The sequence below is a fragment of the Phoca vitulina genome, unplaced genomic scaffold, assembly GCF_004348235.1.
Source record: "Phoca vitulina isolate PV1807 unplaced genomic scaffold, GSC_HSeal_1.0 scaffold43, whole genome shotgun sequence".
NCBI lineage: Eukaryota > Metazoa > Chordata > Mammalia > Carnivora > Phocidae > Phoca > Phoca vitulina.
Window position 1 is genome coordinate 6827414 of NW_022589746.1, and position 130878 is coordinate 6958291.

The 130878-nt window shown below is 39.7% G+C and overlaps 3 protein-coding genes and 1 pseudogene across 6 annotated transcripts; 1 reads left to right on the plus strand and 3 right to left on the minus strand.

The window, feature by feature from the left end:
- Positions 1-19199: 19199 nt before the first annotated feature.
- On the minus strand, positions 19200-20061 carry LOC116648325. The gene has a single exon (XM_032430243.1). The coding sequence runs from the start codon at positions 20049-20051 to the stop codon at positions 19434-19436; it is 618 nt and encodes a 205-aa protein (XP_032286134.1). The 5' UTR covers positions 20052-20061; the 3' UTR covers positions 19200-19433.
- Positions 20019-57666, plus strand: LGALS8 (galectin 8). Of its 3 annotated transcripts, XM_032430242.1 has the most exons (11): positions 20019-20125; positions 37854-38001; positions 46822-46910; positions 47842-48052; positions 49531-49650; positions 50317-50373; positions 51120-51146; positions 51273-51395; positions 51856-51944; positions 52694-52859; positions 55688-55928. In XM_032430242.1, the coding sequence occupies exons 2-11, from the start codon at positions 37960-37962 to the stop codon at positions 55835-55837; spliced, it is 1074 nt and encodes a 357-aa protein (XP_032286133.1). In that variant the 5' UTR covers positions 20019-20125; positions 37854-37959; the 3' UTR covers positions 55838-55928. The 3 variants fall into 3 exon arrangements, with proteins under 3 accessions (XP_032286133.1, XP_032286132.1, XP_032286131.1); XM_032430240.1 differs by lacking the exon at positions 51273-51395 and having other exon boundaries at positions 20020-20125; positions 55688-57666; XM_032430241.1 differs by lacking the exons at positions 50317-50373; positions 51273-51395.
- A 768-nt stretch (positions 57667-58434) lies between these two features.
- On the minus strand, positions 58435-105145 carry HEATR1 (HEAT repeat containing 1). 2 transcript variants are annotated; one of them, XM_032430239.1, is made up of 45 exons: positions 105057-105145; positions 104584-104757; positions 103808-104024; positions 101499-101640; positions 100547-100648; positions 99975-100115; positions 98994-99205; positions 98713-98846; positions 97406-97508; positions 96360-96470; positions 95847-95964; positions 94665-94772; positions 92167-92262; positions 91638-91726; positions 90568-90779; positions 89771-89892; positions 89002-89193; positions 86958-87141; positions 86675-86811; positions 85771-85963; positions 81410-81579; positions 80843-81001; positions 79311-79553; positions 78907-79038; positions 78004-78107; positions 77709-77852; positions 76949-77067; positions 76728-76849; positions 75035-75163; positions 73231-73461; positions 72339-72465; positions 70727-70884; positions 67777-67823; positions 67549-67672; positions 66799-66939; positions 66006-66295; positions 65168-65318; positions 64063-64221; positions 63764-63898; positions 63508-63612; positions 63251-63419; positions 62590-62744; positions 61903-62061; positions 59888-59996; positions 58435-58684 (listed from the first exon to the last, which is right to left on the minus strand). In XM_032430239.1, exons 2-45 carry the CDS (start codon positions 104723-104725, stop codon positions 58596-58598), a joined length of 6426 nt encoding a protein of 2141 aa, XP_032286130.1. In that variant the 5' UTR covers positions 104726-104757; positions 105057-105145; the 3' UTR covers positions 58435-58595. The 2 variants fall into 2 exon arrangements, with proteins under 2 accessions (XP_032286130.1, XP_032286129.1); XM_032430238.1 differs by having other exon boundaries at positions 70727-70887.
- Positions 105146-112510: 7365 nt separating this feature from the next.
- On the minus strand, positions 112511-113481 carry LOC116648434 (annotated as a pseudogene).
- Between the last annotated feature and the right edge of the window lie 17397 nt (positions 113482-130878).

Sequence of the window (130878 nt, forward strand, 5' to 3'; positions counted from 1 at the left end):
ATGTGGTATATATATATACAATGGAATATTATGCAGCCATCAAAAGGAATGAGATCTTGCCATTTGCAATGACGTGGATGGAACTGGAGGGTATTATGCTGAGCGAAATAAGTCAAACAGAGAAAGACATGTATCATATGACCTCACTGATATGAGGAATTCTTAATCTCAGGAAACAAACTGAGGGTTGCTGGAGTGGGGGGTGGGGTGGGAGGGATGGGGTGACTGGGTGATGGACACTGGGGAGGGTATGTGCTCTGGTAAGCGCTGTGAACTGTGCAAGACTGTTGAATCTCAGATCTGTACCTCTGAAACAAATAATGCAATATATGTTAAGAAAGAAAAAAAGAAGAAGAATGTAGCAGGAGGGGAAGAATGAAGGGGGGGAAATCGGAGGGGGAGAAGAACCATGAGAGACGATGGACTCTGAAAAACAAACTGAGGGTTCTAGAGGGGAGGGGGGTGGGAGGATGGGTTAGCCTGGTGATGGGTATTGAGGAGGGCACGTTCTGCATGGAGCACTGGGTGTTATGCACAAACAATGAATCATGGAACACTATATCTAAAACTAATGATGTAATGTATGGGGATTAACATAACAATAAAAAAATTTAAAAAAAATGAGTGAGAGATTGAAAAACTACAAAACCTTGGTGAGAGAAATTAAAGAAGGACCTAAATAAATGGAAAGATATCATAAAAAAAAAAAAAAAGAAAAGAAAACGTTGCATTTCAAGGCTGGCAGAGATGAATGAAGGTGGGAGAGAAATCGGGTGCCTTTTCGGGGATGCCTTGGAGCTTCACGTACGCTAGCGTGTAGGATGGAGCTGGTCATTCTGCTAGGCTTGCTGTATTGCTTGTATTGTTTGGCAGGGTGCTCTGCTGGCAAAGCCCAGAATTTGAAACCAAACAGTCAGAATTCATCTTAACTATTTGGACATGATATTCCCCTAACAGATTGGTTTGAATATATATCTGCTGGGATAGAGAATTAATTGAATTCCTTGATGAATTTTATGAGCCATGCAGCTTTGTAATTCTAGCAGAGAGATGGCTTATTAATTTGAATTTAAAAAAATAAATAAAAAGCAAGGAAATAAAACCATTTATCCAACATGAAAAAAACAAAAGAATCTTAAAAAGTCTGAAATTACAATTTTCCCCTAAACACCTTCAGATACGGATCATTTCCAAAGAGCTAAGATCTCAAACAAATGTGTCTTAACTTTAAAGATACACATGCCCAAAGGAAGTTGAGATGGCACATAGATTTGAAGTATTAGTTGGGTTTAATCTGTCTTTTACAGCAACATAGGACTTCACCATGGAGTGGCATTCTAGAAGCAAGCCTGCCAGTGTATGGGGTGAGGCCTGGGAAGGTGGCAGGGGAGCTGGGATTCTTTTTTTTTTTTTTTTAACAGGTGTTATCAGAAGAAAACTCCTGAACAGTAAATCTGGTGCTCACTGAGCTAAAACAACACAGGACACTGTTGCCTCATCCCAGGTCCCAAGAACTGGCTAAGTACCCCCTTTAAATGTCCAGTGAGGGGCTTTGGTGTTCTCAGTCTACTTCACCGTGCCCCTTCATCCTGCTGGCAGGATCAATCCTGGCCTGCAGCCCACCCCACCATCAGGTTTTATGATAAAATCATTCTATTTCTCTTCTTCTTATAGCTCATCACTGAGAGATGGGGGAAAGTCATAGAAAGAAGGCATCTGGGCATTTGGGATTATATTAGATTTGTAATTAGATTGTCTTCACCTCTTTCAAAATATTTAGTTTCTAAATGAATCCAGCTTTAAATGCCTGAACTGGTTCATGCACAGATCTGCTTCCCAAATCTTGGGGTTTCATTCATGAAAAACTCTCCAGGGGTGTTGGGCTGGCTCTCTGAAGAGGTGCTCTTTCATATGCAGAATCTAGAATGATCTGACCCTTAAGAGTAACTGCTGTAGTTTAACAAACACACTAACCACCCGAAGTGCTAAAGGTTGAATTGTCTTTACAACTTCACATGGGGTCCTATACAAGCAAAGGGCTCTGTTCCTAGAAACAGACCAGCTTCCTGATATGGCCAAAGCCTCTTCTCCTTAAAGATGCTATGTTAGGGTCTAGTCTCTGTGCTATGAGGTATGGCTCTCACGACCCAACCTCATGGCACACCGAGTTTTGAAAATAGTCACACTTTGAATAGCTCTGATTCTGAGCGGTGAATATAGCTGTTAGTATAGATCTCTGTCCCCAGTGCCTACACAATGGGTGTGTTAAGTATAACGTTGGTTGGCTATCAAATGATAGATAAGGAAGAATAATAAGCAGCAAGAGAGCTGGTAGTCTCAAATTCCAGCTCCTGTGCCAAATTACCTGGGTCATTATTTTCATGACTCCTTCTCCTAAAAGCCCCACCGTCAAGGGTCCCACACACATTTCCCCAACCACTAGGTCAGTATCCAACCTGGGCCTCCAACAGTTTTCCACACCGATATTAATAGTTTTTCAAGGAATTTCTTTCCCAGATTAAAAGGGTGATGATCTGCAGGTAACGTGGGGAGCACGGGGTTCCTGAGTGTTTGTGGTTGTCAAACCCAGATGATTTCTTGTCTAATCATGCAGATTTAAAAGTCCAGAGTCGGCTCCCAGAAGCTCTTGCACAACACAGACGTCAACGTCTGCAACTTTTTACTGTCACGTACACGTTCTGCACGATCTGCCAAATTTGTTAAAACTCCAGTGAATCAGAGCTTATTTTCTTGTGCAGATTTTGGATTTATAATCAGGGGAAAAAATTAGACACACACAGGAAAAAAAAAGATCTAAAATAAATTAGACCGAGCCAAAGAGAAACAAGCTTGTGATGAAGTAACCATTTCAACCACTTAAAAATATTTCTCTGCTTTTGATGCACTACTATCGCTGTGAAAATAATGTTTGAATAAAAAAAGGAACTGGTGGGGCGCCTGGCCGGCTTAGTCGGTAGAGGTAGAGCGTGTGACTCTTGATCTCAGGGTTGTGAGTTCAAGCCCCATACTGGGGGTGAAGCCTACTTAAAAAAAAAAAAAAAACTGGTGAAAATGTGGTAGCCTAGTGAAAATTGGCCACTATGGTATGCATATGGTATGCATGAAATTACTCATACACATAATTTTAGAACCAGAAGTGTTTCTGGAATTCATCAGGAGACTGATTTTATAGCTGCAGGAACTATAACAGGTTTCAATTCAATAAAATATACTTAATTCAACATTCATGAGTATATTAACTCTCAAACATTTTTTTAAAAGATTTATTTATTTATTTATTTGACAGAGAGAGAGAGAGAGAAAGAAAGGGAACAAAAGCAGGGGGAGTGGGAGAGGGAGAAACAGGCTTCCCACTGAGCTGGGAGCCCGATGCGGGGCTTGATCCCAGGACCCCAGGATCATGACCTGAGCCGAAGGCAGACGCTTAACAGCTGAGCCACCCAGGCGCCCCTCAAACACTTTTTATAAAGAAGTCTTCCTTTGCTCACTAAGCTTTTCTTTCTTTTGGTCAAGACAATAATTTGTCTTCATTGAGCTCCCTGCGGAAATGGTGTATCTTAGGCCCAAGTAAACATTCAACCAGAGCTTTGTGATGGCCCATGTGGGCAACAGTGCAAATAAAAACAATGGTTTAGCCCATTTTTCTTTGCTTCTTCCTCCAAGGGTCTGTCTCTAAAATGAACCAGCTCAAGAAAGAGCTATTTTTCTGGAGTGCCAGATTTGAACTAACTGCTTTCACTTCTTTTAGATGATTTCTGTTTCTAGTTTTAATGTTACATAGGAGAAATTATGTTATATAATAGGAGAAATCACATTAAGTCAGTCAACAAACATTTTCTGATCACTTACTATGGTCGGATCCTCTGCTATATACAATTGACGACTGACAGTCCCCCAAACTCAAAGGGCCAACAAGTCCAGGAATGAAGACAGACAAGAAAACAGGCCATTACAACTCAGTGGGATAACTGGTATGATAAAGGTATGTTGCAAACTTGCAACAAATACCTTCATCCCTTATTTTAATCATCAGTGATAGGTTTACTGCCAATAACAGTAGCATAAGAATAAATGCCAACTCCAATTGGGCTTTGTGCACTTCTGGGCGTAGATGAGGACTTGGTCTGGGGTCCTTGGCCAGGGATCATCAGTCTGTAATTATACCCTTTCTTGACATTGACCTGCCTGAGAAAGTACCTGCTCTGGGGCATCAAGCTGGCTCTTTTCCTGCTTCCCATTTCACGATTGCCCTTCTGCCACTTTACCAAAGCTTTCCAGTCTTCCTATAGTTTGATATGGTGGTGCGTTGCCCTGAGGGATAAGAAAAAAAAAATCCACCTTGTCAAGTAAAAGAATAATTCAAATTGATGCCTGCAAACGTCCTTTCATAAATTCTGAAACCCCTATTAGGCTCATCAAAATAATCATCTTTGATAAAACTTTGTTTTTTTTATTTACAAAGTAATAAAATTTGTGTCATTTGATCAATCATGTACAGGAAATGATAACAATAAAACGACTTGTAAAAGCTCAATGTAGAAGAAAATTTAATAGTTTGAGCCTTATGATCATAGGATTGAAGAAATACCAGTTTATATAAACATTTTTTTGCAGAGACATATGACGGATAGGCAATAAAAGACTTTGAAGCATTAAAAATGTATTATACACAGATGAAATTCTATGGGGGAAATGGAGTGGATATGATTTCATGAGAGAAAAGAACAATGTAAAAAAAACGTACAAGAAAAGTTTGGTCATGATTTCTTAACTGGATGATGGTGGATGTCAAGTCACTTTGGTATTTATATTCTACTTAATACATTTAAAAGAGTAATAAAACAAATTTATTTAAAACGTCAATATTTTCGGGGCACCTGGGTGGCTTAGCCAGTTAAGCATCCGACTCTTGATCTCAGCTCAGGTCCTGATCTCAGGGTCGTGAGTTCGAGCCCCACCTTGGGCTCCTCACTGGGTGTGGAGCTTGCTTAAAAAATAAATAAATAAAGGTGCACCTGGGTATCTCAGTCAGTTGAGCCTCTGGCTCTTGGTTTCAGCTCAGATCATGATTTCAGGGTTGTGGGATTGAGCCCCGCTTCAGGATCTGTGCTCAGCGTGGAGTCTGCTTGGGATTCTCTCTCTCCCTCTGTCCCTCCTCCTGCCGGTGCATTTTCTCTCTCTCTCAATAAATAAATAAACTAATAAAATCTTTTAAAAAGTCAGTATTTGCAATAACCTAGAAATTATATTCCTTCCAACCGATTAAACCAAACATCCATGTAAAAAGTGTGAAAGCTTACATAGTTTACTATTTTTTCAGAACCTCATTTTTTTACAGCAGTTTTAGGTTAACAACAAAATTGCGAGGAAGGTACAGAGATTTCTCATACCTCCTGCTCCCCCTCACACACACACAGCCTCCCCCATTCCAATATCACTCACCAGAATGGTACTTTTTTTGCTAAGGAACATTGACACATCATAATCACCCAGAATCCATAGTTTACCTAAGGGTTCATTCTTAGTGTTGTATATTCAGTGGGTTTGGACAAATGTGTAATGACATATACCCATCATTATAATATTAAACAGAGTATTTTCACTGCTCTAAACATCTTCTGTGCTCTGCCGGTTCATCTCTCCCCCACCACCTCCACTTCCCACCTATCCTTGACCTCTAGCAACCACTTATCATTTTATTGTCACCATAGTTTTGTGTTTTCCGGAATGTCAAATAGTTGGAATCATACAGTATGTAACTTTCTCAGCCTTCTTTCACTTAAAGATGTGCCATTAAGTTTTCTCCATGTCTTTTCATAACCTGATAGCTCATTTGTTTTTAGCACTGATTTTTCTGGATGTCACACAGTCTATTTATCCATCACCTACTGAAGGACATGTTGGTTGCTTCCAAGTTTCGGCAATTATGAATAAAGCTGCTATGAACATCTGTATGCAGGTTTTTGTGTGAACATAAGCTCTCAATTCCTTTGGGTGAACACCAAGGAATGTGATTGCTGGATCATATGGTTAAGAGGATGTTCAGCTTTGTAAGAAACTGCCAAACTGTCCTCCAAAGACACTGTACCATTTGCATTCCCACCAGCAATGTATGAGAGTTTCCATTGCTCCACATCCTCACTAGAATTTTGGTGTTCTGGACTTTGGCAATTCTAATAGGTACGTAATGTTATTTCATTGTAGTTTTAATTTGCATTTCCCTAATGACATGTGATGTGAGGCATCTTTTCATAGGCTTATTTGCCATCAGTCTATCTTTTTTAGTGAGGTGTCTGTTAAGGTCTTTGGCCCACTTTTTAATTGGGTTGTGTTTTTATTGTTGAGTTTTAAAGAGTTCTTTGTATCTTTTGGATGACAGTCCTTTATCAGAGGTGTCCTTTGAAAGTATTTTCTCCCAGTCTCTGCCTCGTCCTCTCATTCTCTTGATATTGTCTTTCACCACCAGAAGTTTTTATTTTTAATGAAACCCAGCTTGTCAATTATTTCTTTCATGGGTCGTGTCTTTGGTATTGTATCTAAAAAGGCATCACCAGGGGCGCCTGGGTGGCTCAGTTGGTTGAGCGACTGCCTTCGGCTCAGGTCATGATCCTGGAGTCCCAGGATCGAGTCCCACATTGGGCTTCCTGCTCGGCGGGGAGTCTGCTTCTGCCTCTGACCCTTTCTCCTCTCGTGTTCTCTCTCCCATTCTCTCTCTCTCAGATAAATAAATAAAATCTTTAAAAAAAAAAAAAAGGCATCACCATACCCAAGATCATCTAGGTTTTCTCCTTTGTTATTTTTGAGGAGTTTTAGAGTTTTGCATTTTACATTTAGGCCTATGATCCAGTTTGAGTTAATTTTTGTGAAAGATGTAAGGTCTGTGCCTAGATTTATTTTTTCGTATGTGAATGTTCAGTTGTTCCAGTACCATTTGTTGAAAAAACTATATTTGCTCCATTTTATTGCGTTTGCTCCTTTGTCAAAGACTAGTTAGCTATGTTTGTGTGAGTCTAGTTCTGGGCTCTTTATTCTTTTCCTTTGATCTATTTGCCTATTCTTTCACCATTACCACACTTGATTACTATAGCTTTATAGTAAGTCTTGAAGTCTGTTAGTGTCAGTCCTCCAACTTTGTTCATCTCCTTCAATATTATATTGGCTCTTCTGGGTCTTTTGCTTCTCCATACAAACTTCAGAATCAATCTGTCGATATCTATACAATAACTTGCTAGGATTTTGATTGAGGTTACATTGAATCTACATCATGATCATATCTAGTCTTCTTATCCATGAACATTGAATATCTCTCCATTTATTTAGTTCTTCTTTGATTTCATTCATCAGAGTTTTATAGTTTATCTCATATGTATTTTGTTAGATTTATACCTGGGTATTTCATTTTTGGGGGTGCTAATATAAATGGTATTATGTTTTTAATTTAAAACTTCACTTATTCATTGTTGGTATATAGGAAAGCAATTGAATGTTGTATATTAACAATCATATATCGTATAACAATCATAATTAACAATAATAATTAACAACAATTATATTGCAATCTTGCAATAATCGCTTATTAGTTCCAGGAGTTTTTTGGTTGATCCTTTTGGATTTTCCATACAGATGATCATGTCATCTGTGAACAAAGACAGTTTTATGTCTGCTTTCCCAATATATACACCTTTTTTTTTCTTTTTTCTTTTCTTATCTTGTCTTATTACATTAGCAAGGACTTCCAGTACCATGTTAGAGGAAAGGTTACATAGTTTTTCAAAATTCTATTAGAGGTTTTGTGACCAGAAATGTTTACAGACCACTCATCTAAACTAGTATATGGTCAAGCCAGCACCAAGTTCCCTGTCTTTCTCACCTACAAAGCTCAAAGCTCATAAATAAAGCTCCATATCCTCTCCAGGTAATGCATGGTTTGCTGTTTTCCTGACTCTCCCATCTCCAAATTAACAAAAGTATCAACATGCCTCACCTCACATAACACCGGTTTTACCAGTTGGCAGTCACAGTCTTCCCTAAAGGCCATTTTCATTAAAAAAAAAAAATTATTAAAATAAACCATTTTAGGGGCACCTGGGTGGCTCAGTCAGTTAAGCATCTGCCTTCAGCTGAGGTCATGATCTTGGGGTCCTGGGATCGAGCCCCGCATCAGGCTCCCTGCTCAGTGGGGAGTCTGCTTCTCCCTCTGCCCCTCACCCCTGCTCGTGCTCTCTATCTTGTGCTCTGCTCTCTCTCTCAAATAAATAAAATCTTAAAAAAAAAAAACCATTTTATTAAAATAAACAACTCCTTACAATGGCTCAAATGTAAAAGACCATAAAATTTAGCCTCATCTTCCTCCTAGAGGTAGTTTTAGAGTACAATATTAGAGCTTAAAATATAGCTAAATTATAGAGAAAAAAGTGAATATAACCACTAAGGTGGAAGGAGGTTTTGGATGGATGATTGTTGCCCATTCTGCATAACGCTTAAACCCAGCCAACCTGAGCAAGGTATGATTAGGCCATATGGCACCTTTGTGCAAATTAGAAAAAGGTGATCTTCTCCCCACCCTCATCCCTCTGCCTCTGGAGATGCAGCATCATGCCAGTTTGGCATGTAAAGTATAGACTGCGTTTCAGCTACCACGTCTTAATTCAGCTAGTTGCCCTCATACAAACACATGCAATGACTTCTTGTCAGCCAGCCAAGAAGAGAATGTAGAAGAGCAGCACTGTTCTGGGTTAATTACCTTGGACCTTTCCCAAACACATTTGCATTGATTCTTCCCACACTTCTCTTCCTGGATGGAAGCTTCCATATTTCCTCCTGGCCCCCTTGTGGAATCTCCTAGCTTTCCTTCCTGGCTTCTTGACTTTGACTTTCCATGTGGTTCCTGGTCCTGACCACTCCTTTGGTTTTAGTTCCCCTGGCATCTCAGGTGACAGGTTCTCCACTAGAGCCTCTCAGGCCTCACCTCCAACACCCCTTTCCCATCAGAGTAGCCTGGACCTTCCCCTAAGGTGGAGTAGGAATCCTTCCCCTAAGGATTTGAATGAATTCTCAAAAAGTACTTGAGCTCACATATAGCAAAATTACATAGAGCTTAACTTTTGACACAAAAATCCCACTTCTAGGAATCTATCCCAGAGAGACAGTGTGCAAGTATACAAAAAGATGTGCATAGGCTATACCCTGAAGCATTATTTATGATAGCGAAAGATGAGAAACAATCCAAATGTCCACAGGTTGAACAAACCATGCTTCTAAAGGATTCTGCATCCAGTTCCAATGTGCGTGTATGTTGGGGGAAAGGGGGCATTTTCCCACACCAACAAGCAATTCTCCCACACCTGCTGAGTGTCCTAAAATTCAACCCAATTTTGACATATCTACAGAGATAGCATCAGATTCCTTAAGGACTCAGTCCTACAAGACCCCCCTCCCACAAATGCCAGTTGCACTTGTGCTTCTGAAGGACCCATTGTAGATTAGAGGGTTCTTAGGACACCTCCTTGCATTCAGTTAGCTGCAATAGCTCACAGCTCAGAGAAACATTTTACTCACCAGCTTACTAGTTTATTATAAACAGAGATAGAACTCAGGAACAGCAGATGGAACAGATGCTTGGGGCAAGGTATGGAGAAAGGGTACAGAGCTCCCATGTCTCCTCTGAGAGTGTCATTCTTTCTAAATCTCCAGTTGTTCAGCGAACTGGAAGCTCCCCAACCCCATGCTTTAGGATTTTTATGGAGGCTTCATTAGATAAGCACGGTTGATTAAATCATTGGCTGTTGATGATTGAACTCAATCTCCAGCTCCTCCCTCCCCAGAGGTTGGGGTGGGACTGAAAGTTCCAGCTCTCTAATCACAGGGTTGGCTCCACTAGCCACCAGCTTCCATCCTTAGGTGTGGTCCAAAAGTCACCTCATTAACATAAAAAAAAGGCACCTTTACAGCTCTCATCACTTGAAATTCCAAGGAGCTCTGTGTCAGAAAAGGGGACAAAGACCAAACGTATATTTCTTTTAAATTGTATTTATTTTATTTTATTTTTTAAAGAGAGAGAGAAAGAGAGAGCACGTGCATGGGTGGGAGGCGGGGGAAGGGGCAGAGGGAGGGAGACAATCTTAAGCAGGGTCCATGCCCAGGACGGAGCTCGATATGGGGCTCTATCTCAAGACCCTGAGATCATGACCTGAGCCGAAATGAAGAGTCGGATGCTCAACCAACTGAGCCACCCAGGCACCCCCCAAATATATATTTCTTACTATAAATCACAATATCACAGTTACATCCACTCAATAGTATAATATGCAGCTGAAAAAGAAACACAGAATATCTCTGTATACTATTATGGAGTGATCGTCAGGCTATGGTGAAATAAAAAGAGCAAAGTGCAAACTATGCATAGTGTGCTATCTTTTTTCTACAATGGAAGTGTGAATATAAAAACTATCTACATATGTTATGTGTAAGGAGAGGGAGGGAATAGGTTGGAGAGGACAGGGATGGAAACCAGGATTCCACGAATGTGTCTTATTTGTAAATTTGTAAATTTGGCGTTGGGATCATGTAAATATTTCATAAAATTATAATCCAAAATTAAATCAAAATGAACTAAACTAAAAGCAAGCCCCCAAAATTGAAAGCAAAATGAAACCAATGAATCTAGTGGTATATTGAGTTGGTGCCTTATTCACACAGAGATAAGTTATTTCAAATTATTATTTTTTAAAGCTGTCATTAACACAACATAAAATTTACCATCTTGACCATTTTAAACGCACAGTTCAGTAGTGTTAAGTATATTCACACTGTCATAAAACAAATCTCCAGAACTATTTCATCTTACAATACTGAAATCCTATACCCACTAAACAACTCCCCATTTTCTCATCCCAGCCCCTGGAAACTAACATTCCACTTTCTGTTTCTATGAATTTGACTTCATTAGATGCCTCATGTAAATAGTTGTCTTTTTGTGACTGGATTATTTCATTTAGCATAATGTCCTCAAGATTCATCTATGTTGTCTCATGCAACAGGATTTCCTTCCTTTTTAAAGCTGAATAATATTCCACTATATATGTCATATTTTGTTTATCCATTCATTGATCAAAGGACACTTGGGTTGCTTCCATTTCCTGGATATTGTGAATAATGCTGTTATGAACACAGGTGTACAAATATCTCTTTGAGATCATGCTTTCAGTTCTTATGGATATATAACCTGAATTGGGATTGCTGGATCAAATGATAATTCTATTTTTAATTTTTTTAAGGAACTGCCATACTGTTTTTCATAGAGGCTACATCATTTTACATTCCCATTAGTAGTGCATAAGGATTCCAATTTGTCCACATCTTTGGCAACGTTTGTTAGTTTTTCTTTCTTTCTCTCCCCCCACCCCCTTTCTTTTGCAGTAGCCATCCTAAGGACTGTGAGGTGGTATCTCATTGTGGTTTTGATTTGTATTTCTTTAATGATTAGTGATGTTGAACTTGTTGGTCATTCATGTATCATCTTTGGACAAATGTCTGTTCAAATTCTTCGAACATTTTTGATTTGGGTTGTTTTTTGTTGTTGAGTTGTAGGAGTTCTTATATATGTATTCTGGATATTAGCCCCTTATCACATATATGATTTGCAAGTATTTTTCCTCCTTTCATGGGTTGCCTTTTCACTCTGTTGATTGTGACCTTTTTTGCACAGAATTTTTAAGTTTGATACAGTCCTATTTATCTATTTCTTAATTTGCTATCTGTGCTATTGGTGTCATATCCAAAAAATCATTGCCAAAATCCAATGTTGTGAAGTTTTCCCCTTCTGTTTTCTTCTAGGAATTGTATAGTTTTAGGTTTTATGTTTAAGTCTTTAATCAATTTTGAGTTAATTTTTGTATAAGGTGTAAGGTAAAGGTCCAGTTTTGCATGTGAATATCTAATTTTCCCAACATCATTTGTTGAAGAGGCTATCTTTTCCCTACTGAGTGGTCTTGGCACCCTTGACCATAGACATAAAGGTTTATTTAAGGGCTCTCTATTTCTGTTCTATTGGTCAATATGTCTGTCCTTTTTGCCAGCACTACACCATTTGCTTACTAGCTTTGTAATATGTTTTGAAATCATGAAGTGTGAGACCTCCGACTTTGTTCTTTTTTTTTTTTTTTCAGAGTCCTTTGAGAATCCAGATGAATTTTAGGATTTTTTTTCTATTTCTGCAAAAAGCACTGTTGGAATTTTGATAAGAATTGCAGTGAATTGGTAGATCATTTTAGGTAGTACTATCAAATTATTTTAAAACACAGAAATGTTATTATATATTGCTTGTGAGATATAGCTTAAAGACAGAAAGTAACTGCAAATAAACCTTCATTTTGTTTTGCAATCATGTTGTTACAACAATATTTAACTTTCTATCCCCAAACTATTATATATAATAGGTTAAAGCAAATAAGTAATTATGTTAATGTTATTAGAAACCAAGATTTTTATTTTACTTTTTCATCAAGATTTTTATTTTTAAAAATGAGGTCTAAATATAAAATAAAAAAGCTAAATAAAAACATTGTAATCCTAAATTGAATGAAATCAGTATAAAGTCAGATATATTTATCTTTTATATATTTTTAATTAAGTATATATTTTAAATATGTTTATATAATTATTTAAATATATGATTTAAAATAGATTTATGTATTTAATATATGTTATATTAAATATATTTATATACATATATTTTTAAATAAACATTTTTCTTGGCTTCATCTACTGAGGAAGTCTAGAAACCAACCCAGTGGCCATAAGCATCCCTAGTCAAAATTGTGGTCTATATATACCATTTCCCACTAAAAGTTTTCTTGGAGAAACTGCTAAGTCCAGGTTTGGCAGGAAATAACACTGGTAGCTTGGGACATCTTGTCATACCACAAAGCAAGGAAACTATCAAGATTACCAGGTTGTGTCAAAAGAATCCAGAAGCCAACTCAAAGGGGTTCCCTCTGAGGGGATAATGGGATAATCACGCATATCCCGTATGATTATAGGATAAATTATGGGATGATTTAAGTATCAGAAAAAAAATTAAGAACACATCAAGTATATTAATATTCATCAATTCATAATGACCTCTAAAAAAACAATTTACTGATTACCTTTTGTGGAGGCTAGGGAGTTGACTTACTATTATGAAAATCTCTACATAAAGGGAAAGAACCCAGCACTTATCTTGACTTTCTGGTATAAACTTCACCTTGGGATCACTGAACCGTATTTCCTTATACAAGAATTCCAACTCATAAATGCAGGAGGAATGATGGAATTGATATATCATTATTTTTCTTTCCTAGTGAAATAATGGATTGAGGCAATGACTATCAGTAGGTAGCTGCTAAAACCACTTGATCAAAAACTGATGAGAACTTTGTAATGGATGAAACAGGCTAACATCATCTGAAATCACTGGCCAGTCTTGATAGCATAAAAAGCAAAACCAGACATTAAGTGCCTCCTGATGACTTGCAATTGGAAGTACAGATTGCTTATGAAATCTTCTGGCCAAAAATGTGAACCTGGGTCTTAGGAAAACTTTAAGTGTAACTACCAGTTTTTAGAGATTAAATGAAGTCTGAAGATTTGCTTCAAAATGAGCCAGTGGTGGGGAAGGAGTGGGTGCAGTGCAGATGAGACAAGATAGGCCATGTTGATAATTGCTGGAGCTGGACAATGAGTAAATGGAAATTCATCATGTCATCTCTCAACTGATGTGTATGTTTTTACATTTCCAAAATAAAAAGGGGTTTTAGTATGTGGCCTCAATCACATTTTTCTAGTTGGAAAAAACCATCTGGGTTTCTGGCTTGCTCTAACCTCAGAAATTCTTCCCCTGAGGTTTCCCTTGTTACTTTATTTTATAATGAGCTGTGTAAATACAAGCTAGAAGAGGATTAGCTATGCACAAGAAGGATTGGTTAAATATTCAGATTGGGTTGCTGAGGGAGGCCTTTTCAATTAGCAGTAACTGCGCCTCAGATAAACCTCATTGGCTGTCATGCTGCCACTGTGCAAAGCTGAGGGAGGCCTTTTAACGGCATTAAGAATCTCAGCTAACTTTGCAGGAACAAAGATCACAATGAGTATTAACAGTTACTGACATCATTCTTTTGCATTTTAAAATACCTATGCATAATTACTTATTGTCTAATTCCCACTAGATGTAAGCTCCAGGAAAGCTGTATTTTTTACCAATTGTATCCCTAGTGCCTAAAATGTTACCTAGTATAATATACATATGAGTTTAAGTATTCTATTGTGTTTCCACTTTAAACATTTACATAATTTCAGATACAGTCTAATGTAAAATAACAATACGGTATTCTTTCGTTAACATACCATAGTCTGCCAACCCTTTCAAGGAGCCTGGGTGGGTCAGTCGTTAGGTGTCTGCCTTCGGCTCGGGTCCTGATCCCAGGATCCTGGGATCCAGCCCCGCATCGAGCCCTGCATCAAGCCCCGCATCGGGCTCCCTGCTCAGCGGGAAGCCTGCTTCTCCCTCTCCCATCCCCCCCTGCTCGTGTTCCCTCTCTCACTGTCTCTTTGTCTGTCAAGTAAATAAATTAAAATCTTGAAAAAAAAAATTATCTGAAAAATAGGACAACATCTCATTCTTTGAGCCATTGGGATGAATTGGTTTAATTTACACTCCTCTGAAGATCTTTCACATCTTCAAGATTCTTTTATTTTATGACAAAACCATAGTTCTAGAAGCTTGTTTCTCACACCTGAAAAGACTGGATAAGGGACATGATCCTGTAGAACATAAGAGGTAAGCCTGATGAATCTGAACACAGGGGGTCTGAAGGTTGGAAAAAAGGGCTGAGTGCTCATGGGTGGTGCTAGTATGGGGGTGTGGGAGAGATTATTTCAAAGCAAGAGTATTCAAAGAAGAAATGAGTCCATTTACAAAGAGGGGGGACAGTAAGAAGAGGTCGATGACACCAACCATGAAATTTTCCTGGGAACTAGACCTATGTGTAAGACATATAAGTGCTGTGGTTTCATGCAGAATGTACTCCTCAGGTACTTGGCTGGCTCACAACTCTTGATCTTGGGGTCATGAGTTCAAGCCCCACGTTGGGTATAGAGATTACTTAAAAAAATAATAATTAAAATAATGCACTCCTAAAGACAGCATCATTTAAAATCTGCATAATTCAAGACTAATTTTCTCATGGGACTAAATGGAAAGCAGGTGTATGTTCTCAGAGCTCATAAGTCTATAACTATTGTGGCAGATTTTTTAATATTGCTTTTTTATATATTATTTTTGCTAAAGGTTCTAGAGTTTTGACTTCTAAATGCACAGCATGATCTATCAAAGCAGTTAAACTTCTTTACAGTGTTTTAGCACACCTAACTTGTATTCCAAAATTATTGATTTGAGGCCTATTTTCCCAGCCCTGGCACCACCATCCAATCAATGCTTGGAGGTAAAAAAAAATTTAATTATAATAACAAAAACACGGCAACACAATAACAAGCAAAATCACCACCAGAAGTGCTTCCTACCTTTAAACAACACAATCACATCATTAACAAACTATGGCAGGTATTTCTTTTTAAGGTGGTAATCCTACCAAGTAGCAAGAGCATACAGAGTTTCAATTCATAAATCCAAAATAATTTTTTACTACTTTTTTAAAAATTGGGGCAATATACATTAGTTCACATTTTGTTTATAAGACACTATTTTTATATCATACTATTTCTAAATTGGCAGCCACACTTACTATGTATGTGTGTCTTCTTGGGTAAGGAAAGAGGACAATAAAGTGATGAAAAGAAATTGATCCAACTAGAGATGATCCTGTCAGCTTTGGAAGTCTAAGGCAACTGTCTGCAAATAATTTGTAACATCTATGTTACTGTTTTGAACTGATTTCTGAATGTATATTATAGTGTTTTTTGGGCAAAATCGTCTAAAGAACCACTCTTGTAACCATCCCCTTTCTCCTACATCATTAGAGTTCTCTGTTCTACTGGATCATGCATAGAATTACAGTCAGTAATGTGGTGGCAAATGTTTAATATCCAGCTTTGGAGACTGGGGTGAGTGGGGGAAAGCCTTAGGTTATAGTGGTTGTCTATGCCTGTGGGGTAAAAACTTCCATTCCTGGCCAATTTCAAGATACCAACATGGAAGAGATGTGCAAAATTGGCTCTCGCAAGCCAGTGCGAGCCAGCTCCCCATACACCCCTGAAAATGTTCTTCAAGGCTCAGTTTACAACCCACTAATGGGTCTTGCAAACATTTTAGTGGGTTATAAGCAGCATTTTTTTAAAATGAAAAATTAGAATGCAAGAGTATTGTTTTGCAAAGTTTTTGTTTTCGTAATTTTAAATATGTATGCAACAATTCACAATGTAAATGTAGTTGTTACTGTGGGTTACTTGTTGAAAGTCTACAAGGTACCACTGTAGTAACTTCTCTCTTTTTTTAAAGATTTAATTAATTTATTTATTTGAGAGCGAGAGAGAGCACATGTGCATGAGATGGGGGGTGGAAGGGTAGGGTAGGGTAGGGGGTAAAGTTGGGTGGGAGAGTGGGAGGGAGGGTCAGGGGGTGGGAGAGGGACAGCAGACTCCACGCTGACTGCTTGAGGGCTAGACCCGATGACCCTGAGATCATGACCTGAACCGAAATCAAGAGTGGGTTGCCTAACCGACTGAGCCACCAGGTGCCCCAGTATCCTCTCTTTTTAAAAACAAACCAAAACAGAAACAAAACAAAATCAAAATCTTTTTATCCCACTACTTCCTTAGCTACAACAGTTGCTCTGTTCTTCACAGCTAAACTTCTTAAAATATTGATAGTCCTGATTTTTGCCACTTCTTCCCCTCACATTTCTCAGCCCACTTCAGAGCGAGTCACTGATGACCTCCATGTTGCTAAATCCATTGGTCACTTCTATGTTCTCAGCAGCATGTGGCACCAACTGGCTTGTTCTCTCTTAAAACACTTTCTTTCGGGGGGCACCTGGGTGGCTCAGTCAGTTAAGTGGCTGCCTTTGGCTCAGGTCATGATCCCAGAGTCCTGGGATCGAGTCCTGCATTGGGCCCCCTGCTCAGCGGGGAGTCTGCTTCTCCCTCTCCCTCTGCCTGCCACTCTGCCTACTTGTGCTCTCTCTCTATCCCTCTGTCAAATAAATAAGATCTCTAAAAAAAACCCAAAAAACCAAAAACCTTTCTTTCTTTGGCTTCCAGAACACCACTCCCAGCAGGTCTCCATGGCTGCCTCTTCTCAGTCTCTTTCATTGACTTTTCTTTTCTTGACTTACCTCCCCAGGGCTCGGTCCTAGGTCAAATTCTCCATCTATCTACTCTCGTAGGTGACCTCATCAAATTCTATGATTTCATCTCACAGCATTGTCTCCTTTACTATGTTTCAGCCATGCTTGTGACGTCTCTATTCCTGAACACATTAAAAGGCATTTCTCAAGAACCATAGGGATCTTCCATTAGCTGTTCCCTCTGCCTAGAATGCTCTTACCCAAGATCTTCACTTGGCTGCCTCTTTCATTCACCAGCAGCTTAAACATCACCTCTTTGCAAAGGATTTCCCTGGCACCCAATTAAAGCACTCACCCAACGGCTCCCAATTACATTATCCTTTTCTATTCTTTTCTGAAACTCCTCACTATCTGTGTCCCCTGCTGGAATGTAAACCCCATTGAAGCAAGAATAGTGAAAACTCCCTGTCCTCATGAAGCTTATCATTTGGTGGGTAAAGTCATATAAAATAAAAAGGTAAATTATATAGCATGTTAGAATATGATAAGTGCTAGAGAAAAATAAAGCAAGGAAAAGTGATAGGGATTTTGTGTGTGTTTTGGGAGGGTGTTTGAGATTTTAAATATGGTAGTCAGGAAAGTGCTCACTGAAAATTGATATTTGAGTAGACTTTAATGAGGAAAAGGTTGTCAAATGCAAAGGTTCTGAGGGGGCAGTGTGCCAAACAGGCCCTAGGAATACCAAGAAGGCCAGTGTGCTTGCTGGAAGAATGTAGTAGGAAAAGAAGTGAGAGTGTGTGTGGGTGGTGGGCTGATCATGTAAGGACTCCGATATCTACCCAAAGAATGAACAACAGCTGTGGAAAATTTTAGCAGAGTAGTAACATTGTTTCAGTTATGTTTTGTCAGTGATCTTTCTGCTTGCTGTGTTGACATCAGATTGGAGCGGAGCAAGAGCAAAAAGCAGGGGAACCAATTAGGAGGCTTTTGCAATAATCCAAGAAAGAGATATGGGACTTCCATTTTTTTTTTCGTCTCTTCTCTGCATCTAGAAGGGTCCCATGAGGCAAATACTACAAAAACCTTTTAGTATACTTGTATTCCTTATCACTGTACCTTGTCACGGTAGGCATTCAGCATATATATGTAGATTTTAAATGATATAAAAACATACTGAGCTCATTGAACAAAACAGGGACTAATGAATGGGTTATTTCTAAGAACAGGTTCTCTGGCTTTGTGGACATTTTAATCCAGAATTACTTCACCAACACTGGATTTCAGGCTGTTTTACTTTGCCACATTTGCACCTAAATACCACTTAACAAAGAAATAGAGAACTGCTGTGTATGGATTTCAACTTATTTTGCAAAGGAGAGGTACTAAACCCAGGCAAAATTGTGTAGACATTTAATTGCTCCTCACCTCATCAATAACCTATTATTTCAACCTAACATTTAGTGCCTACTTCATGAGAAGCATCACAGTGAGCGTGGGGAGCATATAAGACAAGTTCCTCTTTTCGATTTAAAATCGAGTCGGATAAAACACAACGCACAGAAGGATAAGTACAAATCCAAGGTAGTGCATGTCATGGGTTAAATGCAGCTATTTACATTGGCTCCTGAAGAGTGAATCGAACTTGGAAAATGAATAGGAGAAAGAGAGAAAAGTAACAGTAAATCGGAACGTGAGTTCACTGGTATGGGATTTGTAATGAATTCCTCAATTACAAAAACAATAAAAGCCGAAGCCACCGAGAAGCCCAAAGTGGCGACACCAAAAACAGGTCTTTCAAAACGAACGTGGATAAAAATCAAGTAGAGACACGTAGGAACATGAGATCTTTGCGGTGCCGAACAGAAAACAGATAGCGAGCAGCCAGCTGTTTTGGGTAGCTTACATAACTTTATTTACATTTCTCTGTTTTTACGGCAAACTAGCGGCCAGTGTGGGTGAAGCAAGAATAGTGAAAACTGCGCTGAGAAATCAGTTATTCACTGAATATCTAAGTCTGCTCGTAACTGTGCCCCATTCTGCTGGCATTTTTTTTCCCTAGGGAGGCGTGTATCTTAGAAAACCAACACGTAAAGGACTTGGCGAGTCATCCACAGAGGCTGCAAGTCCAAGTTAGAGTAGCCAGACGCGGCGCTTCGGGCTGGGCGCAGTGCCGCCGTAGCGAACCCACTTCTCCACCGCTCCTCTGACACCCAGGGTGTGCACTGGCCAAAAGGGGCCTCTCCAAGTCGGGTTATCACTCACAGCACCATCTGGACTGACCCGAGGCAGAGGCTGGGACACCTGCGCGGGCGGAAACACGCGGGGCCGAGGGAGCATCAGTTTTCTCCTTTCCAGCCCATTTCCGCGCACTTCCAGCCCATTTCCGCGCACTCCCAGCCCATTTCCGCGCACTCCCAGCCCATTTCCGCGCACTCCCAGCCCATTTCCGCGCACTCCCACCCCGACGACCGGGTAGAGGCAGGCGGACGCGCTCAGGAATCCTTTAAAACACCCTCTGCCGTGCATCCCCTCCGTCCGTCCCGCAGCAAGCAGGTCGCGGTGCAATCCCCGGAGGCTGTGCGGAAGGCCCAGCGCGGGGGCGACCGGCAGCTCGCCGTGCAGCACGCCCGCAGTGCCCCGAGCACGCCCCGCACCCAGAGGCGGGGCCGCCGGCCACGCCCCCGGGGCCCGCGAACCGGGAAATGGAGGCGGGCTGACTCCTCTGGCTTTCCGTAGTCGCCCACGCATCCCGGGAGGCCGGGAGACGCGCTGCGGCCGAGAGAGCACCCGGTGCGCCGGGTTCCTGCGACGCCAGTCCCGGGGTGAGTCGGCGCGCGGCGGTTCGCCGGGAAGGGGCGGGGAGCGGCCGCGGCGGGGGGCGCGCCGGGCGAGGAGGGGCCGCGGACGTCGCTGTCTCCAAGTCGGAGTTTGGTGGGTGGGACGTCTCGGGTGCACAGCTTCCACAGGTCCTCTCCGCGGCCGCGTGGGGAGGGGTGGCGGGAAGCTCCCGGGAGGGAGTCGCAGCGGGGCTGTGGTCCTTCCCGCCCGGCCCTCCCGGCGGCGGCTGCCCCGCCGCAGACTCTCCCCTCCCCGGGCTGCCAGCCCCAGGCCGAGCGCCGCCTGCCCCGCGGGAGGACAGGGTCTGTACTTTCAGTGACAGACGTCCTCTGCTCTCCGGGACTCTCTGAAAACACGTTCGTTCAAGATGCCGAGTCATTTGACTGCAGTGTTAAAAAGTTCGGAAGCGTAGGTCACCTTAGTGGGCTTTGGCCGTCCGTAAAACATGACGATGGCTTTTTGTGAAGCGAATCAACAGCAGGACCCGTCCCTGGGTTCTTGGGAATGACTGGTTTCACGCAAGCCTATGGTTTAAACTGGGTTATTCTCTGGTCACGATGTAAATTATGAATGTGGCTGTGGCATCTCTGTATCCTTTCTTTTTGCTCGTATTCGCCCTTCCTGAGTTTTACGGAGCGGAAGGAAGAGTTTTGAGGTTTTGACTAATGTCTAAATTAATGACAGGTTGGGGTTAGGTGGTAAACCAAGAGGGATGCAGTATTTTGTTTTTCTTAATACTGCTGTGCGGTATAATGACAATTGGCGGAAGTAAATGTAGGAAGCTTCACTTTCGTTTCCCTTTTAGCTCTGCTTGACGAATTTTAAGTCTTCCCTGGAGCAATTTAATTGGTACTTCTACTAGATGAGTACTTTTATCTTTAAAGTTGCGGCTGATGCACAGCACCCTCCCCCCCATAGTTTTTTTTTAAGCCACAAGGGAAACTATATCATTGATATCCAAGGGATTGGATTTTTTTCTTTTCTCAAATTTTATTTATTTGAGAGAGTGAGCGTGAGCGTGAGCCGGGGGAGGGACAGAGGGAGGGGGACAAGCAGACTTCCCGCTGAGCTAGGAGCCCAGATCAGGACCCCAGCCAAAGTCAGAGGCTTAACCGACTGAGTCACCCAGGCGCCCCTGGATTTTTTTTCTTTTTGACTTGTTTCATTTGGAGGAGGAAGAGCAATGCCTTCTATTAAAATAAGAACCAAAATTTATAAAGCACTTACTATTCCATTGTTTTATTAATTCATTTAATCAGAACAAACCTGTGAAGTGAATGTTACTCTTATTCTCACTTCACAGATAAGAAGAGTTAAATGAATATCTTTGGTAGTTGTACCGGACTATTTGCTATTATTTTATTTTTAGTAATAAATTCCAAGTTAGAGGTTTTCTGTGAATGTATTGTTCTAAATTTATTATTTGGTTTTATTTCTGTGTGAGCAACTTCAGGATTTGGGTGGTAAACATAAAGGACAGTTAGTGCTGATTTTGCTTAGCACAGTTAACGTCTTCTTTCCTCCTGCTGTTAAGTTGCCTGCGGGATCTGATAAACTTGTGTCTTCTTTTTTATTGAAGAATAATTAACATATAATATTGTATTAGTTTCAGGTGTAACATTGAGTCAGTATTTATATGAAGTTTATATACATTATTTATGAAATGATCACAATAAATCTAATTAACATCTATCACCACAAAGTTGTTACAGTATTATTGACTATATGTAGTAAACATCTGTTACTGTAACAGAACCAACAGGAGTTTGCTCCTTGGTGAGTCACAGATAGAAACTACACCCAGGTGAGCTGTCCCACAAAGGAAGCTTTATTTGCATCAAATAAGGAGATCCTGGGGAATAACTTTCAAAGCTGGGACTCCCCCAGGAAGGGTGAATGGGTTGTTCTGTAAATGAGGTTTGTGCTCCTCCTTGGTATTACATTAGTATTATAATGAGGTAAAGGTAATTGTTGGTTATTCCAGAGGTCACTCCATGGTCCATCTGTACAAGCCTGAGTCAGGGGTTTAGGGCCACGGGAGCTCTTCCCCTGGGCAGTCATTATTGCTTGAGGGGTAGTTTCTGTTTCCATCATGGGATGTTATGCCCACAGGGTCTTTTGCCTGAGTTAAGACATAGGCTGGAAAGAAGAGCTTAAGGAAAAATGCAGGACCAAGGTTGGTGGGTACAAGGAGGTGGGTAGTAAAGGTCAGGTCTTGGGGTCTAGCTGGTGACATCACCATACAAGATTGTTACAATATTATTGACTATATTCCCTATCACATCCCTTTTCTTATTTACTTTATAAGTGGAAGATTGTACCTCTTCATTTCCTTCACGTGTTTCCTCCATCCCTCCCACCCCTGTTCCCTCTGGCAACCCTCTGTACCTATGAATCTCTTTCTGTTTTGTTACTTATGTCACTTAGCATAACACCCTCTAGATCCATCCATATTTGTCACAAATGGCAAGATTTCATTCTTATGTCTGAGTCTTATTCCATTATATATGTATAAACCACATCTTCTTTATGAATTCAACTATGATGGACATTAGGTTGCTTCCATATCTTAGCTATTGTAAATAATGCTGCAATGAACATAGGATTATATATGTCTTTTCCAATTAGTTTTTTTCATTTTCTTCGGCAAATACCAAGAAGTGGAATTGCTGGATTGTATGATATTTCTATTTTTAACTTTTTGAGGAATCTTCATACTGTTTCCCACAGTGGCTGCATCAATTTACATTCCCACCAACAGTGCATGAGCGTTCCCTTTTCTCCACATCCTTGCCAACACTTGTAATTTCTTGTCTTTTTGATTTTAGCCATTCTGACGGGTGTGAGGTGACCTCTCATTGTGGGTTTGATTTGCATTTCCCTGGTGATTAGTGATGTTGAGCATCTTTTCATGTGCCTGTTGCTTCTCTTGTATGTTTTCTTTGGAAAGAAGTCTATTCAGGTGTTCTCATTTTTTAATCGTATTGTTTGATATTGAGTTGTATGAGTTTTTTATGTATTTTGGATGTTAACCCCTTATTGGGGTATAATTTGCAAATATCTTCTCCCATTCAGCAGGTTTCCTTTTTGTTTTGTTGATGGCTTCCTTCACTGTGCAAAAGCTTTTTATTTTGTTGTAGGCCCATTTGTTTTTTTTGTTTTGTTTTGTTTTTAAAGATTTTATTTATTTATTTGACAGAGAGAGACAGTGATAGAGGGAACACAAGCAGGGGGAGTGGGAGAGGGAGAAGCAGGCTTCCCGCCAAGCACGGAGCCTGATGCGGGGGCTCGATCCCAGAACCCTGGGATCATGACCTGAGCTGAAGGCAGACGCTTAACGACTGAGCCACCCAGGCGCCCCGGCCCATTTGTTAATGTTTGCTTTTGTTGTCCTTGCCTAAGGAGACAAATCCAAAAACAATATCGTTAATACTTACGTCAAAGACATAACTTACTGCCTATGTTTTAAGAGTTTTATGGTTTCAGGTCTTATACTTAAGTTTTTAATCCGTTTTAAGTTTATTTTTGTATATGGTATAAGAAAGTGGCCCAGTTTCATTCTTTTTCATGTAGCTGTCCAGCTTTCTCAACATCACTTATTGAAGAGACTATCTTTTCCCCATTCTTGCCTCCTTTGTTGTAAATTAACTGACCATGTAACCCTGGGTTTATTTCTGGGCTTTCTGTTGTGTTCTATTGATCTATTTGTCTGTTTTTGATTACTGTACTTTGTAGTGTACTTTGAGATTTGGGAGCATGATTACCTCCAGCTTTGTTCTTTGTCAAGATTGCTTTGGCTATTTGTTTTTTGTTTTTGTTTGTTTGTGGTTCCATACAGATTTTAGGATTATTTGTTCTAGTTATGTGAAAAATGCCATTGGTATTTTTTTTTAAGATTTTATTTATTTATTTGACAGAGAGAGACACAGTGAGAGAGGGAACACAAGCAGGGGGAGTAGGAGAGGGAGAAGCAGGCTTCCCGCGGAGCAGGGAGCCAGATGGCGGGGCTCGATCCCAGAACCCTAGGACCATGACCTGAGCCGAAGGCAGACGCTTAATGACTGAGCCACCCAGGCACCTGCCATTGGTATTTTGATAGGGATTGCATTGAATCTATAGATTGCTTTGGGTAGTATGGACGTTTTGACAATATTAATTCTTCCAGTCTGTGAACATGGTATAAATTTATTTATTTGTGTCATCTTCAGTTTCTTTCATCAATGTCTTACAGTTTTGAGATTACAGGTCTTTCACCTCCTTGATTAAATTTATTCCTAGGTACTTTATTCTTCTTGATGTAATGGTAAATGGGATTGTTAATTTGTTTCTGAGAGTTCATTATTAGTGTATAGAAATGCAACTGATTTCTGTATATTGATTTTGTATCCTGCAACTTTACTGAATTCATTTATTCTAATAGTTTTTTGGTGGAAGCTTTAGGGTTTTTTTTATACATAGTATGTCAGCTGCAAATAGCAACAGTTTTACTTCTTCCTGTCCAATTTGGATGCCTTTTATTTCTTTTTCTTTCCTAATGGTTGTGACTAGGACTTCCAATACTATGTTGAATCCAAATGGCATAAGTGGGCAGACTTGTTCCTGATCTGAGAGGAAAAACTTTCAGCCTTTCACCATTGAGTATGGTGTTAGCTGTGGGTTTGTCATATACGTGGCCTCTATTATGTTGTAGTATATTCCCTCTGTACTCACTTTGTTGACAGTCTTTATCAAAAGTGAATGTTGAATTTAAGCAAATGCTTTTTCTGCATCTATCGAGATGTTCTTATGATTTTCATCCTTTGTTTTGTATGTGGTACATTACATTAAATGATTTGCGGATATTGAAAGAACCTTGCATTCCCAGAATAAATCCCACTTGATCATGTGTATGATCCTTTTAATGTATTGCTGAATTCGGTTTGTTAATATTTAGTTGAGGATTTTTACATCTATGTTCATCAGGGATATTGGCCTGTGATTTTTTTGGTAGTGTTTTTGTATGGTTTTGGTATCAGGGTAATGTTGGCCTTGTAGAATGAGTTTGGAGTAGGAGCATTCCTTCTTCTTCAGTTTTTTGGAGTAGTTTGAGAAGAATAGGTATTAACAATTCTTGAAATATTTGGTAGAATTCACCTGTGAAGCTTTCTAGTCCTGGACTTTTGTTTGTTAGGAGTTTTTTGATTAACTGATTCAGTTTCATCACTAGTAATTGGTTTCTCCAAAAAGTAATTGCTTTCTTCCTGATTCAGTTATGTTTCTAAGAATTTATCTATTTCTTCTAGGATGTCCAATTTTTTTTTTTTTAAAGATTTTATTTATTTATTTGAGAGAGAGAGAGAATGAGAGACAGCATGAGAGGGAAGAGGGTCAGAGGGAGAAGCAGACCCCCTGCTGAGCAGGGAGTCCGATGTGGGACTCGATCCCGGAACTCCAGGATCATGACCTGAGCTGAAGGCAGTCGCTTAACCAACTGAGCCACCCAGGCGCCCCTAGGATGTCCAATTTGTAGGCATATCATCATTCGTAGTAATCTCTTATGACCCTTGTATTTCTATGGTATCAGTTGTAATTTCTCCTCTTTCATTTCTGATTTTATTTATTGGGCCCTTTTTCTTGATGAGTCTGGTTAAAGGTTTATCAATATTGTTTCTTTTCAAAGAACCCAGTTCATTGAACTTTACTATTTTTTGTCTTCATTTATTTCTGCTCTGATATTATTATTGCCTTCCTTTTACTATTTTTGCACTTTGTTCTTTTTTTTTTTTCTATTTTCTTGAGGTGTAAGGTTAGATTGTTTTTTCTTTTTCTTTTCTTTTTAAAGATTTTATTTTATTTATTTGAGAGAGAGAGAGCACAAGAGTGGGTAGGGTCAGAGGGAGAAGCAGACTCCCCACTGAGCAGAGAGCCTGATGCGGGACTTGATCCCTGGACTCCGGGATCATGACCTGAGCCGAAGGCAGTCGCCCAACCAACTGAGCCACCCAGGCACCCTTTTCTTTTTTCTTGAGGTAGGCTATGAACTTCCCTCTTAGAACTGCTTTTGCTACATTCCATATATCTTAGAATGTTGTGTTCTCATTTGTCTAAAGGTATTTTTTTATTTCCTCTTCAATTTTTTCATTGATCCATTGGTTACTTAGTAGCATGTTCTTTAGTCTCCACATGTTTGGGGGGTTATTTTTTTCTTCTTGTAATTGATTTCTAGTTTCTTTCCATTGTGGTTGGAGAAGTTGCTTGATACGATTTCAGTCTTCTTAAATTTATTGAGACTTATTTTGTGGCCTAATGTGTGATCTTTCCTAGAGAATTTCCATGTGTACTTGAGAAGAATTTGTATCTGCTGTTTTTGGATTGGATGTTTTTTATATATCTATTCAGCCCACCTGGTCTAATGTATCTTCTAAGGCCAGTGTTAATTTTCTGGTTGATGATCTATCCAGTGATGTAAGTGGGATGTTAAAGTTCCCCACTATTACTGTATTGCTGTTAATTTCTCCATTTGTGTTAACATTTGCTTTATATATTTAGGTGCTCCTATGTTGGGTGAATATTTACAAGTGTTATATCTTCTTGTTGGGTTGATTTATCATTATGTAATGCCCTTGTCTCTTTTTACAGTCTTTGTTTTAAAATCTATTTTGTCTAATATTAGTATTGCTACACCAGCTTTCTTTTCTTTCCTGTTTGTGTGGAACATATTTTTCCATCCTTTCACTTTAGTTCACTTTTAGTTTTAGGTGTGTGTCTTTAGATCTGAAGTGAGTCTCCTGTAGGCAGTATATGGATGGGTCTTGCTTCTTTATTTATTAAAAAAAATTACTTTTAATTCTAGTGTAGTTAACATACAGTGCTACATTAATTTCAGGTGTACAGTACAATTCCCTATATTACTCAGTGTTCATCAAGATAAGTGTACTCTTAATTCCCTTCCCTTCTTTCACCCATACCCCACCCTCTCCCCTCTGGTAACCATCTGTTTGTTCTCTATAATTAAGAGTCTGTTTTTTGGTTTGTCTCTTATTTTTTCCTATGTTTGTTTCTTAAATTCCACATATGAGTGAAATCATATGGTATTTTTCTATGACTTATTTCACTTAGCATTATACTCTCTAGATCCATTATGTTGTTGCAGATGGCAGGATTTCATTCTTTTTTATGGCTGAATAATATTCCATTATATATATATGCCACATCTTCTTTATCCATTCATCTGTTGATGGATACTTGGGTTGCTTCCATAATTTGGCTCTTGTAAATAATGCTGCAGTGAACATAGGGGTGCATATATCTTTTCAAATTGTTTTTGTATTCTTTGGGTAAATATCCAGTACTGCGAATACTGGAATATAGGATAGTTCTATTTTTTATTTTTTGAGAAACTTCCATACTCTCTTCTATAATGGCGCACCAGTTTGCATTTCCACCACCAGTGCACGAGGGTTCCTTTTTCTCCACATCCTCGCCAGCATTTGTTGTTTCTTGTGTTTTTGATTTAGCCATATCTCACTGTGGTTTTGATTTGCATTTCCTTGATGATGAGTGATGTTGAGCATCTCTTCATGTGTCTGTTGGCCATCTGTATGTCTTCTTTGGAAAAATGTCTGTTCATGTCTTCTGCCTATTTTTAAATTGGATTATTTGTGGATTTTTTGGTGTTGAGTTGTGTAAGTTTTGGATACTAATCCTTTATCAGATATGTCATTTGCAGATATCTTCTCCCATTCAGTAGGTGGTCTTTTAGTTTTGTTGGTTGTTTCCTTTGCTGTGCAGGAGCTTTTTATTTTGATGTAGTCTCAATAGTTTATTTTTGCTTTTGTTTCCCTTGCCTCAGGAAGCATATCTACAAAGATGTTGTTATGGCCTATGTCAGAGAAATTATCGCCTGTGTTCTCTTCAAGGATTTTTATGGTCTCTTGTCTCACATTTAGATACTTAATCCATTTTGAGTTTATTTGTCAGAATAAATGGTGTCAGAAAGTGGTCCAGTTTCATTCTTTTGCATGTAGCTGTCCAGTTTTCCAGACACCATTTATTGAAGAAAATGTCTTTTTCTTATTGCATATTCTTTTTCCCATTGCATATTCCCTTGTTTGTCAAAGATTAATTGACCATAACATTGTGGGTTTATTTCTTTGCTTTCTATTCTGTTCCATTGATCTGTGTGTCTATTTTTGTATCATACTGTTTTAATTACTACAGCTTTGTAATATAACTTGAAATCTGGAATTGTTATACCTCTAGCTTTGTTTTTTCTTTTTCAAGTTTGCTTTGGCTATTTGGGGTAATTTATGGTTTCTTACAAAGTTTAGGATTATTTGTTGCAGTTCTGTGAAAAAAAAATGCTGTTGGTATTTTGATAGGGATTGCATTAAATGTGTAGATTGCTTTGGGTAGTATGGACATTTTAACAATATTAGTTCTTGTAATCATGAACATGGAATGTTTTTCCATTTGTTTTTGTCATCTTCAATGTTTTTCATCAGTGTTTTATAGTTTTCAGAGTACAAGTTTTTCACCTCCTTGGTTAAGTTTAATCCTAGGTATTTTACTATTTTGGGTGCAGTTGTAAATAGGAGTTTTCTTAATTTCTCTTTTTGCTGCTTCATTATCAGTATATTGAAATGCAGTGGATTTCTGTACATTGTTTTTGTATCCTGTGACTTTACTGAATTGCTTTATCAGTTCTAGTAGTTTTTTTGGTGGGGTCTTTAGGGTTTTCTATATATAGAGTATCATGTCATCTGCAAATAGTGACAGTTTTACTTCTTCCTAACTAATTTGGATCCCTGTTACTCTTTTTTCTTGTCTGATTGTTGTGGCTAGTACTTCTAGTACTTGTTGAATAAAAGTGGTGAGAGTGGACATTCTTGTCTTATTCCTGACCTTAGGGGGAAAGTTCTCAGTTTCTCCCATTTAGGATGATATTAGCTGTGAGTTTTTCATATATGGCCTTTATTATGTTGAGATATGTTCCCTCTAACCCTACTTTGTTGAGGGTTTTTAATCATGAATAGATGTTGTACTTTGTCAGATACTTTTTCTGCATCTATTAAAATGATTATATGGTTCCTGTCCTTTCTCTTATTGATGTGGTGTATCACATTTATTGATTTGGGAATATTGAACCACTCTTGCATCCAAGAATAAGTTCCACTTGATAGGGGTAAATGATATTTTTAATGTATTATTGGATTCAATTTGCTAATATTCTGTTGAGGATTTTTGCATCTATGTTCATCAGAGATATTGGCCTGTAGTTCTCTCTTTTTGTGGTATCTTTATCTGGTGTTGGTATCAGGATAATGCAAGCCTCACAGAATGAATTTGGAAGTGTTTTCCTTCCTTTTCTATTTTTTGGAATAGTTTGAGAATAGGTATTAACTCTTCTTTAAATGTTTGGTAGAATTTGCTTGCAAAGCCATCTGGTCCTGGATTTTTGTTTGTTGGGTGGTTTTTGATTTCTGATTCAATTTCATCGCTAGTAATCAGTCTATTCAAATTTTCTATTTCTTCCTGCTTCAATTTTGGTAGGTTATATGTTTCTAGGATTAAGCCATTTCTTTTAGGTTGTCCAATTTGTTGGCATATAATTTTTCATAATCTCTTAATAATTTTTTGTATTTCTGTGGTGTCAGTTCTTTCATTTCTGATTTTTTTAGTCCTATTTATTTATTTATTTGATGAGTCTGGATAAAGGTTTATCAATTTTTTTTTTTTAAAGATTTATTTATTTATTTGAGAGAGCGAGAATGAGAGAGAGTACATGAGAGGGTGGAGGGTCAGAGGGAGAAGCAGGCTCCTCGCTGAGCAGGGAGCCCGATGCGGGACTCGATCCTGGGACTCCAGGATCATGACCTGAGCCGAAGGCAGTTGCTTAACCAACTGAGCCACCCAGGCGCCCAAAGGTTTATCAATTTTGTTGATCTTTTCAAAGAAACAGCTTCTGGTTTCACTGATCTTTCTTCTTCTTCTTTTTTTTTTTTTTTTTTTAGTTGCTATATTGTTTATTTCTGCTGTAATATTTATTGCTTCCTTCTGTTTTTTTTTTTTTTCCTAGTTCCTTGAGGTAAGGTTAGATTGTTTAGTTTTTTATTTTTCTTCTTGTGGTAGGCCTGTATTGCTATGAACTTCCCTCTTAGAACTGCTTTTGCCCCATCCCAAAGATTTTGCACTGTTGTGTTTTCATTTGTCTCCATGTATTTTTTTCTTTCCTCTTTGATTTTTTGGTTGACCCATTCATTGTTTAGTAGCATGTTATTTAACCTCCATGTATTTGGCTCTTCCCACATTTTTTCTTGTGGTTGATTTCTCGTTTCATAGCATGGTGTGATTTTGATATTTTTGAATTCATAGATACTTGTTTTGTGGCCTAATATATGATCTGTTGTGGAGAATGTTCTGTGTACTCTTGAAAAGAATGTATATTCTGCTGTTTCAGGATGGAATGTTCTGATTATGTCTGTTAAATCCATTTGGTCCAGTGTGTCATTCAAAGCCACTGTTTCCTTGTTGTTTTTCTGTTTGGATGATCTGTCCATTGATATCAGTGGGGTGTTAAAGTCCCCTACTATTATTGTATTACTATTGATTAGTTCCTTTGTTATTAACTGTTTATGTGTCTGGGTGCTCCCATGTTCGGTGTGTAAATATTTATGATTGTTATATTTTCTTGTTGGATTGTTCCCTCTATGATTATATAGTATCCTTCTTTGTCTGTTGTTACAGTCTTTGTTTTAAAGTCTATATTGTCTAGTGGCTTTCTTTTGACATCCATTTGCATGATAGATGTTTCTCCATTCCCCCACTTTGAGCCTGCATGTGTCTACAGTTCTGCAGTGAGTCTTTTGTAGGAAGCATATAGATGGGCCATGTGTGTGTGTGTGTGTGTGTGTGTGTGTGTGTAAAGATTTTATTTATTTATCTGAGAGAGCAAGCACAAGCAGAGGGAGAGGGAGTCAGACGTGGGCTTAATCCCGGGACCGCAAGATCATGACCCGATCCAAAGTCAGATGCTTAATCAACTGAGCCACCCAACCACCCCTGGTCTTGTTTTTTGTTTGTTTGTTTTTAATCCACTGTCACTCTATGTCTTTTATTTTTTAAATTTATTTTAATGTATTTTTTAAATATCTTAGATTGTTTTTGAAGATTTAAAGATTTTATTCACTTATTTATGAGAGAGAGAGAAAGCATGAGCATGTGCAAGCAGGGGGAGGAGCAGAGGGGAAGGGAGAGGGTCAAGCAGACTCTATGCTGAGTGGAGCCCGATGCCAGGCTCCATCCCAGGACCCTGAGATCACGACCCGAACTGAAACCAAGAGTTGGACACTCAACCGACTGAGCCAACCAGGCACCCCTCACCCTATGTCTTTTAATTAGAGCATTTAGTCTATTTATATTCCAAGTAATTATTGACAGGTATGTATTTATTGCCATTTTGTTACTTATTTTGTGGTTGTTTTTAAGAGTTCTTCTGTATTCCATTGTTCCCTTGCTCCCTTCTCTACTGGTAAGTGTGCTTTCTTTAGTGATTTACTATTTACTTGGATTCTTTCTCTTTTATTTTTTCATATCTGTTTGTGGTTACTGTTAGGTTTGTATGTGACATTTTACATATAAAGGAGTCTGCATTAAGTTGATGATTGCTTAAGTTTAAGTCTATTCTTCACTTCTCTCTCCCCACATTTTTAGGTATATGGTATCATACTTCACATTCTTTTATTTTATGCATGGCCTGAGTGATTTTTACAGATATATTTATTTTTACTGCTTTTGTGCTTCCTACTTGTTACTCTTACTCATGGTTTTTCCCATTAAAATAGTCCCTTTTAACATTTCTGGCAGGGTTGGTTTAGTGGTCATGAACTCTTCTAGGTTTTGTTTATCTAGGAAACTCTTTACCTCTCCTTCTATTCTGAATGATAGCCTTGCTTGATAGAGTATTATTGGCTGCAGATTTTTTTCCTTTCAGCGCTTTGAATATATCATGCTATTCCCTTCTGGCCTGCATGGTTTTTGCTGAAAAATCAGCTGGTAGGCTCGTGGAGTTCTCCTTCTCTTGCTGCTTTTTAAATGCTCTCATTATCACTACTTTTGTGCCATTTTAATTACGATGTGTCTTGGTGTGGACCACTTTGGTTGATTTTGTTGGGGGATCTCTGTGTCTTCTAGATCTGGATGTCTGTTTCCTTGCCCAGATTTGGGAAGATTTCAGCTATTATTTCTTCAAAAAAATTTTCTGCCCCGTATTTTCTCTCTTCTTCTAAGATTTCTATAATGCAAATGTTATGCTTGATGGAGTCACTGAGTCCCCTGAATCTGTTCTCATTTAGCATTTTTTTATTTCTTTCTCTCAACTGGTCAGCTTGATTACTTTTCATTACTCTGTCCTCCAGGTCACTGATTCATTCTTCTGCTTTGGTACTCTGGTGTTTATTCCATTAGTGTATTTTTTATTTCATTTATTGTGTTGTTCATCTTTGATTGGTTCTTCTTTATCTCTGTTTAGGGTCTCACTGATATCCTCCACTTTTTTCTCAAGTCCGTCCCCATTTTGCTTAGGTCTCTTGCTGTGGTTTTGTCCTGTTCTTTCATTTGGGACATATTCCTCTGTCTCCTCATTTTGTCTAACTCTCTGTGTCTGTTTCTCTGTGATAGGAAAGTCACCTATGTCTCCTGTTCTTGAAATTTGTAGCTTTAAGAGGAGGAGTTCCTGTAGTGTTCTGCAGTGCAGTGTCCCCTGTTCACTGGAAACTGGTGCTTCAGGGGTGTCTGCTGTGTGTGTTGCATGCACACTGCTGTGGTCCTGTGGTGGCTGAGCCACTTTTGACTTCAGTCCACTCATCCTCAGTGGCTCTCTTTGTCTCTTGTGGGCAATGTTTGGTCCTTGTGGTGTTAGTGGACCAGTCTTGGGCTGCTGTGGGCTTGGGTTGAGTCAGACCAGACATTTGCCAGAGCTGTAGTAGCTCTGAACTTCAGGGTGCTCTGTCTGTGTTGTTCCCTGTGAAGCTTTAGTTGGTGGGTGGCATGTGCAGTCAGAGTAGATGTCTGCCTCCAATCCTCTGCTGGGTCAGCAGTCAGACTGCTGTGTGTGGTTATATTCCCCTCGCCCTGGGGCAGTAGTCATTTGGAGTCGTGCTGGCCCCTGTCAGGGCTGCTTGCACACTGCCAGGCTTGTGGCCCGGATTTGAATGGGCCCCATCCAAGAGTGTATTCGAGGGTGTAGATCAGCAACATGGGGGCTGGGGGTGTGCAGTGGGGCAACAGTGTTAGCAAGGTTTGCACACTGCTGGTTTTCTACAGGAGAGGTCCTGAAGTGAACTGAAGCACGCCTGGCTAAAAGGGGCACATTCCTGAAGCCCAGGGAGTGGGGAGTGATGGAAGCAAGTTAGGTAGTGAAAGTCAACACGGCACTGGTTCCCGCAGGTGGGCTGTGTGTTTATGCTGGGGGGAAGGTAGGGGTGGGAAATGGTGCTGGCCAGTTTCTTTGTTCCTGGAGGAGTACCCCAGTGATCCTGCCCCTTCAGGACATGCTCTGAGATAAGTAAATAAATCTCCCTCCCATGGGCCCCAGGCATTTTTCAAATTGCTGCTTCTATTCTGTATCTCTCTAGGCTGTTCGTTGAGCTCTTTCTTTAAGGGTGAGGACTGAGCTTCTTCTCATCCTCTGGGCTCTTCCACAGCTGGGCCCACTGATTTTTAGAATTCCAGGCTTTAGGTCCCACTGGTTGTACAAACTCACAAAATTCAGCCCCTCTGGCTTTCAAACCCAAATGTTAAGGGGATTCGTCTTCCCCATGCGATCTTCTCAGTGTGATAGTCTGTTTCCCTTCTCCATGCCTGCGGATTCCTCCCTCCCATGGACAGGCTCATAGTTTGTTTAGCTCCTCACTGTGTTTCCACCCTTCCTACCCTCTTCTGTGTGGTCTTTTCTCTACATTTAGTTGTGGAGTTTGTTCTGCCTTCAGGTTGTTTTCTGCTTTTTTACACTGATTATGGGTATTATCTAATTGTATCTGTGGAACAGGGTGGGCTGAGGTTCCTCCTACTCCACCATCTTCCCAGCAATCCTCCATCTTATTGTTTTGGGTTTTTTTTTTGTTGTGTTTTTTGAAATCCACTCAGCCATCCTAAGTCTTTTAATGAGCATTTAGTCCATTTACATTAAATGTAATTACTGATAAGTATGTATGTATTGCCATTTTGTTAATGGTTTTCTGGTTAATTTTGTAGTTCTCTTTTCTTCTCTTGTGATTTTATGACTTTCTTTCATGTGATGTTTGGATTCCTTTCTCTTTTATGTGTGTTTACCTATTATAGGCTTTTAGTTTGTGGTTACCATGAGGTTTATATATAACAACCTATGTATATAGCAGTCTGTTTTAAGTTGGTGGTTGCATAAGTTGGAGCATGTTGTAAAAGCACTACATTTTTACTCTCGTTCTGTGTTTTTTTAATGTCATGTCTTACATTCTTCTATTTTGTGTGTCCCTTGACTGATTATTGTAGATAGAGTTGATTTTACTACTTTTTCTTTTAACCTTCATCCTACCTTTCTCTCTTGATCCACTACCTGTAGTATATGTATGTTTGCCTTTACCAGTGAGATTTTTAAAATATATTTCTTACTTCTAGTCATGGTGTTTTCTGCTTAAAGAAGTCCCTTTAATATTTCTTGTAAAACCAGTTTAGTGGAGAGGAAGTAAGTCCCTTAGCTTTTGCTTTTCTGGGAAACTCTTTACGTCCCCTTCAATTCTGAATGATAATCTTGCTGGGTAAAGTATTCTTGGTTGTAAGTTTTTTCCTTTCAGCACTTTAAATATATTGTGTTTCTCCCTTCTGGCCTGAAAAGTTTTTGCTGAAAAATCAGCTGATAATCTCATGGGGTTCCCTTTTCTTTTTTTTTTTTTTCCTCTTGCTGCTTTTAAGATTCTCACTTTATTTTTAACCTTTTAATTGTAACATGACTTCATGTGGATTTATCTGGGTTCATTTTTGGGGGGACTCTCTGTGCTTCTTGGACCTGGATGTCTGTTCCCTTCCACAGGTTTGGGAATTTTTCAGCTATTATTTCTTTAAAAAGTTTTTTGCCTCCTCCTCTCTCTCTTCTTTTTCTGGGACCCCTATAATGTGAATGTTAGTACACTTGATGTTTTCCTAGAGGTCCCTTAAACCCTCTTGTACTTAAAATTCTTTTATTTTTTCTTTCTTTTCTTTTCTTTCTTTTTTTTTTTTTTTTTTTGCTGTTCATTTTGGATGTCACTACCCTGTCTTCCAGACCTCTGATCCATTTTTCTGTATCTAATCTGCTGTTTATTCCCTCTAGTGTATTTTTCATTTCTGTTATTGTATTCTTCAACAGTGATTGGTACTTTCTTATATTTTCTGTTTGTTGAAGTTCTCAGTGTGTTCACTCATTTCCTCTCCGTAGGTCAGTAAGCGTCTTTTTGACCATTGCTTTGAACTGTTTATTGGGTAGATTGCTTATTTCTGTTTTGTTCTTTTTCTTTTTTTTTTAAATGTTTTATTTATTTATTCATGAGAGTCAGAGAGAGAAAGAGAGGCAGAGGCAGAGGGAGAAGCAGGCTCCCCGCCTAGCAGGGAGCCCGATGCGGGACTCGATCCCAGGACCCTGGGATCATGACCTGAGCCGAAGGCAGACGCTTAACCATCTGAGCCACCCAGGCGCCCGTTTTGTTCTTTTTCTGAAGTTTTGTCTTGTCCTTTTCTGTTTGTTTTCTTTTTGTTTTTGTTGTTGTTTATTCTTTGTTGTTGTTGTTGTTCTTTTGTTAGGAACATATTTTTCTGTCTCCTCATTTTGCCTAAGTCTCCATGTTTCTTTGTATTAGGTAGTTAGCTATGTCTCCTGGTCTTGAAGGAGCAGCTTTATGTAGAAGTGCCGTGGGGCACAGAAACACAACCCCCTTGGCCACCATAGACCGTTGCTGCAGGGCTCTCCCCTGTGTGGGGTGCATGTGCCCTCCTGTTGTGGCAGAGCTTGGACTATAGGTGTGCCGGTGGGAAGGGCTGTCCTCTGGCCCAGCTGGCTGTCACGCCGGCCACAGCTGCTTCAGGTTGTCCGGTTGTCTGCAAGGCCATGCAGAGGCACAAGGTTGTGTGGGGCTCTCAGCAGTGTGCACCCCCTGGCATTAGCAATCTGGAGGGCAGATCCGCATGATGGAATGAGTCAGCAAAAACAGTTGCCACCAGTGTCTGCGTCCCCAGGGAGAGACCCAGCTGTCCCTTGCCTCTCTGAGGAGATGCTCCAAGTTTAATAGGGGGTCTCCTTCACCTGTAGTCTCTGTGCTTTTTGTCTGGTATTTTTGTGCTGGTTTCTGGGTCGAGTGAGTCTGCACACAGGCCCTTTAAGAATGGGTTTTCCTTTCCCTACGGTTCTATAGTTTTATGGGTGATTCCCTGGTGGTTTTGAAAGCCAGCTGTTTTGGGGTCCATCTCATCTGTGCAGGATATAAGGCCTGATGTGAGCTTGAATCGCCCACTCTCTGGGAAAATTTCCATACCTTTGAGATCTGTCTGGACTGCGCAAGACCATGCCTGGGTATGGTTTTTCCATTAGTGAGACTGTATTTCTGCCCCTTCTACCTGTCTCAGTGCTGTGTCTTGTTGTGGAGGTTCTGTTCATCCAGTTTCTAGGTCCCCCTTTAAAAGGAGGAATTCCGTATGTAGTTGTAGATTTGTTGTGTCCATGGGAGGAGGTGAGCTCTGAATCTTCCTATGTGGCCATTTTGAACCCTCTTCTCTACTAATGTATACTTTAAGTCACTATTTCCTGCACTGATAATCCAAAATTATCTAGTGTACAAGTACACAATGAAAGGATTGGGGTCACAGCAATTGCACTACTGGGTATTTACCCCAAAGATACAAATGTAGGGATCCGAAGGGGTACGTGCACCCCGATGTTTATAGCAGCAATGTCCACAATAGCCAAACTGTGGAAAGAGCCAAGATGTCCATCAACAGATGAATGGATAAAGAAGATGTGGTATATGTACACAATGGACTACTACACAGCCATCAAAAAAAATGAAATCTTGCCATTTGCAACAACGTGGATGGAACTAGAGGGTATTATGCTAAGCGAAATAAGTCAATCAGAGAAAGACATGTATCATATGATCTCACTGATATGAGGAATTCTTAATCTCAGGAAACAAACTGAGTGTTGCTGGAGTGGTGGGGGGTGGGAGGGATGGGGTGGTATGTGAATTGTGTAAGACTGATGAATCACAGACCTGTACCTCTGAAACAAGTAATACATTATATATTAAGAAAAAGAAGATAGTAGGAAGGGAAAAATGAAGGGGGGGAAATCGGAGGGGGAGATGAACCATGAGAGACTCTGGACCTCTGAGAAACAAACTGAGGGTCCTAGAGGGGAGGGAGGAGGATAGGTTAGCCTGGTGATGGCTATTAAGGAGGGCGCGTATTGAACGGAGCACTGGGTCTTATACGGAAACAATGAATCATGGAACACTACTTCAAAAACTAATGATGATTAGTTACCATGTGACTATGGTGATAAACATAATAAAATAAAATTTAAAAAAAAGAAAGAATTGGGGTCAGATCTTTGATTGTAATAGCATCCTATTGGTAAATATAAGTAAAATAATTTGTAATTTAAATTAAAAACATGATGAAGAAAAATGTATGCTAATTTTTCTTTCCCTCTGTTTTAATTTTACACAGGGCAAGAGCATCAGTTTCAATCTGGGAACCTTTAAATGAAACTTGCTTAAACTCTAGATCATACATAGAAGAGAGGCCTTAATCAACAACAAGGTGGAAAAGAGTGATGTTGTCCTTAACAAACCTGCAGAATATCATCTATAACCCGGTAACTGACTTCTATAAAATCACTTTTTTTCTGTGGCAGGATTTAAAGCAAATCCAACTGGATAGTCATTATCCATTGCTGGGGAGGGGGGATGATTAAATTCAGTAAACGTATGGAAAGTACCCATCCTGTGATAGGGACTGTGGTGGTCGCTGACGGAAAAATAGATACAGCCCTTGGAGCTCAGTCTAGCGGAGGATGAAGTCACAGTGACAATACAGGGTGGTGAGAATGAGTTCTGAGTGGAGAACATGGGGGTACGGTGGAGGGAAGCCAACTTTGGGGGTGCTGGGAAGATAATCACAAGACATAATTTTCAAAGGAAAATGGATTTGTTGCTCTAAAATTTTTTAATTTGCTTTTTTGATTAGACCCTGTTCATGAGAAGTAAATGTCTGTTTTCCCCTCAGCTTTTCCCTCTTTCAAGTACTGCTTCATACTTGAGTGGGGCAAAGGTCAAAAGCTAGGGGCAAGTTGGAGAAAGAGAAGAATTAGGGTCTTTTGGTCCAAAAGCCCCAGTGACTGCAATTGCTAGAACTTTCAGTGTACATCCTGGGAAGTAATGAACTTGTTTTAGTTTTATGTGGCAATAAGAATCTTCAGAAATGTCTGGTTTCCACATATCTGAAGCTGAATCCTGAATTTAGGTCTGAGATAGAGTTGCTGCTTTTTTTGTAACCGCTCGTCCCCCACCCCAGGAGACTCATGGGCAAGAGAGAGAGGGTGCAAGTCCTTGAAGTAGGGCCCTAAGCCAGTCTCATTTGTGTTTGTGATCCCCTTTTTTTGTTACTTACTTTCTAGTTGTAACTCTTTTTTATCCAGGTTTTGATGTCATTATGCAGAGTGAGGAACAACTACCGCATCAAGCAGATTCCATTTTATTTATTTAGTTATTTTAAAAGATTTTATTTATTTGACAGAGATAGCAAGAGAGGGAACACAAGCAGGGGGAGTGGGAGAGGGAGAAGCAGGCTTCCCGCCGAGCAGGGAGCCCGATGCGGGGCTCGATCCCAGGACCCTGGGATCACGACCTGAGCCGAAGGCAGACGCTTAACCAACTGAGCCACCCAGGCGCCCCAGCAAATTCCATTTTAGAAGAAGTAGGCTTCAATAGTAGGCTTCCTTTAAAAAGGAAGATTGAGTTTGAAGTCAGTGGGACATTCAAAATGATTTTCTGTATCTTACAGTTAAAAACATCTCAAGGTTGGGGACGCCCAGGTGGCTCAGTCGGTTAAGTGTCCGATTCTTGATCTCAGCTCAGGTCTTGATCTCTGGGTCATGAGTTGAAGCCCCACACTGGACTCCACGCTGGGTGTAGAGCCTACTTAAAAAACAACAGCAACAACATCTCAAGGTTGTAGATGGACTTTCTGCAAAGATTTAAAAAAAAAAAAAAAAAGGCTGCCCACAAGGGTGCCTGAAGTCCAGCCCTGGCTCCTGCCAGGAGGTGGAAGGGATGGTCAGGTGACGCTCCTCGTTCTGCCCTTCCTGCACAAAGGTGCCTTACCTGAATGTGATTTAGAAAGTAATTTTTTTAGAGTAAAATTGCTGTGCATCTTGATACAAGCATGCTGATGATTCCTGTAATTTCTGCACATTCAGCTACAGGGTCGAAACAAGAGTGCACTGATGTTCATTTCCTGCCGAAGGGCCAGGAGACGTAGTGGTGCTCTAGGGCAGGAATGCAGCCAGGGCCCCCACGTGGCCTCACTGCTGTTCTGAGGATAATTTATGGTGACATCATCTTCCAAAGTAAATACTTTTGGCAAATAGCCTTCTTTTTTTTTTTTTTTTTTCAGTTTTTCAGTTTTATAGTCCGTTTTCACAAGCAGAAAAGGGTAGAGGTAGAAAGATTGAACTGAATAGCAAAAATGACATTTTGCTGGGGTGCCTGGGTGGCTCAGTCAGATAAGCGTCCTACTCTTGATTTCGGCTCAGGTTGTGATCTCAGGGTCATAAGATCGAGTCCTGAGTCAGGCTCCGTGCTCAGTGGGGAGTCCGCCTGGGATTCTCTCTCTCCCTCTGCCCCCCCTTCTCTCTGTCTCTCAATCTTTCTAAAATAAATAAATCTTTTTAAAAAATGACACCGTGCTCCGTCTTTAAATTTAACTTCTTAAATATTCATAGCACCAAGTGCTCACATTGCTAAGCTCTTCTTCAGTTTTTTGAACTGATCACTAACAAAATAACTGTAATGCAAGAAAATAGTTTTTTAAGTCTAGCTTATACAATATCCTAATCGACTGGCTTAAAATATCTAAGTTATTTGCAGCCTCTGTTTTTTTTCCCCATTGTGTTTTGAACACTGAAAGGACAGCTAGCTGCAAATGGAGAAGAGCTTAAGCAGTGTGGACACTCTTGTGTTTATTGGCTTTTTACTGTAAGCTTTATGAAGCATTATGAAGACACAGAACTACCACCTTTTAATTTTTATTTCTTAATGTTTCGAAAGTTTCCATCCACACTGGCAGCAAATTCTATCCATATTAAGTCTTCTTGGAAAAAAATAAAGTACACTGTGTAACAGTCCTGTGTGCTTTTTCATACCTAATTTATTTCACTAACTGTTGTTGTTTATACAGTTCTTAATATGTGACTGTTAGCTGGTTAAGAAGTTACTTAGCAATGAATCAAATTGGTTAACATTCATTCCACCTGGTGCCAAAACATCTCCAGTCTCCTTGGGAACCTCACTTCCACCTTTATCCTTTTCTCCTTAGTATTCTGAGTACCCCCCCTTCCTGCTGTACCACTTAATCTTAAAACACAAGACAGTAAAATCTTTCTTAACCTCCGAGGTCCTGTCCAGCCTCGTGTCCTTGTTCTGTCTCCTCTTTTTTTTTTTTTTTTAAGATTTATTTATTTATTTATTTGAGAGAGAGAGAATGAGAGACAGAGCGTGAGAGGGAGGAGGGTCAGAGGGAGAAGCAGACTCCCTGCCAAGCAGGGAGCCCGATGCGGGACTCGATCCCGGGACTCCAGGATCATGACCCGAGCCGAAGGCAGTCGCCCAACCAACTGAGCCACCCAGGCGCCCCTCTGTCTCCTCTTGCTGACCATCGTCCTGAGAACGCGTCCATTCTGCTGTCTTGGTTCGCTCATGACAGCTCTGCCCTCTGATTTTTTTTTTTTACTCTTTCTTAATTTCCTTTTTGTCTTTACTAGTCGTGTCTTTCTCTTCATTTTGTGTCTTTACTGATCACCGTTCGACCTTTTGAGTATGTACACAGCATGTAAGCAGTTCTGGCCTTTTATCTAAGGTTCTTAGATGCCCTTGCTTCAAGACTGAGGAGTTCATATCTAAAGTTACGTCTTCCTCCCCGAATCAGCTTCCCTTTTGCGGGTTTCCATTCCTTTCCGTGTCCTTCTGCTGTTTAACTTTGCCTCCTCCCATGCCGCCAAGCCCCAAATAGTTTGAAGATAATCTGTGTTCCAAATTTAATTTCACTTATGTCAAACCCAGTGGCTTTTGCTTTTTTATTATTATTTTTAAAATCTAAAGATAGTATGTGTAAGTCATTTTTAAAAATTCAAACCGTGGGCGCCTGGGTGGCTCAGTTGGTTAAGCGACTGCCTTCGGCTCAGGTCATGATCCTGGAGTGCCGGGATCGAGTCCCGCATCGGGCTCCCTGCTGAACAGGGAGCCTGCTTCTCCCTCTGATCCTCCCCCCTCTCATGCTCTCTCTATCTCATTCTCTCTCTCAAATAAATAAATAAAATCTTTAAAAAAAAAAAAATTCAAACCGTATTTAAGGGTTACATGAACCCATAAATTTTCCTTCTGCCCTGGTACTTGGTTCCCCTCCCTGAAGCCAACCCTATTTACCAGTTTTCTGTAAACCCTTCCCAAGAATACATGTGAATATCCAAGAGTGTGTGTGTTGTGTGTATCACTATTATTGGTCCTGTTTCTTCACACGTGTGTATCACACTACAGACCTCGTTTTATGGTGCTTCCCTCGAAGTGAGGGTCTGTGGCAGCCCCGTGGCAAGCAAGTCTGTCAGCACCATTTTCCCAACAGCATTTGCTCTCTTCACGTCTCTGTCACAATCTGGAAATCCTTGGAACACTGCAAACGTTTTCATTATTATCATATCAGTTACAGTGGTCAGGGATTACAACCTGCTGAAAGCTCAGATGATGGTTGGCATTTTGTAGCAATATTTTTACATTAAAGAAAGTACTTTTTATTCCTTTTAGATATAATGCCACGCACACTTTAATAGACTTCCGTATCATGTACACATAACTTCTTTATGCACTGGGAAACCGCCGAATGTATCTGAACAGCTTTTTTGCGGTCTTCACTTTATGGAAGTGGCCCGGAAGCCCACCCCGCGATATCTCCAAGGTGCCTCCATAGACACTGCTCGGGGTGCTCCTCTCCCCACTGAACACGTTTTGGAGCTCTCAGCACACTTGGGATTTCCTCGCTTATCGTCGAGGCTGCATGACTGGTCCATCGGATGGAGATACCGTCACTTATTCAGCCAGTTCCCATGAAAGGACTGTTTCCTTTTGTGATGGGACCCAGGGCTGTGGGCTACAGCCTGGTATGCACATCCTTATGCATGTGTGCCCGAATTTTATAGGGTCAGTCTGTAAAAGTGGAATCACTGGGTCAAAGAGCATGATAGCCACTTCATTATCTTTTTTTAAATCTTCCTTATTTTTCCATGTTAAGGATTTTGACAGTCTTCCCATATTGAGACTGACCTCCTGGAGATGTCCAGCTGACCGATCCTTCTCTCCTTTCTCTCCCCATCCCCCCGAATCGAGGTCCCCCACACACACACCCAGGTGTGATGATTCACCGGCACATAGTCCTCCTCACGGCTGTGGTTTATTACAGTGAAACGATAAAGAGCAACGTCACTAAGGGAAAGGCACCCGGGGCAAAGTCCAGGGGAATCCAGGTGCCAGGTTCCACGGGTCGTCCCCCGGTGGACTCCCCCAGGACGTACTGAAATCCCCCAGCAGCAAGCTGTGACAGTGTGTGCGAAATGCGGCCCACCAGGGAAGCCCCCCAGACTCCCTGCCCAGGGATTCGCTTGGGAGCTGGGCACGTGGACTGCACTGCCAAACACGTACCGCAATGCCGGACTCCCGAGAGGAAAGCGGGGTTTAGCTTACGCCACATGGCTTGCACAGTTTAGGTACAGGAGACCACCCTTGGCTGTCTGGGTGGTGGGTGCTCTCCCCAGATCCAAGTTCCTAGACCCCAGCCAAGGGCCAGCCTCGTCAGGAGGCCTTGCAGGGCTAGCAGTCCCGATTGCTTTGTTAACTCTGTCCTGCATACTCCCACATTTTCCAAACCATTTTACAACCTTTGCCCCTGCCTTGTCCTTTCTCTCAGCTTATCTACTTTGATCCCTTTAATAATCTTCTCTGACTGGGAGCATGAGTCCTGGCCACTCAGTCACCATGTGGCCCTGGATCCCCCATTCCTTTCGGTGTATGTTCTCCCAACCCATCACACAAGACGTGTTCAAAACTAAACTCCTCTTCCTCCTGAAATCTGTTTCCTCCCCGGTTTTACCATTTTAGACGGTGGCCCCTAGAGATCGTTTCCTTTGAAGTGGTCTTGCGTCTGTCTCTTCCTCCCCGAGTCCCCCAGGGTCTACCACCATCGCCGGGCTTGTGTCCTTGTCTCCGGCTCCCAGCGAATCCGCTGTGCTCCAGCATTCTGTACCCCGCTGGACTGTTGCCCCCAAGCCCCGCTTTCATGATCTCATTGTACACTCTCCCCCTCCGTCTTGAACTGCCCCCTTCCTGCTCACTGTCTGCCGGATCTGTTTTGGCTTTTCCTGCCTCTCTGCTTTTGTAAACGGACATCTCTACCAGAACGGGCTTGCCCCTCCCAACCGCCCAGCTCACACCACGCTCATTATCAATGTTCTTTGGGCAACTTGGAATTCTTTATACACTTTTCTGAAGCACTGATCTGGTGCCCTGTATTTGAAGATGTTGAACTTACGGTCTGTAGTTGGAAGCACAGAGGCCAGTCCTAAGCAGAAAAGGAATTTATTCAGTGATACTCAGTAGTTCTCAGAATCTGTAGCAGGACTGAAGAACCACACTTGGCAACTACAGAATCACAGATGATACCTAGAGTCATGCTGAACGACTCTTCCCACCAAGAGGGTCCCTTTGCACCGGCAACCCCACCCGGGCCAGCCCTGCCTCCGACCCCGGGGACAGCTGCTGCCCGCCGGCAGAGCCACCACTCAGTGATCCCGGCTTCTTGTCGCTGGTTCTAACTTCCTGTCTGGAAGGTCTGGGGGGCCTGAGTGACCGAGTTTCATCCTATGCCCTTGCCCTTCCCTGCAGTTGAGATGAGGCTGAGTGAGGATCTTCCAGATACGGGAGAAGATTGTGATTCTGAACAGCCCGAGTATCCCATTTCCACGGGGATCTGACTTCTTCCCGGCTGCATTACAGGCCCCTCCCAGACAGGACTCGCATACTTCTTTTAGCTGCAGAGTCCGCCAAGGAGAGACCTTTGTGGGTAGGAGACGTTGCAGAAGTAATCCTAAAACAGGCAGAGCACTGTGAGTCAGCTAGGATGTTCCGGCAGGTAACACTAAACCCAAGTATGGCTTAAACTTACAGTGTTGTCTCCAGTGTGATCAGAGCTGTGCTTTAATTTTTTTTACATAAATTATTCATGAAACATCAAAGCTTGACATTTACCTACAAAACAGCGTCCTCCTCCCTTTTCACTGGAGTGGATACTCATGAGTTCAAGGAGTGGGCTGCAGGGCATTTCATGTCACTCACATGATCCAAATCACTTGAGTATGACTGATACCATGCAGGGAACTTTCCTAAGTAGAAGTGTTAATCCAGACAACTAAAAGAGCAAATGGCGAAAACGTTCAGCACTGTTGTTTCTAGACTGGAACAACTTATTAACAATTGTGAAGAACTTATTGGCAGTGATGGGTAGATTATTGGGTCTCAGAAAGCTCTTTCCAACCCTAAAGTTAAATATATAATAAAAACTTGTGGTTGTAAAAATATAAATGCTTATTGTAGAGATCTGGAAAATATAAAAATACATGAAGAAAATTAAGATCCCATTCCTCAAGAAAACTATTATTAACATTTTTGGTTTATTTCATTACAGTGTTTCCTTTTTTTAATGTTTAGCATTAACTTAGGTAAGATCATACTGTGTATAGTTCTGCAGACTCTTTTCTCACTAATATTTTTATCCCTAACATTTTTGCATCATTAAATATTCCGCATAAATATAATTGGAATGTATATAAAATTTGAAGTTATGAAGACTGTTCAGTCGATTAAGAGATTTACCCTGCGGAGGGTCCTGCTAGCTGTTCCTGGAATCGGCTATGGCCCAGAAGATCAGTGTGGACGTGTAATTCCTTCCATATCCTCTCCACACAGCACCCAGCTGCTTTGGCATGGGGCTGTCGCCACCCTCTGACGTGTGCTGTGGTGTTTTCTGGTGGGATGGACTCTGCTCCTCCCACCCACCATGCTCTCAGCAGCTGTCTTGACACCAGGGGACAGCGGGCTTCCATCCTTTTCTGCTGTTCTTGGTCATCGCTTGGCTCACTGGTTAAGGCAGCAAGACGTGTCGTTGAGCCGCTACTCAGCTGCCACTTGTCTGCGTATGTGCGGTTTGCTAGAACCCAGTTTCTGGGCTGGTGAGAACTCACTCCTTCACCGTGCAACCACTGACCGGCTCCTGACCTCAGCTGTGGGCGTGTAAAGGTGCCGACCTAGGCCTGCTCTGTGCAGCTTACAATCTAGGTGGTGTCTCATGTGCTGTGAGGGGCCCTCGGAGAGGGGCGGTGTCCCTTGGCCCACGGAGTCTGAAAAAGGCTCCATGGAGGAGATGGTGCTTGTGCTAAGATTTTCAGCTTAGGAACAACCAACCTACAACTACTTTTATATGCCCTCTCATTTTAGGTCTTATTTCTTGACAATCAGAGCTACCTTGGATAGATTTTAGCATTTATGTCCTAACGGGTGAGCCTGGTGTAAAGCATGATGGTGTCTGGCCTGCCTGGCTTGCTCAGATGCCCCCGAGTGAAAGGGACTATGGTTGTGATGCAGGAGGTGCAGCCAGTGGGTGGGGAGGATGGTGGAGTCACCTCTGGGGAAGTGACAAGATCTGACAGTGTGTCCAGCCCCGGACAAAAAGGCTGGGTTCCAGGTGATGAGGGGGGCAGGCTGAGACCTGGATACTGTGTTGGAACCTAAGCCTGCAGACTGGACCAGGCCAGGCCAGGTGGGTGCTGTCTCGAGAGACCACAGGCACCCAGAGTCATCCCTGAGATCACGCGGTTCTGATTCCCAGCAAGGGTCTGCAAGCCTGGGCTGTGGTCTGGAAGCCTGGCAGGGAAGATGAGACACTCGGATCCCAGGTGTGGAGGAGGGGCTATGTTCGGAGCCCCCTCCACAGGCGGTGAGCCAGTGTCACTGCCCACGTCAACACAGGCTCGGGGCCTCGCATGCTCTCGGTCCCCGTGTTGGGATCAGCCGTGGAACTTTAGGGGAGAGAGAGGGGGAGGAGGACAGGACTTCCAGCAAGTTCTTTTTCCTATTATCAGAATTATTCTGTTAAGTAGACGTTTTATTTCACAAAACCCCCAGCCAAATAAAAAAGTCTGTGAACTTTCAGCTATGTCTCTCTGTAAAGAACTCAAAAGAGGTTTCAGATACTGTCACTATCCTCTTTGAACAGTGACTTGGAAAAATGCTAGATTCCGAGATTTACATGCAGCCTTTCAAAATGTAGTCTTTCTGTTTTATGTAAACATCCACTTGTTAAAATTATTTTTTCCTAGGTACTCCCCTATGTTGGGACCATTCCTGGGCAGTTGGAGCCTGGAACTTTGATTGTAATACGTGGGCATGTTCCCTGTGATTCGGACAGGTAAAGCCATCATGTTAGATGAAACAGGAACACGACTGAACTGTCTTTTTGTGGGGAGACCGTTTTGGTACTTTGAGGCCTGGTTTTGCTTTCATCAGCAGCCCCGGCGCAGGTACCAAGGAGATGGGAGTAAATGACTGAAATAAAGGTCACTTCGGTGTTTAATTACAGTGAGTCTGGTTTGAATATAAAGGATTAGAGATCTGGTTCATGATGGGAATTGTGGTCAGACCTCAGGGACAAGGTCTGGTTACAGCATAACGTTCCCACAGCATCGCTTAAGATCCGTTCTGGGCGAGTTGTCTGATGCTTGCTTTGGGTACAAACTGTGGACGAGGCTGAGTTCGAGCTGGGCCAGCTCTGTGTGGCTGATGCCTGGATAACAGCGGTGGAAGTCAAGTCTGAAGAAGACATCCCACATGTTTCCAGGCAACTCCATAGAACCTGGAGAAGCAGGCCTCTCCCGGCTCACGGTTCTGCTGTCCCTAGGGTGAGGTCCTCTTCCTCAGGGCTCGTGGCAGCTAGAAATCCAGCCCTCACACCATGTTTTGGGTGGCTGGGTGGGTGCCTGTGGGGTTTGGGCGGGGGGGGGTGGGGGTGGACAAAAGGAGGCAAATGCTGGCTGACTTCGGGCCATTCCCAGGAGCCTTCCCTGAACACTTCCACCTCGGCAGAGTCTCCAGGACACCTGCCTGCCAGGGAGGCTGGAAAATGTGGGCTCTTACTCTGCAAAGACGGGGCCCCAGCCACAGCTCAGGGCTCTGCACTGAGGAGGGAAAGGAAGATTCTGTAAGAAGGTATTTAGGCCACGTGGGTGAAGGAACAGAGGATCAGTCATGGGTCGCTGAGGCTGGAGTTTCGTGCTTGCTGGGCCTTCCCCCGCAGGCTCCTTCCAAGTGCCCATGCAGCCCCTCGCTCCTTGCTCTCGCAGGTTCCAGGTGGATCTGCAGTGCGGGAGCAGCGTGAAGCCACGCGCCGACGTGGCCTTTCATTTCAACCCGCGTTTCAAGTGGTCCGACTGCATCGTATGCAATACTCTGAAAAATGAAAAATGGGGATGGGAAGAGATCACCTACGACGTGCCTTTCAAAAAAGAAAAATCTTTTGAAATTGTGATGATGGTGTTGAAAGACAAATTCCAGGTAGGTTTTGGAGAATGTAGGTGGCATCCTCATTAATGGCCATAAGTGCCCAGGGCAGCTCTGCACCCCTCTATTGTTTCAGTTCAGAGAAAAAAAGAGTGGCTTTATCATTTTGCTCAAAAGTAGGGGCCGGGGGGGTACCTAAATGGGAGGTGGGGCACACATCTGTCTGCCCTGCTGTTTCATCCGGAATATGGGTCCAGGGCAGCCTACCTTTTTATTAGATCCTGTTTCTAGCGTGGCTGAGCTTAGATCTGAATTGGCACAGCATCGTATAAATATGGGATAGTCAACTGTGGTCACCGTGACCCAAAGTGTGGGGGCATCCGGAACTAACAGATGGATAGAGAATCGAAGTTAAGTCCTGCCACAAGTTCTTTAGGATCATGAGATTTTAGATGCAGAGGAGGTCCTAGAAGTCCTACGTGTAGTAAATCTCACTGCTGGCGTCAAGCAGTAAATACCCTGCACGTACTAGCGCATACGTGTGAGGTAGCAGGTGGCCCCAGAGGCTTTGGATGGGGCGCACTTGCCCTCGAGCCCTGTGGAGCCTCGAGCCTCCCAGACTAGAGATCCGTTCGGCTTACAGTGAAGATTTCCTCTCTGGTGCGGGTCCCTTCTGTCCTTTGGGATATGCTCCCACCAACACACTTGCCCTGACTCTCCCGAACTCCAATCGTCCCTCCCCTCCCTGGCGCTCTGAGCACCTGTATCTGCAGCATTCTTTAAAACGCTCGGTCCTGTACTGTGGTGTCTTTTCCTGTTTATTTTACCCGCCAGTGGGATTTTAAGCTCCTTGAGGTCGGAGACCGGTTTGCATCCGGCCCGTGTTTTCCCGACATCCCCTAGCTGGGAGGGAGGGACAGGCAGCCGAGCGGAGTGGACACCTGCCAGCAGGCTGTGTGCTGCCCGACTCTCGAGTGACTTTATGGTCTCCTCACAACAGCAGCCCGTTCTTTGAGGGAGAGCCTTTTCCTGCTTACACTAGGAATCGCAGCTGAATTGGGTAGCTTGCCCATGTCCCTTCATTCAGCAGATTCAACAAATATTTACTGAACACCTGCCGTGTGCAGGGTGGTCTTCCTTAGAGTGTGGTCCTCAAGGACAGCGGGTGGGGTGGCAAGCTTGCAGGGCAGATCGCCAGCCGGGGTGTTCACAGGCCTAGGGCATCGGGGGACTCATGTATATGCACAGGGGCACACATGCGTATGCACATATACTTATGAACGCATAATCTGTCAGCGGGGTGGGGGGGTTCCATGGTGGTTTCTCAAAGGAAGTTAAGAAACACTGCTAGTATTATGGATGCTTTCAGTTTGGTCAGACATGTAATGTGCAGACCTGTGGGCAAAGATATAATTAAACCCAAGTAAACACTATTTAAATTTGGCTTAAATTTGGATACATTAGTAAACGTATTAATTGTTTTTTTGTTTTGTTTTTCCGGGGGTGCTGGGCTGTCTTCTGTATCCATTTAGGTGGCTGTAAATGGGAAACATATACTGCTCTATGCCCACAGGATTAGCCCAGGGAAAATAGACACTCTGGGCATTTACGGCAAAGTGAATGTCCACTCAATTGGTTATAGCTTCAGCTCGGTGAGTACCCTTCCATAGCCTGGGGTCTTCTTCGGTGATGTCTTCTGATGAAACGGTAGGAAGTATCTTTAACGTTTTCTATTAAGATAAAAATACTGTAAATGTTTCCATCATTAGTGTATTAATTTCTTGGAAGTAAATCTTTCAGACTGGTAGTGTGCTGTGTACTGGCCAGGGCTTTAATGTCTATAGGAGCTCAAATCTAATATGGTTTTAACAACGACAACAAAAACAAAACCCAAAACAGTAACTACAAAAAACAAAAACCCTTTTTAACAGGGACTAATTCCTTGACATAGGAGTACAGGGGAGGATTTCTCAAAAATCAATTCCTAGAAGTAGAAAGTCTGAGTCAAAGGGTATGTGCAGTTTAAGTTACAACTGATACTAGTTGGAGGGCTGGTGAGCTCACCCTCCAAAGACTTCCAGCAATGAAGTCTCGGCAGCCATGCCCGCTCACTCACATTCTTCTCGATGCTCGTTCTTAGTCTCTGTAACGCTTGCCAGTTTCATAGGGGAAAGGACCCTAATGTGAAGTACATTTTTGGATTATAATTTTCAAGCATATTTTCATGTTTAGTATTATTTATAATTCTTTCTTTTTGATGTGTCAGGGAGGTTGTATTTAGAATTCTGATGGATGTTAAAAATTAATCTTATCTCCAGGATTTCAGAAGTACCCAAGCACCTACTCTGGAACTGACAGAGATAAGTAAAGAAAATGTAAATATTAAATCTTTTCATGAACTACCAGTTTAAAAATGTTCTTTTAGTTTCCATGTAAATCAGGTGGCAGGCAAGCTGAGTTTTTTAAAATTATGTTTTTAATGTGAAAAAATATTTTTAATTATTAATAGGCTGGAAGTAAGCATTTGAAAATTAAGGCATTTCCTTCTGTCCCAGGCACTGTACGTTTTGCAGATGCTAGAGCTCTCAGTGTATCTGCCCACTACCCACCATTCTTACGTAAAAAAAAACAACAACAAAAAAACCCCTCTCACTCTTTAACTGTTGAAGAGAACTGTCACATGGTATTTATAAATACCAAACACAGTGCCTTGGCACATGAACTTCCACATATATCTTCTCCCCGGTAGGAAGAAGTACAGTCTAAACACTGAGTCTCTGTTATTCATGGAGAAAGTGATACCTTAATGATCTTGGAACATGTGACCTAATAGATGGAATATAGTATCTCAGCATTTTGGGAGCACCTTGGAAAGAACAAGTAAAACATGTCTGAAGTTCACGTGTAGTCCTACGAAAAATTAATTTATGCTGGAGGATACAGGCTTCAGCTGACCAGACCATGAGACTATCCCCAGCCTGAGCAGCCCCTCACCAGTCCGCACCACCCCGTCAGGAAGCACAGGCTCTGGCTGTTATAATCAATAAGATCTGACTGCTCATGTTATAAAACGTAATTTTTCCCTTTCAAATGTTTTCACTTTGACTTTCTCTTCCAATAGGTACTGAAGTCTGACACACCACATTTTGTAAGTATTTTTGCCTAGGTTATAACATGGAATGTTTTATAAAATAACCCAGGACATGAATAGTTTAAACCTTAGAAGATAGCTTCATTCCTTCCCTACCTTACTGCAGAACTCTTTCCCCAACAGCCTAGTAATAGAGGAGACATTTCTAAAATCGTACCCAGAACTGTCTACACCAAGAGCAAAGGTTCGACTGCCAATCACACTTTGACTTGCGCCAAAATACTACCTACCAGCTGTTTGTCGAAGGTTTGAAGAGCCAAAAATTTTCTTAATTCTGTATAACCAATTAAGTTTTAATTAGCTGGTAATGTGTAACTTCTACCCTCAGTAGAAGCCCAAAGCAGCCACTCTGCCTTTCTGTGCTGACCCCGGAGAGAGAAGAGTCAGCTGGGCATCGAGGCTCTAGGCTGAGTCTTTCTGTAAGCCTCCCCCCGGGGCTCCTTCCCCTCAGGCTGAACGTGGAGCACGGCTGCAGACTCCAAGTGTAGGCAACTTTCTCGGAGTGTGTTTCACTCAGGCCCCACTTCACGTGCATTCATGTCCTCCTCTGAAACGCTTTCCTTGAGTGTTCGCTGTGAGCTAGGCGGTGCTGACCGCTGGGGCTCACAGGGGCAAGGCCTTTAAACATTGCCCCGTGTCTTTGGACAGTTTTCCCATGAGGTCACTTTCTGCAGGCTTCCTAGTGCTGACTGTGGTTTCTCCTCAGACTCTGCCATTCACTGCGAGGTTGAACTCCTCCATGGGCCCCGGACGAACCGTCTTCATTAAAGGAGAAGTGAATAAAACTGCCAAAGGGTCAGTACCACTGTGACCAGGACTAGTGCGAGTACTTTGCCCGCACATCTCCTACTGCCTTATAGCCCTACCAGTCTTGTGACCGGGGAGCAGGAGTAGTGTCCTGATCCTCACCGGAAAGGTGAGACTGTCAAAGCCACGGGAGGTCAGGCTGCCAACAAGACTGCTAACAACTAGCTGGTGGCAGAATCAGGACTAAAGGCCAATGTTTTGAGGCAGGCTTTTTGTGGCCAGACAAGAGGGTGGCGTTTTTGTCTGGGAAGCCCACCTGTGCCTTGTAGAACTCCAGGGCAGCCAGGAGGTCATGTGACTTGTAGAATTTCTGCTTAAGAACCTTTTCTAGAGACGTTCAGACTTCTGAAAGCTTGAAATTATCTATTTCCTAGAAAGCAATCACTTTCAAGAACAGTTGTAAATATTAAAAGAGAATAGTACTTGAGAGGACCGCATCCTCCTGCAGCCTGAAGCAAGCATTTAGGTTACTTGCTCTAACCCTTCAGTTGCTTCCCACCCAGATCTGAGGCCTCAACTCTGATGTTCAAGTTTTTTAGATTTTTATTTTGCAAAGAGCATATTTACATCAGTGGAATGCTAACTCCGAATTTAAAATTTTACCTTCATCTGCATTCCTGTATCTGTGTGCATGTGTTTTGTGTAGTGGTGATATGAGAGCTCAGTTCTGATTGTTAAAATTGCAGAAACCACACTGCTGTCTTCAACTTGGTTTTGTTTTTTTCTTCTCTCAAAAGCTTTAATGTTAACCTAGTATCAGGAAAATCAAAGGATATTGCTCTTCACTTGAACCCACGCCTGAATATTAAAGCATTTGTAAGAAATTCTTTTCTTCACAAGTCCTGGGGAGAAGAAGAGAGAAATATTACCTGTTTCCCATTTAGTCCTGGGATGTACTTTGAGGTAAGATTTTCTTACGGGACACGACAAAGAATCCTGGGAGGAGGGGTAGGATAAATGGACTTTTTAAATCAAGTCCTAGCTTAGTATGTGGAAATTGCACCTGGCTTTTATTTGAAGAGGGTCTGCGTTATAAAAGGGGCGTTCAAAATACAATCAGTATTTTGATTGGCATAAGTGGCACAGCCAGTAGAATACCACCTGGTTTGCTTGGAATTATTACTGTGTGGCCCCATATTAGTTCATAGGAATTTTAACCGGAACCTTGCCTCAGGACAGAGAAAGAGGTTTAGGGTATTACCTAAGTGAACATAAGGACACAGGAACCATAAAATTGTTTGCTCTGTCACCTGCCATCTTGGTTATATATAGCTTTAGGTGGCAGTCCTTTCTTCCAGGTTAGTCCTATTTGTATATTATTCAAGGGAAGAGATGTTTAGACCCTTACTAAGACATATGGTCCTGAGTCCCCCAAATGTGTGAATATTATGGTCGCACAACCTTTCCCAAAATGTGTTTCTGGATGCTGAGCAGATAATAATCTTGACGTGGATGCTGAGTGGTTGGCTAGGTTCACTCACCAGCTTAGGTGAAGCACTGCCTTACGTGGTCATTCAGCATCACTGATTTAAGTCATGCTTCTACGTTCTCCAAACTGTCACATACTCTAGACTATTAAGTTGAATTCTTAAGGACTCATTAAAACTAGCTGTTAAAGGCCGGAACGTCAAGGCTGAATAGAAGATGGCAATCAGACATTCATATGTATTCGTAAGTTCCCAGTATGTGGAGCAACAGATGTGCCCTAATCGTAGGAGGTTCCCTGGAAGGTGTGGAGATTGGTTTGGAATTCAGAAGGATGTAGGAGAGTGAAGTTAAAGGTGGGTTTTCCAGATTGAGGGGATGATTTGAGGTGGGGAGTGCAGCACAGGGGTTTCCTGGCTCGGCAGGAGTCCAGGTATAAAAGATGACTGGGGGCTCACTGGCAGGAGACAGAGGTGACTGCTCCAGAAGGAAGTGGACCCTTGGGGCTGGTGACAGGAAACCAGTGACATAACTTGTTCTTTGAATCAACCCCAAGTTTGGTTCTGTATTAAAATGGAAAAGGACAGAATTCTTTTAAATAATCATTTTTTCCTTTTGTTAGTTTTCTACCTTAGGAACAGTAATTACCCTCATGTTGGACCACTGTTTTTAATTTTCTGTAGTGATTGGTTTTTCTCTGCTTCAGACTCCTGCCTTTTTAATATGCTTTCATTGAGATTCTGGGACTATTCCATTATGCCATTAGCTTGACTTTAACCAGTATCTTCTGTTCCTTATTGTTTCAGATTCATTTATTCGGCTGCCACAGTCTTTTAAAAAATATCTTTCAGTTTTGTAATTTCTTTTATCATCAAATCAGGTTGTTATGAGCTGTTCTAGAACATCAGATGGTTGTGAGGGATTTTGTTGTTCCATGTTTTCTTATAGATTGTGGGTCTTTTGCACGTTTTGTACTTGTTCGGCGGTAGTGTGTTCCCCGGGCCGCAGGCGGTTCCCTTCCATCTGTAAGGCAGTGGTGCCGCGCTTGCGCTGGTACGATGCGGGGGACCGATGGACTCTTCCCACTACGCCCGTCTACTGCCCCTTCTGGGCACGAGGCTGTATTTTGTGTTCTCTTGAGATTTCGTTAAAGGTACCTCACCGAGGGTCCCTTCCACCTGGTAGAAACTGGGATTTCCACCACTGTTGTGAGGATGACAGAATCCCAGGTTATGGATATTTTCCCCAATTCTCTATGTGGCTCTAAAGCCTTTGATTCTGTCACCTCTTTTATCCAGGGAATTTCCCCTCACAGCCACTTTCACTAGTCAGAGCAAAAGAATAAATACACTCTTTGCTTCTTTGCAGATTTAGATTTTGCCTCAGCCTGGCCCCTGGGGATGGAGCCGGGTTAGCAGCAGGGCTGTGCTGCTCCTTTCTGCTCTTCTGAAGCCTTGACAGAGGGAAGAGACAGAAGGGAGAACACAGTGCAGGGTCACCGAACTGGTCCTTTGAGTGTGAGTGGAGAACAACTGGCAGAATTGTGGCTGACTAGCATCGGGAATGTGTTACCAGAAGTAGGAGTTTTAAAAGTGTAAAAGTGATTTTAAAAGGATAGTAGTTTCTTTTGGTTTTCGCCGTTTTGAGTTTTAGGCAGACAACTCTGAAAGGCTCACACCAGTCATGAATCTGAATTGAATCTTTGCTACAGTGCTCATTCCTGTGTGGATTCACAGAATCCTGAGCTTTTGGGAAACAGATGGAACCAAGATGTGCTGAGCTGGGATGGAAGTCAGGGTCACCACGCAGCTGTGCAATCCTAGAGAGTGCCCTAAACTTCTGACGTTTTTGATTGTGTGATTTGTCTAAGACCCTAGAGTTTAAGGCAGAAAAGTCCCTTGGTTTTCAACCTGTAAGCTAGAATCCGCTCCTCTGTGTCAATCTGGCAGCAGTTTTTGACGTCATTACAGTTCCCAAACATGGGCGGGGGGCGCAACTTTGCTGGGAGCGATGGGCAGGAAAGGGCACAGTGTAGGTAACGTGCTAAGGGCACGAAGGCCTCAGGCCCTGGGGACAGTGTGAGGCTCCAGGCATACTCAGAGTCACTTCCTTGAGTGGGACAAGGTAGAAGGTGCTACTACCAGATAAACTTTAGAGTCTTAGAAGAGAAGTTAACAGCAGCAAGCTGGGAGAATGCCTGTGTGTATAAAGCAAACCCAACAGGTTTACTTTTTGATATTCTGTTAATGTGCAAAAAAATGTTAAACCAAGAGGAGCCACTAATGTTGTGTGTACTTTCCTTCCAGATGATTATTTATTGTGACGCTAGAGAATTCAAGGTTGCAGTAAATGGTGTACACAGCCTGGAGTACAAACACAGGTTTAAAGAGCTTAGCGATATTGACACGCTGGAAATTGATGGAGATATTCACTTACTGGAAGTAAGGAGCTGGTAGCTGATATGCTTGCTACAAAAACTGAAATACAAAATGGCTTATGTAACACTGGCCTTGTTAAAATGCATCTATTGTATTTGTGTATCTATATTGTTAAAATGAGCTTATATAACACGAAGTCCTACTAGGTGTTCTCAGTCCTTGCCACGCAGTGTAGCTTTGTCTAGCACAGAATAAGGACATCTGAGGCAACAGGTAACTTACAGTCATTATTCAGGCCTTTCTGTTCTCTCTCCCACTCTGGCCTCTGCTTTTTTAAATCTGCCTCACATTCAGCAAGTGTCGGTTGATACAGAAGCTAACGTACATGGAGCACGTATTCTCTTGTCAGCCCTGTGCTAGGAGCTGTGGATAGAAGTACACACTGGAGCACAGTACCACTCTGTTGCCCGTTTTCTTGAGCTCAGAATCTTCTGTGCTCTGATATCGTGCCACTGATTTTTCTACAGGCATTAATCACATAAAGTAACCAGAGATAACTACTCAGCTGTGAAGTCACCTACATAAACTAATTTACAAAACACTTACTTACTTCTCTATCGATCACTTTCATACCCAAAGTTCAATCATATCCCATAATGGAAAGGACTGATGTTGCCTTACATCTGGCAGTTTCCTTTAGCGTGATAAATACCTAGCTGTACTAGCTGTAAGCATTGCCAAATAATTAACACTATGAAATCTGAACACAGCACAAAGATTAAGGCAAAAAACAAACACAGCAAAACAAAACCAATGGTATTAAAATTAACTTGATGTCAGGCCACTGATGTCTGTACCAGTAAATGCTTAGAGTACCTGAATTCAGGGTGAGTCCGAAGTCTACACATACTCCAGTAGAAAGTTTAAGGTAGACGACTTCAACAAAACAATGTCAAGATTAGGTTTCATGACTTCATAAAATAGGCAATATCAATCAGAGGGTAAAATACACCGAGACCAATGAAGTAGAGAGAAGTGGTATAACAATCTGTTGCTTGTCCTCATGCAAACAAACCTTGCCCCTCTGCTCTTCTAAAGATTAGTCCCTCATCATTAGCGACGGAGATCAAAACACTGTTCTACTTTAAGTGATTAAAATCAAACTTGTATCAGCAGGTTAAACTGTTGCATTTCTGTAATTTTTTCTATTATTCTTTGAAGCGAGTTGGCAGAAGTTCTTTGTACAATTCTTACAGGTCAGATCTTGTTACAAGAAATTTCCAAGGCTTGGGAGTGGGGAGGTAAAAAAAAAAAGCTGAATCAGTTTGATCATTTTATCATGTTAAACTGATGGGCTTAATATGCTGCCAGCATTTACAAATATTTTCATTACAAATTTTTGGTTAGATATTAATTATTTGTACCCATATACCAAAAAGACTAAGACTAGCAATCTGATTTTTTAGAAGTACTCAGTGTAGAAGCTTCTGGCACTTAATTCTTTTCTAGTCACGTTAATTTATTATGTTGCATCTTGCCAAGCTCATGGGAGGTGGAGGAGGGGGGTCCTAACTTTAACTGGGAAAGTTGTAGAAGGAATCCCCAGGTTTTTTTTTTTTTCCCCTTTCTAAAGAACATCAGAGGGCTTACTCAGAGAAAAATAAAAGCCCACGTACATTGTTTCCTCTAATACCTAAACATACCTTCATGTGTAACAAAAGAGTAAACATCAAGTATTACTACAAGAAAGACAGATTCTCTGACAGAAAAAAAAAAAAATATTAATGTGTTTTAAAAAGAAGCTGTTAACATTTACTAATTAATCTTATCAAGAGATTTCTTAGATGGGAGTACACATTCCTAGCAAGCGGCATCTCTAAAGCTGCAATTTAGCCTTTTGCTTCGTCACAATTCTGCATTGTTTCTATATTAAATTAGAACAAAGGCTTTCAAACTGAACATTCTATGTGCAGTTCTTAGATGCTTTAAAAATTTTTTAAAGGCATAAGTAAATAAAATGCCTTAAATGCAGATTTAATTTTTTTAAAGCCTTTACTTCAAGTGACATCAGAGATTAGAAAACTTCAAAGCTTTGAAACAAATGTGATACTTTCTCATACAAGTAATTCTTGGATTACCATCAGTGGAAATGTGATCACTTCTAATCCTGGAGGAGCCATGCCACCTAGTGTTTCTGGGCCTTTTCTATTTGTGGGATCTGCCTACACAGCCCACTGCCTTGGCCCCCCAAAGACTGAAGGGTAAAGAAGACAATCGTAGTCCTAAATGGGAAATGCATTCCAGAACTAATTTCCTCTGTGGCCACACACACAAAAATTAAGGCTGAAGTGTCATCTACCCAAAATGAAAAGTATTCCAAATAGCTTTATAGTCCAAAGCGCTGCTGCTGAGTAATGTCCTTTTCTTGAAGAGCTACCTTGAGTGAAATCTCTGACATGGATACCATGTACATAAGACATCCCTTTCTGGAAGAGAGTTAAGGTTTTACAGTCTAAATGAGGTACTTTCACCTTTGAGTGCCCAAATTAAATACGTCCGTAATATCAATAACTTCAATCAGAAAAGACTTCAACAAATGTTTAAACAAACACAGCAGTCTGTATACAAATCCCAGGTATCATTTACTCTTGCTGCAATTCTGTACAGGTGGCCGGAGAGGTTTCTATGGGAGCACAAACCAGGTGGGAATTTTGTAAAGGAGTCCGCATAGGTGTCAGGGTACCAAAAGTAATATGGTATCAAACACCCAAAAATAAAAATATGAAAAATAAATCTGACCTCTGAGCAGAGTCAGAAACACCAAAACCCCGAAGTTTTAGAAGTAGCTCTGGAGCGGCTCTCCCAGTATAGCTTCCAGTTGCTGAACAGTCTTTTGGCACTGATGTTCTACTTCTTCACATTCATCTAAAAAACAAAAATAAAAACTGAACCAATCTCCTGCTTCAATTATCATTTGTCTAATACTTCAGGTCTTACATTCTCTGGCCATTGTTCAGTCAAAAGAGGGAAATGAAACATCAATGCAGCAAAGAGCATCTCCTCTCCTCCTCCTCTGCATGCCCCCCCTTCTTGCCTTTGTTCCCTTCTTGGTCTCAGGCCTAGAAGCTGAGTAAGACAGAGCCCCCAAAATAGTGGTACAGTAGTGAAAATTCTGAATTCCTAGTGATGCCCCTCGTCCAGGACATAAGAAACAGAGGTGAATGTACTTTTAGAAAAGTAGTGAACCATTAATATGAAAAAGCCATTTGTCTACTTGGCTCCGTCCGCCCTGCCTAATTAAGACTTGAACCGTTCTCCCTCGGCCTGCGTGGCGGCACGTGTGCGGTACGTCCACAACTGCTCAGAGCTGGATTCAAACACCACTTCTACCTATCACACTCACGTTATCAAACTAATCCTTGTCAAGCCTCTAGTTTCTTCCTTTTTGAAAACAGGGATAATGGCATACAGCCCGTCGTGAGGATTAAATGAGATCATGCAGAGCACGGAGTAAATGTGGGTCATTATTAGGCAGCTAACCTACTGCAATCTTTTTTTTTTTTTTAAGATTTTATTTATTTGAGAGAGAGAATGAGAGAGAGAGAGAGCACATGAGAGAGGGGAGGGTCAGAGGGAGAAGCAGACTCCCCACTGAGCAGGGAGCCCGATGTGGGACTCGATCCAGGGACTCCAGGATCATGACCTGAGCTGAAGGCAGTCGCTTAACCAACTGAGCCGCCCAGGCGCCCTAACCTACTGCAATCTTAATGGCACTAGACACTCTGCTACAATAACCCTATGTCTGGGGACCAAAATGGTCAATGACCTAAATGTCCAAGGTTGATGAAAAACCACATTGTAGTATGTTTTTACCATCATAAACACAAAAGTAAAGGTAGTGAAGATTACACTGTGAGCAAAGTTTCTTATGATCCTGGGGCAGCCCCCTAGCGTGCTCCCCACCCTACTCAAAACAGGAACTCGGCCTCCTGTGTCTGCAGCAGGAGATGCGGTGCAGGCGGAGGATGGGAACCAAGGGCTCGTCACATTCTATCCACATTTCCATTAGCACTGGGCACATTTTCACAGAATTTTACTGTAATTATTTCTTAGTAGTTTAGGAATTACCTTCCATCAGTTCAGCTAAGAAAGGAATGGACTCTGGCAGCAAGACAATATAATTCTCCTTTAGTTTCTCAGCTAGTGCTAACACTGTAATCAGAGCAGCAAAGCGGACCTGAAAGGGATAAAGAGGTAAAGAATGAGGATTTTAAAAAAACCCCAAAAAAGTATTGCCACATTTATATCTTATGACTCACTTGAGACAGCCTCTGACTTTTTACGCTAAATGTTCCTTTACATGAGTTTGCTCCCGTGTCCACTCAGCTTTCATCTCAGAATACCAATTTAACAATTTGGGCTCCGTTTATAATATGAGCAACCTTCTACAAACCAGTGTCTTCCAGTACTGCAGGGCTTAATGTGAATATATTTTTTATAACATTTTCTTTTTTTGAGAGAGAACGCGCATGTGCGCACAGGTGGTGGAAGGTTGGGGGGAAAGGCAGAGAAAGAGAATCTTAAGTAGACTCTGTGCTGAGCATGGTGCCCAATGTGGGACTCAGTCTCACCACCCTGAGATCAGGACCTGAGCCGAAACCAAGAAAGAAGCTTAATCGACTGTACCACCCAGGCGCCCCCACATTTTCCTTTAAAAATAAAATAAAATGCTACACACAAACTGAAGAGTATCATTCCAAATTTCTGTGCACTGGAACTCACTGGCTCGCCTAGCTGTCAGAGATGAGGCTGGGCTGGCTGAAAAGCATCCCTGGTCACCTCAGGCAGGGCCCCTCACTCAGAACCCGGTGTCACCACTACAGTCGTGGGAGGGGATGGGCGCTGGCTCTGGTCTCATGCTCAGCACAGAATTAAAAAACACTTAATGTATTATGATGTTCCAGTCTAGGAACTTAAAAAAAGTGTAGGTGTCTCTCACATGATTGGTCTATGACAAGTAATGCAAGCAGTCGTTGGGCACTGTTCGTGATCCACTATTTTTTGTTTTTAAAAGATTTTATTTATTTATTTGAGATAGCAAGAGAGGAAGAGCACAAGCCGGGGGGGGGGGGCAGAAGAGGAAGGAGAGGGAGAAGCAGCTTCCCCGCTGAGCAGGGAGTCCAATGCAAGGCTCGATCTCAGGACCCCGAGATCACGACCTAAGCCGAAGGCAGATGCTTAATGGACTGAGCCACCCAGGTGCCCCAGTGATTCACTTTGAAATCAAAGCTGTACTAGTCCTCCTCCTAGTTTTGGATCATTTAAAAAATATTTGGATACAGCAAAATTATTTAAAAAGCGTCTGTAACTACCTATGTTCAAACCAGACTTTCTTGATATTATACAATCAAAACAAAACATTCAAATAAATTTAATGCTACAACTTTGTAAGAACCTGCAATTTAAAATTTGGGGGTTCATGAAAATAGCCTCATTGTTCTCTTTGTTCTAATAAATAAATATTACAAATTTCAAGTACGAAACCTTTCAGTAAAATTCTGCTTTGGTCTGTTTTATTCACTGAGGCTCTTGTATGATAATTAGAGAAATGGTGATGCACTGCCAACCCGTTTGAAAACACTGACACTCAGGCTTGGAATTTAATTTCCATTCATTCTCATGCAGGTCAGTGAGCTGCTTACCTTTTGTTATTCCACAAAATCCTAAGCCTGATAAATACAATGGAGGTAATATCACTGCTCTAACTCAAAGGAATGTTCTGCGGGCAAACTGAAAGTCTGTCTCTGGGAAAACAAGGACATTTAAATGGGGCTTAAGAAACACAAGGAATTACTTCAGGTTTTTCCAAAATTTGAAAGTATTTAGAAAATGTTAGTACTTGTGTCTAACGTGGGGGTGGGAGAGGACTTCTATTATTTATAAATAGCCTTTAAGTAAAAACCAAAAATTTCTCAGGCTCAAACTTCTGCCTACTTCTGCCTCACAAGCAACCTCTAGTTCTAGAAGATGAGCAGCGTGTCCCTGCTGATTTACCAGGGTCCTATATCCTTGACCGCTTTAAGGCTGTTTGGGTTGTATGATGAATACACGTAGCTTCGGTGCTTGTCAACCACAGCTCCTACCTTGGGTGAGGAGTCTCTTGTCTTGAGCAGAATCTGGTAGTTCAGTGGTTTCCAAAGAGAGTCATCTGCCATGGCCACTGAAAATTGCGCGATGCAGGGAATCAGGTGCTTCGTCACCCGCTCCTGGTAGCGTGCATCCCCTCCCAGCCTGTTTTCTAGCTATGAAGAGGGAGACAAGGACTTTGAGTCTCCTTTTTGTTTGAAAAAATACCCAATGTATAAATAATTTTTTACTCTCTTTCATGATGGCAGCAGGCTCAAAAACCAGGTGTAATTCTAGTACTCTCTCTCTAGAACAAATTTACCATGGTTTTGGAGGTCAGACTCTTCTAGCCCTTAGCATCACCCCTTTCCCTCCAGCAGAACAGCTGAGAGGAGTTCTTCCAGAGAGCAGCCAAGTCCTAAAATATTCTCGATAAATCCAAGTTTAGAAAATTAAAAATCTAACCATGAATACCTTATATCATGCCTTTCATTTGAAAAATTCAAAAGTAAAACTTAGTACACACCACTATGAAGAGTTCTTTCCATTCAAAATGAAAAATCAGTTTTGAAATAAAAATTTCATTAAAAAAAAAAGCCTGGAGAAGAAAACCCAGCAGCTGTAATTTTTAGTAGATATAAAATCTAGTAACACTTACGGCTTCCTCATAGTTTGTCAAAAAAAAGATGGTTCTATTTGGTTACCTGGTCCACCAGGGGCATCATCAAGGCCTCTGCTCTCTCTTTACTGATAAAATGCTGAGTATCAAAAAGGAAGATTTTATATAAACAGTTCAAAATAAACTGTAAGAGCAAGCAACACTTTTCAGGGTCCTTGTCAGAGTCAAAAAACGCTTCATCTGTAGATAGGGGAGAGTAAAAGGGAAAAAAAAACCAATTGATTTTCACAATTTAATCTCCAGTGTTTAAATTCAGATCACTATTAACACCACAAACAGAAGGGTATTTCTAAAATGATACAGAACTCAATCAGGATGAAGGCACAATATGAATGGCTCTCGGATATGTGACTCCTTTAAGAGAAGATTCTCAGTCAAGATCACTTAGTTTGGCAAGTTCAGTTAGCAGCTGTCCAGCGGGTTACTCATCAGCAGTACGGAATACACCAACCTGAATGTTTTACAGTTACTTTCAATAACTTACAGTTAACGCCCATGTACTTTATTCTTTCTCCCAAGGGAGTCAATTGATCATAGCATGTTTTTGACCCTGGAACGACTACTTCAATGCCTGTCGACTGACCATGCAGTAAAAACTTCACCTTCCTTATACTTACTATACTTACTGCACCATGTGTAAGGTACACACAGCAAAGGTGTCAACTGAACTGGAGTCAGCAACCAACCTGTTTTGGAGATGTTCACCTGGTTCAAGGTGTCAGCAAAAGGCTTCACCAAGTGGCCGGCAAACAGAGTAAAAAGCCCTTTCAGCTTTTCAGCAATGCGATCTGCCAAGTTGTAAAATGTCAACAGTCTGTCCTTTGGGGCATCCTCTGTTTTAGCCCAATCAAACAGCTAAACAGATAAAGTAGTATTAGTTTCTTCTATATATCTTGTACCATTTTATCTGAGTACAAAGGAGATGTGGAAGAAGAAAGCTTACCTTGAAGAACAGGGGCCTGAACGTGACTTCAGAAAGTTTTACAACCATGGCTACTAGACAGTCAATGATACAATTTTCTGTTTTTCCAATTTCCTCCAGATCATTCTGAAAACAGAAGAGTTGACCTATTAGCCAGATTACTAACATCTGGCTCTAAATAACTTTTGCAAGTAAAACAGGTTACATAGCTAGATTTTTCTCTGGCTCTTAAACAGGCAGATCACTTTAGGATTTGGGGAAGTGGAAATAAGCTTACTTCAGAGTGCTGTGCTCGGAAGTCCAGGGCTTCCAAGAAAAATATGGTTAGCTGAGACTGATGGGAGGTGAGCTCTTCCTTCTTCATGACCCCAATGTGCTCTTGCAGGATGCTCATAAATGGACCCATATGGTTCTACCAGTAACACAGTAAAGAGATGTGCCAATTTTTAATATTCTTAGAGTTCGTTAATGCATTCACCAAGGAATTAAATAACCATCCTCTTCTTTAAGTGAAAACTTAAAAATTTCAGTACCATATTTCCCTTCTCCAAAGTCTAATACCCAGTATGATCTAACCTTCCAGTTCTTCTCAATTTGCTTGTACGTTCTGTTGACTGCTGGCAGTAAGACTCGGGGTGAGAGCGTGGTAGCCAGTGTCTTTTTAAGGGATGTGATGCGGACATTAGCTTGTGAGGCAGAACCCATTTCACTAGTGACTGTCTCTAAATGAACCACCTATAGGAATATAAAAAGAGTGATCAAAGCCAGTATGAGAACTCACTGACAATGTCTCCACACTTGCAGAACTCAATTCAGATGCTAGTGGTTGCGGAAAGCTCAGTGCACTTCAGTTCTACAAGAATTCCTTTTAAAGCCAGTCTTGAACATCTGTAGAGAAAAATGAACAGATGTCTCTTTCCCAAGTGGGAATCAGGGATGTAGGTAAATAGCAGAAGGCAGAAGGACACAGAGCACTCCTGACTTTTTTTTTTTTTTTTAAAGACAGGAATGCAGAGACCATGAGAAGAGTCAAGTTCTTCCTTACTAAAAAATTCTAGAAAGCTCCTCAGATGTAGTGGTCCCTTTCTGTAAGAAGTCTACTTTTAAGTCTTGGCTATAGAGTGTATGAATCAGCTAAATAATTTTCATTCATGGCAGTTAAGACTCCTAATCTCATAAATGGCAAATGACAGAATAGAAATTCTAGGGCATTTTCAGTTAGAAATGCCACTTGCCACTGCCTATCTGCCAAGTATCCACTGAACTGGAACAGAGGAATTCTGCTTTGGAAGACATCATAGGATTAAAAAAACCCTCATGTTAGAAATAGGGCACACTAGTTTCTGCAAGAAACAATAAAAAGCAGCTCTACCAGCCCAACGCCAAAAATCTCATGGGGGACAGGAGGAGGCAGAAGAAAGGCAATAAAACACATTTTGCAGAATCAAAAGAGATGAGCCTTATAAGAAAGCAGTAACTGTATCCATGTCATGATCAAGCAGGTGGGACAACGGGAGAGAAAAAGGGCACACGTTTTTACTAAAAGGCAATACAGCTTTTCAGAAATAAGAACCTTCCTTGCCAAACAGAAACTAAAAACTTAAAGAATAAAATCGTTAGATTTGTAATTTCCCCTCCCCCGCGCCACCCCAGACAACATGTTGAGGTCACTGTGGCTCACCTGTGACAGGACCCCTTCTAGGTAAGGGCTGATGAAGTGAGGGAGGGTCTCCACAACCTTCTGCAGGGCCGCCAAAGCACTGAGCAGATAGACCTCGCCAGAGACCAGCTCGCTGGTGTTTTTCATTGTCGTCAGCAATGATGGCATCAGGCTAGAATTAAAAAACAAGAGTTGTAAAGTAACTTTAAGAAGAAACAGAATGGAGTAGAAGTCATGAAAAAATCCAAACAACTGTGCCCACTACATCACTTCACGGCACAGCCTATAAAATGGTGTCTACACATGTTACGAGACTAAGAGCAAGAAATCTCCCAGTACCCATGGTTATGCAGTCATTTTTAAAAATAACAGGGTCTCTCAATTTAACATTTGCTATGTGTCAGGCACTGTGTGAAAAACCTTACAGGCATGGCCCCACCAGACTCTTGTGCGGTAGGTTTTAGAGATGGCAAAGTTCTAACAGACTAAGTAAACCTGCCCAGGGCTGCGCAGCTAGTAAATACCAAAGCTAAGGACAAAGTCAGGAGCATCCAACTTCCAAATGTGGGCAGCATGACACAGCTTTCGCCCAAACAGATGGGCCCCTCTTAGAGGGGCTTCACCCACCACACTTCCTAGTTATAGCAGGCCAAAGGGGAGTGAAAACAGGGGGACAATAAACATCATAAAGGGAAATGATAATGTTGTGGGTTTTAGCTTGAAGAAAAGATCACATCTTTAACAAATCTAATCTTATGAAACTTTTACTTAGAGGCAAAAAAGTTGCTAAGGTACTAGTTTTCAACCTGTACCAGACACCCAACGTGACAGTTCCTGTCCCAGGTCCCAGTCAGCGTACCTGGGAAGCTGGGGGATGGCCAGTGCTTCCAGGGTGGAGGCCACCTCGGCCACACACAGCAGAGCACTTCCCAAGACATTCTTCTCTTCTTTTGTTTCCGGTGCAATCAGTTTCACTGCAGTGTTCAGCACTGGGACAAAATGCTCTGGATTTTCTGCACCAAAATTCTTGCATAAAAGCTTCAGGGTATACAACGCTGTCTGTCTGTTTATTGCTTGTTCTTCTACTGTCTTTTTTTTACGCTGCACAATGGCCAAAAGGACTGGAACCAGTTTGAGGAAACGGTAAACCTGAAGAGGTCAGCCAAAATTTTCATATAATTTAAGCCGCAAAATAAAATACTAGTCCATTTTTCCACTTTTACTGTTTGAGACTACCTAAATGGAAATCAGACCAAGAGGTCCAATGCTACACAATTCTACACAAGCAATTGTTTCTCCATCTGCTTTACCACTGAGCCAGTGAATGTGCTTATGACCAATTTTGGATGTATTTATATAAAGCACCCTACCGGTCTAGAGTAGAAGAGGATTAGAATTATGCCAAAGTATGCTAAACCACAATGTCTGGTCCGTATTACCAAGAATTCCATTAGGCTGAGATTCCATTCTAAGAACTCTTACCACAATTCCTATTAGAAGTAACATCACATTTTAGAAACACACCTCACAGCATTACGTTCAGATAATGATATACTTATTTAAATTGTACTGCTGGACAAACTCAAGGGAGTTAAATGCAGCTCTGATAAAGCAAAGAATGGTAAATGGGTCCAGCATCGGTCTTCACTTACAATTTTCTTTTTCCAGGATGTATTCTGCTGTAGCTTATTGTTCAAAAGGTCCAATGCTTTCCGGCGGACAGAGGGCAACGGATTATCCAGCAGCCCCCTGATCACAGCAATGAATGTCTCTGTGGACAGCAAGGCATTGACCTGCACGGCAGTTTCACAATGAACAAAAAAATTTTTTAAAAAAGGAAGATCCACTCAGATTAAGACAGACTTCTGTTCACTGCAGAGCTTCTAGGTTCCAGGCACTTACAGGTCCTTTTTCTTATTTCTTATACTAACCTTTCAGGGAGGCATTACTAACCACGTTTATTTAAAAAAGAAAAAAACCAAAAAATTTGATGCTAAGAGTAAGTGAACTGCTAAAAGTCTTGTAGTTAGATTTTGAACAGTGATCCTCATGTCAAAGCCAGTGATATTTCTAATACCCCACATACTCTACCTAAAAAGGTATTTTTCTCCTATTCCACTTCAATAAAAGTGGAATATGATATAGTATTGGATGACTGAATATTCAAAGAATATTTATTGAGACACATGTTCTCGTAATTGGTAGAGAAACAATCCTTTTTCAGATGAATTTCTTCCTAGCTATCAAGAGATACTTTTCTGAGAAAAATGTGAGCTGCATTATATTAAGAAAAGTCTATCGCTAAGTTTATTCTTAAAGTAAAACCTTGTATGTCAGACAGTTTCACAATGACATAAAAATAGCCAATAAAACACAGCAGATGGGGAGAAATGAAAACCTACCTTATCTAACATGTCATAAGCTTTGCTCAGCAGTGCCCGCCAAAATTTCACAGTTAGTTTGTCTGCATTTTTCTCCATGGACTGTGCTACAGCATTAATATAGCCAAGAACGGTTTCCAGCAACCTAAAACAAAGGAGACTCATATGAGAATTTTGTGCACTATTCTTCTGGCTTTTTGATAGAAAGTTGGAAATTATTTCCAAGTTAAAAAAAAAAAAGTAACATACCTCTGTTCAAGGCCTTTTAAAACCTGAGGACCACCACTTTCAACCACCTAATTTTTAAAGAAAACATCATTAGAACAGTATGGAAGTTAGTAATAACATCATCTGAGTAGGTGCAGTGAAACTCATCTAAGACTATTCAAGTCAAACTTCCCAGGGGCTGTTTTCTGACATTACAATTTAATCAGGTTCAGATCATCCCCACCACAGTAATAACTCTGGTTCCCCTTCCTTTAACTATTCTATTCGTATTAAGGATACTCTATAGATACTTGTTGACATTTGTAAAGCACTACAAAGATTTAGAAAAACAGTCATCTATACTCATTTACCCACTAATTTTATGAAATGCTCTCCTTAGTTCTTACCTAATTTTAAGATATTCAGCATTATAGATACAGGTATAGTCCCCTCTGTACTGCTCCCTCTTCCCTTCTCCCAGTACCCCCAGCCCCACAGACTTGAACCTGCCATTAAATGTAGTCAGAGTACACAGCAGTTAGCAACGTGCTTTTCTGGGAATATGGGAGTTCTGAGATCTGTCTACGGGGACTCATGTTGTCCTAGTGCTCATTTAACTGCACACAGTGCTTCTTGCATACACCACAGGACACAAGATGGCATATCTGCTCATCCACCTCTGTTTACCGTGGACATTTCATTTATGTCCATTTTTTTCTGTCGGTAAGAACATCAGAAAAGAACATTCTTGTATATCTCCTTGAACAAGCAGGCACGTTTCTGTAGAGCCTATACCCAAAAAAGGGAATGGCTAGATCAGCGGAGATGCGCATCTCCAACCTGACTGGAGACTGCCAAGTGCTTTCTGGAGTCGCCGTCCAGAGACCTTACCCATCGCTGTGGACACAAATAACCGTGTCCCCACAGCCTTGCCACTTCTTGGTAGTAAGAGCTTTCAAATTTTTGCCAATTTGATGGACATCATAGTGGCATCCCATTTAATCTGCAATTTCCTTCCTACTAGGAAGGTTATTCTGTTGTATATTAATTGGCCATCTGTGATTCCTTTTTAGTGAATTCATGTTCTCTGCCAGATTTCTAATGGGAAGTGAATTTATGAACTTTATGTCTGTGGCTTTCTTTTCATTTTGTCTATGGTGGCTTTTTGTTGAACTGAACTTCTAAAGAAATTCTTCTCCATCCTCTGGTCACAGTGTTCTCAATTTTCTTCTGAATGTTCCTTTTCACACTGAAGTCATTTTTTAATCTACTTAAAATTCTCTTTTGTATACAGTGTGAGATCAGTCTTCTTTCCCCAAATGGAAGACAAACCATGCCGGCTCTAGTTATTGGACAGTTCTCTTTCCCCAACTACTCTGTAAAGCCCCTGCCACATTAACACCTTTCTTACATTTGCATGGGTGTGCATCCAGACAGAAGTCAGTCACACTAACCCCTCCAACTGCTCTTGCACCACCACTGTCCTTGGCAAGCGGATCCAGAGTAGTGTCCACACTGATCCCTCTCAAGCAAGCTAGCAAATCTAATTAGTTCTAGGAATTTGGTGACTATCTTTTCGGATTCTTACACTTCGTTCTTCTGCTGAATAGAAACAGCAACCGGACAGGACAGGACATCCCTGTTCCGGACTTTATAATGTCTGTTTCATTAAGAAGTGTGATATAAACCAGTTTGTTGTCTCTGTTAGGCCAAGAAGTTCCCATCCACGCTGGATGCTAAGAGGATTTGTTCTTAAACCATGAATTAGTATTGAATTTATCAAATTATTTCTCTATAAATACTTCAATTATCATAAGGTTTCCCCTGTTGACCTGCTCATGCAATAGACATAGAACACAGACTTTCTAATGTTCAACCACTCTGATGTTCCCAATCCTTCCTCCTCTTCGTTTCTGTATTTCCTCCTTCCTCTCTGTGTGTAAAGTTTAAGACACAAACAGGAAGGCATATAAATCACAGGTACAGAGCTTGCGTATGCAGGTAAAGAGCCTATAATTATAAGCACTTCAGAATCCTTCCTCTACTTGACCCCCATTACTACGTTTTCCCTCCTTCCCAAAGGTAAACACTGTCCTTACTTCTAAAACCACAGATTTGTTTTGCCTGTTTCTGAACTTTATACGATTGGAATTAGGGTGTATTCTTTTGTGTCTGCCTGCTTTCTTTTACTATTACCTTTATGAGATTCATTCATGTCCATTTATGACGACGGACACTTTATCCGCTCCACTGTTGAGACACCTGGGTTGTTGCCAGTTCTAGGCGACCACAAATATTGCTATTATGAGTATTCTTATCAATGTATTTTAGCACATATGCTAAATATATGCTCATATATTTCTGTTGGGTAGACAGGCATACCTTGGAGAGACCGCAGGTTCAGGTCCAGACCAGCACAATAAAGTATCACAATAAAGTGAGCCGAATGAATTTTCTGGTTTCCCAGTACATATAAAAGTTATATTTACGCTAATTGCAGTCTGTTACATGTGCAATAGTGTTGTATCTAAAAAACAATGTACACACCTTAAAAATACCTTATTGCTAATAAATGCTAACCATCACCTGAGCTTTCAGCAAGTCATAATCATTTATCACAGATCATCACACCAAATATAATGAAAAAGTTTGAAATAGAGACATGAAGTGATCAATTGCTGTTGGAAAAATGGTGCTGGAAGACTTGTGTGATGCTACAAGTCTACAATTTGTAAAAAATACACACCATCTGTGAAGCACAGTAAAGTGAGGTATGCCTGTACACCACTTGAGAATGCAAATACACAGTGGCCAGCTTTATATGTGTACAACCTTAACAGATCACTCCAGTTTATGGTAAATTCTACCGTTTTTTTCTGTTATCTTTAAAGGAATGCCTCATGTTTTATATCTCTTTTTACTAGTTTAAAAGATAGTTCCTTCAGAAAAAAAAAATTTTTTTTGTCATAAATACATTTAAAGAACACATCACCTTTCTGATAAAATGGCTGGAAGCCAGGAGCTGAGACATGAAGGACACTGACAAGAATTTAAAATGCCGCAGTTGCTTGCTAGTGTGAGTGTCTATATTAAAAATCTGTAGCATTTCTTCTTGTGATTCGCTTTTAGTTGATACTGCTTTGGGAACAGCTTCTGAAAAAGAACAAGACAAGTGACCTCACTCATCTTCATGTGGAATCTTTATAAAGATATAGACATAAAGAGCATGGTACATGGGATATAATTTTGAGTGGAATTTGTGAATCTGTCACACTCAGTTTTTCCTCTTCTGAATTAGTGAAAGATGTGTATTTATCAACAAAATATCCAAAAGCCCCAAGATGAGTGTGTGTAAGACAAAAACCAACCAACAAAAAACTCAGGGCAACTGAGACAAGCAAATGAAAGACAAAAACACTACAAAGATGTCTTTAAATGTTGGCGCCATTCCCAATCCTGAAGCCTCAGAGGTATTTACTTGGTGGCCCCCAATAGACTGAAGGAGGGTCCTCTCTAGCCTTCAACGTTTAATTCTAAAAGTTCACAGATGTGTCTCCTAAAACTCTGTAGAATCCCATATCCAAATTTACTAATATAAAAGGGTTTGAGGGTGCAGTAATTTGGAGTCCACAGCAGGCCATTTAAAAAACACTGCCCTAGAGAGTGACTCAAACTGAAGACTTCCTCCATAAACAGGTCACTACATAGAGCTCTCCAGGCTGGTCTGTTCCTGCCAGATCTAAGCAGACTGTAGGATCAGACAAGCCACTGCCTGGCCAAAACAGCTAGCCATACAGAAAATAGTCCCCATGGAGTCCTTAGTATCTTCTTTCCAATGCTCCTTGCTACTGTTTCAAAGGGCAGAGAACTAAGAACTAAGAACACATCAAACCCTTTCTTAAACCAGTCTCATTGGTGATGCAATTAGTAGAATTTGTTTCAAGACTCACATATACAGTAAAATTTTAATATTTACTTATTTATTTTTAAAGCTTTTATTTATTTATCTGACAGAGAGTAAGAGAGAGAGAGCACAAGCAGGGGGCACGGCAGGCAGAGGGAGAGGAAGAAGCAGGCTCCCCGCTGAGCAAAGAGCCAGACGTGGGGCTTGATCCCAGGACCCTGGGATCATGACATGAGCCGAAGGCAGCCACTTAACCAACTGAGCCACCCAGGCGTCCCTAACATTTTAATATTTAGTTACCAAAGTTGTGTTGTTTTTTCTCTTCCTGTGTCTTCACAAATATTTTAATGGAAAGACAAGAGACAGCTAATAAGTTCCTCCTAACTTGCTGTCATTTTACCAACGCATCCTGTACACCTGTTAACACTCCACAGCCAACACATCCACACAAAAGCACAGAAGTATAAAAGCCAATGTGTGTGTGAGGAGAGGTGAGTAGAAGTCCTACTTTCTATTTTCCCTAAGGATTTGAGAAGACACACACACACACACACATACATTTAAATTAAAAATTATTAAGTTACTTGCAAAAAAACCCTTCTAAAGATGTACTATGTGCGCTAAGGATGATAACCTGCATGGTCTTCTGCTTCTCTTGATCTTTCAGATTAAACAATAATTAACACCTCATTATGCTTACCATCTTTTTCCTCTGGCAGCTTTATTAAGTACTGAAGAATATTCATCAAGCTTTGTATCTGATGTTGGACACTGAATTCACAACAGACTGAAATCCAAAATTCAGTGTCTGCCTCTAAAATAGCGTCCTGTATAGAGAAGAGAAATAAGTAATAAAACTATACCTATCAAATTTATGTTAGTAAGTACACGTTAGGGAAATATTTTAAAAATATTTCTTAGCGTGCAAAGGCATTACATATTGTTCCTTACGGTCATGTGTATCAGCAGATGAATGAGTTACTAAGTGTCCTACATAAAAAAGCCAATTCATGAGAACTATGTGGGCATAATTCCAGGAAAATCTGCATTGTGATTTCTAGCAGAACTGAATGTGCTCCTTTACTTAGGGTAGCTCTAGATCTATTCCCAGATCCTGTGTCTAAAAAGTCATTTAAAACCAGTCCTTGACCTAGAAGTTCTGCCCTCATCTATGTAAACAGGGCTCTTTAAAACAATCACCAGTGTTGTAACAATTTTGATGATCCTGACACTCCTCCCTTTCCCCATGAAATGCCTTCAAAACCATTTTCAAGAGACACAGTTTAATTACTTTACAGCTGTACTCTGTTAGGCTTAAAAAAGAACCACCTAACATGGCACTACAGACCAGTTCGTAGGAAAGTCAAATCACCCACAGCAAATGATCTGTTGCTACTGTGGGTATTTAGAGTGCCACAGGCTCTGAAAGCAATTGTAAAGAATGTCAAAAACATCTTTAAAAACAGTTCTGAGCAAGTACTGTTAAGTAACAGACATAAGCATCACTGGCCCCACACATAAACTGGGAAATATCACAAAGTGCATGTAAAACATCAACATTTCCTTCTAGTCACCCCAGCCTATACTCTGACCTTTTCTCCATAGGCAGCCACCAGCACTGTTTTAGTGACATACTGTTCAAAAAGCAGGAGGAGGAGAACCCAGAGGAATCTCTCTGCACCTAATGTATCGACAAGCTGAACAAGGATGGGCAGGCGCCTGTGCTCTGGAACATGGGGCAGAGCGTCCACAAACACGTTAATGATTTTCACCACGACTCCTTCCACGTTTCTTGTGACTTCTACAGAGTCTCCACCATCGGACTGCAGAACAGCAAGCAGGGACAGTGAGTAGGAGCAAATAACCCTTCACAAGGAAGCTTTCAGGTGGACATGGAAAGGCCTTCAGATGTGCCCCAAAAAAGTAATCAAAAGAACGTGAATAATCAAGGACCTATCAGTAAATATTCAGTAAGTATAGACTACGTCCCAGGCACTATATGGCCCCGAGGGGAATACAAGGTGTAGGATGTGAGCCCGGCCCCAAAGAAGATCTATCGTCTGTATGAACAAGATTCACGTGGGGAAAGATAGCAACAGGAGGTCCTGAACGACAGATGCCAAGTATGTGGCACTTATAACAAGTCTGCTCTCAGGCCAACTGGAAGCCTGCACACATCAAGCAGGATTTGTGTTCTGCCAGGAGAAGAATGGGTGTAATCTACATAAGCAAAGCACAAAAAAGGCCAACAACTCCCTGTTGCTTTCAGAATAACATTCAAACCACTTAACTCTGGAACTGATACTCCAAATATGGTTGTTGAATGAAAGAATGAATGAACCAATGCCCTCTACTTCTCCCTGTCTCAACACCCTACACTCCACAAATCAATCTATAGTACATTCTTCACACACACACTGTACACATTCCTGGACCTTGCCATTTCATTAAGCAAATCCTGTCCTTCATTCATATCAGTTCAAATTCTATTTCTTATAAAACTGTGGTCTTCCTGGCCCATAGCTGCTGTCCTTTATTCTGAACTCTTCTAGCACTGACCTATTCAACTGGCATATATGATATGGATGCATAGTTATTTTTCTTTTAATATCTGTGTCCCATACTTGCCGTCTTGTTGGACACGGAGAATACCAACCTAATACCAAGATTAAAAGGAGATGGTGCTGAATGTGGTCATCCCTGGCATGGTCAATAATGTGAGGAAGACATTAACAACAGGTGGGGGTAAACAGAAAATTCAAGCGGATGACCAAGCTCTTTCATCTTTAAAGCTGCTTTTTAGTTTCAAATGGTATATCCTTACTGGCAGAGACTCAATCATCTCTAAGTACACGGCCCTTAGAGAACGCCTGGAAAATGTTTGTTGAATTGCATATTAACAAATTTGCCACTGTAGCTCTAAAATGTCCTATCTTCATCAACCTGTGTAAGGGTATTATCCAACTGCAATGTCCTGAAATATACAGCAAATTTAAATTCACTTTGTCAGAGTAACATTAAGACACATGTACAGTTATACCCTTTTAGCACAGCAGAACCAGCTACGCATATTTATTCATATTTTTGGGAAGGACACTGTTACTAAGACTAATTCTTAGCTTTACTATTCTGAAATTTAAGAAGCACAAATACCTGAGCATTTCAGAAAGGCTTTTAATGTCACTTATTTACTTCTACTTTCATACTACGTAAAAATTTTAAGATAAAAAAAAATACTGGGGTGTCTGGGTGGCTCAGTCGGTTAAGCGTCCGACTCTTGATTTCAGCTCAGGTCTTGATCTCAGGGTCGTGAGTTCAAGCCCTGTGCTGGGCTCCAAGTTGGGTATGGAGCATACTTAAAAAACCAAAAAAACTGATGGTATAAAGACAGCTTACCTGAATAAGTGCTGGAATAACCATCTTCACTGTCTTATTAATAACTTGAAAACTGTAAGTGTCATCTAGACGCATGACACTGGCTCCCATAAATGTAAAAATAGACATGATATTGTGTAGAACTTTATCCTGAAAGAAAACACATCTTTCAGCATTTTCCATTTTAAGCACACCAAATATCAATGATTCCTTATAACCCAGCAATAAAAGAAGAAACAACCCCGTTTAAAAATGGGGAAAGGATTCCCAAAGACATTTCTCCAAAGATAAAGAAATGGTCAATGAGCACATGAAAAGATGGTCAACATTAGGCATTTAGGGAAATGCAAAATCCAAATCATAAGAAATGTCACACACACTAGGATAACTTAAAAGAAAAAAAAAAATCAACTAGCAGTGAGGATTTGGAGAAATTAGAATTTTCATACACTGCTGGTGGGTATAAAATTATATAGATGCTTTGGAAAACATCCAGGGCAGTTTCTCAGAAAATTAAAGTTAACTTCTGACTCAGCGATTCCACTCCTAGGTATACACCAGGGAGAAGTGAAAACATGTTCATACAAAACCTCATATATAAATGTCCACAGCAGCATAATTCACAACAGCCAGAAAGTAGAAACAAATGTCCATCAACTGACAAACAAATAAGCAAAATCTGGTGTATATATATACAATGGAATTTTATTTGGCCATAAAAAGGAATACTGATTCAAGCTTCAACACGGATGAACCTTGAAAACACCGCGTTAAGTGAAAGAAGTCAAGCATTAAAAAGGGCACATATAATAGGATTCCATTTATAGGAAATGTCTAGAATAGGTAAATCTATAGAGAGAAAGTAGATCAATGGTTGCCAGGGGCGGAAACTGTAGTGATAGAGGGAATGAGGAGTGACTGCTAATGAGTATGGGGTTTCTTTTGGGGGTGATGAAAATGTTCTGGAAGTAGGTAATGGTGGATGTTTATACAACTTTGTGAACATATTGACCCCAGTGAATAGGACACCTATTTAAATGAATTATAAGGTGTATGAACTATATTTCAATAAAAGCAAAGAAAAAATATCAATGATTCTTAATTGTTTCTAGATTATCAACTCCTCTGAGGGCTAGTGACTCTCTTCCTCCAAGGAAAAAAATCCTATATGCATAAAATCTAGCACATGATGTTAGTATATTGAAAGATCTGCTAAAGCTCACAGAGAACCCCAGGTTAAGAACCTGTGACCTAAATCCCCAACAGGAAAAAAATTTCAATCTTCAAAAGATGTACTTCTAAGGAACATTTCTCTAACTGAGATGTCTAAATAACCAAATTACTTTTTCTCAACTCACTGGATGAAGGCTGTCTGAGGATAATGGGATGGTAATTTTTTTCAAGTAACACTAACACTACCACTTATCAGTTACACGGTGCCAGGCTCTGTGCTGAGTGCAAACCATAAAGTACTCAGTCACATCCTCACAATAATCCTATGAAGAAGGTTACTATTATTGCCACTTTACAAAAAGAGGACCCGAAGTTTAGCAAGAACCAGCTTACACTGCCTCAGCTATTAAGAGACAGGACTGAGAGTCCCACCAGTAAGACCCAAAGTCCACTGAATTCAGACCAGTGACCACCTATGCATTTCCAATGAAGAAAGAAAATACCAAAATATTTGCTGAAGTCTCAAATCATTAATACTTACAGGAAATATTCCAGCAACAGTACCCAAAAGTAAAAGGGCATGGTGATGGGTCTGCGGCATCTCTGAAACACGGATGCACTGTACGATCAATTCCACATTGAACTTCTCCTCATCTAGAACATCTACAGTGATGAGAAAAAAAACAAACCTCTAAGTGGTAGGTACATTCACACGCAATAGCAAGTAATCCTTCCACCCTTTCCTTCCAACAAAGTACATACCCTTTGGTATTTTGCCACCATCTGGAGAGAGTTTCTGGCAGATGTTGAGCAAACAACTAAGAATTAATTGTTTGGTGTATTCCATATTTCCCTGCTCTGGTGGCAGAGGTTCTAAACTCCTTCAGGACCCCCCGGAAAAGACATAATGGGAAATGAAAGTTACACAATTTCAGTGATGCATTAATGACCACTGTCCAGAACACATATTTAATTAGGAATAACTAAAATATTAATTAAACATAGTCTATAAAAAAGATCAAGATTCTAATTGATTTTTTTCTCATACAGGCAGGTGCTTAATGTCAAATTTTCTCTCTCCTCTCTGTTGCACTTTCCATCAACCTATTTGAAATCTTAGAGGACAACCTTAAGAATACGTTCCTTTTCAGACAAAAACAAATATCTACAATACAATGGCATACAACTACAGCTATCTGGTAATTCACACCTAAAAAACATTGCAAGTTTCACACTTCATCTTTTAAGGTAAGGATGCCCCAAGGACATGGTGCTGAAAGTTAAGAAGCAGGCTATACGGGGAATGGCCATTCACTATACAACACAGGAGGAAGATCCGTTTGGGGCACGGACAATGGGTACCTAACACCTTTCTTTTAATCTTTCAACTATAGTACTTAACTTGCTTTATTTTACAGACTAGTTAAGCAAGAAAAGACTATATTTAAAAAAGAATGTTAAGATGTGCATGAATTAGAATCCTTTTCTCTCATAGATCAAAGGCAAAGGCAAGTGTCAGTACCTTGACAGCAGATTAAAAAGAGTCGGTATCAGTATCTGAGGATTTTTGAGTTTCTTTTTGTGCTGCAGTAATTCTAGGATGAGGGTTACTCTTTGCCAGTAAGAACCTCCAACTTCCTGAACAGATTCTAGATCTTGTGATTTTCTGGGAAAGAGAGAAAATATTGGAAAAGCAAGTATTATCAGTGCAAAGCAAAAATTACCATACCCATTCATGCCAAATTGATGGGTATCAAAAAATCATAATGGGGCCTGGGGAATGAACGGCATGTTCTCACTGCACTCCTAACTCTTACTTCTGCTGCATTTTTTGTCTTCTTGTTTGCTGAATTGTGCCCAAGGACTTCGTTTTGTCTGGTGGCTCTAGTTCTATTCTGACTTGTTCAGCATTAACGGAAATCTGAAATATGAAGGAAGAATGACTGATGATACACGTCCATGGGATAAAATTAGAGAAATAAATGTTGACTTATAAAGTTAACAGTGAAAATGTCCATGTCCACTTTCACATTTTCCTAGGACTCTAGAGCCCAAACCAATCCCCAAAGGCAAATGCCACTGACTATATATTCTTTTCCATATCCTAACAGCTGTATAAAGATGAAAACAACACACAAACAGGAGTGTAATATACACACTGCTCTGCACCTTAATTTGTTTCATTTAGAAATTTGCATCTTAGAAATCTAAGAAAATATGTTAAAATTCTGAGAGCTGCTGAATCTGGGTATTAGGACTTCCCCATACTATTACCTATTTTTGTGAACTTGTTTTCTGTGTTTTTAAACAACAAAACAAAGTAACTAAGTGGTTGTTCTGATGTACAGCTATGTTTTAATATATATAAACCAACAAGCAGATGCTCAATTCCATTATATATGCGTCATCAAACAACTATTTAAATTACGTATAACCTGTACCCCGTTGAACATCCTTGCATGAAACAGGTAGATCCCGTCTGAGTAAGATCCAAACTAACACACATACCCAATCTGGTTAAAACAATAAATATTTCACAAAATAAAAATAGTGGTGAAGCCTTATAATTTTGATTATGCACTTCTCTATGAGCTACTTGTTCATGATTCTTATTAATGCTAACATCTGACCTAAGAGCCCTAGAATCAGAGGGTGGTTAAACATGGTTGTCACTTGGAAGAGAACAAACGTTAATAAATTATAGAAAGTTTACAACTTACCCCTTTAAAAACACTGCCAACAGTCTGAGCACAATGTGAATTTTTACAATTCACCAATAAATCAAACAACATGTGCAAAAGCTTCTGCTGAACTTTTTCATCTGATATAGCTGCAAAAAATGGCTTTGTAATCTAGAGGAGGTAGAAAAAAGGCAATTGAGCTCAACAAACGGTGAATTCCAAAAATGACCTTTATACTGTTCTTTCTTACGATGTAATATTGTTCCCATTTTGTCAGCTAAAATAGTTTTATCACACATGTGTATCACTCAATTTTGCAAAAGCAGGCCGAATAGATCATATTCCTTTTAAAATACGTCCAGTCCACTTTAGCTTCTCCAAGTAAAACATTACAAAATTTTAAGAGCTTGAACATACTTCAGTTTCTGAAAAAAGTCACTGACCTTTTCAAGAGCTGTTATCTGAATGGTTGGCATTCCTGTGTAAAGCTCCTTTGTTGTATGCACAGCTTTTATAAATATATCTAGACTCTTTGGGTCCTTATGTAAAAGGGAAGCTGAATATTCATTATATTTTCCCAGAGTGAGATGTAAAATAATGGCCTCATCTTTCAGGACAGCTGTCGGTTCCTTCTGGATCTTTTCTAACAGTTGTTCAGCCATAGGCAACAGCTGAGAAAGCACCATCTAAAGTTTGGGAAATTTATTAGCAAACAGTTATCTATACTGACATATTTTTGCTTGCTTTACAAAGACACCCAAAGATAGGATGTTGCAAGACTGGGAGCTTAGCCTGGAGAAAAAACCCAATTAAAGATGATCCCTTGGACATGAGGAAGGCTATTTAATCCAATTAAGCATTCAGGTCCCCTCTGATAGTTCAGTTTATAATGGTCAAAAGCTCTAAACCTTTCAGAGATGAGGAGTAATCTGTGGGTGTCCCAAGACTTTTTGACAACAATACAAACTAAAGTTTTAGACCACAAAAATAAATTTTAGCTTTCTCTAAAATACTGCATGTTTCCTCAAACAGAACTTCCAAATTATGTATGTAAGGTCTTTAATAACTATTATCAAATGCCAGCACATTATGGCTTGTGGGCCAAATCCAGAGGACTACCTGTTTTTGTAAATTTTATTTACTGAAACAAAGCCAAGTTCATTTGTTTACATAACTGGCTCCAGCTTTCACAATACAATGGCAGAGCCGAGCACCTACAAGAAGAAATACTGTGGAGCCCACAGTGCCTCAAGTATTTACTATTTGGTCCTTCACAGAACAAGACGGTCAATTCCTAGTTTAAACTACAAGGGATGACACAAAGCTGATAAATGCCATCTGTTTGCTGCCACCAGGAAAATCTAATTATGTGGTTTTCACTCCACTGTACCCCTGCTTTAGTTCTCCAGATGGTAGTCAGTCCAAGACTGGTGAAGCATCCAGACTCTTTTGGAACAGTTTGCTGATCACATATGACGTCACATAAAAACAAGTGCTTCACAACCTCCTTTGTATCACAGGCCTCCCTGACAAAATAATGAAAGCTATGGGTTTTCCCCTATAAAAATGTTCAACCACACACATTTTATGAATGAACAAAGGATTCTGGAATGTTCACTCTTATGTCCAAATATATTACCTTGTGGAGGATTTCCACCAGAAGACACAAACAGTTTTCTCAGCAGTGCATCTTCAGTGTTTTTCCCCACGTTTTTTTAAAATTCACTTCAAATCAAGTAAATGATTAAGTAGGGATAACACACAATTTTAAAATGGAAAAAAAAAAAAACACCAATACTTGCTTTTTGTGTCCTCTGTTTCTACATCTCAACACTTCTCCCCTCCCAAATTAGAAAATTTTCACTTCTGAGTGCATTATTTGTAACTCCTGCAAATGTTTTCCTCATTCATGAGCCAATACAATAGTGTTTAGTAACATTACATAGAACGTATAAGCCATGTGAATTGCACATACCTCACTGTTGACTTCCTGAAGTACTTTCACCAAATCTTTTGCAATGTAAGATGGGCAACTATATACACAATTAAGTAGGTTTTTCAAAGTTTCAGATAACTTCTGATGAGATTTCAGTTTCTTTTCTCTCTGTAGTTCCTCAAATAAAGTAGCTAAATCCTAGGACACCAAAAAAAAAAAAAAAATTGGATAAAAAAGGGTTACGGAACTACAAAGGCTAAATGTACTAATATGGAAGATGCTTTTCCAAATCACGTGATACTGATAATCATTTTTCATTTCCCCTTGAAACCTTTACAGGAGATAGTATCAATACCTCTAAGTTAGCTTACTATCAAAAGCCAAATACTGACCTTTTAACCAAAGAAAGCAAAGCAGAACTGAAACACTGTATTGCTATCTTTTAAAAACAGGAGGAGAAAGTTGTGCAGATATTGACATCAGTTTCTAAATTTAGTGACTTAAGTCGATCAAAATCCCTACAAAGCAAAATGTCAAGAAAGGACGAAACTGTTCACAGGTACACAGAGGCATGTGCACACGATCAATCTTTGCTGATGAGTTTACCTGAGCAACAAAGGTGGCATCTGAGGTGATCTCCTCTGTTTTAGGAACCAAATGATCTATTAGCAGACGGAACTGAGACACCACTCCACCGAGGGCCTGGAGACAAAGAATGGAGGCCCTTCGTACTTCTTTTATGGGGCTTCCCAGATTAATGAGTAGAGATATCACCACTAAAACCAAAGGGAAAAAAATTTAGCAATTTAAAAAACTGAAACAGTACAAAACTTAAATAGTACCAAAGGGCATGTCGAAGTTTTCCTCCTCACTGAAATTCTCCCCGAAGACCATTCATTGTCTGTTTACTCTTCTAGCAAAATGTTAGATAAATGCTAGTATATCCTTTTGAAAACACACAAATGAGAGCAGGGCACACGATGTACACTCACAGACACACAGGAACGATCACATCTCCATTTATTTTGAAGTGTTTTCCACGTAAGTGTGTGTATCTAAATTAAATCATTCTTTTAAAACTGTACGGTTCTCCATTGTATTTTCTGTATTTTTTAAACCAATATCTTACTGGTGAAAGTTCAGTTGCTCTTTGTCTTTCAGCATTACAACTGCTACGACAAACATCTCTGTAAATACATCCTTGTAAGTATGCAGAGTAAACTACCCATTGTGCATCAGGCTTTGCAAATATTTTGTCTTTAACAGATGTTTGAGTTTCTAATGGAGAAATTAGTCTAATTTTTCTTCTAGTTTTGTATGTTGCTTAGAGAGGCCCTCCCCACACTGAGTTGTTCAAGTGTCTATCTCCATATTTAGAGAGGCCACATGTACTACATGTTCTCTTCTAATGCTAGAGCTAAGTTGTGTGTGTGTGTGTTTTAATGTGTAATCTTTGGTTCACATGAAATTTTTGTCTAAGGAATAAGATTGGAGTCAAACTTTTTATATGTTTCCAAATGGCTAGCCAGATGTCCCATTTAATAATCCACCTAAGAATTCTACAGCTTTATCATTCATACATTCCGTCAGTATCTGAAACAGCTACTTCTGCCAACTACTACTTCTAGAACCAAGTCCAATAATAGTGATGAATTTAACAGGAATGCTTTTGTTTCCCCAACTCTGCAGTGAAAATGCTAGCTTTTGATTTGAGAAGTATTTTTATTACATCACTCTTACTTTGCTGTCACTTAATTAGAAGTAATGATTATTATCTAATGCCTTTTCAGTTCTTTAGAAAATGATATGGACTTTCTCCTTTAACACTGATATGGCCAATTGTATTAAGAGTTTGTTATTTTGAACCAATTTTGTATTGTTGGAATGAACTCTTTTTGGGTAAATGCTTGCTTTTTAAAAATATGCTGGACTCAATTTGCAAATATTTAGAAACTTTGCATTATTATTCAAAGCAACTTGGACTATTGTTTTGTTTTTGTCTGGAAGCACTCTCAATTTTCAATGTTATGCTTGTTTTAGACAAAGCATCTGGAAGCTTTTCTTCATTCTATGCCCTGCTCAGTTCAACAGCACCGAAAAACCTGCTTCAAAAATCTGGTAGAATGCATCCATAAGATCAACTGGATTGGGGTTTCTTGAAAAGATGTCTTTGGGATAAAAAGATACCTAAATTCCTTTTATGGTTATTAGTTATTTAAGCTTTATTCTGTGCTATCTACTGAGACAAGTTGTGGCGACTTTTACTTTGCTAATAATGATCCATTCCATATATTCCACTTCTGGAATGCTAAGAGCTCAACAAATTTTTGAACTTTTCTGAGAAGGTAAACTGAAAACTGGAAATCCTTCCTGGTCTCTGTAATGTTAACTCATAAAATAGCTGTAAAGTTGAATTCACACAAAGGGCAGCTTCAGGCCAAGATACTATTTGCTAAAATTCCCTGTATAACTCAAAAACAAATTCAAAGTACTAAGTACTTTGTTCAAGTAACGAACTGGAACTCAAGGTAAGCAAAAACTACCTTATTTAAACAATCAACTCTTAGGAATATTCTTCCATTTAAAATCTATGTGACTTCATTCTCCCAACTCATTTTATTTAGATTTAAAATAGCATATTTTACATAAAAATTGAAAAAAAAATACTGAGCTTTGGTTTTAAATATATAAATAAATTTACTATATTGATCAGGTATTAAAAAACCATAGGCAGTCTGCATCTTTTTACAAATGAGGTTAAATGTTTATTCATCTAATAAAATTTCCTCTATGTGAGACTGAGCTGGAATAAGTATCTGCACAGAAAGTAGTAAACGGTGGTTAGATTCCCAAGCCACTGATAGACTTAATTCACATAACACCATACTATATTAATATGGCAATACCTTTTTCTTTTGAAAGGCATAACGTTTTTTGTAAACAGATTAAAAGAAGTACCAGCCAACACTTCCTGGACTCCTCACAGACAAGGTATGCATAGAAGCTCACTGCATACTCAGAGAAGAGAGCACGGAGGACAGGTGCAATGGCTAAATGACCTTCCACTTTAGGCCCCCTGGGACTCTAGTGCACAGTCCTTGAGCTTCCCAGTAGAACAAGGTGCATCTCTCCTGTTTTCAGTGCAGTACTGTTACATTTCTAAGCAGCATAAATGCAAAAACACTTTAGGAAGAAGGAAGGTGACAGATGACAAGGAAGCAGGGGGAGGCAGGGAGCCTATCTTGCAGCAAAACTGGGGAACAGTTAAGTTTTTTGGTCCTGGAGACTTACATTCCTCAGGAACCACTGCCTTTGATACCAAAAGATAACAGACATTTCATACTTAATTAGAAAATCAAAATAGGGGCGCCTGGGTGGCTCAGTCGTTAAGCGTCTGCCTTCGGCTCAGGTCATGATCCCAGGGTCCTGGGATCGAGCCCCGCATCAGGCTCCCTGCTCCGCGGGAAGCCTGCTTCTCCCTCTCCCATTCCCCCTGCTTGTGTTCCCTCTCTTGCTGTGTCTCTGTCAAATAAATAAATCCTTAAAAAAAAAAAAAAAAAAATCAAAATAGTTATGACCTCAAAATATACATACCTTTATGAAAACTCCCAAATTTAACAGAAAATAACCATTTTAATAAATCATGCTATTTCCATACAATGGAATAGTCTACAGACATTTTAAAATAAATTTTTACATAAAGTATTACTATAGAATACTTGTAATACTTATAATAATATTTTTATTAAAGAATTAAAGTTTAAAAAATGTACAGGAGGGTCTTCTCATCCAAAGGGGAAAAAAACCCTGAAAAAGCCTTCTTAAAGTAAGTTACCTAAAAACACAGACTGCAATTTTATAGTAAAGAAATAATTATATTCATGGGATTTTATTTTGTAAGTAAAACTTGAAATCTATGTATGTACGTTAACTTGTATTTAACAAAATTTTGGTTACAATTATGTGCTCTTTCACAGAGCTAATGAAAGATAAACACTGAGAAACTGTTTTGGGAAGAGCGTATGATCATTTACTTTACTTTCACAGAACATTTATAAAAAGCAGTTTTAGAATTAAAAAAAAAAATCTAGAACACCTTCAAATTTCCCAAGGGCCACTCTTATTCCTTTGACATTAAAATATTCCAGTTTATCAATCATATCCATCATCTTTATCAGTTCTCTCATCTTTAATCACCACAGGGTCTAATTCTACCAGATTCTCTGATTTGTCAGTAGCTTGTAAGGTAGTTTTCAATATCATGCTCATCAACTTCATGAAATTCTGCATCTTTTGCAAAATTTGCAAATTTCACTTTATCAAAAAATATAATTTTGGGGTATTTTATTAGTGAGTGCCCAACCTGAAAATGACTTATACCCGATAAAAGAGACAAATCCAAAAAGGCTGAGTGGAGACCCATTTTATAAATAGTCAGATGAATACAGAACTAATATATATTAAATGGCCTGGCTTCTCCATATAACCCTGTACTGCTGAAACACAGAACATCAATAGTTGGATATTAACAACCCATGATTAATCATCTGCCATTTCTACTATTTTGGTGATTAGAAGTAGTTTATATAGGGGCCCCTGGGTGGCTCAGTCAGTTAAGTGTCTCAGGGTCCTGGGATCGAGCCCCACATCTGGCTCCCTGCTCAGCGGGGAGTCTGCTTCTCTCTCTCCCTCTGCCCCTCCCCACCTGCTGGTACACACGCCCTCTCTCTCAAATAAATAAAACCTAAAAAAAAAGTAATTTATATATACATATATACAATTTATACATACATAATAATTTACACGCATATACATAAATTACACATACACAGAGAGCAGAGAGAGTGCACGCACTATTTAAAAAAAAAATTAAAAAAGACATTCTCCCAACTACAACCTACATAAACTACATGTAAAGAAAGCATTAAAGTTGGCCATGACAGAACATAACAGGCTACTCACGATACCTGGAGAAGATACAGATGCCAGCTGATGTTTATTCTGTGCCTTCTGAGCAGAGAGCATCTCACAACCTACATAAAGAGCTTGAGTCTGCAGTGCTGTTTTTACAGTGCAATTAAGTGGATTTGAAAGGCTAGACCCGTATGTCCATAAAACAGAAAAGAACTTGAATAACTGAAAAATGTCTTCTAGATGCACCTAAATTAAATAAACAAACGACAGTGAAGCTTAATTTTTACTCACATTTAGTTGGTTTCAAAGCCTCTTTTCACTAGTGTACAATTACAGAAAACAAATACTTTGTTGCAAGGATTTGCCTTGTCCCATGACTTAAAATTTTCCATACTTATTTTAACCAATGAGAAGTATGTAAATAAATCCAAAGGACTCGCTATAACTTTGCATTTAAACACACTGAACAACAATAACAACACAAGAAACAAAATAAGCAGAAAACCAAGACGCGTGATGCTGGGGAAGCCTCATTAAGAAAGAATTCCAAGATGGAATAAGTGTCACCAACGGTGCCAAATGCTGCTGAGAGGGGTCAGTGAGACAAGAACAGAGACCTGACCGCTGGACCTGGCACTACGGAGGTCACTGAAATTTCTTAACGGAGTTGCATATGCTAACTCACCCCCATGAACAGCAGTTTCTCCCTGGTAATGGAATTGTGATTAGTAAATACATCATAGGCCTAACACACTAGTAGGCATGCGGCAATGTTAGTCTCTGGACTACTGACTGGTGTCATGATGATACCGCTACTTCATGGGGCCCGTGTATATCACCACATATGCTTCACTGTTTAAAAATCTACTTTCATTTTCATTAAAAACTGCCATAACTAAAATGCTCTGCTCGATCTTCTGAAAGGAAGAGTACGCCTGAAAAAGATGAGCCTAGTACCTTTATGAAAAGTTTCATCAGAACCCTAAAATGAATGGCATCAGCACCACTGAGTATCATCTCAAAGAGTCCAATAAACAAGTGCAGAAAGGCTCTGCTGTCTTCTTTCAGCTGTTCGGGATTCCACCATATATCATCTACATGGACATGAAGAGAAAGAGAAACGATGAACAAACTTATGTGAACACACTGGTGGGAATTTTCACTCAAGACAAAGAATAGTTGTGGAGACAATAATTCAGTTTTCTAGAGTATCACATTCAAAAGTCACACTTTGTCCTACCTTTAGGAAAAGATTTAGGAGCCTTTAGTGCATGAATAAAATTTTTCAGTGAAAATATGAGTAAAACAGAGTCCTCCACAGCAACACGCCGGGCTGTGTTGAGCTGCTCTATGTAATGTGCCCACAGTTCCACTGGTATCTCTCTGTCCATCATCAGCTCAAAATGCCATTCTGAGGGGATGTCCTGAAATGGTAAAGGAAACAAAGAGCATAAATATGAAGTTCTGAACATGGGTTATACTCAGAGGACCTGCAATGGATAAATGATTGGGTAATATGCAAAATTTTGTCTCTCTGTGCATTTAAGTGAGGAGAGGATTATTAGCTTTAACCAAATTTGTAGAGAGGTTCAACCATCACTATTTACAAAAGAAGGATACAAATAAATTATCCACAGCTTCATTTTATCTATATTTTCTTGAAACATATCTAAAAACAAATGTTATCCATATAAATTGTGTTTATCTAGTGGGACATTTCTACACAGAAAGGAGTTGGAGCTCCAGGAGACCCTTAAAAGGACCTTTCTCATGTCACACACTTCTAGTCTGAAGAGGGTGCACAGTAAAATCTCCAAACTTGGAAATAGTTCTAAACAAGTAGCAAAATGTGAGGGTGTTTGAAATTATACTGTAGATACTAAAAAGCAGCATGAGAAAACATGAAGAAAAATGATAAATGAGACTCTGTACACGAGAGTGCAAAGTAGTAATTTAGAAGGAAAATAACCCAAAGCCAGACTTTTGAGAAAATGTCTCTAGTGAGCAATTTCATTGGCTCAATGTGCTGCTGCAACTGCAAAGAGGCTCAGGACTCCCAGAAAGGGTACTAAATATAAAACAGCATATTATCTGCACATATACAAAACACTCCATTTGTTCACACTTTTAACACCAAGGGCAAACACCATTCAGGTTATCACACTCTACAAAAGAAAGAAATTAAGAAGGGCTTATCTGGGCTACTTTTTAAAATATGAAGATTCACCCTTTTATATTTTTTTCTAAGATTTTTATTTATTTATTTGAGAGCAACAGAGAAAGAGAGCACATGTGAACAGAAGGGAGGGTGACAGAATCTAAAGCAGACTCCACACTGAGCACAGAACCCAAGGCGGGGCTCTATCCCATGACCTGAGATCGTTACCGGAGACAAAACCAAGAGCTGGATGCTTGACCAACTGAGCCACTCAGGAGCTCCGAAGATTCATGCTTTTAAAGTTTACATAATTTTCGGTAACAATGACTATGGCTAGAACTTATGTAAATGTAAGAAAGATGTAATTCGTTCAGCAAATCCTAAAATGAGGAGCCCTCTGAACGCTGGAGGACAGATAAAAACAAAATACTATTAAAAATATTAAAAGAAATAACCTTATTACCTCAGGATGTGATACTAGGTAAAAATACAAACTACTGAAACATGTTCCTTAGCCAATACTGTCAAAGACAATAGTAAGCTGGTGAGATCCAAATCTGATGTAATATTAAAATAATACAAAAGATCAATTCTTGGGGCACCTGGGTGGCTCAGTTAAACGGCCGACTCTTGGTTTTGGCTCAGGTCATGACCTCAGGATCATGCGACCATACCACACACGGCTCTGTGCTCTGCGGGGAGTCTGCCTGAGATTCTTTCCCTCTCTCCCTACACCTCCCCTCGAGCATACTCTCTCTCAAATAAATAAAATCTTTAAAAAAAAAATCAATTCTTTTAAACAACAGAATGAAGTAATATTTTGTTCAAGCACTAACAAGCCTAGTGAATTCTTCATCACAAAGGGTAGTTAAGTATAACTCAGATAATTACTCAATAAAGATAATACAGGGGAGAGTCAACTATCAGGTACAAAACATCACAACCCTGAAATTCTATAATTCAATTAAATTTTCTAATTCACTACCTATTGCTACCCAAGGCTGCTTCACATTTCACCCCTAGTATCCAAAGATTTAGCATTTCAGCCCCCAGTTTTCAGTGTTGCTGTGATTAACAAGCCTGGCTGCCACTTTACTCAATGTTCCAGAGACTTTGCACTCCTTACCACTGCAGTAATGACACTTTCAAGCTTCTTTATTTTTTTCTGCAACAAATTGAAGACTCTTATCGCAAATGGAAAGTGAGTTTCTTTTAAAGATGAACAGCAAGAAACAAGCACAGCCATGATCACGTGAAAAGTCACTTTCTGCTTCAGGCTAAAGCACTCCTTTTCCCCAATGCTTATTAAATCCTCCACCTTGAAAAATAAACATACTCCATTACTGGTAGCTCTTAGTTTGAATAAAACAATTTTTTCTACCTCAGACCTACCTATTATGTATTTTACATTTAAAGTGAGATGACAAATATAAAGCCTTTAAAAAGTAGCAAGCACTGATTTCTAAGTAATAATAAAATAATTTCAGAATTACAATGAACGTAATTGCATCTGGCAACTGGATAAATGCTTTAAAATTATACACCTAATACCTTGACAAAGGTTTCTTTACTAACGCAAAAAAGAAAAAAAAATCCTTTTAGATATTATGCTATTTTAACAAAAAATATGACTTTATATTTTAAATGACAGGAAACAGGAAAGCGAAGAAGTACACACTATTCTTACTAGTCCAATGTAAAACCACAAAAAAGTAATATAAAATGTAAAAGATTTTAAACAATCTGCAGAATATACTATGTAACACTATACATGTTTAAAGCATAACAAAGTAGTCAAAAAATGCAAAATTATTTTAAAAAATCTAGTAAAGCAAACACTGAGAATCTAATAAAATTATAACAAGTCCAGGGGTGGTCTTTGACAGCATACGTACCATCTTTAACATTGAAGAAGGATCCCCTAAACTTATGTTGTCAGCCAGTAACGCAATCATCTTTTGATTTGCTACACCAATTAGTTTTCCTGACTCTGTGCTTTTAATCACATTTTCAAGAGCTGTTAAAAACAAAACAAAACAAAACAAAACAAAACAAAACACAGAGGACCTTTATATCACCAATACTCACCTAAAGAATTCTGTAGAGTAAGAAATTTAGGCAAAAGTTTTACAGTTTTCCTATGAAGGTTTGCTATTTTTCCTTTTATCCAATTCTGAATCTGTGGGTCAGCTTCCTTTTCATTGTAGTTGACTGTCCAAAAACATGGGGAATAGGGTTGCCAATGCCCCTCCCCAACACAGTCGAAAATCTGAATATAACTTTTGACTCCTCAAAAACTTAATTACTAATAGCCTACTATTGACCAGAAGCCTCAACATGACATAATATAAACAGTTTACACATCTTTTATATGCTATATGTGTCATATACTGTATTCTTATAATTATGCAATCTACAGGGGAAAAAAGTACTATTTAAATAACCATAAAGAAGAGAAAAGGTATTGTATTTATCAAAAATTACCTGCACTTAAGTGAATCCGTGTGGTTCAAACCTGTGTTGTTCAAGAGTCAACTATAGGTTTTTGACCTTGGCAAAAATTTTTAAAAATCTTGCTGACACAGATCATAGCAAGCATGATTTCAAATAATGATTAGAGCCAACTTTTAATTGTACTTATCTTCTTTTTAAAGTGTTTTTTTTTTCCCTCAAAGGCAACCGAATTTCTTACCTTCTTTCCAGCCTCTTAATATAGGGTGCAGAGAGCAAATTCCTGATTTCGATAAATATATAGCAATTTTCATATCAGCGGATTCCATATCATCATTAACAATAATCATAAATGGCAGCAAATGCACCACCACCTGATTTGACAACTGATCATTTTCACTCAGTATCTCTTCCTTAATTAATATGTCTGCTGCTACCTCAAGTACCTTGTACCTGAGACACAAACACATTTGGTTGAGAGACCCATTAGAAACTTAAATTCAGCAAAAAATTATTACATTGTTCCCACTCAACTGACACTATCCTGATCTCCTCACCAAACATGTTATTCAGAGACACCTAGACAATCAGTCAAAATCCATGCTAATAAGGGAGCTATTTGGGACAGTAATTAAACTGCTAATTCTGTCAAATCTTTTTTTTTTTTTTTTTGAGAAATCATTAGGTTAATTTTAACATAAAACATGTATCTCACAATGTATCTCAACTCCACCAGAAATCAGGGATTCACTCATAAGTTAAAGAACTATCTGAACACACAGTATGTGCTAAGAACTAAATATGACAGATACAAAAATCTGTAAGACATGGTCTCCTCCCCCAAAGAGCTTAAGTCATTTTTTTTCCGTGCAAAAAGCTTAGAAATGCCAAAAATGAAATAACTAGAGCTCATCAAACACTACAGAAGGTGACCATGTGCCTCTGAGCTTATTTTAATATGTTTACTTTTAATTATAAAGTAATATACTATCCTTGTATAGAATTATATAAAGCAGAAAATTAAAACTACTTCCCATCCTACTTTCCAGATTTCAGTTTTATGTCACCCATTATATACTCTCTCCATTTGATTAAGAAAAATTTCAAACACAGAGAATAGTATAATGAACCCCCGCAAACCCTAATTCTTTTTATAATGCAAGAGTTACATTATGAACCATTCCACTACCATGACCAAAGGGCCATGTAACTAAATTATAAGATGCAAAAATGTAAAGAAAAAAAATAAATAAAACTGAAACTGATATAGAATTCTGTCAATTCAAAATAGGAGGAGAAATGAATATATACCATTCTCTATTTTTTGAAAGTTCTGCTCTTCGAAAGAGGTTGAGAAGATTTGAAACCGTTACTTCCAAACTAAAGTGTTGTTTGAAAATCTAAAGGGGAAGAAACGTACATAAGTAAATTTTCACTTGCTTCAGATACATATGGTGCTTGTTAAATGAACTTTAAAAAATAATGAATTATAAAGAATTTATCTCCCAACAGTCCTCATATAATTTCAAAGCTTTATGAGAGTAATTTCTCCAAAGTGGCATTTATGAGACAATTTTCCATGATCCCTAGGTATTTACTATTGATAAAAATTCACCAAGTGCTTCTCCCTTTTGAAAAACTTCCATATACATAAAGCTGTGCAGTCTAATTTTTCCCATGAGCTTTCCTTAACCAGGCTTAAGTCTATGCTCTCAAGAGAACAAATTTCCAATGAAGGAATAATTTCCAAATATGTTCCTGCCTAGAGCAGAGAATCACCTGGGAAGGGCAAGAAAATATTTACAAATTGTATATTTCAACAAACAACAAATTCACTCACCTTAAAAGCGTTTATAGCTGACAAAACAACTTCTATGCTATCATCACCTAATCGGGTCAAAACAGCTTCTTTTATGAAAGACTCATCGACACTCTCCTAAGCAAGAGAAAAAAAATACATAAATTTGGTTGTTGCCAAAACCTCCTAACAGTTTACACTAGAAAGAAAGCTTAGTTTTATGAAAAGCACTCCAGATTATCAGTCAAGAAATACAGGCTCTGGCCTGGACACAAATTCAAACACTCCAAGCATACTTGCACTGAACTAGATAACCTCTAAAAGGCCTTTTTAGATGAGTAATTATTTGGTACAAATTTTTCCCAGTTTCTATTCAAAATACCATAGAATATGTATAATCCAAACATAATTTTTGCATTAAGAAGTTTGACTTGTTAAATAAGAGCCCGGATATTGAGAGTGCATAGACTAAAGAACCAGAACGTCTAGGTTTAAATCCTAGCTCCACCACTTATCAGCTGTGTGACCTGCAACAAGTTACTTAACCTTTCCAGGTCTCACTATTCTCGTCCATAAAATAGAACTAATAATAGTACCTATCTCAAAGGACTGCCACAAAATGAAGTAATACATGTCAATGCTTAGAACAAGACCTTACACATTGTAAATACTGTTAAAAGTTAGCCATCATTATCAAGATTTTTACAAGGACGTCGGCTGAGAAGCCAGTTGCCAGTCTGTCAAAAAGAGATCCTATTTTTCTTAATCAACAAAAGAAAATAAAGCATACAATCATTCAAAGTAATGGAAAAGTAAGACTACAAGCCAACCTAAATATATCCCTACCTGTAGATGGTGAAATAAATATAACTAAATAATGCTACAAAAAAGTAACAGGGCACTCTGTTGGGAGATAAAACCAAAATCCCTAGAATTCACAAAACTGAAGTCCAAGTCTGCTGTATCAAATGTCACCAAAATTTTCTCTAGAGTTGACAAGTAGCCAAATATCCCAATCTGAAATTCTAGAATAGAATCTATGTTCTGTCCCTGATGGGGAAGGGAAAGTGAAAGCAAAGCATGCAGAGAAAGACAGTAACTGTAATTACAATACTTAAACCTAAAGGGTGCCCTTTATTGAAAAACTAACCAGATCCAGAAAAGGACAGGGGAGGAAGGGATTAAGAGTAAAAGAAGGCTGAAAACCTTCAGGAGTATTAGGAGCTTCCAGGAATCCCTTTTTCATTCTAGACACTGGAATCTTCCCATCACAACAAAGACCAGTATTCAATAGTTCAATTATCAAAAAAAATCAGTAACACATACTTATCAGCAGTTTGTGAAACACAACTTATGCCAGATCAGAAATGAATCAAATCAAGCAATAGATTATAAATCTGAGTACTACATCAACCATTTTTAAAGAAACATTCTCACAGATCCTAATGCTGTTTTTATTATTTACAGATCATTTTAAAAATTAAGTGACTCAAAAATACAAAAATATTAAAAATACAAAACAAAAATTTTTAAGTCCAATATTTAAAAACCCTACAAAACCAATAAAACTCAAATTGAAATGAATTTACTATGGTAATTATGATTAGATGAAATTAAATTCTACTTGTGATGTGAATCTGGTTCTACCAACCATGACACAAGTTCGAGTTCAGCATGTTTATATTAATACGTGCCATGGGGCAACAACTCTAGGACCACTTTTCTTTATTCCAGAAACTTTCTAAATATGCAAACAGTAGTACATATACAAGAGAATTTCAGATTATCACACAAATGAACACTCCCATTTCAATTATAGTAACTACAGTAAAATATCTATACCAATTAGTTCTTCAAACCCATGATTTGATGGCTACGTAAAAAAAAAAAAAAAGAGTCCATTTAAAAGCGGGAAAAATTTTTAGAACATAGTATCAGCAGTAACCAAACAGCAAAAAATCGTGAGGGTACTGTTTGAATGGCTTAAGTCTGAAAAATACTGCTTCATTTCAATCATTACAAAGTGTTTATAAAATACCATTTTGGTATAAAGACATTATTTACAAATTAAGTCAGCCTTTGTACTTACTACTTGCAGCCACCACAATGTGAAACACAAATACAACTGCAGGTACTGAGATCATGGAACGGTGTTCCAAAAGCTCTCATTCCCATGTCCCCAAATACACTCATGTTGACCTTGAGACTATCAAAGTCAAATCTCAAAACGAAAACATTCTCAGATAATTTGCGAACCTCTGTAAAGGATCTAGAAATTCTAGTCTGAAAACACTTTAATATAATCTGCAACGTGGAAACATGTGAAGACAGTTGTTATTAGAGCACACAAAGGTTAAAGTGCTGGCTGCTGGCATGTACGGTCCTAAATCTTCATCCAGTGCACTCTCACCTGCTTTATTCATCTTATGTCTGTAATTACACAGTATCAATTATAGTTGGTAACTTCAATTTCTTATTCCAGAATCACACTGTTCACAATAAGGATAAAAATACCACAAATGAAGCTATTTGACACAAACCTCTGATGTTTTCATGATATTTTTCAGATGATTAATGGCCAGAAGTCTCACAGGAGCAAGTGGATGATTCAGACTGAGCATCAGGGAGGTATCAGAATCTGCTAAGAACTATAGGATTCATCACAATCACCAAATGATTTCACCATTAAATCTGAGCAGCATCTGATCAAGAATAAGAACTAGAGAAAACCATCCCAAAATACCCAACATATTTGATAACAATCATCTAATTTCAGAAACCAATAAGTAAAGTAAAATCTTTGTCTCTAGAACATGGTATGAGTTACAACAGATGAACAAAATGTGTATTGTTAATGTTGTGATTTTGAGTACCCTCGTGGCTATGAGTAGGTTTATTAAGCGAAGCAATTCTATGAAGTAACTTTGCATTCTTTATGTAGATTTGACTTCAGACTGAGAAGTACCTAAAATAAATCATTGTATTAGCACCTAAATAAAAATATAAATTTAAAAAATTGGTCACTGAAGACAAAAAGCAATTTGTCTAAATGCTACAACAATGACAGTCAAATTTATGACAACTTACTTCACTTAGTAATCAGACTAAGAAAGAAATCTGTCTTTCATTCTAAGATTTGGAAATGAAACGCCATTAAAGATGAAAGTCTAATTATGGAAGAGAAAAACCAAAACAATCACATTTCTCTTCATAATATTTATCTTCAAGGTTATTTGTAAGAACTGCTTAAGTGTCTCACTTCTAGTAGAAAGATTTAGGGTGAATCACCAGGAAATTTCTAAGTTCTAACATGCTCATGAAATTAAAATCCACCTACCTCTTTCTAATCAATGACTTAAATAGCCACATGCAGCTAGTGGGTACTGCACTGGAAAGTGCAGATATGGGAGAAAAATAAGGACACGCTGGAAACTAAGTGAAACCATCTTTTAGTGATTGCTTATGACCATTTGTTAACATTTCCAAACAATACTCTTCCTGAAATATATATCCCATTCAGTTAAACTACTGTGCCTTTTTCTAATGATTCAACCCCTGCCTCACAGCCTTATGTCAGGGAACTAGGTAAACTGTATCAAATCTCACCTGTCCATTAAACTTTCCATAGAAAGGCGTGAAGTAGCAAATTTCCTTCCAGACCTCTTCAAAGAACCACACAAATATACCCGTAATTGTAGTAATTTCTCTGAAGAAAAACTTACCTGATACTTTCCTCCACTTGTAGAAAGAGAGATAAACTGATGAAAAAGTTCTTGTTTTTTTAGATCTGTAATTTCTTTTAAGCGTTCCTCTAATACAACATCTAATGTTCTGGGATATCTGGGAAGAAATTCGTGAGTTAATTATTCTTAGTGAAGTTACTGACCACACGCATCATACACATATTAAAGAAAAACATAAAAAATTACTAAGACTTACAATTTTAATAAATGGTATACATAAAACCAAAGTTAATCAAGTTTGTTACTATGACTACTGCAACAATGTCTCTCTATAAAAAAAATTATACTCTCTACAGTCTCCACACAGCCACTATTCCCTATATGAAAGTCCTATTTCAAATATACCTAAATCCCCCACCTGTCTTCCTCAAGGGGGGGGGGGGGGGAAGGACAGCTTCTTTACAATTCAGTCACTTTATTATGACGTGACCTGTGAATCTTTTTATAAATCAAGAGGCACACATTAGAGAAGGGCAAAAACACACAACTTACTTGCTTTCTAGAAGTCTGATAAGTGGAAGAAACTGTTCGTTAAGCAAAGATACTTTATCAGGATCGATTTCTTCCTGTGAACTATATGAAGTATACTCTTCAAAAAGAAGGCTGCAAAACAAAACAAGTATCACCAGGCATGAGAGCTACTATTTACTGAGTACCCATTATGTTCTAGATGCTTTAGAAATATTATCTGCCACACTTCCACAAGGTAGAAGTCATTCTTACTTTACATATATAAAAACTGGGGCTAAGAATTCTTGTAATTTGCCTGAGATCAAAGGAAAACCACCAGAGCCAACACTTAGCGAGCCCTACTGTGCCGTAAGAGGTAGAGCAGGTTTTCAACCCCCAGTTTGATCCCGGGGCCCGCACTCTCCACAGTACCTCCCGCGTATACTCTCATTTAATTCACAAGCCAACTCTGTGAGCAAGGGGCATGAATGACACACACCAGCAGACAGGCCAATGTCACCCAACAGCAAAACCAGATCCAGGCAGTCTGACCTTCAGAATTTACTACTCTACTCTCCTGGAAATGAGAGAGGCAGGATTCAAGCCCATGTCTGACTGCAATGCCTACATTCTTTGCACTTGTATCAAGTTGCCCTTTAAGTAAACAAAGAAAATGGGAAACTGAACTATCTTTACAGAAAAGGAAGAAATAACCTTTATTTCACACCAACCCTCAGTATTAAGTTTCTAATTGGTATTTACTAAATGCCAACTTTGAGGTATCGTTTCAGGCATTTTGATCACTTATTAATAGGAAACTCTAAACAGCCACTAGTTAGTTACATGTAGCTATTACCCAAATTTAGCTTAACTATTAACTTTCCATGATCATACATAAGCACTAAAGAGAAATTACTGTTTCCTTCTATTGCCACAATTATTGCACTAAGTACTTATAATTAGTGAAATGATACCGACAAATCAAGAAGTACATCATACAGACATACTGGAAAACTGCTAGCCAATTCTAAAAAGTATACAAAACCACAAAAATATAAACCAAAAGCATGTCAGAAATAATACCTTACCTAGCCAACAAACGGTCTAAGTTGTCCTTCAGTGATATATTTGTAAGTATGGCTTCTAAATGTCTCCTGTAGATTTGGCCATCTATCCCTTCAGTTTCTTCTCCTTTAGGATACAACATAAATTAAAATTGCGGAAAGTTTTTTGCACTTACATTATTAAATTTATTTACAGCAGAAAACCCTTCTATAGGAGTAACTTTAAACCATATCCATCCATAACCAGCTTTTTACCTGTTTATAAAAATGTATTTTACCTATTTAACCATTTATATATTTTTACAACATTTTTGTATACATTACCCTCACTTATGCTTTACCTGAAATTCTCTTTATTTTTAACAAGTTTTTCATGCCTATCTTATTAAAACAGAAGTCCAAAAAATAGTCATTCCAGGTCATATTAGAAGTGGCTGAAGTTGGGACCCAAGCCTAGGTCTTAATAAACTAGCTCTGAAAACAGGCTCAACCATCATCTCAATATGCCTTCCTGAACCAAGAGCTGTCATCTTCTATTCCAGATTGACGATACATGTATTATGAATCAGATGCTGGCCCTGCCTTCAAAGACTGGGACCACATTACTCATCACCATCAAATTAGGAAAAATACACTTTTATACATGCTAGTCATGTTTCTGAAACACATATGTAAACCAACATCTGGTTAAGCAAACCTAATTTTCAATAGACTGACATAATTTAGAGATGTCTTCCTTAGTATATCCTTCTCAGCCTAAGTGGCAATAGGACCAAGCATTTCTTCTTGTCTTTCTGTATTTATTGAAGGATAAAAAGCATATAATGGGAATAATCACTTTTAATTACCTTTTTTATGGCTTTTTAAAAATTTAGATTTTTATGTATGAGATTTTCTTGGTCTATGGTCAACGACTCAAAGGAGAAAACCTTTTTTGGCAACTGAATATTTATTATAAATGAGTCACTGAAGTTCATTAAATATCTAAATGAGAAGGGAAAGTTTTACTTGGCAACATATATTAATCATTTTAAAATAATTCCATAAACTTTTTCACATAGGGATTGTTTAGGAACACACGTTAAAAAAACAAAACAAAAAAAACAAAAAAACCCAGAATTCTGAGTATATCATTCATTGAACAAGGATCTCCCTTCAACCAACCTACTCCCCACCCCAAATGTTTTTCACGTAAGAATAAGTTACATAAAAACAATTATATAGCAGAAACTTTAAATATCTTAAAGATATTAACAAGAGTGGGATTCCTATTTTAAGAGAATCAGATCTTAGACACTAAGTTTCTCAACATAAAATGTAAAACCACATACCTGTAACATGATTAACAATGGAGACAACCAGATGGGGAAGCATGTAACGCAGAAGAGGACTGATGTCATATATTTCAGAAATCCCATGAAGTATTGTAATAAGATCAGGAACATTACACAAGTGAGGAAATGGCCTTTGAAGAAATAAGTACATGTTAACTTTAAAAATCACATAATATATGGCAATTAAAAAAAGTATAAAATTTATCTTTGAAAAGAATTATTCAAAATAACTTCATTCTCCTTTAATTACTATCATTTCTCAATTCAATTGTACATACTTTTTCCCAAGGCTCTCTGGCTTCTGTCTCTGCATGAGCACTATCAAGCAACCTAATCCATCCTTGATCAAAGAGGGAATTTTGGTCAGCGTTTTGATGATCTGTGAAGCCAACGAATTAACGACGGTATCTTCCATTGTCACTTTCACAGATATCTGACATATTATCATATACGTTGCAGCTCTGTAATCTGGTAAAGATGATTTCAATCCCTAAATATTTTTTAAGATATAAGGAAAAATGATAAACTATACCACTGAATTCCACTTAAAATGTCACTTTACCTTTCAAATTGAAAATGCCATAAATTAGAGATTAATACTACCTCACACACACTGAGAGTCAATCACTCCTCAGAAATTGACCTTTTCCTGAGCACACAGAGATAAGTCTCCTGGATCACAGGAGGGATCTCAGAAGGTCTCTAAACTCAAATATCCACTATTTATGCTAACAGTGGCCAACAGGCTCTTCTTCTAAAGGCAAACACCCACCAGTGTAAAGGAGACTTCAGAAACAAAACAGTGTCTGATTAAAGATAATAACTTTGGGACACCGGAAGTGAAAGCAGTAAATCCATGAGGAATCTGGAAGGGTGACAGGCAACAAGGCACTTGGGAAGAAGAAACATTGACAAGCGCAAGTCACTGTAAAAAGAATAAAAGAGCCTATGCCTTGAGATTTTCTAATCCCTTCCTTTTCTGGTGAGTCAACATGACTGCTAAGAAAACAGATCTGGAAGACAGCGGCAGGGCCAAATAGCCAACATTAATTCTTAAGGAACCCTAATTAAGATCCCACTTCAGTTAAGTTTTTAAGACAAAAGAAGTCATATTTTTTTTTACCAGAAAATTAAATCTTACGGACCATCTGAAATAGGTCTTCAATTTTTAAAATATTTATGTCTAAGTGAAATTTTTTAAAAGCCAGGAAATTCTTTCAAGTATAAAATAAACTACTTAACATATGAGCAGGACCAACCTTGTGGATGTATGGAAACAGCTTGGCAACTATATTATCCAATTTGTCCTCAGCAGTCACTAGAGTAGACACCATGGTAGAAGCATAAAATGTTAAGAGCACCCTCAACTGAGCTGAACTCCCAGGATACTCAGCAAAAACCTAGAACAAAAAACACAAAGCACATATAAAAGTGAAAGCCCAATTAGATAAAAGTATAAGAATATTTATAGCTCTCCTCAACTACTTCAGGCTGACATTTTCATTTTTACCATATACAACATTAAATACACAAACGCAACGGTTCAATTAAGTATGACAAGAATGAACAATCCTGACATTTTTCGATCATCTCTTTATTTAAACAGTCACTAAAAACAGAATTTGGCAAGAAACAGAATAATTCATCTTTGTAGGAAAACACCTTTAGTGATGAAAGACTGATCAAACTGCTCATGCTCCGGAATAGTAGGTCACTTAAAAGGAACTTCTTGAAAGGACAGTAATTAGGAAATGCCTTAGCAGGCTTTCTTCATTCCAAGCAAGCAATCTTTTAATGGAATTATACAGTCAAGAAACACGGTATTACTCACCTTCACAGATTTTGTCACCAGACTACAAATGAAATCCATGAATCCGAGATCTTTGTAGCAGTGGGTAATCAAAGTTCCCCTAGCTAAGGGCACTCCATGTTGCTGTTATAGACAGAAAGAACCAACTATCATTATGGACATCCATCAACGATTATTATTTTTTAAAGCACCTTCCACAGTAACAGCTTCGTACTGGTGCAGTTCATAAATACAAAATACAGTCTCTCCATACAGCTGTGGTAGATATGAGATTAACATATAAAATTGTGCAAAGTTTAGAAACCCAAGAGGTCAGCAGCAAGGGTGCAGGCACTCAGTGAATACTGCCTACTTACCATGTTTTGCATTTTGATTATGTATTTACCTAAATCTGGATTGTCCAGATTCTTAATAACTCTAACAGATTGGGTTTTTCAGCCAATGCGATAGGCTGTCTCTGCTTTACAGTAACACTAGTAATAGAAATAGACTAGGAACACAGAAAATTTATACTGCTGTTCTCACCGCTTAACATCATGCATGGCATGTACTGGGTGCTCAATAAATACTGAATAAATCAAAGAAAAGAGAATCTGAAATGAACTTCAATAGGTGAGTGGGGTTTGCATACCTGAAACAAGTGTGTCTAGAGAGCATCAGTGTCTGTGTGTAGAGTAGGGAAAAAAAAAAATGGTCCTGATGTTATTAGCAGAGGGAGTAATTTGATAAGCTTTATCATGCTTGGCTTTCTCTTCTTAAACACCCTTTAAAGTGCTTTACACTCAAACTCTTAAACTGTACTTCCTTTCTTTTTACTAATTCTGACCACTGACCTCACTATCATCATGCATAAAGTTAATTCTTTCCATGGTCCTACAGTCTGTTAGTCTACTTTTGTCCCCATTTGTCCTCCTCCTAACCTGAACTGCCATGCTCAATATTCAGTAAAATACGTATCATTCAACAATCATACCTTAACTGGTGACAACCAAAACCATTTGTGCTTTGGATTATTAATTTTTAGGAGCTGTATAACCCGTACAAATATTCTTGTCTCATGGTATGGTAGAACACAAGCAATGAGGCTATCTTGATTATAAAGATGGATATGGAACCTGGGGGGAGAAAAGCAAACAATTCAAACTGACACAAAACCTACGAGCACATATTTCCTTACATGTCCAAATTGTATGTCAATGAGCTAAAACTACTCAGAGTAAATATCAGAGAAAACAAGCACAAAATTATAAATAAGATAAAGAGCATTAAATGTAAGTCTCTACCTTGCAAGATTTGGTCAACTCTTATGCAGTAGTATTTTTTAGTATTTTTCAATATCAAAATTTACACGCCATTCACTTTCAGTTTTTTTTTTTTAAACCTATTATTAAATTAATAAAACTGTACGATCACTGCAGTCAAACCAACAGAAAAGCCACCGGTCAACTAGGCAGCAAAGCTCGGCTCCTCTTCATGCTCTAAAGTTCACCTTCCACAGCTTCCTCAGCTTCCCTAATTATCAGAATTCTAAAACCAGAAGACTAATGAAAAAGAAAGTCACATTACTTTCTCTGAATTAAAAAACTGTTAAATTACAACCATTTATAATTTGTCCCTGAACTTCACAAAACTTTGTGTTGGCTCCTCTACCATAATAAGAGGTTCATTAATTACATCAGATACATTAAATCCTTTCTAGCTTTGAAGACCCAGCTCAAATATCTCCTTTTTCAGAACGCTTTTCCTAATTCTCCCAGTGAAGTGATCCCTCATGTCTGTCTAAACTCTAAACTTACTAGCCAAGATGCTACTTTCTCCATGAAGCTTCCCTCTACCTCAGGCAGGACAACACGCCTCAAACTTTGCATACACCTTTATTTTAAAACAATAACCAAGGGCGGCCTACTCATCTTGTATTGAATTTAAAATTACATGAATACAAAAAGTACTCCTTACACTAATCAACTATGGGGGGGGGGGCTAAAAGCTAGAAAAAAAAAAAAGGGAAATATTGGGTGCCTGGGTGGCTCAGTTGGTTAAGCGACTGCCTTCGGCTCAGGTCATGATCCTGGAGTCCCTGGATTGAGTCCCGCATCGGGCTCCCTGCTCGGCAGGGAGCCTGCTTCTCCTTCTGACCCTCCCCCCTCTCATGTGCTCTCTCTCTCTCTCATTCTCTCTGTCTCAAATAAATAAATTAAAAAAAAAAAAAATCTTTAAAAAAAAAAAAAAAGGGAAATATTACGGAATTTTTTTTTTTTTGTCTGATGACTCTAATGTTCTGATAATCAGGAGACCCAAGTTAAACTTATGTTTTCTCAATGACTCACTTTTTTCCAGAAGGGAATCACTTTATCCCCATGTCTCTAATTAATGACACGCAGGTCCTTCTACTTTTGAAACATATTAACACATGGCAAAATAAACAAAAGTGTGTAAGCTGTGATGTGATGGCAATTAAGTGAGAATATAAACTGAGTATACCTACTAAGGCAATTCCCAAAGAGGATAAAAGATCAAACCTCGGAAACCATCTTGTACCTCAGCTTACTAGTTGTGTGACTCAGGTAACTTAACTATGCCTCAATTTTGTATACTGTAAAATGGGGAGAATACAACTATCTTCCCATAGGAATGCTGTAAGCACTGAGTGCATGCAAAGTGCTTACCACAGAAGCTGGCACAAAAATGTTCAATACACATTAGCTATTATTGTTTTTCTTAAGTTACAGTATCTTAGAGGATACTATTTGCCTCTTCCCAAAACATTGGTTTTGTTATTTCGGCAAGAAAGAAGTTTAAGAATACCCTTTGCTCCAAATATGCAGTAACAATTTGTAACAGCAAAGTAACATGAGCTCCTTAGACCTAATGAAGTTGGCCTATTTTTTTTAAAAGAGAGAGAGCACAAGCAGGCAGAGTGGCAGGCAGAGGGAGAGAGAGAAGCAGGCTCCCCGTGGAACAGAGAGCCTGATGTGGGGCTCAATCCCAGGACCCTGGGATCATGACCCGAGCTGAAGGCAGACACTCAACCGACTGAGCCATCCAGGCGCCCCTGAAGTTGGCCTATAAACTCAAGATCTCTAGGAGTTCTAGTTCTCACTATCAACAAAAGTGAGTTTAACAGGGGGACATGCTTATCTCACCCGAAAGACATGGTGTTAATCTCTTAATATACCTAATTTCTCAGCTTTAAATTGGTTTAAGTGTTCTCATTACTTTTTTTTTTTTTTTTAAAGATCAAACCTATTAGCCCATAATTATTTCTGTAATTTTATTTGCTACCTGTGAATCAACCACTCCAGACACTTCTGTGCTGGCTTCAGTAGGAAGTAAGGAGACAAGTGAATAAGGAATAATGAAATGTTTTCATCCAGCTGCTTGTTCACTGCTTTGGTCTGAACGCTGCGCTCCAATGTTTTTGCTAGCTGGCTGAACAACGGTGCTTCAAACTGCTCAAAGGAAGGGTCGATCCCCAGCAGCTCTTCCAGGCCAGTGCATCCTAGGAAAAGGCCAGCTGGTTTAACAATTCTTTGCAAGCAAACTCATCTCACCCCTCTTTTATAGTTTTACTTACCCCCCAAATCTCTGTATTCTTTTAGCAGGTATAATCGTAATACAGTCCCAAATACAGATTTCTAGTTTTCAATATAAAAAATAAGTCCTATCTCCCTCACTGGAACATAAAGTTCTGCTAGGCAGATGCCATTCCTTTAAAAACAAACACCCTTTCAGTAACTAGGCCAGTCCTCCTAGGGATTAGGAGGACTCCTGCATCGCAGTCACTGCCTCCAGCCTTTTTTGAGCTGTTCTTCGCTCTACCATTCATTGACCTCCCTAACCTCCCTAACCGTGTTTCTTCATCTGTGAAATTCAGATACCGCTACCTACATACGTTTCAAGCACCTAGCACATGATTATTTGTTATTCTCTATCCCTGAACAACATAAGTCAACAAGTTAGAAACTGCTAAGAAAGAGGGAGGGTCAGAAGAGAAAACGATACAGCAACATCCACAAAACAAATGCCTCAGAGCTTTTCTTAGTTAACGGATAGCTCACCAATGGCAAAGGCCGTGTCCCTGTCGATGGTGGCCGCTTCCTTGGGGTCAAACAACAAAGAAGCAACTTCATCTCTCGATAACAAACTGCGGTCACTCTGAGGGAGGGCGAGTCGTTGGAGTTGCTGGGCTAAGGACGTCATCTCTCACGCCGGCGGATTCCTAAAAACACAGGCTAGGAAAACAAAACCACTGTGAAGTCTCCAGGAAACTACCAAGTGACTTAACTACAAGCCCCTAATGCCTCACATGTAAGTAACTTTCCTCGCACTCAGCGCTGTCCCGGACACACAACCGGCTGCCCCGTGACTCACGGACTCCAGGGTGCCGACACCACAGCAACAGCGTTAACTAATTAAAGCTCCTGGGGCCGCGCACCACGCTTTCTTCAGCCCTGACTCCGCGACACTCGGAAACCCGCGGACACCTCACCCTCCCTTCTTATATCGTCTACTCCCTACAGCTCCTGCTCACCGGGAACTTGACTTCGGAAGGCGCGTACAGAGTAACAAGTCTTCACAGCAGTTCCCACATGCTACCCCAGCCGCCGGCTCTCGCCCGGAAATTCATAGCACGCTTCAAGAGAGCTTCCGGTTTCAGGCACTACGGCAAGAGAAGAGGTACAAGTTTGTCAGAAACGCGATAAGATGACTCCACCTCCCTGCGTCGAAGTCCCACCCCTTCGCCGTGCCAGACTTCCGGCTCAGGCTCTGGCTCTGGGTTCCGTTGGGCTCCCCCGCTGGAGGCTACCCGTCGGCACAGAGCGGTTTGCGCCTGAAGGGTTCAGTCTCAGGGCGAGCCTTTTGTGAGCATTAAGGATCTGTAACTGGAACCATTTATTAGACGTACATTTATCCAAGCTTTTACTATGTAGCAGCAGATTCGCCAGGGGTTAAAAAAAATGTGAGCTGTGAAATCACGTTGGCTGGGCTCAAACCCCGGCGCCAGCGCCCCTGCGCTGTGTGAGCTTCACCGAATTATTTCATCTCTCTGAGTTTGTTACCTTCTTTATAAAGTGGGGAAAGGCGGAGGATTTCATGAGATGAGCTGCTGATCGCGCAGTGTGAGCTGCTCTGTAAATCCTGGGTACCACTGCCCTGGAGCTTGGGGACCTTCTTGTCACCACTTTCGCATTCCTGGAGAGCACATACTGAATATTTTCTTCTTTTAAAGTTAACCCTGTTGAGATACAACTTACAAACCGAATTAACCAGCTCAGTTCAACAGTTCTACGAGTTTTAACAAATGAAGATGTAACTTATCTCCCCAGTCAAGCCACAGAGTTTCCATCACCCCTAAAAGTTCCCTCTTGCCCCTGTGCTGTGATACCCACTCCCACTCCAGGCCCCAGGCAACAGCTGGGTCTTGGCATCATTAAAGATTAATGTTGCTGAAGAGTGTTCCATATGGATATACCACCGTCTGTTTCCAAAGCAGTGTGATATGTGCTATAATTGGGAGTTTCTCTCCAAGAAGCTATACAGGGTGCAGGAGTGAATGGATATCCTATACCTTTTCTGGATGCATTCATTTCTCTCAAGAGATAGAACTTTTCAGTACCAGGGTGTTAGTCTTTCAATATCCCTCTTCCCTAAAGATTGTTGGAAACAGTTACAAATTTGAAGGCTCTCTGCTTCTATAGTCAATGCATATTCTCCACTTTTTATTAACACAGTCTTTTGTTCTTGTTTTACTTTAACAGCATTCAGAACAAACCAAAAATCTCTTCAGTTATTCCTACAGATAGTTATTAATCTCCTTTTTCATGTGGTGTTAATTGCCTTAAGAGAATAACAGGATTTTTTAAGTTCTGGTGGTATCTACTTTACCTACACAAACGGATCTCTTAAAGTGCTGGAGTCCAGCTCCAGCCGGGGTGGGTCTCTTGTAGGAAAGGACTGCGTTGGCGAATGAGGAGACACAGACACAGGATCAGGTTGCAAGCATCTCCTCCTGACAGCCTCGGAGGAACTTTATTTATATGTTAGGATATTTTTGTTTTTCCAAATCTTAGATCATTTTCTGGACTACAGCCATAGCCTTCTTTCATTTTTCCTTTGTAATGATTAACATGACCTTTATTGATTTCTGCTTATTGGCTTTCGCTAAAACTAAAAAACAGTACGCAAAGAGAAAGGTGCTAGACAGAGCGTGACCGTCTTGTTATTTTGTTCTATAGAAACTAATTCTTCGTGGAATTAGTTTCATTATGATTGCTTAGATAGGCGTAACTAAGATGAGTAGTCACTTTATCATGAAACCCCAGAAATATTCCCACAATTATAAAGATTGCCGTAAATAAAATGAAAAAGAATAGCAGGAGCCAGCCCAGAAATATTCCCACAATTATAACGATTGCCATAAACAAAATGAAAGAGAATAGCAGGAGCCAGCTGTGGAGTCTCCCGTTTTCAGGATCGTCCCCCATAGTTGGACTTTGTCAAACAGTAGCTTGGCTCGCGCCATTAAAGAAATTGTTTTGTCCTAATGTGTCAAAGGGAATTTTGCCTTTACAAAAGCAATCAGCTTAGGGAGAAGTTAAAGTAGTAAGAAATGAAAAATCAGTACCGTTTTATCCACAAGACAAGTTTGCTTTTTCACTTAAAAAATCCTGAATATATTTTTTAAAGCTTTATAAAAATGAAAATAAAAAGAAAAGTGGTACAGGAATTTGGTTCAACTCTTTGTCAACCAAGAAAGAATTCACTGAGATTTCGAGCAAACAGGCATTTATTTGGGCAATGAGAATGGCAATTCGGGAGACAGATTCAGATAGGAACTTGAATTGTGCTCCGAGGAAGACAAGGAGAGGACAGAGATGTAAAGGTGAAAGGTCATGAGTGCAGTTCTCATTTAGGTCCTCTATGCAAAATAGGAATTGAAAGTATGTTAATTGGGATTGGTTGGGTTAATAGATAAATGAAGGATTGAAAATTGTTAATTCAAGTTGCCTCCTTTCAAAGTGAAGAATTTGAAAGATTCAGGTGTCATGATGATAAAGGAATTAAATCCAGGCTGAGGGCTTGCAGCTGGCAAAAAGTTCATGGTTCCTCCAATGAGGATATGCATAAATTTTTCCTCCTTTATGGCCTCTCCGCCCTATTTAAAAGAGCTAGGCTTAGCTAGGCTTGCTTGCTCTGTTTTGAAATCTTTTATGCCTTTCTATGTCAGTTCCAATGGTATACGGTGCCATGTTGAATTTTATTTTGGAAGTAAACTAGGGAAGTAAGAAAACAAGTCAGAGATTCATAAATATATATATATATATATTTTAAAAAGGGTTTATTTTAAAAATATACCATGATCTTGAATTATATCTTTTTCTCCATTTTAAAAGAATTCTTTGGATATATTCCTGATTGTTTTCTGATTATCTCCTTCTTGATTTTACTGTTATACGCCTATCTCCTGTTTGATTATTCAGTTGAGAACCAGAGCAAACTTACTTTTCTCAGTTGTTATTTGAATTTAAAATATCAGTTGTCTAAAAATCCTTTTCATGACTTTTGCTACTTTACATTCATTAAATCCATAACTTTAGCTATAGCTGATGCATACTTCTTGATGCAAGGATAAACATGGTTTTCAGAGATGGCATTTTAACCATACGCTCTTTCATCTGATGCGAGATGTCATTACAGTAGAGTGATGAATTCTGTTCCTCAATTCAATAACTATTCAAGGCAAGGACTCAACCTCCACCCTACAGTTTCTAAGAGTGATTTGAACGAGTAAGTTGTTTTTTAAAGGATATTCTCCCTCCTTCACCCTACCCCTTTTAATCCCTAGTATTGATACTTTGGTTCATTCCATGTGTACTTTAAACCAGGCTAGGCATATAGTGGTGAACAAGACAGCTGGGCTTTCTACTCTAATGGAACCTACATTGCACCAGGAAGAAACAAACAGTAAGCAGATAGATAAACCAGAAAAGCATCAAGTAATGTGATAAGTACTCTAATGACACTGCTACAGAGCCATATGATAGGGGTGACCAAGAAAAGGCATCATTAGTTTGAGTGGTTGGAAAAGGACTCTCTGAGGAGGGAACATTTAGGCAGACACCTGAATGAGAAGTCTTGACAAAATGGAGATCACCCCAGATAGGACTGATCCTGACATTTACTCCACTCCGGTCGCAACAGAGCATCTTTCTACCCATTAAATACACCAAGCTTGTATTTTCTTCACAGCATTTTTGGCTACCTGGAACAATCTGATTTGCTTGCCTATTTATTTCTTGTGTCCCCTCTCTTGAACACTGTCTTCACATAGGCTGACATGAAGTCTGCCCCTAAGATCATGGCAGCGGAGCAGTGTGCAAATAGAGACTCACCTACCGTTGGTCTAAATTTTTTTTTTTTTTTTAAGATTTTATTTATTTATTTGACAGAGAGAGCACAAGCACGGGGAGCGGCAGACAGAGGAAGAGGGAGGCAGCGGGAGAGGGAGAAGCTGACTCCCCTGCTGAGTAAGGATGCCAACCTGCGGCCAGATCCCAGGACCTTGGGATCATGACCCGAGCCAAAGGCAGACACTCAACTGACTGAGCCACCCAGGTGTCCCTAAATATTTAAAAGTTTTAAGTCAACCTAACACACGGTTAACTCTTCCTCCTCTACTGTTAACTGTTGTAACCTCCATTTTTGACAAATAAACATTTATAATGACAAAATAAAAATGTTTTTGTATGAATGAAAGACGGCAAAATATAAAAGATGACAGTACTTAATTATTGTACCTATGTGGGTGTAATGTTGATTGGCTGATAATGTTGAATGAGTAATAAAGACATATAGGGCTAATGCATTCCCTCTATATTTATCCCATAAAATTTTGCCTTCATTTCAGCAAAATTACCAATCATGTTGTTTCACCCAGATTTTCATAAATTGTGTTCTATTGACAAAAATTATCAAAAAGATTAAAAAATAAAATTTAATTACATTCAAAGTATGCAAAATGAATATATTTTCATAAAAATATAAATTAAGTAAAAAGTCAGTACATTTTATTTTTCACTTGTTTTCAACAGTTATCTTTTTTTTTTTAAGATTTTATTTATTTATTTGACACAGAGAGAGAGGGAACACAAGCAGGGGGAGTGGGAGAGGGAGAAGCAGGCTTCCCGCCGAGCAGGGAGCCCCATGCGGGGCTCGATCCCAGGACTCTGGGATCATGACCTGAGCCGAAGGCAGATGCTTAACGACTGAGCCACCCAGGTGCCCCAACAGTTATCTTTTTTTTTTAAGATTTTATTTATTTATTTGAGAGGGAGAGCGCACATGAGGGAGAGCACAAGCGGAGGGAGTGGCAGACGTAGAGGTAGAAGCAGGCTCCTGGTTGTGTAAGGAGCCCAACGAGGGGCTCGATCCCCGGACCCTGGGATCGTGACCTGAGCCAAAGGCAGACGCTTAATCAACTGAGCCACCCAGGCACCCCAACAGTTATCTCTCTTTTAAGAAGACAAAATAGATTATAATTAATGACAAAATTTTAAATAAAATTAAAGCTGAAGTTTTAAATTTTTTTGTAAATATTATTACCTTATTAAACATTTTCACAAGGGGCACCTGGGTGGCTTAGTCGGTTAAGTGCCTGACTTCAGCTCAGGAGCTGACCTCAGGGTCCTGGGATGGAGCTCCACCTTGGGCTCCCTGCTCAGTAGAGAGTCTACTTGTCCCTTTCTCTCTCCCTCTGCCCCTTCCCCTGCTCATGTTCTCTCTCTCTCAAATAAATAAATAAATAAATAAATTAATTAATTAATAAAATTTTTTCATAAAAAATAAATTATTCACAAGTTTGTCATTCAATGTCCATCTAGTTGCCAGTGTATAGAATCAGTATTACCCTTCACGGGTGTTACATCTCTACCTACCTATTTTCAAATTTAAGAGTCATATGAATTGTTTAATACTGTAAACAGTCTTCAGCTACCATATCCAATTGTTGAGAATACTTTGCTGGTTCATGAGTACATCCAGACTCAAATTGGAAAACAAAAGGAAACAAGAAAGTACGTTTGGAACTACTTAGGAATAACACTTCATTATGCAGAAATCTATTATGTTCATGCAGTCTGAAAGGAAGAATGTGACAAGTTAATTACTTTGTTTTTTTTTCTTACCTAAGCCCTTTTACATACAAATCTTCCTTACACTCTGACACAGTGTCGGGAAGCAGTACAACTCATAAGGCTTCAGTGCATTCAAACAGGGTTTTCTTTTAGTTAAGGACACAGGACAAGAGACCTCTTTCCCTGATGCTTAACACAAATCGGAGACTGGATGTTCAGGCTCACAGGTTATGCTACAGCAGTGCTAAAAGGCAGATTTTGAGGGACAGCCTCCCACATTTTTAAACAAATTTTTTTTATGCATTTGGGATATGTAGGGTGCAGACCTTATCCCGGTCCAAGGGTGGTGTTGAAATCAGGGCTTTCTCGTGCTTACTACTAAATCCCTGGTGTGAAGTAACATGCCTGGGATGTGGTTGACAGCAAATATTTATTGGCTGAACAAGTGAGTGAATAAATGTATATACGTGTAAACTGTGTCTGTATGTATCTCTTTCCTGTTCAAGAAATGTATATCAGAATGTAAGTGAATGAAAGTATTGTTACAGGAATGACTTAGAAATATTCTAACTGAAATAAAAGTAAATTACTCAGAAACTTCCAAATTCTTTTGTTTGTACATTATTTGCATCATATATCACAACTGTTGGGACACTATCTATCTGAAAATATATCCACTGGTGAGAAATGAAATAAGATGTATGTAATGAGCAATGTCAATTCAGCATGTGAAATCTACACTTTAGTCAAGTGGCAACAAATACATGATTAGTTCAATGAACTGAGAAGTTAAATATTTGTTCTTCATATTATGTCCTAGTCAGAGTCATTTACATTATTATGAATTTGAACACTTGTGGTCCTGTCACCAGAAATGGCAATTATTTTTCTGGTTATTTTGAAATGCAGTCGTGGGGAGCTGGGAATTGGAAAAAAAAAAAAATTTCGGCCAGCAATTAGAGTAAGTGCCTGATACAGCTCTAGGAACCAGCAGATGGCACTGAAGCATTTTCCTGACCCCCCACAGAGGGCATTAAGCAGTATCCCCAGGTAACATGTGGAACAACAGGTTTCAAACTTTTTAAATTTGAAAATTGTGTACAATTATATAAAAATTTAGTTCATATGATTTTTCGATATATTATAAAAAGCAATAAAAGGAAGGCCTTTAAACACAGGACTTGAAAGTGTTTAGAATTTCTTAGCTAATGAGAATTATTCGGTCATCTGTTTAATAAACACACATAACTGTAGGTGTGGGTGTCCTGAATCCCCTTCCCCGTCCCCACCTCATTCTAAGTTAATTTCCATTGAATGTTTGTTACTGGGGAGATTTTTGTGTTGAATAGGATCATGGTGAAGTACAGAACTGGGAAAGCCAGCAAGGGGAGATTAATAGAAACATAACGACAAAGAGTTATCAGAAAATCCAGGAAAGTTTAGATGGTTGGTGTGGAGGAGAAGGATTTAGCTCTCTGTGAGCTGGCTTTGAAGAACTTGGGGTAGAGAAGAGCTGGGGTGATAAATGGAAGAAAAGAGCAGCTCCATGTGTTAGATGGTATTAGATAAGAAGTAAAGAGAGAAAAAATTTTTAAAGTTTTCTTTGTGTTACATTTGTATTCTCCTTTTGGTTTTTTTTTTGGCTGGGTACAGTATACTTTATTGATGGTACATGACAAAGTAGGACTCTCCAAGTCCCTCCCCTTCTTCAGGGGGTCTGGGATGAAAACTGTGTAGTAGAGGTTGGGAGATTCTCAGTGTGTTAGGGGATGAGTGGGGGTGAGGATTCCCCAGCAGTGGAGGGCCTCTCTCTTCCTCTTGCTCTCACTGGGGCTGGTGGTCCAGGGGGCTATTACTGCTTGGAGGCCATGTGGACTAGGAGGTCCACCACCTGGTTGCTGTAGCCAAATTAATTGTCATATGGGGAAACGAGCTTGACACAGTGGTCGTTGAGAGCAATGCCAGCTCCAGCACTGAATGTGGAAGAGTAGGGGTCACCTGTGAAGTCACAGGAGACAAGCTGGTCCTCAGTGGAGCCCAGTGTGCCCCCAAGGGGACTCTCTGATGCCTGCTTGATATCACTGTCCATGGCAGCTTTCTCCAGGAAGCAGGTCAGATCCACCACTGACAGGTTGAGGTGGGGACACAGAGGCCATGCCAGTGAGCTCTCCATTCAGCTTCGGGATGACCTCGCCTACAGCCTTGGTGTCAGTAGAAACAGGGATGATGCTCTGGGCAGCCCATCGAACTTCTCAGAGGGGCCACCACAGTCTTCTGGGTGGCAGTGATGGCATGGACTGTGGTCATGAGTCCTTCCATGATGCCAACATTGTCATGGATGACCTTGGACAGAGGGGCCAAGCAGTTGGTGGTGCAGGAGACATTGCTGACAACCTTGAGGGAGTTGTCATACTTCTCATGGTTCACGCCCATCACAAACATGGGGGCATCAGCAGAAGGGGCAGAGATGATGACCCTGTTGGCCCCACCCTTCAAGTGAGCCCCAGCCTTCTCCATGGTGTTGAAGACCACAGTGGACTCCACAACACACTCAGCACCAGCATCAGCCCATTTGATGTTGGCAGGATCTCGCTCCTGGAAGGTGGAGTTGGGCTTTCTGCTAATGACAATTTTCCCGTTCTCAGCCTTGACTGTGCCATTGAACTTGCCATGGGTGGAATCATACTGGAACATGCAGACCATGTAGTTGAGATCACTGAAGGGGTCATTGATGGTGACAATATCCACTTTGCCAGAATAAAAAGCAGCCCTGACGACATGGTGCTCAATACGGCCAAATCCGTTTACTCCAAACTTTACCATCGTGTCTCGGGAAGTGACTGGCACTGCACCAGAAGATGCAGCTATTTGTCCAATGGGGAGAAGCAGAGAGTCTCCCTTTGGTATTCTTAAAAGACTTCTCTGAAGATTTCAGTTTATTTCCAGTTCTAAGAGCCAGACTAATATTTTTTGTGCTATAACTCTATGCTGTTACTAGTTTCAAGACCCAGTAAACCAGTTCAGTTTACCATGGGTTATTTAAGTATTGCAAATAAAGAGATGAAAATAACATTTTTTCCCAGCAACATGATTATATACCTAGAAAAGCCAAGGATTCAGTTCTAGAAAGAACTGGATATAGTATGGAATATAGGAAACTAAATAGGTGAGAGTATAAACACACAGACACACACATGTGATGTCCATAGCATTTTAGCTGTAATTGTAGGAAAACAAACCAACAAAATAAAGGCCAATTTCCAATAGCAACACACACACACAAAGTATCTGAGAGAAAAATATATAAGATCTTTGTGCAGAAACAATAAAAACTTATGGAAAATTAAAACAAATGATTTGACTGAGGAGCAAAGATTGATAGCTATATTATGTTCCCAGATAGGAAGACAAATATATTATAAATGTCTATGTGTCATCTCCAAGTTAATTTACATATTTAATTCAGTCTTAAGAAAAATCCCAGAATGATTTTAAAAATTTGACAAAACGTTTCCTAAATGGATATAAAAGAGTAAGTATAACAGAATACATTTTAAAAATTCTCAGAGGGAAATTCAATGGAAAAATATAATAAGGTAGATTAACATTATCAGATATTAAAAATATATGACAAAGCAGCTCCAGGTAAAAGAGTATAGCTCTGGGGCAAAAATGACCAATACATCTGCAGTACCAAAGAGCTAATCCAGAAATGTACCCCAGTATATAGTACAAAGTAAATATCAAAGACAATCAGGGAAGAAAATATTCACTAGTTGATGTTGGGGTAGGTAATTTGGGTGGAGTAAAAAAAATCAAAACAGATATTCACCTCAATCCATACACAAGAATGAATTACAGAATCATAAAAAAATCGTAGTTCTGAACAGAATGGAGTAATCAGGGACCATATGAACACTCTCACTGGAAACAACCAAAACATGGACAAAATATAAGAAACAATGGTTTTCAAAACACTATGCATTGGGCAACTAAGTTACCAGTGATCCCAGAGAGACATGAAAAAAAGAGGTGAACCCTGTGGTTGCCCCAGTGTACTAACCATGGGAGAGTCTCCTGGTCACAGCCTGAGGAGAGGAAACCCAGGGCGAGCACAGTGGACTCTCTGAGTTGAAGATGTGGAGCTAAGAGTCCAGGGAGAGCAAGGTGGCTAAAGTTTGCAGGACAGAATACTGAAGAAGAGAAACCCTCAAAGAGAGAGAGAGAGTGAGAGAGGTGTGGAGATCTGCAGGGAGCCCCCTTGAGTCCTGGTCAGAGCTTGCTACAGCTGAAGAAAGAGTCATTTGAAGGGATTAGAGGGAACAGTGCCCATATTCACACAGCACCAAGAATAGAGCCCCTTCCTACCAGTGAGATGAAAACCTCGTGACTGGGGAGAGTTCACAGAAGAGTCTTGCCTCAGAAGTGGCGTAATTGGAGCAATTGGCCGGACATAAGCACTGCCCAGTGCCACCCAACACATCTCAACAGCAAGACATGAAAGATAGAACTATTGGCAAGTAGCCTAGCTACATTCCAGAGCAAAACTCAACAAAGTCTAAAGGAATAGAAAAATATCCAACACCCAACAAGGGAATTTTCACAATATCTGGTATTGAATAAAAAATAATGAGGCCCACAAAAAAGGAAGAAAATAGTGAAGAAACATCAATTGAAACGACCCAGAACTAACGCAGACATTGGAATTAGCAGACAAAGGCAATAATCAATTGTTATAACTATATTCTGTATGTTCAAAAAGTTAATAGAGACATAGGATATGTTTAAAAAGACCCTCATCAAGCTACAAGACAAGAAAACTGATGGGTAAGATGAAAAATACATTGAATGGGAGGAATGGCAAAGTAGATGTCACAGAAGAAAAGATTAGTGAACTCAAAAGCATAGCAATAGAAACTACCTAAAATGAAACGTCCACAGAGAATTGTTTTTTGGAATGAACAAAGCACCAGTAAATTATGAGACAACCTTAAGTGGATGGATGTATTTGCAATTGGAATCCCCAAAGGCAGGGGCAGATAGAAAAAATATTTGAAGAGATAATGGCTGGACATTTTCTAAATTTGATGACAAATGATGAATCCTACACAAGAAACAGGAAGAAAATGACACCAAGTCTTATCATAATCAAAATGCTGAAAATGTTATATAAAAACTTAAATAGTAGAAGAAACAGAAAGTAATGGAATTCTATATTTATCAACTTGGGGGATGATGTGAGAGAGAACTTCCCAGATGCTTCAGAAAACAATTACTGAGGGAAAGATCAGCAGATATACTACAATTTCAAATATCTGATGCCTTTTTTAAAGATTATTTTAAAGATTTATTTATTTTTTTATTTTAGAGAGAGAGAGAGTACGCAGAGGGCTAGAGGGGGAGGGAGACAGAGAGAAGCAGACTCCCTGCTGAGTGCAGAGCCTGATGCGTTGCTCCATCCCATGAACCTGAGATCATGACCTGAGCAGAATCAAGAGTCAGGCACTTAGCTGACTGAGCCACACAGGTGCCCCTGATGCTTTTTTTTTTTTTTTTTTTTAAGATTTTATTTATTTATTTAAGACAGAGAGAATGAGAGAGAGAGAGAGAGCACATGAGAGGGGGGAGGGTCAGAGGGTGAAGCAGGCTCCCTGCCGAGCAGGGAGCCCGATGCGGGACTCGATCCAGGGACTCCAGGATCATGACCTGAGCCGAAGGCAGTCGCTTAACCAACTGAGCCACCCAGGCGCCCGCCCCTGATGCTTTTTAAAATAGTGCATAAACAAACTTAAAAGACAAGCAACAGAGTGAAAAAACAAATGTAGACAAATATAGAAGATATTCTTCTATAACAAATATAGAAGATAAAAGGATAATATTATATATGTACATAACACACAGCTCATAATAATAATGAGAAAAACACTAAGATTTCAATAGATAGATAGCTGGAAAACATAACCAAATGATTTGCACACACAAAATCTAACTTAAATTTATGGGAAAATATTCAACTTTGTTAGAAAGTAAACAAATGTAGATTAGAATAATACACCTCATACCTATTAAATTGGCAAATTTTTATAAAAGTAATATTGTTTATTTCTCGAAAAAGCAGATTTTAATTCATATTTTCATGCATTACCAATGATACTGTAAAGTGGTGTCACCCTTTCAGAAGTAATTTGGAAATATGCATTAGGAACTCAAAATATGTTCATACTCATTAACTTAATAATTCCATTTCTGGATGCCTGTTAACAATCCAACATTCCACAACCATAAACAGACTGTTACCACTTTATTGTGTGGGATGGTGGATTTTTAAAAGTACAGTTATATATAATGAAATGTAAATTCAGTTAATATAAGTATGTATTTTAAATATAAACTTTTGAAAACTATACTTTGGTAGTTTTAAACAAAAATAACCAAAGATCTTTTTCTGATTTATCTATGCATACCAATCATTTTTACATGATATTTTCCATTTTAAATCGGCTTCTAATATTTAAACCTTAATAAGTATAGTCACCATTTTCTCCATAAATAACTTTGTATAGCTTATTAGAGATAATATATTAACAACTACTTAAACACCAGTGAGTATTTGGGGTTATGCTGCTTTAAAGGCTTTTCTTTAGCCTGAGAACACAGAACATACTTTAAAGAAGGCATTCAGTTCAAGGAGTCAGGTTTCTACAACAGAAGGAGTAATGAATTGAATTCACTATTTAATATTCTTATGCAGACATTGGGAAATTTTTCATTATGTATCTCAGGGGATCTTTCTGTAAAAGTCAATGTAATTATAACAATTTTAGGCTTTAAGTATAATTATAGACATTAAAGAATCTTAGAATTAAAGGATGATATATTTATAGATAAGGCACTTACTTTGAATTGTTAGACAGGTAAAGGGGAAATGTATTTCATTAAAATCTCCAAAATCGGTCAGGTCAAAATTATTTGAACATTTTGAAGGTTGGAAAGATGATGTTATACCTTTAAAAAATTAAATGAACACTAGCAAAGTGAGTCCTATTATACTTCACACATATTGTTAGTCTTGTCTCTTCATTGAACGTGCTTTCAAACATTTCAGAAGGTCTCAGAATCTTTAGGGAGCCATGGCTATTGTACAGGAAGTACAAAGAAGACTATAAAAATAACAGAATGAAATCTTTCTCATTCCACCTTCCAATAATAAGGACTTTGGGATCTCTGTGACAGAGGCAAGAATCATTAGTAGTTTGCCTAATTTGTGATTATTGATATAATATATCTATAGATATATCTCTGCAGTATGTGTGTCCCTTCTTTGACAATGCTTTGTTGGAACTTATGCCAAGATCACCAGTAAAATGAGTTTCCAAGTAATATCAGATTTGCCACTATGTCATTCAGTTCAAGTCAATTCCATTAACATTACTGTATCTCTACAGTATGTCCCACCCTTTGATCAATGCTGGAAAGATGACCAATGATTAGGGCCTGGATTTAGCCAGAAGGAAGCACAGGCAGAGTCTAATATAGAAGACAGCCTTTTAAAATAACCTCTGTCATTCTGTTTAACAGGCAGGAGACCAGAGATTGAGGGCACAAAGGGGTCAGCTTTCCCTGGAGAGTTATTTTTCTCAGAGAAGGTGAAAATTGAGCTGTGTCTTGAAAGGTCGAATAGAGACAAACAAGGGGATGACATGCTGGGGGACAAGTCATTCCGGGCAGTGGGGCCACCCATGAAAATGCACAGATATGAAGCCAAGTGTTTGGGCAACCGTCAGTCTACGTGGAACGTGGGTTGTGCTAGAAGGAAAAAATCAAGGAAGGAGGTGGGATCCAAGGATCAAGGTCAGATATGGGAGACATTCTAAGCCAAATCCCCTAAAAGGCAGGGAAGTTGTAGGTAGTGACTCTGGTTTCCAGTGGAGTTTGGGTCAAAGGGGTGAAGGCTGGCTGCGGAGACCAGTAGGAGGTCATGCCATAGGTCAGTCCTGGGGTTATGTTAACATTTTAATAAATGTCTCTACAGATGCCATTGAGAAATTATTTCCTCCATTCTTGGAGTATAACTGATCGGAATTTTAAAAGCTGAAAGATTTAAAACTGCACAAGGAGTTTATGAAATAAAAAGACCTCCTGGAAAGGAAATCATCAAACAAACAAACAAACAAAACTAATGGTAATTAAGACACTTAACCTTTACTCACAGTAGGAGCTTGGGGGAAACTCACTAGCACCCTAACTCTAGGAGATGGTTTCCAAATTGCTACAGAAAAGACACTGTAGCTCTTAATGGAACAACTGGATGCTGAAGCCAGAAGGTCACATCAATCAAACTAACCTTCCCCTGGTAGATTTTCCAGTGCTCTGTCATAGTCTTTTTTTCCCCTAGGGCTAACTGAAAGTTGTGTTAGCGTTAGCATACAATCTACATATTTAAATAGATTTAGCCAGAAAGAAGACATGAACTGAGATCATTTCATCAATGGAGTTATTATCAGTAGTTACAGAGTCCCTGCCAAATGCTATATTTTATTTTATTTTATAGATTTTATTTATTTATTTTGAGAGAGAGAGAGAAATCACGAGTTGGGGGGACAGACGGAGAGGGAGAAGCAGACTCCCCGTTGAGCAGAAAGCCCAATGTGGGGGGCTTGATCCCAGGACCCGGAGACCATGACCTGAACCAAAGGCAGACGCTTAACCAATTGAGCCACCCAGGTGCCCTACCAAATGCTATATTTTAAATACTGAGCTTTAGTCCTTGCTTTGTTACATGCAATACTGAAGGAAGGTTTATATATATATATATATTTTTTTAATTTTATTTATTTATTTATTTGATGGAGAGAGAGACAGCGAGAGAGGGAACACAAGCAGGGGGAGTGGTAGAGGGAGAAGCAGGCTCTCCGCCGAGCAGGGAGCCCCATGCGGGGCTCGATCCCAGGACCTTGGGATCATGACCTGAGCTGAAGGCAGCCACTTAACGACTGAGCCACCCAGGCACCCCAAGGTTTATATATTTTTAACCTTTTGTTCTGAGTTTGGCGTTTTTTTTTTGTTTTGTTTTGCTTTGGTTTTTTTTGTTTTTGGTACTATGGTTTTTCCCTTTTAGTTAAAATTGTTGAAAATAGCAACAGTCTTCCTTCCCTTCAGATGAGATTGATGGTGGGTGGGTCCCCTAACTCTAACTGGGTGTCTTACCTCCTCTGGAATTCTCAGCAGAAACTCTCAGGACTGTGCATTATAGATTCGCAGATGGATCAGGAAAATCCATTATGATGCCTTGCATGTATGTCTTTAGGCAAAGCAATTATGTTTTCCACATGTAGCATTTTAGAACCCAAGTGTCCTTAGAGATCATGCAATCCAACTCTATATTGTAGATTAAGAAAGTTTCAATAAGATCCCATGTTCACTGATCAGACTGGCAAAATATAAAAAGATTATGATATTCAGTGTTGATAAAGGTGTGCAGAAGGAGCATTCTCATACTCTATTGCGGGAAAGGTCAAGTGGTATGTTTTGGAGGGTAGTTTGGTACTCCCTACACAAATTTGAAATGTGTATACCTCAGCAGTTCCATTTTTAGAAAGCTATCCTAAAGAAACTTGATACATATACATGGGGATATACGTACCAATGTGCTTGTTGTAGGATTTTTAGATGGTTAAAAATTGGGGTTGGTATAAAGGCCCATCATAATGGGAATCTTTAAATAAATAAGGATATCTCTGTATCATGAAATATAAGGCTACAGTTGGAAAGAGTGTCCATGATATACTGTTTAGTGGGAAGAGAAAGTTAGGACAATATATAGAGTTTGATCCTATTTTTATTAAAATATATTTATTTATTTAAGTGCTTAGAGAGGAATGCACAGTGTGATATACACCAAATTTTTAAGAGCAGTTCCACCATGGAGTAGATTTGGAAAATGAGCCAAAATAAGTTTACTTTATATACTTAAATATTGCTTAAAATTTTTATAATGAGCATGCATTATTTTTACCATTCTTTTAGTGAGGGAAGAAAAATCTGAGCCTCAGAGAAGTGAAGTAACATTTTTCAAATCACTCAAATGGCTAGTCAAAAAAGATAGGATCAGATTCCAGGTTTTTAAATCCCAGTTGGGTGTTTTTTCTACTAAGGAAGACCTTGAGAGACCTTTACCAGGACACTTGGCTTCCTGCAGATCGAGTCAGATTTCCTATTTCTCAGGGAAGTAAATAAAACATATGCTTTCCTGCTTCTATCAGGCAAAAAAGTTTCTGAGCCTCTTGATCAAACAATATATCCTCCTCAAGACTTTTTTTCTCTGTATAGACCATGGTAATCATAATAGAAATATTTATTTATAGTTACTACGCTTCACTTACATGACCAATCCTGACCATTTCCCTAGCCACTAATCCACAAAGACAAGACTGAAACTAACTTGGATATTATTCCATAGTTTCCCAGAAGATAAAAACTTTCCAACAGAGCACACAAGTCTCTTCCCAAAGTACAGAGGAATTTGCTCTCATGTTTCCTCATCTGTTCTTAGAATATCTTCAGCAGTTTTACTCAAATTTTATGCATTGTTGTATGTAGCGGCATTTTGATATTTGTGATGCATAACACCACTGTCTCCGTTACATCAAATAAAATACATGAAATCTTTGTTTACCTTAAAATCAACAGCAATATTAGCTTTTCCCACATGCTTAAGTTTAATTTTAGGGATTCAAAAATTTAAGCTATAGATGGTGTGTACCATCTCTACACATTTCTCTATAAGCATTTAAATAAATCTCAACACACTCCTCTGTAAGCATGTAAGTAAATATATATATATTAAAGGTTTATTTATTTATTTTAGAGAGAGAGCACAAGTAGGAGGGGGAGAGGGAGAGGGAGAGGAAGAGAGAATCTTAGGGAGACTCCCCACTGAGTGCAGAGCCCTGTAAGGGGCTTGATCCCACAACCCTGAGATCATAACCTGAGCTGAAACCAAGAGTCGGAGGCTCAACCAACTGCGCCACCCAGACGCCCCAATAAACGTATATATTTTAATAAAATTGGGATCAAACTCTATATATTGTTCTATAATTTCCTTTTTCCACCAAACGGTATATCATGGACACTCTTTCCAACTGTAGCCTCATTATTTCCTGGTACTGAGATAACTTAAATTATTTAACAATTCCCATTATGATGGACATTTAGACCGACACCATTTTTTAACCATCTAAAAATCTTGCAACAAGCACATTGGTGTATATATCCCCATATATATGTATTAGTTTTCCTTAAGATAGCTTTCTAAACTATTCCCGAACTTTAGGAATGCCCATAATTATTGGGTTGATCTTTTCTCAAGTAATAAATAAAGGGAAACATCTGAAAGTAATTCAGGGTAGGCTTTAAAAATATTATGTTTATAAGAATATTTAATTATGTCAGAAAATGTCACAACACTATGCTAAATAAAAAGAGGTACAAAAATGCGTATCTCAAATTATACCCATTCAGTAAACATATGTGTTTTATGTGCAGTCACATATGGATAGAATAAGATCTTTAAAAATGTATGCAAACATTAACATTTGCTCTGGGTGATGAACCTCTGATTTTTCTTTTCTTCTCTATACCTCCTTGTGTTCTCTCATTTCGTCCAAAGCATGTTTCCTTTTGACCACAGGAAAAAAAAATGTTAAAGAAGATTTGGAAGCCAGTGTAACCTGAAACAGTACCTACCGAACATCTTTTCCTGGGAATAATAGCCAATTCTAGGCACTCCTTGAAGAGAGCAATGAAACAGATTAATTTGTGAGTACACTTGCTGGTGGAGAAGTCAAATTGAATTTTTACCTTTTTGAAGAAAAAATGAACTTTGATAAAGCGAGAAAGGAAACCAAAGAGCAAGAAAAGAGAGAAAGGAGGGAAGTAGGCTGGCCACCGATTTGCCGGGGCGGATCTCAGATTTTGGATACGGCAGGTACGAGGGCAGGGGACTTCCAAGCAGGGACTTGATGGGAGAAGGTATGCTGCAGAATGAGAGAGAAATGAAAACACTCATCTAGGCACAGGACAGGAGCAGCCGAAACTGGGCTATCGGCTTGCTTTTCTTTTTTCATCCCATCCTTCAGCAAGGATTTAGCATTGTGTCCAGCACATGGCAGGCTCTCCAGGTTTTTTTGTTGTTGTTGTTATTGTTAAAATGACACATGGAGGAAAATGCAGCAGTTGTCTGAACCTAGACAGGATTGAGGCTGAACCTACAAAAAGGAAAACCCAACAAGATGAAATATGCCAGTGAACTCTTGTTAGCATCGTGACGTTGATGCATGGCTTTGTTGCTCACCTGAGTGTACCTGAAAGCATTTGCTGGGCAAAGAGCAGGCTAAAAAGGGGAAACTGAGCTAACCATCATGAAATACTGGAATTATGGAGGGAAAATGAAAAGACCAACTACCTTGTTATTTGTTGTTTTATTTTTTTTAGGGATCAGGAAACCGGTGAAGAGGGGTAAAAGGAGCTCAGCCATGCTTAGTACAGATAGATTGATCAAAAACATAAATTTCTATTATTTGATGGGTCTGACTTTCCCAATCATCTCGTACCATTTCTTCAGACTCTTTCAGTGCTCCAATATTCTCCTCCAGAAAATAGGATTTAAATTACATTTTCCTTCCTAGCCTTAAAAATAACGTAAGCATTAAAAGGCAATATGGACATAACAATTTATAAACATACTGTGATATGCTACTTTTTAGTATTCTTAGGAAAAAAAATCCCTTACCCAATCACTCCTGGTTACTAACAGTTTATTCTGGGTGAAGTAAACAAAATACCAAGGGGTTACGTACAGTAAATTCCCACTATTTCAAGTGTTATGTATTTGGTTCATTATTTTTCCTCCTCCTCCATCCCGAAGTTCAAAACCGGTTGAGCACTCATTGCCAGGGACGCTAGTGGTGGTCCAAAGCAGGAAGCATAACGGCAACTCCATCGATTTTTCTACGTATTGGTATTCTTTTCCAAAGTCATAACAGAGAAGACAGTCCAAACTATAGAATAAAACAAGAAATATTTGATTATCTGTGAATTTCACTTGTCTAAACCATCCTTTACCAAGAGCCATGCCGTCTGCCACCCTTACCTCCTAGAATAGTTGATTCATTGGGGGAAGGCAAGTGGAGTTGGTTCCTTAGAAGAAATAGAGCAAAGGTTTGGGAGATTTTGTTTTTGTCTTATTTGTAACAATGCACATAAATTAATATGGTTTCACATTCCCATAGAATATTTTGGTGTTAGTGTTAAATCTTGTGAAATCCATGTATTTGTTAAGAAAATATTAAGAGCCTGGGGCGCCTGGGTGGCTCAGTCAGTTCAGGTCATGATCTCAGGGTCCTAGGATGGAGCCCTACATTGGGCTCCCTGCTCAGCGGGAAGTCTGCTCCCTCTCTCTTTGCCCCTCCCCCCCTCAAATAAATAAATAAAATCTTTTTAAAAATCCATTAAGATCCTAATATGTCCAAGGGAGTAATGCCAGGAGCTAGAAATACAGAGATAAAGAACCCAAGTCCTTCATCTCAGACAGATTATACTTAAGATACAAAAAGCAGAAAACTTCTAAAGCTTGGCCCTTTATTACAAAAGAAATACATTTTGTTATATTTTTTTATACAGCTAAGTTGAAGACATATAAAATCACCCATTATCCTATCCACCTAGAGAGAATAACTTTTAACATTTATACACACATACATGCATATATATAAAAGGAATCATTTTTGAAATATCTACTGTTTTTTAAGCTGTCTTCCCCACCCCCTGGAATATTTTTCCATGCTAAAATCTCTGTTAATAGCTACATAATTTGAGGGTACCATAATTTAAGGGTATCATAATATATTTAAGTACTTTCCAAACATTTAGGCTGTGGGAAACATTCCATGTGTTAAAAAAAACATATGCAGGAAGGGATTTTGGGTATGTGCCACCCAAGGGAGGCTATTCTGTGACTTTACTCTCTATACTTCACCTGGACCAGAGAGTTGAGGCAACAGTGAGGAGAAGAGGAACCTTTTCCCTATGTGAGGTTTAGCTGTCTTTGGGTGCCAGGGAAGAGCATGGAGGCGAATAACATCAGGAAACTCCTGTGTGAAGCATGAAGGAGAGGCTCCTAGGTAGAACATGTCCTGCCAAAATGAACGCACCCTCCTATGGTAGGTTGGCTTTGAATGCATGAGTGGGTTTAGTGTTCCTGGCCCCATGTCACAAAGAAACTTATGGCAGACAGACTCTAAAGTGGCCCCACTGCCCCTGTACTAGCAATTGTACCTTTATCCAATCTCTTCCTTTTGATGTGGGTGAGGGCTGGGACTTGAGTGTAACCCATGCAACATGGCAAAGGTGAAAAACTGTGTGTGATTACATTGCATACAATTGTAATATCAGTCTTGACGGAAGACTCTCTTTCTTGCTGGCTTTGAGGAAACAGGGATTTTGGGGAAGACCCAGATGGCAAGGAACTGAGGGCAGTCTTCAGCTGACAGCTAGAAAGAAATCGAGGCCCTCAGTCAAACAGCCCACCAAGAACTGAATGTTGCCAACAACTCAATGAGATTGGATGCAGATACTTCCCCAGTTGAGCTTTAGATAAGTGCCTACCCATGGCCCCTGCTGACACCTTAATTGCAGGTTTATAAGATGCTGGAGTAGATGATCCAGGCTGGCTGTGCCTGGAGTCCTGATCCACAGGAAGTGTGAGGTGTTTAATGTATTTTGTTTTGAACCACTAAGTTTGCAGTAATCTTGGTACGTATCAATGACGTCCCAAGTCTTCAATGATCCTGAGCCTGTGAAAGTAAGAAAGTAAGAAAGCGAGAACAGAAAGACTGATCACCGTTCACCTGCCCGCTTCACATTGCCAACCCACAGGAGTAGAGACAGCTCAACTTTTATTACATGAAAGATAGCTAACAACTTCGGCAATTCAACCTCAAATCAGAGTTTCAAAGAACCAACAAAGAAAAATACATCTTATTTAAGAACTACTAGCCAGGGGCACCTGGGTGGCTCATTTAAGCATCTGCCTCTTGGTTTTGGCTCAGGTCATAACCACAGGATCCTGGGATTGAGCCCCAGGCTGGGCTCCACATTCAGCATGGAGTCTGTTTAAGACTCTCTCTCCCTCTGCCCCTTCTTCCCCACTTGTTTACTCTCTCAAAAGAAAGAAAGAAAAAAAGAAAGAAAGACTAGCCAAAAAGAGGAGTATAAGTCAGAACTAACAAAACATGTCTTGCAAAATGGAGTTGCTAAAGATGACAGACAACGTCACGAATTAAAAGAAAAGTAATAGATGTCTCACTTCTAGTACTTAGTAGTTAGGATAGACTAATTTTTTACAGATTAAATGTATAAAATCTTCACAAAATATGAAAAACAATAACTTAAAGTACTAGAGAATGACCCCAAGGCAAGCAGACACTGGAGAGAAGTTGACTTCTGAGTAATGAGCTGTGTACCAGCAAGATCTCTCAGTGTGATCTCAGTCTTTTTTCTCATTTTTAATTCCCTGCTAGAAGACAGCCAGTCTCAGCTGAACCTCTGTGTCTTAGTTTGTCAATGGCCTCCCACATACTGGCCTTTCCCTGAATCTTCTTGTCTCTGTGGACTCAGGATCTCAGCGTTCTCCACTCCCCACCAGTGAAGCCCCTGGTCCTGTGGTATGGCCCTCGGCCCTTTTCTTCCCATGGCTGTTCTTTCTTTTCCCTCAGGGTTGCATTATGCTGTCCTTAACAACTCTCAAATTACAACCATCTTCACTCTCTAAACACATAGCTTGGCATCTGAGCATCACTATCCCAAAATAGTATAGCCCTATGTCATATTATAGGTCAATGACCTATAAAGCCTACCCATCTTATACCTATTTGACCTCTTCTCCTATTTCTCTCTGCTATTCTCTCTCACCTCCAGCCATTCTTGCCTCTTTGCTACTCACTGTTTTTCTTACACAAAAGATATACTTCGACCTCAGGATCTTTGCACTTGCTGTTTCCTCTGTCATAAACGTTCTCCCCCCCAGGTGTCACCTTGGCTCTCCTTCTTTTTCTGGTCTTTGCTCAAATGTCACCTTTTTGGCGAGCCCTTACCTAGAAATCCTGTCTAAAACTATCAACCCACTACCACTGCCATGACACTCCTTCCTCCCTTTCTTTAGTATTATCTAAAACGCTCGATGTCTTACTTAGCTTGTTTGCTATCCATTTCTCCATCTAAAACATAAGTGCCATGTGTGCATGGATTGGTGTCTGGTTTTTTTTTTATTTGTTATTTCTGTAGTGTTTGGAACAGTGATTGACACATATCAGGCACTCAATATTTATTTGTCAAATTTCTCTATTTGGCTTAAGAATTTCATTTTCTCAAAGTATAATTTCTCTCACAGATTAGGCGCCTGGCACTAAATTGCAGAGGTATCTTGGGTGACCAACAACCATGGCTTTAATGTTCTAATTCCCTTTGGCTAGAAATGGTACTTGATCCTTGGTGAGTAAGACAGAAGGAAATAGAATATCTTGGACTCCCCCAATACACAGAGTCATGGGTTCTAAAGTTCATGTTTAAGTCAATTATTTGGACATCTTGAACTCTTCTTCAGAACATGATTGGGCACAGCTAGTTAACTGCAGGGAGTCTGAGAAGACTGGAAAGTGCCAGAACTCGGAAACAGATCTGCCTACTGGGATGGAGCACGCTCTGGAAGGACAGGAACAGGTGCACTGAACTCTGAGAGTATTGAATGCAGCTAACAGGAGACATTGTCCTGAAAGCAAGGGCATAGGCTGCAGGTAGAATTAGAAAGGGCCCAGAGGAAATATTGTGACACTATTGCGTAGTAGTTTAGCAACTGGACATCTAGGAGTCGTGATACTTAAAAAACAAGTTTAGTGAAAGACACAATTAAGACCGTGCAAAAGCAAACCAAAGAATAGAGAAAGTATTTGCAATATGAGTATCTGACAAGTGTTTAATATTTAAGGAAATGAATATTTAAGGAACTGTTTCAAGTGGAAAAGAAAAACAACCCAATAGAAAAATGGGCAAAAGACTTTAATAATCACTTCAAAAAAGACAACATCTGAATGGCTAATAAACATATAAGTACATTCCCAGCCTCAATTACATGCAGTCAAATTAAGGCTGCAATGAGATTTTACTACACACCACCAGTAGGGCTAACATTAAAAGGACTGGCTATACCAGGTGTTGATAACAATGTGGAACAATCGAAATTCTCTTCCACGCGGATGGAAGGGAAAATTGGTACAAATGCTTTGTAAAGTTGTTGTTTCATAATTGCAGACCTCTCAGTTATAAGCTCAACAGCTGTGTATGCCCAAAAGGCTTGTCCAAGAATGATTGCAGCAACATTATTTGTAATAGCTTAATCTAGAAACAATCCAGATGTTTATCAACTGAAGAAGGGACACATACATTGTGGAATAGTCATACAATAGAACACCATTAGGAAACAAAAATAAAGGGGTGCTTGGGTGGCACAGTCGGTTATGCGCCCAACTCTTGGTGTTGGCTCATGTCAGGATCTCAGGATGGTGGGATCAAGTCCCACATCAGGCTCCATGCTCAACGTGGAGTCTGCTTAAGATTCTCCCTCTCCCCCTGCCCCTCCTGCTCCTGCTCTCTCTCTCTCTCTCAAATAAATCTTGAAAAAAAAATGAAAATAAATCACTGTTACACACAGTAACATGACTGACTCTCTTATGTATGTCAAGCAGTAAGAAGTCAGATAAAAGAATACATATAATTCTATTTATGTAAAGTTAAAAAATCATCAAAACTAATCTATAATAAAGGAAATAATAGTAATAGTTACCTTTGTGGAGCAGAGCTAGTAACTGGGAGGGGCCATGAAGGTTTCTGGGGTAGTGGTAATGTTTTATTTTTTGGTTTAGTTAGTAAGTATGTTTTGTAAAAAAAAAAAAAAAGGCTTCAAGCTATACACTATACTTTTCTGTATGTATGATATATTTCAATAAAATATGTATTTAATTTTTTTAAAAGAAAGAAAACACAGAGCCAGCATTAGGAAACATCTTGGCGCATAGCAGGGCCCCAACTCTGGGCAGAGGGTGAGGAATTAGAACCTAATTTGCATGAGGGGAATTGACAAGAGTTACAGTGCCACAACCCAGGAAGAGAGAAGTAGAGCTTTGGAATTATGCAGACAGCTTTTTTTTTTAAGATTTATTTATTTATTTGAGAGAGAGAGAGTGCAGGGGGGTCAGGGGCAGAAGGAGAGGGAGAGAGAGAATCTCAAGCAGACTCCGTCCTCAGCACAGAGCCCATTTCAGGACGCAGTCTCAAGACCCTGAGATCATGACCTGAGCCAAAATCAAGAGTCAGACACTTAACTGACTGTGTCACCCAGACACTCCTATACAGACAGATTTTAATCCAATCGACCTAGGCTCCAGTCCTTGCCATGCCATTTACCACCTTGGGCCACCTAACTAACCCACCAAACTAACCCTTAGAAGAAACTAATCTCAGTTTCTTCATTTGCAAATCGGAAATAATGTAAAGCTCTCAGGGTTTGCTTGGTATTAAGAACGGGTTTCATGCATATTAGCTACTCATAATAATAGTCATTTTTACCTCAACAAGAACAATAAAGAGATTTAGTTACCATACCTGTGACAGAGTTCAATCTTTGGGCATTAGGAACAATGTAGAAACCCATGAATGCAAACCAGGGGTCAAAGAGCTGAAACGTGCATCACAAGGGACTCAGAGGAGTTCCTGAGTCCTTACCAGAGATGCTCAGAAGTCCACAAGGCCTTGGGGGAGGGAATAGGAGGGATGCAGAGGGGGTAGGCTGGACCTGATAGGGGAGTTTTTCCTATAAATATGGCTACTAATAATTTCTTCCATCTGTGCATGCTCTTCCATCTGTTTTTCTTCTCCTTGAAACAGTGTTGGTTCTGGGACTCCCTTTGACCAACAGAGTCAAAAGGCAGTGATGTTTTGCCTGGTAGTTTGCACTTGGTTTTCTTGGAACCCAGCAGCGATATGGGTAAGGCAGTCCAGACTATTCTGCTGGAAAGAGAGGCCATGTGGAAAGGCCCTGGGGGATGAAATGTCACATGGAGAGAGAGGCCACGTGAAGGAGAATGGTCTGTGCAAGGCCCCAGACATATGAAAGAAGTCTTCTCTCCAGGAAAGTGAGACCACCTGCTGAATGCAGACACATAAATGAGATTTGGCCAATAACTTGGAGAGCAGAATTGCTCATTCAACCCACAGAATTGTGAGAAATAATAAACAATACTTGTTTTGAATCATTAGGTTTGGGGCTGTTTTGTTATGTATCAATAGGTAACTGATACAGAAATGGGTACCTGAAAATGAGGTGCTGCTATAACAAAAAACCTAACATATGTGCTGTTGGCTATGGGGTCACACAGGTGGGACCACAGGGATGGTCAGGAGACCACAATAGAGGCTGGAAAAGCAACGAAGTAACCACCCTGGAAGCTGGAGAAAGGACAGTGTGTGCTGCAGAGGGGCAGAATGTACTAAGCTAAAACATGTACCTAATGTATTTGTCAAGCTTGCCAAAGAGATTTTTCCAGTGGAACGTGGAAAGTGCCAATTGACTTATTTTAAATGTTGGTGATGAAGAAAGGAAAGAGAGAGATGAGCTAAAGAAGGAATGGTTCAGTTTCAAGCACAAGTTAGGAGATACATTCCTGATTCAGGAATTGATGAGTTAGGAGGTGAAATTCTTTCTTATTTTCAGCATGTCCAGATGAACAAAAGATTCTTTTTTTTTAATTTTTAAAAAAATATTATTTATTTATTTAGAGAGAGAGCACAAGCAGGGGGAGGGGAAGAGAGAGAGAGAGGGAGAGAATCCACAAGCAGACTCCCCACTGAGTGCAGAGCCCCACACAAGGGCCCGATCTCACAACCCCGAGATCATGACCTGAGTTGAAACCAAGAGTCAGATGCTCAACCGAGTGAGCCACCCAGTCGCCTCCAAAAGATTCTTTTTTTTTTTTTTTAAAGATTTTATTTATTTATTTGACAGAGAGAGACACAGCGAGAGAGGGAACACAAGCAGGGGGAGTGGGAGAGGGAGAAGCAGGCCTCCTGCGGAGCAGTGAGCCCGATGCGGGGCTCGATCCCAGGACCCTG

Bases quoted from the DNA above. Each gene is read 5' to 3' on its own strand.
- LGALS8 (XM_032430242.1), top strand. From the start codon at position 37,960: ATGTTGTCCTTAACAAACCTGCAGAATATCATCTATAACCCG. The intron at 49,651-50,316 runs GTGAGTACCCTT...TCTTATCTCCAG, and splicing joins TTGGTTATAGCTTCAGCTCG to GATTTCAGAAGTACCCAAGC. The intron at 50,374-51,119 runs GTAAATATTAAA...CTCTTCCAATAG, and splicing joins CAGAGATAAGTAAAGAAAAT to GTACTGAAGTCTGACACACC.
- HEATR1 (XM_032430238.1), bottom strand. From the start codon at position 104,725: ATGACGTCCTTAGCCCAGCAACTCCAACGACTCGCCCTCCCTCAGAGT. The intron at 99,206-99,974 runs GTTGGTCCTGCT...AAAAATATTTAG, and splicing joins TGTTTCCATACATCCACAAG to GGATTGAAATCATCTTTACC. The intron at 79,039-79,310 runs GTCAGTGACTTT...TACCTCCTCTAG, and splicing joins AGATAACAGCTCTTGAAAAG to ATTACAAAGCCATTTTTTGC.
- LOC116648325 (XM_032430243.1), bottom strand. From the start codon at position 20,051: ATGCGTGGGCGACTACGGAAAGCCAGAGGAGTCAGCCCGCCTCCATTT.